Below are 131,220 nucleotides of genomic sequence, written 5' to 3'. Positions count from 1 at the left end.
CTCGGCCTAAGCAGTAAACTTCTCTGCTGTAACAGAAGCTCCTCGTAATATTTTGCCCTAAACGTTTTGGATCACTCTTTACCATCGTCTGTTGTCATCGAAACATCATTTATCATCGTTTGTTATCGTTGGAGCATCATTTATCATCGGTTATTATCATCAAAGTACTCTTTGTCGTCGTCTATTCGTAAAAATAGTTGAACTACCAAAAGAATCAACATTCTGTCTATTATTCATCATAATATCAGGGTGTAAACATCGAACTGAGTAGATAAAGAATAGTGATTTACAGAAGATATAATGACGACAGTGTCGAGCTGAGTAAACATAGAGCAACGATTTAAAAAAAAATCAGATCAGAAAGTACCGATTTACAGTAAAAATCAGATCAAAGAGTAGCGATTTATAGTAGAAATCATATCAGAAAGTAGCAATTTACAATATAAATCAGATCAGATAGTAGAGATTTACAGTGAAAATCATATCAGAAAATAGCGATTTATAGTATAAATTAGATCAAAGAGTAGCGATTTACAATAAAAATCAGATCAGAAAATAGCGATTTACAATAAAAATCAGATCAAAGAGTAACGATTTATAATATAAATCTATATTTATAATATAAATCATTATTTATAGTATAAATCGCTACTCTCTGATCTGATTTCTACTGTAAATGGCTACTCTTTGTTCTAATTTTCATTGTAAATCGCTACTCTTTGATCTGATTTTCACTGTAAATCGTTACTCTCTGATCTGATTTTTTATTGTAAATCGTTACTTTTTTATCTGATTTCTACTATAAATTACTACTTTCTAATCTGATTTTGATTGTAAATTGTTACTCTCTAATCTGATTTTTACTGTAAATCGCTACTCTTTGATATAATTTTCACTGTAAATTGTTAATCTTTAATCTGATTTTCATTATAACTTGTTACTCACTGATCTGATTTTTATTGTAAATCGCTACTCTCTGATCTGATTTATAATATAAATCGTTACTCTCTGAATTTTGTTAAGAATTTCTTAGATACAACTCAACACAATAATGTAGTGTGAGATGGTAAGATCAAGTGCACATGTCAAACGTGTGTAAACTTCTCATAACAACCAATGCAAAATGTATTCAATCATATAATGTGCAACAGATTTTTAGAAAGTTATGTGAACCGACGTTTTAAAGGTGAACCGATAAGACCATGAGCAAGTGATTCGTTAGTTGAAAGTTGCTTTATAGGAATGTTGGCATGAGATCCTGATCGCACACCTTTACATTTTATTACATGCCATGGATTACTAGATTTTTATAAGGAGTGTTCTTAGACTTTACTGTTGGTATGTATATTTCTTATATATAGAATAATTTTTTTAAAAATTAGCATTTATTCATTGAACTATAAGTAAAAATACATATATTGTTATTGTAAAAAAAGTTTGATGTTTCAAAAAATTTAAAAGATTGAGTTTTGAAGCAATATACAACAACTACGAGAAATGTCAAATATCAGTATAAGGAGATCTTTAAGCAATATAGTACACTCGAAGAGCACACGGCAACATATCCAACTAGATTGTATTTAGCTATAATCGATTATACTAAATATAAACCATATATATAAAGAGAAAGAGTAAAAGATAACGGTTTATGGGGCTTCTAAAAAGGCTTTTTCATATTTTTTCTCAAATTGAACCATACAAATGTGTTCTACATGCTTGATTTTATAAGAATGAACTCTTGGGTCGTCCAATTCTGACATGTGAGTAGGCTTTTATAAGGTTTGAAAATCAATTGTTTATTTTCATAAATATTCAAGCTGAAAAATCACTTTTTTATCCCAAAACATATCTAAGTGTCAATTTTTAGCAAATCAACCATGTTGAATGTATCTACAGTATCAGATTTGCGAAAGACACCACAAAATTTCATTTGCTTGCGATAGTTACCTCTCTCTCTCTCTCTCTCTCTCTCTCTCTCTCTCTCTCTATATATATATATATATATATATATATATATAGAGAGAGAGAGAGAGAGAGAGAGAGAGAGAGAGTAATGGGTCTATGATAAACTGCACGCTAAATGAGTTTTTTGGGCTCTTTTTATTTTATTTTTAAATTTAGATTGTAGAGATGTGATCTATGTACTTGATTTTAAAGTGATCAGCTCTAAAAAGTGTTTGATTCCAACACATTGGTGGGTTTTTTATAAAGTTTGAAAAATCAATTGTTTAAAATCTTTGTAAATTTTTTAGGCTCTAAACATCATTTTTTTCAGCAAAAACACATGATCCAGGTGTGGATTCTTAGTAAATCGACCATGCCCAAGACATTTATGAGACCGGAACCACATAAAAAGCACTGGAGAAGCCCGAAAACCCCATTTAGCATGCGGTTTAGCACCAAATTGGTTAAGCATGGGCCCATTTTCATATATATATATATATATATATATATATATATATATATATATATATATATAAAGTGGTAGTTGCATAACCCTTAGGTGCAACGTCAATTTTTGTGAAAAGACCTTTTGTCATGGGCCTATTTCCTTCAATGGGCCAGCGTGGTGCGACAGTCTCTCCTCACTGTCGCAAGCCTACTTGTCAGCTCGTTTGTCGATCGTGGAAGCTTGTAATCAGAGTGCAAGAGAGCAAGAGAGAATAGAGGAAGAGAAATTACAATCACAGGAAGCAATCACAACGAGGGTGAACAAAAGAAAACTCAACGCATTTACTTCATTCACAATTTTGCCTGCAGGCTATTACAGTTCAAGTATACGAGCTGCCCCTTTGGGGTATTGATTCACCTGAACTAGGCAGCTTACATTAGACTCAATAAAAGCAAAACAGACTTTAAGCACAACTGTATAATGTAAGTCGCAAAGGAACATGCTCCCCCCTTCAAATCATGCGCCGTCCTCGGCGTCATCTGTTTCGTGGTAAGCTTTGACTTCAGTCGGGTAGCAGTTGTTTATTCGGAATGCAGGCTCCCACGTTGGTTCTGCCGTTTCCTCCCACTGTACCAAGTATTTCTTTGCCTCCCTCAAGTAGTTGACCTTGTGGTGAAGGATCTGACTGAGGTGCTTTTTGGCCCGTTGTGCTGTTGGGGCCCTCTGCATGATGGGAGCGTGCTGTGGCACACTGCGTTCTAGGTCTCCATCATCCGAATGAAACTGCTTGAGGTTGCACACGTGAAACACCGGGTGCACCTTGAAGTCTGGGGGCAACTTCAGCTTGTATGTTAGCTTGCCCACCTTTTTTGTGATGGTGAAGGGTCCTTCATACTTTCTGAGCAGTTCGCGGTGCCGCCCGTGAAAGATGCATGTACGACCAGGATATAGCTTCACCAACACTTGGTCACCAACTTGGAACCCCGCGGGCCGATGATGCTTATTTATCCACTTCTTCATTATCTTTGTCGCCTTGTGTAAGAATGACTTTGCCAACTCATTATGCTCGTGCCAATCGCGGACAAACTAATAGACGCAGGATGGCCTTCTCTTTTCTTATGCGGCAAGAGTGTGCGGGGTCAGTGGCTGCTGCCCCGTGGCTATCTCAAACGGGCTGTGGTCTGAAGACTCGCTCTTCTGCAGATTGTAACAAAATGATGCCACAGCAAGGAGCTTCACTCAATTTTTTTTGATTGGCACTAACAAAGTGCCAAGGTATTGCTCAAGTATCTCATTGATGCGCTTTGTCTGCCCATCTGTCTACGGATGAAAGTTTGTTGAAAACAGCAAATCAGAGCCAGGTAGCCGAAATACTTCACGCTAGAACTTGCCCATGAAGCGAGCATCGTGATCACTCACAATGCTCTTTGGTATGCCCCAGTGCTTCACCACATACTTTACGAACAACTTTGCAATCTTCTTTGCAGGGCACTCCTTGAAAGCTGGGATAAATGTGGCATACTTTGAGAAGTGATCCACCACAACCAAAATAGAACTGAGGCCCTCTACCTTTGGCAGACTAACAATAAAGTCTCTCAAGGACGTTCTGGAATTGGTAGAGGCTCAAGGAGACCGGCAGCCTTCTGGTTTATCCCCTTATCTTGCTGGCAGATGAGGCATGTCCGCACATATCCCTCAACGTCAGCTCTCATCTGCGGCCAATAGTAGCCACGCTCAAGGAGTGCTAAGGTCCGCTCCTGACCAGGATGGCCGGCCCATAGTGTATCATGGCACTCCTTAAGTAGTTCTCGGCAAAGGCTTCCCCATCGCGGCATGAAGATGCATCCCCCTTTTATCACAAGGATGCCATCCTGTAGCCAAAATCGCTGAGTCTTCTCTGCCTACGCTAAAGAAACAAGGTGTTGTGCAATTGAATCCTGATGCGTACCTTCGCAGATGCGACTCAACAATTCGCCCTTTAAATGCACTTCAGAAGGTTCCGCGTGCGTAGCTGTCAGTTCAGCCCTACGGCTCAGAGCATCCGCCACAACATTGGTCTTTTCAACCTTGTACTCCAAAGCAAAGTCAAACTTAGCCAAAAACATCTCTCATCGAGCTTGTTTAGGCGTCAACTTCTTTTGTATCTGAAAATAGCTCGTGGCCACATTGTCTGTCTTGACGACGAACTCAACACCCAAGAGGTAGTGTCGTCAGGTCTTAAGGCAGTACACAATGACGATCATCTCACATTCATGCACTATATAACGCCTCTCTGCATCTTTCAGCTTGCGACTCTCATATGCGATCGGATGGCCATCTTGCATAATAACTCTGCGAATGGTAAAGTCTGATGCATCTGTGTGGACTTCAAAGGGTCTCGAATGATCAGGCAGTTGCAGCACTGGCTCCCTCACTAAGGCTTTCTTCAAGCCATCAAAGGCATCTTAGCATGCTCCTGTCCAGAGTCATGCTCAATTTTTTTTTAACAAATCGGTGAGGAGCGCAGCAATGAGGGAATACCCTCGATGAAACATCGATAGTAGTTTGCCAAACCAAGGAATGACCGCAATTCTGGTACTTTGCTTGGCAGAACTCATTCATGAACGACCCTTATCTTTTGCTCATTCATACGCAGTGCACCATGCCCCACAACGTGGCCAAGGAAGTTGATCTCCTCCTGCCCGAAGAGACACTTCTCTCATTTAACACAAAGGTCATTCTTCTTTAACACCTGAAACACGGTTCGCAAGTGCCCGACATATTCCTCCATGTTGTTGTTGTAGATCACGATATTATCCAGGTAGACTACCATGAACTTGTCTAAGTAAGGGTAGAAGATCTGGTTCATTAAAGTCGTGAACGTGGTTGAAGCATTTGTCAACCCGAATGGCATTACTAAGAATTCGTAAGCACCATAGCGAGTAACACAAGTTGTCTTCGGCTCATCACCTTCAGCAATCCTCACCTACCAGTAACCCGATCACAGATCTAACTTGGAAAAGATACGGTCACTGCTTAGCTGATCAAACAAGTCTGTTATCAATGGCAATGTGTACTTGTTTTTCACCGTGACTTTGTTCAAAACACGATAATCCACACGTAACCGCTTGGAGCAGTCATGTTTCATCTGAAAAAGGACTGGGGCACCAAATGGGGCTTTCGATGGATGACCAATACATGCATCCAACATCTCATCTAGCTACCTGTGTAGCTCCTTCAGCTCAGCTGGCCCCATACGGTATGTAACCATTATAGGAGGCTTCGCTCCCGGGGTCAACTCAATCTTGTGGTCGACCTCACGTCTTGGCGGAAGACGCTTTGGTAATTTTGGAGGCATCAACCCCAAAATTCCATAGTGGGGCTAGGGTCGGCGGCATTGTTGCTTCTACCTTCCCTTCTTCTGCGCACACTGCAACTAAGAATGTCTGCTCTTCATGTTTGACACCCTTCTTCAGTTGCATTGCCGATAGCATTGAAGACTTGCCTTTCTACGCAAGGCACTGCACTATGTGGGACAGGTCTGACCCCATGATCATTAACGTGTTAAACTTTGGCAGCATCATAACATTCTGGCTTCGCAGAAACTCCATACCCAAAATCACCTTGAAATCATCCAGGGGCACCATAGAGAAGTTGGCTTTGCCGACCCAACTCCCCACTTGAATAGCCACGTCTATTGTTTCACCAAGGATGGGTTTGGCCATAAAGATTACCGTTTTGATGGTCTTCTGCTTTGGCCCAGGCTTCAAGCCCAACCGCTCTGCCTCTTTCTGCGAGACAAAGTTGTGTGTGGGCCCTGAGTCTATCATTGCTGAAGTAGACTTTTCATTCATAATGACTTCTAAGTACATAAGTTCCTTACTGACCTGCATGTTCTTAGCCGCGTTAATCGATCGCATGACCCCCATCCTTGGTTGCATCATCTCAGTGTCACTATATTAAGTATCATTGTATTCTTTCTGTGCAGCGTTGGCTTACCCATCATCTTTCACAAGGCGCTTTGGGCACTGCCTGACGATGTTCCTATCACCACAGAACCATCATGTCACAACTGCACCCTTGTTGCTATTGTTATGCTTTGTGTAGTTCTGATTCTTTTTGGATTGATGGTGTGTCGATGCCTTACCTTTATTATCGCGTCGCTCATCCTTCTTGCCTCTATGGTCAAGCTTCTTCCCGACTTTGGTGGATGGAGTGAAAGGCTTGCGCTGAGTGTCAATTAAGCGCTCAGCCGCCACATATGCATCTTCTAAAACACGAGGGTTGCTCCTTTCTACTTCAGACTGTGCCCATGGCTGAAGTCCCACAATGAACCAGTTGAGCATGTCGTCTTATGGCATGTTAGGTATCTCCAACATAAGCTTCTGGAACGTTCTGACATAGTCTTGCAACGAACCAGAGTGTTTGAGCTCACGAACCATCCGGTACGCCTGCCTCTGCGCGTTTCTTGGCATAAAATAGTTGCGCAACACCATTTTGAAGTCGTCAAAGGTGTCTATCACATATTGACCCATCTCTATGTCGTTGTGCTTTCGCCTCCACCAAGCGATGGCATCTCCATCAAGTAAGGTTGTTGCGGTCTTAATCCTCAGATCCTCAATGATCACATTCTGGATATCCAAGTAGTCTTATACTTAGAATAAAAAGTTCTCAATGGCCTTGCTATCACGAGAACCATTGAATTTCGCAGGTCTTGGCACATCAATCATTGATGACCTCTTACCATTTCCGCCATTTAGGGTCACTGTCCGCTGCAACGTACGATTCTTCAACTGAAGCTCCCCTACTTCAGTTTGCAAGTCGGTCACTGTAGTCGTCAACGAAGTGATATGCCCCATTAGTAAGTTTACTTGTTCTTGCAGGCTCGCCACCACATCATTCAGTCCACTGAATGATTCACATGTGCATGAAATCGCTTCCTCGTGCGAAGTCACATCTTCCATCAGCTTGTTAATAGTTGCAGCCAACTCTTCTTGGCCCCGAGGTGAACCCATCTCCTCAGCTTCGGCAACTGTCTTGCCTTTGGTGCTACGCAAGTTTTGATAAGGCGTCAAGATGTCTTGCTCACAAATCGCAGCTTGTCGACGTATCTGTCGACACCGACTATGGAGTTCCTTCCCCAGCACGAGAACGGGCTCTGGTTCCACTTGTCATGGGCCTATTTTCTTCAATGGGCCAGCGCGACGCGACGGTCCCTCCTCTCTGCCGCAAGCCTACTTGTTAGCTCATTTGCCGATCGTGAAAGCTTGTAATCAGAGTGCAAGAGAGCAAGAGAGAATAGAGGGAGAGAAATTGCAATCACAACGAGGGTGAACAAAAGAAAGCTCAATGCATTTACTTCATTCACAATTTTGCCCGCAGGCTATTACAGTTCAAATATACGGGCTGCCCCTTCGGGGTATTGATTCACCTGAACTGGGCAGCTTACATCAGACTCAACAAAAGCAAAACAGACTCTAAGCGCAACCGTACAATGTAAGTCTCAAGGGAACACCTTTACTGGCACACTAAAGTGTGTGCCAGTAAATAAATGTCAGAAACCTTAGCGGTGCGCTCAAGACCTTTACTGATACACACTTTTAGTGAGGTAGTAAAGGTCTTTTTGCAAAAATTGACATTGTGCATCTATCTCTCTCTCTCTCTCTCTCTCTCTCTATATATATATATATATATATATATATATATATATATATATATATATATATATATATATATATATATATATATATATATATATATATATCTGCTAAATGGGCAAAATGCTAAATAAAACATCATTGAATTTTTAGGGGTTTTTCAAAATTCTGACCGTACAAATGTGCTAGGATGTATTATCCATTCAATAGGTGAATCATTTTCCTAAAAAGACCCCAAAATCGGAGAGGTTAGGAATTAGCAGCTTTTTACCATTAGAAGACATGTGTTAATAAATAACAAAAAATATTTACAAAATATTAAACAATTGTTTTACCCCTTTACAAAATATTTAAAATTTTGTTTTTGAAATGACAGCCGAATCGGCCCCTTTTGAGTCGGTTAAGGGCTGATTCCATCTGAATAGGCTGATTCAGACAACATTGGAAACACTCTCCTGTCATACCCAGCATGTCCATGTTCTCCAACAAACTTGAACATAAGATCATAAAACCCATGTTCAGCATGGCAGTATTTTCCTAGTAGGCTCAATATAGTGTCAAATCATGCAGTCTGAATTTTGAAACCCAAAATCATTCTTGCTGAACTTAAGGCTTAGTGAGAAAAGTTGTTTTTTTTTTTAATTTATAACCGGAAGAAACCGCACCTGGCACGATTCGCACTGGCTCAGCCTGCCATACCTACCGTCGTCATGCCGGCAGCATAAAACTCCGAGGCTAAGACACCTGCACCCGGGGTTAGTGAGAAAAGTTTAAATAGCATTTGATAATTTATATTTTATTATGGATAAATATACCAGATTATTGAGTAAAAATCACCATTTTCCCATATTCCTTAATTTTGCTAGAAGATCAAACCCTACAGGGGGAATCTACAAAGTCCATTTACTGAAAAATTAGGGTTATGCAATTGTGATTTGCAAACAAGGGCTTCAATAATTAAGGGCCCACAATATACCGGAATTTTACTATTCAAAAATTCACAATTTTATGTCAAAAACCGTATTATAAGATACAATCATTAGCAAACCAACCGTGCTGAACTTATTTCTGTCATCAGTTTGAACATATCCAAATTACACCACACCTTTATAATATGATATCTTCAAGAGTAGCCAATATTCTACCGCTTTAAATAAGCAAACTATCCATAAAAAATAAATTAGAAAATATGTAAAACATTTTCTTGAGTTTTTACTGATGAAAAAATAATGTTGCAACAAAAGCTGAATGTCCTAATTTAAAGCAAGAGATATTCATTTAACAAACAGTCAAGAATCTCGTTATCGGTAATACTGATGATATTTTTAAAAATCTGGTTCTCTTGAGAAAGTCTTAAAAAATATCAATAAACACAAATCTACAGTATTGATATAAATATATCACATATAAATACAGTAAACATGCATATAATACAACAGCAAAAAAAAAAAAATCATTGTTAGCACATTAATATTTTGTTAAAATCACATTAAAAAGGTGACATTTTCAAAATAAGTGATTCTCTAAAAAATCAATGTTATTTTTGGCAATAATAACATCCATTGAAATATCTTATTAAATTCAAAAAGTCGCTGAGTTTCTTGTGACTACGATCTGGACCGTTTTGCATTGTTCGTCAGGCCAAAGCTCAGTCAACTCAAACAGGACAGGGACTACCACAAAAAAGCCATGACCCATTGTCAAGTAGTTCAAAGTAAAGACTCCCAAGACCAAACAGAAATGATTGAGGCCACAAAGCCCCAAAAAGCGAGGGAAAAAGAAAGCAACATCCTGAAAACCTAGTCATCCCATAACATCAAAATCACAGAGAGCACTTCCACTTGATAAACCCCAATCTTCATTGTTTTTCATTGTCAACTATTGAGTGGGAAAACACAGTCATCATCGCCTTTATGCCAAGAAAAAAAGAACACAGGAAATATGGATTTGAATAACTATAGGGCCTCAAGGCAGCAAGAGAACATAACCCCAGAAGTTACTTCATGCCAGAATGGATGCCCTCTAAACTTGGCAGTGCACCTCGATCCTCCTGGTGTGTGTGAGGCACTGATACAAGCTGGAAAACCCAATCAACCAAAATAGCAACTTCGTCTCTAATCTTTGCCAAAATCAGTGTTATAATGTGCACTAGATTCTAGCTTCTTTGCTTCATTCAGCTTCCGAACAGCCTGAAATAGTCGCTTAGACAAAAATAAACATGTGAACAGCGAGCGCGCGCGCGCGAGCGAGAGAGAGAGAGAGAGAGAGAGTAGCAGCACACAAATCAGACGGAGAGATGATGGCCTGTTTAGGTTCCTTTTCAATGTCAAAACTGATATCCACATCACTTTGATTACACACACACACGTGATAGTCCACATCACTTCAACCACACACACACACATATCAGCCCTTGTAGTTCAAAATGGTTTTCATGATTTTGACTGAACATATCTTGCCAATATTTAGTTGGCCTATTGTATGATGGACTAGTATCATCAAAAGCAAAAACTTCTTGAACACCTAGACAAGGTAGCCATCAAAAGCAAGGTATGTCATAACTATGAGTTCATGAAACAAACTGGAAGATTCATCAACCAAATCACTGATAAACCGTGAGTGGCAATTTTGGAAAGGAACCAATCACAATTTTCCATCAAAATCGATGAATTGGTTACTCGCTGATTACCAGAGCCGATACATCAAAATTTACCACATAAGAGTCCCTTCTCTACTGACTTTCGGCACCGTGCCCTAACTCTATTTTAAAACTATAAAAGACAATATGATGATAGTTGAAATCATAGTCGCCTATATTGTTCAAGGTATTATCTTTGCGAGGGTATTTCTCAGAGATATTTTCAAAAGTTGAAAAATCTCGGAAAAGTCTCGAGAGCTGAAAATTTTGAAAAAATATAAATAATAACCAAAAACATAAGAAAATAATAATTTTTGCCTTATTTTTTCTTCTAAACATATAAAAAAACAAGTTCTAAAGGTTTTAAAAGTATAAAAGAAACAAAAAATAGGAAATGCAAACTTAAAATATAAAAACAAAGAGTTTTTTCTCAAAAACATCATGATATTACCACGATAATATAATGATATTTTGGGTTCTCGCTATATTTTGAACATATCACGAGATATTCCCTTTAATATCGGCTACCTTAAAATATCGGTATTTCTTGCGCTGATATTGGTGACAGTGGTTGAAAAAACACCATTTTTCTTATTCGCTTATTTTTATACAAAGTTGTTACACTTTTAATGTTATTTTATTTTTTGCCTTACTTTTTGATGTTTAGTTAGAATACAGATTTTTTTTCATGGATGCGTAAATAGGAATTAGATGTTCGAATTACAAGACTAAGAGTGTATTTGAATTTATTCACATTTTTTTGTTGAACTTTTTCAAAGCTAAGGTTTAAGGAAAACTAATTATACAGATAATTATTTACATTTTTGGTGGGAAATTGGCCAGTGCTCAAGGTGCAATTTTTCTGAAAATTTGTTCAATATAGGCTACCAATTTTAAGATTTTTAAAACATTTTGGGAATATAATTTGGTAAAGATAAATTCCATTCCTTCATGTTCTTCGACATACTTAGGTATGTACAAAGCTGAAATATATTGTTATTTTGAGTTTTCTTAACATTAACATTTACATGTTCTAATGTGTTTTCATATTTTAAATCATAGACTATTTTTTAATTTTTTTTCTATATGCAGATGTAACTGGTATATTAGCATATGTTGGTTTGGAGAAATTTATGCCAGATGGCAGAGCTTTTAAAGAAATAGCATTGATAGATTAATCGTACGTTAAACTCACCCAAATGTACAACAACAACAACAACTACGCCTTCATCCCAAAATAATTGGGGTCGGCGATATGAACCAAAAAAGAAAATCATTCTGGGTCTTCCACATGAATCCTTCTCCTCCAATCATTTTTATCCAATGCCATGTCCTCAGTGAGGTTCAAAGCATTCATATCCTTTCCTATCACCTCCATCCATGTCTTCCTAGGCCTACCCCGACCTCTTTTAACTAATATATTTTCCCATTTCTCCATCCTTCTAACTGGAGCATCATTAGGCCTTCGCCGAATATGTCCAAACCACCGTAAACGATTCTCTCTCATCTTATTTTCAATGGGTGTAATGCCTACCTTCTAACGTATCTCCTCGTTCCGAATCTTATCTTTTATTGTATTTCCACACATCCATCTCAGCATACGCAGCTACACTCATTTTTTGAATATGATGTCTCTTGGCAGCCCAACATTCCGTACAATATAGTAAAGCGGGCCTAATAGTCGTCCTATAAAACTTTTTCTTCAACCGCAATGGCATTCTACGATCGCACAACACTCCAGTTGCACTCTTCCATTTCATCCACCCAACCTTTATTCTATGATTTACATCTCCATCAATTTATCCATACTTTTGAATGATAGATCCCAAATATTTGAAACAATCATCCACCGGTATTTCTTGCTCACCAAGCTTCACTACACTCCCATCACTACTTCGTTGCTTACTAAATCGACATTCCATGTATTCTGTCTTACTCTTACTCAACTTAAAATCTCTTGCTTTCAATGTCTGTCTCCACAATTCTAACTTAGCATTAACCCCAGCTCTAGACTCATCAATCAAAACAATATCATCAGCAAACAACATACACCACGGCACATTTTCTTGAATTGGTCTCGTAAACTCATCCATCACTATAGCAAATAGGAAAGGGCTTAAAGCAGATCCTTGATGTAACCCAACCGTTATAGGAAAATTGGTTGTCACCCCTCCACAAGTGCGGACATTGGTTACTACTCCTTCATACATATCTTTAATTATATTAATGTACTTTAGAGAAACACCTTTCTTCATCATTGTCCACCAGAGAACGTCCCTAGGTACTCTATCGTATGGCTTCTCTAAATCAATAAAAATCATATACAAATCTTTGTTCCTCTCTCTATTTCTCAAAAAAAGTTGTCTAAGAAGATGTATAGCTTCCATAGTTGATCTTCCAGGCATAAAACCAAATTGATTCTCCGATATCATGACAACCTTCCTCAACCTAGACTCAATCACCCTCTCCCAAAGTTTCATAGTATGACTCATGAGTTTTATATCACGATAGTTTGTGCAATCTTGTATATCACCCTTATTCTTATATAGAGGCACCAAAGTACTCTTCCTCCACTCATTAGGCATCTTATTTGTCCACCAAATCTTGTTAAAAAGATTTGTCAACCATTCTAAACCTTTCTCTCCCAAACATTTCCAAGCCTCGATAAGAATACCATCTGGGCCAACTGCCCTTCTTGATTTCATTTTCTTCAAAGCCTCTGCAATTTCTTTCTTTTGAATCTTGCGCATGAAGTCACGATTCATCTCATGAAAAGGAATGAAGAAGTCTCCCAGATCATGAGCATGACTTTCATTAAATAGCTTATCAAAATAATCTTTCCATCTCTCCTTAATCTCCTCATCTTTGACTAAAATCCTTTGTGTTTCATCTTTGATACATCTAACCATACCCAGATCCCTCGATTTCCTATCTCTCATCTTTGCAAGCCTATAAATATCCTTCTCGCCCTCTTTGGTATCCAACTTGTCATAAACCTCCTTATATACCTTATCTCTCGCGTTCCGAACTACTTTTTTAGCTTCCTTCTTTGCTATCATATACTTCTCCAAATTCTCATTATCACGACTCTTACTTAGATTTCTATAACACTCACTTTTAACCTTAATAGTTAATTTGACATCCTCGTTCCACCACGATGTATCCTTACCTAGCGATGCACTGCCTTTAGACTCACCCAATACCTCCTTAGCCACTTTTCTCATATCACCCGCTATCTTATTCCACATTGATTCTGAATCCTCCTCGAGACACCAATCAGCTTCCTTAACTACCTGCTCTACAAACATTTCTTGTTTAGCTCCTTTCAGTGCCCACCACTTAATTCTAGGATCTATCATATGTCTATCCCTTTTGCGGCATTGTCTAATTCTAAGATCTAAAATTAAGACTCTATGTTGTGTAGCTACACTTTCTCCCGGTATAACCTTACAATCGATGCAACAACCCCTATCTCTCTTTCTAAGTAGGAAAAAATCTATCTGACTCGTATTAACCCCACTTTTAAATGTTACTAGGTGAGACTCCCTCTTACTAAACCAAGTGTTTGCTAAGATCATATCATAGGACAAACAAAAATCTAAAATCCTTTCTCGACTTTCCTTTCTTTCTCCTATACCATAGCCTCCATGGATACTCTCAAATCCATCTCTACTAATGCCTACATGTCCATTAAGGTCACCGCCGATGAAAAGCTTTTCTCCATAAGATATTCCTTGTACTACTCCATCTAAATCTTCCAAAAATTGATGCTTAATGGAATCATCTAAACCTACTTGAGGTGCATAAACACTAATAATATTAATAATATCCGTACCTAATACTAATTTAATAAGTAAAATCCTATCACCCTTCCTACGGACCTCAACTACATTATCTATAAACCCACGACTCATAGCAATCCCTACTCCATTCCTATTCCTATTTATTCCTGTATACCAAATCTTATATCCCCAAGGTTCTATCACTTTTGCTTTCTCACCTACCCATTTGGTCTCTTGTAGACATAAAATATCAATCTTTCTCCTACACATAACATCTACTAACTCTACCAACTTACCAGTTAAAGACCCTATGTTCCAAGTGACTAACCTAATTTTATGGTCTTGGACTAACTTCTTTACCCCCACCCATCCAACAAAGTGAGGAAACCCTTGCCTATTTGACACCACACCCGGGCGCCGGTGTGACGCGTCGCTTCCGGGCGACGACCTAGCAACCCTTGCCCATTTATCATTGCCTCCGGGCCTATAGAGTACAACGCGTCGTTCAGTAAGGAATGCCCCAACAAAATTCTCATATTGGTTCATATTCATAGGGTATGACTAAGTTTTTATGCTGGTTGTCACATGCCTACCGCAACCCTCCTCCTTTATCCGGGCTTGGGACCGGCAGTGCATAACTAAACAGTTATACACAGGTGGAGTTAAACTCACCCAAATGTAATTTATTTTAATTTAGTCTCATGTTTTCTTAAAAATATTATTTTTAATTCATTGATGTTATTTCTTTTAGTGAGACAACAATTAAAGCTACTCTAGAAAGAGATTTGATTCATGTCAATTGTTTGCCAAACATGCTAGTTGATAGACATCCAATCGTGGTCATTTTAACATGTCTCAAGATAAAAAAAAGCTAATGGTACATTCTTACCCATAATAATTCATTACTTTATTTTCATAAATACTTGGCTGAATGGTTGGTTAACATATTTAGGATTATGGCTGGAAACAACTGCACTAAGTACAATGGTGAAAGATCTTATGTGTATCGAAACTGCAACAATAAATAAATGGTAAGATTTTATCAAATTGTTTATTTACATTGTGTTCACACAGATATACACATATTTTCATGACACGTGAATATTTATTTTAATGTCATCAAGGTCATGCAAGTGAAGTCATCTTCAGGAAGGATTATGTCATGGAAAGAAATAAGTAGCATTGATCGGTTGCAAAGACTGCATGTGTGCAACCTTAAAAATCAATCTCGCAGTTGTATTTTAGGAAGTTTAACAAGTATAGTTGAATCAAAATCAGCCTCATTTTACTCTTGTACTAACTGCAAAAAGAGAGTTGGGGCATCCCCAAAAATACTTTAAGACACACTTATTGTGGATTCCAATATAATACAAAAAAAAAGATATGATCGTGTTGACTGACACATAGTACATTTTTAAATTTTTGAATATTAGTAATGTTAGTAATATTTTAAATTAGTACTTTCTCATGTACTTTGTTAATCAATTGATTTGAACTGTCTATTTGAACTCTTATTATCCCTCATGTTGAACTGTCGATTTGAAAAGTTTATTTGTTGTGGACTGTCACAGGGACTCGGCCAACTAAGTGCCACACCCACGTCAGGTGCGGGTGCACATCCTGATGCGTGGTGGGATCATATTTTTTGGATCCATTTTCGGAAGGCAAGGACCTTGCTCAAGGTCTCTATAATCTCTGGAAAGTTTGGAGTTGTTGAGCTATTCTTCTTAGCTCCTCTCTCTTTTTGGATCTTGTACTCGGCACCACTTGTGAGTGTGTGCTTGAGTGGTGATTTTCCACTAACACTCTAAAAATATTAGAAAGCGAATCGGGGGCTTCGTCTAGCTCAATGCTAGCTTACAAGGCTTAGTAAAAATATCTCAAAATTACACATAAGAGTTATATCTACTCTTAGCTCAAGTTTCAGGCCACACTCGGCCGGGCTACAATCAGCCAATACAAACACAGTCATGCAAGACAGTTTCACTGTTCTGCACCGGTGCAGGGAGGTTCTCCGCTCAACTCTGGTGCGTGCTGCGGATGCTGCAATAGTGCGCACTGCAGATGGCAGTGTGGCAGGAGTCACTGCGCGGCAAGCGGCGCATGTGGAAGTAACTTGGCGCGGCGGCGTGCTGTGCGCGGTAGGCAGTACGCGTGGACGAAGCCTGCGCGGCGGCGTGCTATGCGCGCGGAGGTGTGCACGGCTAGGTGGACGGGTGCGCGGTGAACGCGTGTTGAGGAGTGCGCGTGCTGAAGACGTGCATGCGCCGCAGGAGTGTGTGTGCTGAAGGTGTGTGCACGCTGCAGGAGTGCACGTGCTGAAGGCGTGAGCAAGGTGAGGGTGTGCGCTCGGGGAGGTTCGCGTTTCAGTAGCAGAGGCACGCAGAAAGATGTGCGCGATAGGAGCAAGTGCTCAGCAGTCGCACGCGGAATAAAGGAGATGCGGTGCGTACCGAGGCAGTGGCTGCGGCGCGTGTAGATGGAGGCACCAATCCTAGTCCTGTGGAGTCTTCACGACAGTGGCGCAATACTGAAGGCGATCAGCCTTCACTGCTTTCGGCGAGATGTTCTTCAACCGAAAAACCTCCATTCGCCTGAAGGACATTCAGAAAAGTCTCCTGCTGTGGCAGAAGAGCTCCCATTGCGTTTGGCAGTCGCTCGTAAACATCCAACAGAGTCGGCACAAGCAAAACAACAAGCTGATGTGCTCAAGCCGATCAAATTGGACTGAAAGAGTGAGAAGTCAAGTGCTCACCGTACAACCGGTTAATAGATTGGCCCTTGATGCCTTCAGTGCAGATTTAGAGAGCAGGTAGTCCGCCAGACCGCCGAACGTGCGGTAGATCGCGATCTAGGCTCGAAACACTCGATCACAATCAATCCAGTTGAAGAAGCCTTAAGCTTGCTCAGTCTGGCCCAAGGAAAGACGCAGGGCATCTAATTCTCAAATTTCCCTTCACTGGGAACCGAATGCCAATAGGCACCAAAGAGAAGAAATCTCTCCAAAGACCGAAGTCTATTTCAATATTCAAATTATCAAAAGTCTACAAAATGAGTTACAACAGCCTTATTTATAGGCTTCCACAAACCGGAAACCAAATACCACAACAGTTTCTAACTGCCTAAGTGGTCCCAACCGATCCCAGCTCCCCTTCACTGAATCTGGACAATTCTGCAATGGCGCACAAGGCACCCATGCGCTGAACCTGGCCATACTGACCTGGTGCATTCTCAACCGCCCATATGCCAAAATGCGCCTAAGGCTCCTGTTCAATGTATTCGGTCAAGCTGAGGTGGCTGACTTCCAAAGTGAGGGTTGAGTCACTCCTTCAAGTATAGCTCGACTGGCAGCTTGCTGGAACTGTACAAAAGACTGAAGTCCACGTTGGTAATTGCGGCCTTCCGCCGTGGCTGCGCTGGCGTGGCAGTGCTGACCAATGCACTCGACTGTGTTGTGCATGTATGCATTTACTGCGGGTCACATCATGCGGCACCCGGTGCGGTCAACCCGACCTTGGGTGTGGTCAATGCACCTAGGGTCATTTATGTATATATATATATATATATATATATATATATATATATATATTTTTTATATTTTTGCCGCACCCCCACACCCAAGTTTTTTGAAAGTGTCACACCCCTGAACCCGCACCCATGTGACATAGGTTGTGGACTATATTGATCAATTGTTCAAATAGATAAATTTATTTGTATTCAGCATGAAGGATAATAAGATGCAATATAATGTCGACATCAGACATGTTGTGGAGATTTGGAAGCCTATTTGGGAAATCAACACCAAATTAGCAATGAATCTAGTACATTCTAGCGTTCAAAATTAAAGGTACTATAAATCTTTAACATCTCTGAGTACATATAAATGTTTTTCAGAACACTCCTCTGAAAAGGAACACTACTAATGTTTAGTTGTCATTATATGATTAATATATTTCAACTAAGAGTGTTTAGTATGAAACATATTTCACACTTTAATGTTATAATTTATTCTTTATGTTAATATTGTTTTACTTGCATGTTGATTTTATTAATTCAATTTATTTTTAATGCAGGTATATTTGAAGCTGCAAATAGAACGCACATGATAGTATTTGACAGTTAGGGTATCATAATATGTGCATAATATTAAACCAGTGGTGTTTCTTCAAATTGTAAAATTGAAATAAATGCACAATTTGCATGTAAGAGAATGTCAAACGAAAGTAAGTTGTAAAGCTTTTGCAATTTGTTTAATCTTAAATGTTTGATGTTGTTGCTAGCCCCACTTCTTTGGTTTACTTTTTATTGTTTCTAATTTAATTAATTTTGTTGATTCTAGCATATGATGTTCCTTTGATGCATTTTGAGTGTGCCTAGACATAGATACACTTGTCACATAACACCAAAGTTGATGTTTAGCTTAGAGACTCATTTTTAATATGAATCTCTCTCTCTCTCTTATAAATATAGCAGAATCATTTGCTTTTTTCTGTGAATCACCCAAGCATATTACTAGTTATACAAATAATTATTTACATCTTGGTGGAAAATTAGCCAGTACTCTACTCGATGTGAATTTTTTCTGAACATTTGTTCAATATATGCTATCAATTTTATGATTTTTAAAAAAAATTGGGAATATAATGTTTGTTCTAGTCTTTTAATGTAATGAGTTAACAAGCAATTCGCATACAATGATTACCAAAGAAAATTCTGTACCTTCATGAAGTCTTCATGGATGACATAATCACGCTCAGCCCTGATTGCAGACATACCTGCTTCCGTGCAGACATTCCGAAGATCAGCTCCATTGAATCCCTATATATCATTATTCAGAAAGTAAATAAGTAGTCTTATTGATATTGAAAGTATAAGACTGAATGCACTCACCTCTGCGAGTTTTACAGCAGCCTCATAGTCAATCTCACCATGTTTTGCAATTCCAGAGGCATGGATTTTTAAGATTTCCATCCTTGCCTGCTCATTTGGCAAAGGGGTCTCTATCTTCCGGTCCAATCGCCCTGGACGGAGCAGTGCAGGATCCAAAACATCAGGACGGTTTGTTGCCATGATCATTTTAACCTTTAACCAGCAAAGCCAAAACACAGACTTAATGGCAAAGATACACTAGAAGATTTCATACGAGCACCAAAAGCAGCACAAATTGTTCATTTAGATGTACAGGCTAAAAAGTAATTAATCCAGAAGCAGTAATAAAAGGTCTAATCATGCAAATAGGATTACATCTATAACATCAGAACAACCTTTGTTTCAAGTCAGAAATTAAAATTTAATGATCAAGTAAACTGAATAGATGTATACCTTTCCAAGTTGATCAAACCCATCAAGTTGATTAAGAAGTTCCATAAGTGTTCGTTGGATTTCACGATCAGCACTTGTTCCCTCACTAAAACGTCGACCACCAATAGCATCGATTTCATCCATGAAAATAATGCAAGGCTTTAACAAAAAAACAAAGAAAAGAAAGAAGAAGCATATTACCAAGACATCACAAAATATCACATACATTTGGACAAATCAAAATGAAGCCATTTTACATAGAGAATTTCCAGAAACCTACACGAGGGGATCAGAACAGCTTCCAGTTGTATATATAACTTGGAAATTTGTGAAGACCTTGCAGAAATTCAGTTCTTCAAGTTATACATGCACTTTAATTTAACAGATATTTTTATCCATCAGAAGATAAATACAGGAATTGCAGATGTCAAACATCCACAACGAAAAGCTTATATTAATTTATGGACCGAGGAAAAAAATCTGACGTGCAGCCATGATACAAACTCCAACAAAATAAGCCATCAATCAGGACATTATTCTGAAACTGGATATTTTAACAACTGTAGTTTCATACTTGATGGTCACGCGCATATCCAAACATTTCACGGATTAACCGTGCACTTTCACCAATGTATTTGTCAATAATTGCACTTGAAACAACCTGCATTGAAGACAGGAACTTGCTCAATCTTGTGCAAGTTTAGACACTGATCAGACATAAATTTCTATTTCCAAACAAGTGAATCTCACACCTTTAGAAAATTAGCATCAATATTGCTAGCAATAGCTCTTGCTAACAAGGTTTTGCCTGTGCCCGGAGGACCATAGAGAAGAACACCCTGACATCAAGAAAATAGCAAGTCACTATCAGCCCAATACCAAATCTAGGAAAAAAAAGGGACACATGCACACTCTTGCACATACATACCACTGTAAGTCAATTGTATGGAACTCAATTTACTCAAATATAAATTAAAAGTGTCAAGCAATTGCCATTTGAATGTTAACAAAAAAATTTGAGTCTCACATGGTCAAGAAGAATGGGAAACAACAGGATACAGTACGCAATCACCTTGGGAGGTTTAATTCCAACTCTAATAAAGAGTTCAGGGTTCAGGAGTGGAAGCTCAATGGATTCTCTGAGTTCTCGGATCTGATCAGACAAACCTCCTACAGCAGAGTAACTTACATTACCAGGATCTTCATGAAGCATGTTATAAACAATTGGATCAACCTGGAAGCATAGAACATCAATTACACATAAGCAGAGGAGCAATATCTCCATAAAAATATAATGCTCCCATGAAAAATACTGAAAGATAAAATTTCATTAACCCCTCCTCTTTGCATTAATAGGAAGAGAAATTATGATATAAACAACAGTGTTATATGTGAAAAAATTGAACAAATTGCAAGGTAATGTTTACCTCACGAGGAAGTTCCCGCATAATTGTGAGAGTTGTCATGTCAAGAACAACTCGGGTTCCTGTTGTAAGCTTCTCTTTATCGACTTTGCTCCGGCATCCAACCACATATCTTGGACCGCTACTAGCTTTCACAAACACTAAAGCACCATCCAAGTAGTTAGATACACATAAAAATTCCCAAATGTTTTGAGCAAATGATAATAATGGAGGAGAAAACTTGGGATCTAGCAGATGATGGGCCTTATCCATCCAAATTTCTACTTTCAAAGGACTTACAACAAAATCTAAAATCTTCAGCTCAATATTATTATTGTGGAAAAGAAAAAGATAGAATACATAACCACTAAAACAGATGATTGTCAAAGACTTAAAATAGCTCAAGACCCTGTGAATAAAAAGCATAACAAACAAAAGAAGTAACTCAATATCCCTTTGGATAAGGAGACAGTTTTTTCTCTTAGAAAAATAAAAAGTATATCACAGCTACAGTCATCTGAACATAAATGAAAGAGCACTCCTAATAAGGTTATGTTTGGATGTCAATCATGACCCTCTTTGAACTAATGAAAAGAAAAAACACTGAAATGCGATTGTTTGGAGATAAAATGATTTCTAACTTAAAAAACCAAGTAAGCAGTGATATATCTACACCAACACCGCCACTAACTACCACTCTTACACAGGCCACACTCACCTTTGTTACAGTTCAACAACTAAGGGATACAAGTTTTTAGCATATAGGAGTACTTACTTATTTTGTATTTGTAGATGGTGATTTTATGTACAAGGTCTACCTTTAATAATAGGAGGATGCGTTTAGTATTGGTTAATGGGGGTAAAGGTGGAGATTTTACATTTTACACACTAAAAATTTTTCATTGTGTTGAAAAGCATGCATTGGGCAGATGAATGATCAAATAAAACCCAAGTTCAAGTATTTATTACCTAAAAACAATCTATCAATGAAATGAATTGTGTCAAGCACACAGACTGATTAAAAATGAAGTTTTAGTGCTACAAGACTGTCTATTAAGTAATCTCTAACAACAATTATAGCTCAATAATAGCAAGTTCGTAGCAAGAATAAGGAGAAAAGGCAAAAGTCTTTATCTGTCTATTTAACAAGAACGAGATACAGATGAGTAGTACTTACAGCGCTCATTGTCGAGAGGCCTAAGGACTTCGCCTATTATCTGCCCAACACTCTGGAGTGATTTCAAATCATCTTCTGTTTTAGCAAACTCCTTTTTTGCAACTCGTACATTCTCCCTAGCTGTATTTCAAATCCCAACAGGTTCCATGCGCATCACAAGTCAATGAGATGAATGACCAAATAAATGATGAAACAAGAGACAGAAGAACTGTACCAAGAAAATCCAAGACATGTCTTTTTTTTTTAATAGGCCAAGGGCAAAAACCCTCCACCGACCACATATTTACAGGTGGCCATCTGGCCGGGTGCCCGACGGGCTGTTGGGTACCCAATCTTCAGCAAGAATTTCAGAATTTCATGGTTTTAAACATATGATGTCAACCGGATACCGACTAAATAACAAATATTTTTCTCTTATTCTCCACAGATGAAAGAAAAGCAAGGTCAAACTTCTACCAGCAACAAGCAAGCACTGAAATAAGGTGTTGCTCACCAAAATCCAGTTAAGCAACATATATGCAGTGTTACCAGGCAACATTCTATCCAGACAAGTGGGATAAGCTCAAGTATCAAATAATGTTCCACAATGACGTAATCTAGCTCATCCCATCTATCTCGATGTCAGTGGGTACCACCAAAGTCGTGACTGAAAGAAAATTAGCCAAGGTCATATGGGCAATGTGATATGATCTTTGATGTCTAGCTGACGCAAAAATTGCAGCAGGATTTACCAAAGAACCTCTCAAACAAAACAAGATCAATGCAAGACCACTATGCAACTTCACAAATGTCTCTTAATAGAAATCATCCATCGTTTGGCTAATACGATCCTTCAACACAAAGACCCATCACTTCTGCAGCATATCTTCGAATAAAAATCACTCCTTTATCCCAATTTGTTGCAACGGATTCATGAGTAAACCCTAAAGGAAGCAAGGAAGCTTCTTGATTCTGCAGAAAAGGAGGCCTCAACAAGAGTTCCAATCAAAATTCACAAAATGCTCACAAACGTTCGATCACACGCATATCGGCTATCAAACGAAGTAACCCAAAATAATAAAAAAGGCGGCCTTGAGAGGCACCAAAACATAAACACCCATCCTTACCCACAAGTCTATAAAAACCCTAAAAATCCTCAAAAAAAACCCGGTGTTTTTATCAAACTATCCGCTCAGACCCTAAAAAGATACCAAGTGAAACGAAAAAGAAGGAGAGAATTGAATTGGTCGATCAACACAACCGAAGCGTAAGGCTTCAAATTTCCGAAAAGAGAAAAACAAAAAAACATAAAACGAGGGGAGAATCCGAGTAAATCCGGAAAATAATTGAAAGGTTTGGCGTACTTGATCGGACCCTGGAATCAAGCTCCTTTGTGCTGGAGCAGCTTCTTCCGGTACTCATTCATGACGGATCGGCGACGCGCGGCCTCCTCCGATTCGTTCATCTCTCTCTCTCACTTGCAAGCGAGGAAGTGAGGTCGAAAAAAAAAGAGAGGGTGGTGTCCCTGTTCGGGGGGCCTCAATGAGCGCCACTTATGTAAGTACGTCGGGGCTCCTATCACCATGTTTGTCAGCATCAGTTAGCGTTTGGTGCGATTGCAAAGACTTAAAGTACTCTTTCTTGCTCAAGAAAATAACAAAAATATTTTTTATTAAAAACAGAAAAACGATGATTCAAAAAAAGATAAAAATATCTTTCATTCAGAAAGTCGAAGATGATGTTAACTCTTTAAAGTCCAAACAATAAAACAAACCTAAAACGCTCTCTCTTTCTTTTTCATTTGAACTTTTCGTCGTTATCTTCTTCTTCTTCCTTCACCGTGAAACATTGTATTAAGGGAGGCAAAAAGTCGGTGATCCGATGGTGATCGTCGTCCTCTTTCTGCTAGCAATACACCTACAACGGTGATCTGAAATGCTGCCCTCGTTAAGCAGGCAACCGACTGCGGGGACCCCTCTACCGCCTTCGAGTGATACCTACAATGGAATCTTCCTCCAGTACACCTACAACGGAGTCTTTCAAAGTACAATCTGTCTACCCCTACGTCGACAATACTTCCGATCAGGGTTATGCCTTTCAGGGCACCCTAACGCTGCTCAACACGGGCGTTTGCACCCTCAAGTCTTGGTGGGCATTTATCGGGTTCTGACACCGCGAGGTCCTCATCTCGACCTTCAGCGCTGTGATCTTCGACAGGACCCACCTCTCTGCCAAATCAATGGCAAATCGCTATATCGAGTAGCGATTTACAAAAATCTCGTAGCAAAAGTAAATGGCAAATCGCTATGCGATTTTTGTAGTGATTTATGAAAATTTTGTAACGAAAATAAATGGCAAATTGCTATACGATTTTCGTAAATCGCTAAATCGAGTAGCGATTTACGAAAATCACATAGCGAAAAAAATAAAAAAACGCTAAATCGAGTAGCAATTTACGAAAATCGTGTAGCAAAAAAAAAACAGAAAATCGCGGAAAAGGGTGCTACGAAAACCTCAAGCAAAAAACAACCGAAGGAAACATATGAGTGTCATGATCAAACAAAATACTTTATTGCTTATTTTCGACAGTTACAAGAGGGAAAGAAAAGAAAGAATTTATACAAGGCCCAAAAAAAATTTGTTCTAGGGAGCGCTGCCCCCGAGAGACCCCCCCCCCTCCCTCACCCCCGCCAGGGGCAGCCCCCCTGGACCCCCGCCTGCTGACCGCACAGCGGGACCCGTGCCGAGGGGAGCTCCTGGACCCCCCTCCTATAAAGGCAAAAACTCGGAATCAGACTCCATAACTCATCAAGTTGAACCATGCTACAGTCAGTGTGCAGGTCAGTCGGTGCTTAATAGAGCAGTGTAGGATCGTCTGCTGGATGTGCATAGAGGCAGAAAGAGAAGGAGAGATAGTTGATGTTCATGGTCTTCTTCAAGGGGATTCCTTTCTCGGATAATCCTGCAGTGCAGTGACTGGGTCTTAAATAACCATCTTCAAGGTACTTAAGTCTTTGCAACCGCTCTTTTTCTAAAATCGTCGTTTTATGGCACCAATGAAGAAAAGGGTAGTTAAGTCTTTGCAAGTGCATCAGACTCTGACGCTAACTGATGTTGACAAACATAGGGATACGAGCCGCACGTGCTTACATACGTAGCGCTCATTGGGACCCCTGAACACGAGATGTAGCTAATGGTCGTCTTCGAGGGGGGGGGGGCATATAACCTACTTTGGAAAATAAGAGGCCCAAGAAAAAGGTCAAAATATCAGGTGCAATATATTGCATAAATATTTATGCATTAGGCAGTAATCACCTGATCACCCTCCATCTTAGGGACAGGGCCCGTTAGGTGTGGGACTCAAGACCTGATGGAGGGCGATCAGGTGCTTAATGTGCAAATTTTTGTGCAATCATATTACACCCGATCCCGACTCCAGAAAAAGCGACGTTGTGCAACATCTTGGTTGTGTGTCCCTGCTGACACAATCTGACATGTTCGAGCATTTTGACGCAGACATGACACCTACAACCATTATTTTAATATTTTTTAATAATTTTTTTATAATTTCAGTAAAATAGAATTCTTAGCTATTGTAATCCAAAAATGGTTTAATTGATTCAAATTTTTGAGTCAAAGCAGCATCATGTGTCACCGTATCCACAAAGTCGTTGTGACATAGGCGAGAGGGAGCTTGCTTTGATTTATGAGATTCCATCTTATCACCCAATATACAAAATACAAACAATTAGATTTACAGTTACTTACAAGAGTCATTATAATATGTTAACTGAAGGTATTTTTATTGATTTTTTTCATGAGTCCGACCTTGCATATGTGTTTGTTATGGTTTTTTTAGCTTTGAATCAATTGTCAGATCGTGTATCTTTTATGAATAATACAATTTTTTGATACTCAAATATTTACAAGAATTCTAATTTGTTGTTTTTCAAGCCTTAAAAGAGATTTAAGAAACATGAGATTTAAGTGATTAAATATATAAACCAATGTTATCAGTCCCCATAAAGCCGAGCATATAGGTCACGTTGGAATCAACCAATTTGAAGTCGGTCCCCATAAAACCGAGCATATAGGTCACGTTGGAACATGAGATTTAAGAAAAAACAAAAACAAAAAACACTGAAATCCTATTTCATACTTCAATAAACATATTTTCATTAAATATATTTTAGTGATTAAATATATAAACCAATGTTATCAGTATCAGTTTCAAAGTTGAATCGATTCAGAGAATCGATCAATTTGAACGAAAACCAACATATTTACTTTTTAATATAAAAAGCATTAAAAAAATTAAAAATTTATGAAAATATTAAACTAGTTTTAAAACATTTAAACAATTTCGTACGATACGAAATGGGTTGGTAAAGTTGTATAACTGGTAGAGGTCTACCTAACCCTTGCTTTCTTTTAAAAAAAACGGAGTACCCTTTGAGCTTGCTTAACTGGAGGGTGAGATGGACTTTGTCACTTTGGCATGAATCTTCCCTTCTCCAACCTAAATCCAATCCTTATCATCACCCTCTTCAAAACCAAAGAGGTCTTGATGAAACCAAATCAAATCAAACCAAACTGATCTTTACTAGAGAACAACAAAAATAACAAGGGTAAGAGTTAGAAAACCAGTGTGGACCTACATACGTTGAACAACACATTGTAAAATTGTCTTAGATTCAGACTCGGTTTATGTGATCTAATCCAGTAGGATCATGTGATATCTCATATGGTATGATACATTATGTAGAGAGACCTGCTCTATTTACAATTCTGTAATGAGCTGAATTTAAGATAAACTTATAATTGCATTAGGTTATGATCCCCAAACCTTATATAATGGTTCTCTCTTGAGACTCTCCATATAAAGAAAGAAAATTTAGTTCCTCTCTCATTAGGTTTAGAGAAAGGAAAATGGCTACGTATATAGGTTCTGCAAGATCATACTCGTCATCGATCTACAGAAGCGCTTATGGATTGAGGTATGCTTCCACATTAAGTTTTATTTTCGGTTTTGTTTCAATTATTTAACGAAAACATGTATTATGACTCTTTTTGGTTTTCGATGAATTTATAAATCCAGCAATTGGTATCAGAGCATCATGTTCCCGTCGAATTGTTGAAACACACGATTTCATTATGTATTTCATATTTTCTTTTGTTTTTGACATCGATCTACTTTGATCAACGATATGGCACGGGCGAGAGAGGGTCGATCGACCCTTTCTTGCGTCATTTGGTTGTTCCCAGATGCAACAAGGACCAATCGATCCTCTCTGTTCTGGAACAGAGCCGTTGAATAAGGGTTTTGCCCCTATTTGGTTGTGGTTAGACTAAAAGGGTCGACATGCCCTTTTCCCTTTTCTGTTAAATCGAATGGAAGGACACCTTGGCCCTTCTTCGAGTTGTTTCTGGGGTCGATCTCTGAATAATTTCAATCGATGTCTAGGGCATCAGGTTCACCCCAGGCATCGACTGTCCTTTTTGGGGACTGACTGCATCCGACGATGGAACATCGAAGCGTTTGGCTTGCTCCAGCGACCATCGTTGGGTGGCTCAGACTCGACGGAGTCTGTCTCCACCCGATTGCTGCTAAACCAAAAAGGATGGACCATTTTGGTTCTTCCCATTGGTTTCTTTTCATCGAATGCCCTTAGGTTTCATTGTGATTGCTCTTGCCGAACGTCAACCGATGACGGTGGTCTGGGCATCCAGTTAGCCCAGGCACCATCCACGATCAGGGAGGAGACACCCGGGAAAGTTTTCGAACCAGCAGTCCTTACCAGGTTTTGAACTCCACCGATGAACTGTGTTGGATCCGGCCTCTAGCAGGGTTGCACCGACGTCTATCTCTGTCAGGGTGTTTTTGGATCGTTTTCAATCGTTAGGAAGCATCAGGAGGTGTTCGGGCTTCACAGGAGGTGCCAAACTCAGCCTGACCTTCTAGGTGGCGCCAGGTCAAATCTGACCTTTTGGGCGATGCCAGACCAGATTTTTGACCTCCTGAGTGGCGCTAAGCCAAATCCAGTCTTTTGGGTGGCGCCAGACCGGATTTTCGGCCTTCTAAGTGGTGTGAGGCCTTCATTCGGATCCGAGAGCAATTGACCTGGTTCAGTCTCCATTTAGCTGCGGGGACTGAACCATGTCATATTATGATTCTATGTTGGTTAGGCATATTCAAACCCGTTTAAGGTGTATTAAGTCTGACCCAAATCGGATCAGGCTATCTTTTGGCCTGTGCATATGATTGGCAACAACAAAAAAATTAGGGTCTTATTGTTCATGGCTTTTGGCGTGCATTATGGGTAACTTTTGTGGGCCGATTTACGATTAATTTTCAGCTCATATACATTATTATGTTTGCCTTATTGTTCATATGCATGTATTGACATATCTGAACATTGGTATTATTTGAATTTTTTGGTCCAATATTCTAAATTGAATTAGTTGAATCAATACGTTGTCAAAGTAACCTCTGTTGTATAGATTAGTTCATTTTGAAATATTGTGATGCATATATGTTTGTGGTTCATGCAAATAGTGATTGACTCAAAGGAATATTACTATTTGGTTGAACCCAAATATATGCTTTCAGTAATAAATATGGGACAGTTATACAAATTTTCATGTGAATAACGAGTCGGTCCAAAGAAAGACTCATTATTTGAGAGGATTAATTGTTCATATTTGATTACTGTATAGAGAATACCACTTACAAGTTCACACTTTTGTTCAACAATTAAGTATCAATGTTGTGTTGGGTATCTTGTAATGGGGTTCACCACCATTTAAATATATTACTTTGTGTTAATGCATGAGAAAATATATGTTAATCGTGAGCTTGTTTATTTTTTATTCAGTTAATATCTCTACTTCTATGATATCTGCAAACATTAATTCTATCCATATTTTGAGCGCTTCCAATTTTTAAAACTGGACAGAGAATGTTATGATTGTTCTCGAATGCATGAATTTTGATCTTGCATTATGAGAAGATCAACTCCCTGCTCTTACGAATAGGAGTTTCACTGAAGATAAAAAGAACTCTAAGCTGCATGATGGATCTAATTGCATGAGTATCATAATTATGAAATGTGTAATTTCTGAATCCTTCTCGGGCACCATGTCCGAAGAGGTGAATGCCAAACGTTTTCTTGAAGAAATTGAAAAGCGTTTTGCAAAAAAATGAAAAGGCTGAGACAAATACTTTTCTTTCGAGTCTTGTCTCAATGAGGTATAAGGGCAAAGAAAACATTTGGGAGTACATCATGGAAATGTCACATCTTACTTCAAAACTCAAGGTACTAAAATTAGGATTGTCTGAGGACTTACTCGTGCACTTGGTTTTGATATCCCTTCCTGCACAATGTAGTTAGTTTAAGGTCAGTTACAACTGCCAGAAAAAAAATGGACTCTTAATGAGCTCATTTTACACTGTATGCAAGAAAATGATAGGATGAAGCAAGAGAAAACTGAGAGTTCTTATTTGGCAGTAACCACTAAGGACAGGTTAAAAAAAAAGAAAAAGACTAAAGAAGCTGCAGTTAACCCTCAATCGCAGAAGAAACAGAAAAGACATCAGGACCCAAAGTCTAGTTGTTTCTTTTGCAAATGGGAGGGTCACATGAAAAAGAATTGTACCAAGTATCCTGCCTGACGTGAGAAGAAAGATACACTCCTTACTTTAGTTTATTCAGAAGTTAATTTTACTTTTGTGCCTGAACACATTTGGTGGATGAATTATAGTGATACCACTCACATAAGTGTGCCTATGCAGGGTTGCCTAAGTTGTCGACCGCCAATTGATGCTGGAAAATTCATCTATGTGGACGATGGCAAAACCGTTGGAGTTAAAGCAATAAGGACATTTAGGTTGTTATTAAAGACTAAAAATTACTTCAATTTGAAAGAAATATTTATTGTAATGTCTTTTAGGCAGCATTTGGTTTCTGTTTTTATTTTAGATAAATACGGTTATTCTTGTTTATATGGAAATAATCAGTTTAAATTATTTCTTGATACAAATCTTATTGGGACCGATTCTTTATCTACGGTTGATAACCTTTATTTACTTGATATTATTGTTTCATTTAATGAAACTCTGCATTTAAATTCTCATGATACAAAACGAAAATTAACAAATGAGAATTTCATTTTATTATGGAATAAACGCTTAGGTCATATTTCTAAACAAAGAATTAAAAGGCTTGTATCAAGTAAGATTCTTGATTCCGTTGATTTCAGTGACCTTCAAGTTTGTGTTTAGTGTATAAAAAGAAAATGAACAAACATAAGAAAATTAGGTGTCGAAAGGGGAACAAACGTCTTAGAACTAATCTATACAGATATTTGTGAACCCTTTCCTATGGCTTCTTGGAATGGTCAACAATATTTTATTATATTCACAGATGACTATTCTCGTTATGGGTACTTATACTTAATTCAGAAAATGTCTCAATTCATGGATGTGTTCAGATAATTTAAGGCCGAAGTTGAAAACCAACTTGATAAAAGAATTAAGACCATCAGATCTAACTGTAGTGATGAGTATTATGGTAGATATAATGGATAAGGTGAACAACATATATGGCCCTTTGCTAAATTTCTAGAGGAATGTAGGATCATTCTTCAACATACCATGTCAGGCACTCCTAGGATGAATGGTGTTGCTAAGAGACGAAACATGACTCTTAAAGATATGGTAAGGAATATGATTTCTCATTCTACTTTACCTGAGTCCTTCTAGAGATAAGCATTAAAGACTACAACTTATGTTTTAAACAGGGTACGCTCTAAAGCAGTAACCAAGATCCCATATAAATTATGGATAGGTCGAAACCCTATTATGAAATATTTTCATATTTGAGAATGTCTAGCAGAGGCTGGGCCTTACATGCCATATGTAAAGAAACTAGATTCTAGAACGGTTAGCTGCTATTTTGTTGAGTATTCTGAAAGGTCTAGGGGCTATAAGTTTTATGACCCTGTGAATAAGTCCTTTTTCGAAACGGGAAACACTTGTTTTTTTGAGTGTGGGGAGTGATAAAGTAAAAGATATTGCTTTTGAAGAAGAATCTCTTTCTCTTTCTACAACTGTGAATCACAATGATCAGATTTTCATTCCTGACATTGTTTCCATAAATTCAGATCAAAGAAATGCTTTAGATCTCCCTATCCAAAATCAAACTTTTACTCCTGGAGTTCAAACTCAACAACCTCAAAAACCAGTGTCATTAAGAAAATTCACTAGAGAGAAGAAGGATAATTTTAGATGATTATATTATCGTTTTACAAGAACATGAGGGTGATACTGCCTCAAGGGAAGATGATTTAATCAACTTTCATCAAGCGATATAGAGTTCTAACTCTCAAAAGTAGATTGATGCAATGCATGAGGAAATTAAATCCATGAGAGACAATGACATATGAGATCTTGTCCCATTACTTGAAGGTGTAAAACCTATTTGTTGCAGATAGATATTTAAAACCAAAAAGAATTCAAAGGGTAATGTGGAAAGATATAAGACCCGTCTTGTTAAAAAAGAGTTTACTCAAAGGGAAGGCATTGACTATACAAATACTTTCTCTCTAGTTTTTATGAAAGTCTTTTTTAAGATTATGATGATACTTTTGCCTCATTATGATTTAGAGCTGCATCAGATGGACGTTAAGATTGCATTCCTTAATGGGGACATCGATGAGACAATATACATGATGCAACCAAAATATTTTGTCTCAAGCGATGCCAAGAAAATGGTTTACAAACTAAAGAAATCTATCTATAAACTTAAGCAAGCTTTCCGACGGTGGGATCATAAATTTCATCAAGTTATTCTTTCATTTAGTTTTAAGATGAATGTGGTTGATGAATGCATATACCATAAGTCCAGTGAGAGTAAATTTATTTTTCTGGTTTTGTATGTAGATGACATATTGCTTGCCAGTAATGATATAGGCATATTGTACGAAACCAATAGGTTTCTGACAAAGAAATTTGAAATGAAAGATCTTGAAAACACCTCTTTAATATTAGGGATCCAAATACATCGAGACCGTTCTCATAGTATTTTTGGATTATCACAAAAGAGCTATATCGAAAGAATTATGAAAAGGTATGGCATAAAGGATTGGAAACCAAGCGATACTCCTGTTGCTAAATGAGACAAGTTTAGTCTCGCTCATTGCCTCAAACACCAGTCTGAAATTAAAGTTATAGAATAGATTTCTTATACATCAACTGTGGGGACTTTTATGTATGCTCAGGTATGTACATGTTTGGATTTAGCGTACATTGTTGCTAAAGGATTTGCATGCTAAGTTGTTGCATATAAAAATGACCTCTAAGTCAAATGAGAAATTATTCTTCCTGAGTAACGATGAGGCGAGTACTCATGGAGTTTGAAGCTTATGCTAACCTCTGATAAAAGAAATAATAATAATAATAATAATAATAATAATAATAATAATAATAATATTAAAATGTACCATAACCCCAACTCTTTGTTAGTCCTAGCATTAACTTGTATGAAAAAAGTTTAAGCACAAGTACAACTAGGGCTGCACACTTTTCGATCCCAATCCAAGTTAGGATGACTAACTCAACTTTCACATAACTGCCAAGCTTGAGCTCATGTTTAATAGGGCAGCCTATTAATTGTTATGGCACATTTAGAAGGCGGAACTTGTAGGAAAGAGAAAACTTTCATTGAGAGTTATCACATGTAAATTTTTGTTTTTTATGAGATTTTTTTTCTTGGTTCTAAAACATGGCTTTAAGCATGCGTCCTTGTAACAAAAAGATTATTAACATGCTATAGATGTATCAAATTGAATGTTCTAAATGAGATTATCGAGCTTTTAGAGTATGTTTGATTTTCTGTCCCCTCTTCCTCATAGAAGCCCAATTAGTGGGACCCACACACACACCTAAATGCAAGACAACGCTAACAGGTGGATGCACTATCCCACAAATGCTTTTCTAGTGCACCCTGCTGCTCCGCCCCTCCCCACGAAACAACGTGGGATAGGACAGAGCAAAACAATTAAAAAAGAAATGAGTCAAGGGTTATGCCCAACTCTCCTCTCCTCTCACCTGTCTCCTACACCCAGAGGAGACTAGTCCAGCGATAGTCCTCACCTTAATGTTGAGTGAACCCTTACCCGATTTTAGGGTTATGGTTTGCTAAATACAAAATTTTCTTTTGGACATTATTCAAATTTTAAGGCTTTTGCATTTTAATCTCTATTTTTATAATTTATTGAGTTAATGATGATAAATGCTTCAAATTACTTTAGTGCTTGTTTTTGTAATTTATTGAGTGAATGATGCTAAATTAGAATTATTTTGAATATGTTTTAGATTTCAAGGGTTTTGTATTTTAATCCTCATTTTGAATTTATTGAATGAATGAAATCTGATTTTTTTATATGCCTTAGATTTTAAGGGTTTTGTATTTTAATCTACTTATTTATAATTTAATAAGTATATTTTAATCCATATTTTAGCAATTTATTAAGTGAATGCATGCTAAATCTAATTTTGATTTTTATACTTAGAATATAAATTTAGTTTTTTTATCAAAATACACAAATTTTAAGCATTGTGTCTAAGTTGTCCACAATGATGAATCAAATGTGACAGTTTTCTCACATGGTCAATACAAACGCTAGACAAAAACATCAAAACTGCAACACATGTTTCATCCAAAACATAGAACACTTGTACTTGTCTAGCATTTGTTTCAATTCAACAGGGATATGCATTCCTTGTGCGGACAACTTGGATACTATGGATAATGAGTCAGATAACTTTGTTTCAGATCATATTACCCGATCCACCCTACAATACATATGAGTGCTTGAACATGTTTATTATGGATTTTAGTTCCTAATACAAATATTGAATTGCATTCAAATACCAAAATAATATAAAATTTATGTAATTAAAAAAAATTGATATAAAATTTTAAAATATAAAAATCCCTAATCAAATCAAACTTTAGTTCAAAAAGCCCCAACCATTCCCTAATTCAAAACCCTTATTATTGAGAAGAAGAAAAAAAAAAAGAAAGAAAAAAAGAAAGAAACTAAGAAGAGGGAGGAAGAGAGGAAAAAAGAGAAAAAAAAGAGAAAAAAAAGAGAAAAAAAAGGAAAACGAGATAAATGAGAGAGAGATTAATAGTTTATGGTTTTTTCAGCGGCAAAACAGATATTGTCGATCCCCCTCTCCCACTGTCGATCGTTGGATTCCTGCGTCTGTGAGAGTCATCCAATACGAGACGAGGTTGAGGCCAGGAGAAGAGAGGGAGGGATTTGGATGAACAAGGAGAGGTCGGGGTTGAAACGGTAAATTACTGTTCTTGGAATGTGGCAGATGTGTGTTCCGCATGTCCACCACATCCACCGTTTGCCTACTAGCACGTCCTGCAAGATGCAATCAGAACAAAACTGGATAGAACATAGTGTCTTTGTCCCGTATTGTCTGCAAATCAAAACTCCCCCTTACATCTGGCACATTTAATTAAGTGGGTTCAAAAGTAAGCTCAAACATGGCTAGTCATTAGACGTACAAGATTGAACTTAGATTTCGATGAGGTGAGCTAGACTTATTGCTGCACAACCCATTTTAAAACTGGGGGTATCGGGGTATCGGAAATCTCATCAGCCATTTTTTTAACCATTGTCCAATCTCTACCATCTATCTTTCTAGACTCCATATGTACTATTATAATTGGTATTACAATTGGACATCTACCCATCTATTCTCACTCTTGCACTATTTAAATCTTATTCTATAAAAAAATCTCATGATATTTTTAAAATGCTGGTTACCTCACAAAATATCAGAAATGTTATCATATATATATATATAATACAAATATGAAAGTATAAATGGATATAAGCGATATAAAATAATGCAAAATTTCTTTTTTGTTTCAACAAGAATATTCACTATTAATTGTATTCTTATTTTCATTACTTCCAGTGATATTCTTATTGAAACAAAAATATGAAAAACATGTATCCCCACGGAAAGGTAACACTTGGGAAACACATGGGAAATGCGTTTCTCATATTTGAGAAACACGTTCCTTGTAATATGGGAAGCACATTTCCCATAGTGTGGAAACACATTTCTCATGATTTTTTTGGCATTTTTCAAACATTTAAAAAATGCACTGTTTTTTTTTTTCGAAAATGGTTTTAGAGAAATGTGTTTCCCACCCTCTTATAGTTGGTAACCTTGATCATTAATGAAAGAGCATAAGTAGATTTGTTTGATCAAGAACCCCAAAAAAAATTTTGCAATTATAAACTTCAGGAACACTCGAAATACATTTAGCCTGGATGTTAACGGGTTGGATGTAACCTGATATCCAACCCACTTAGTCAAATTTAATAGCCAAATCGGGATTCGATTAAACATCATATCCGGATTTGGTATTAATTTTTACATTAAAATCCAAATCGAACTAAGATCTGAATCTGATTGAGTGTAAATATCAAGTTTTAGACTACTTGAATCTGGATTTGGTTTTATCTTTTTTCATCCGGACTTTGAATCCAATTAAGTCAGATCCGATTAAGTCGGATTCGGTAATGCCTAGATCCGACCCGTTGACATCCCTAAGTAATAAATACATTCAAATAAAACGGGTGGTGAAATGTAATAAGAAAAAAGGTTTGGAGGCCTACATGGATAGCTGATAAGATAGGAGGGTTTTTTTGCAACGCTAAACACAGCATTCACTCATGGAGTGGTAGAGAGAGAGAGATGCAATCTGCCTTCGCTCCTCCGTCCATATCGTTCGCTTCCCGCCTTCACCGACCGTCTTCCCCATCGGAATTATGGGTCTCTCCGACCAGAATCCGGGCGACTATATCGCTGGAAAACGGCGACCAAGGAGAGGTAAAAGGCTCGGGAACGACAGCAAGAGGAAGGCGTCTTCTCAAAGTGAGGGAGGAGAAGAGGAAAAGGGAGTACGATCGAATCCACAACTACCCAACTTGGGCCAAGTAATCTCTCAACCAGAAAAACCCTTCCATTCAATAGGCTTCTTCTTCTTCTTCTTCTTCTTCTTCTTCTTCTTCTTCTCTCTCTCTCTCTCTACCTCCTTGGGGAGCTTGGATGCATCCACCTATCCTGAAAGTGGGTTAAATTGATGAAATGTCCCAACTTCTCCCACTTTTCTGGATAAATGGGCTCATACGAACCCCTTAAAAATTTCGTCTTTTTTCTCGAAATTGGATTTTTTTAGTAAAGGAGAGATTTATGAAATAGGATTCTTGAAGACGCCTGCAAGCATGATGTGGAACTTCGGGTGGTCCTTGGCGATAGCATTGGGAATCCTGATTTAATGAGGAAAAGGGTGAGTAATTTCCTTCTTATTTTCTTTTTGGTCGGTGTTTGGAAACGTGGTGTTGGGAAGCCAGAAATTGTTGCACTGCGGGGCATCTTTTTTTTATGGAGATGTTGCAATCTGTAAGTGCAGAGGATGTTGGTCTTTGGGCAGGAGTTGCAACTCCTAGGGATGGGAATCCTACCATACCCAAATGCTGGAATTCGGAGTTGCAACGCTAGCTGTTTCAGCTCAACGTATGTATTATGTGAAACAAAGGTGTTGTTGTGGATGTAACGGAGCAGGTTGAGGAAAGGGCTCGGAAGAAAGGAAGAGATTTTCGCAATGCGAAAACAGGCTCTGTTCTGGCTTTCAAAGTGAGCTTTAGAGAGTAAGATAAAAACTTCTGTCTTAAATTTTCTTTATCTTGTTACAAAATTGCGATTTATATGAAACTTTTCTTAAAGTTTTTGTGTGATCTTGACGCGATAGTCTAGATTTTATTGGTGGACCATTTGAAAGTAACCTTTACAGAAAAGTGAAACAAAATGTGTTCTTATGACTAGCAAATATGCGCCAAACAGAGTGATTACAATGGTGTTGATGAATTATATGCTTGCACGTTTTGTTATGACTTATGAGTTGAATCATGGAGAAGGTGGACGCTAGTAAAACATGCATAGGAGACACATGCACACACACCTCACCAGTTGTTAAAAGAAAATACAAAAAGTGATACAAAAGATATGAAAGAATGATTTTGCTAATATATTTTTTGCACGAGTGTTAAACCAAAGGTTAAAAAGTTTTTAAAACATAGAAAAATTAGGATTGATAATAGATGCTTAGCTAAATCACAAAACAAAGATAAACAAAAAAATATCATGAGATCTCTACAATAATATCATCATTTAATTTTCCCTTTTTACTTATTTTTCCACTATATCAGCGAGAGAGTGGTTTGGCTCACTTAACTTACATGTGGCTACTCGCAGCTTCAACCCTACTAATTCATATATATGGTTTGAACTATATGGTGCTCCTTCAGATCGAGATGTTGACCTCATTGGTAGTGTAAGTATTTACTTGTTATTCCAAATTTCTTTGAAGCTACTCAATATCAGATTTATCTTTAACGATGGACGGTTGCTTGCAGGTTATCCAATCATGGTATGTGATGGGACGTTTAGGAGCTTTCAATTCTTCAAATTTACAGGTTTAATCATTACTTTTGTTAAACGTTTACATATCACTTATGTTGTATGTGTTGACTTTGAGAGCAAACATATATTTCTATTGCGAACTTTATGATTGTCTATCATTTCAACAAAGAAAGTATAAAGAGAGGAATTTCCTTACTTTTATTTAGGTAATCACTTAGGGGTACCTGGAATAACTTTTTTATTCCATCTGGGATCATTCTGCATAATTAGTTTCTGTTATCGTTGGTCTATTTTGATAAAACTCCTGTGGTTTCTTTTATTGCTCCCCTGTGTGAAACATGTAGGTACTCAAAAGTCAAAAGTGCAGAATTCAAGAAACTGAGGGTAATAAGAACAAATTGCTGCATGCTTTAGTTCTTTGCATGGTTTGTTGAAGCTTATGGTTTTACTTTCAAGTCAATGGCTTCTCTTTGTACAAACTCTCTCTCCTTCTGAATGTTCTCTAGTGTGTGCATCCGCCTCAAGCACTGCTAGATTAACAGGTTGGCTTTGGATGGTGTAATGGATAAGAAAACCTATTGCAGTCTTACACAAGGAACTGCAACAGAGTAGTGGTATTGCAAACATATCTATGAAGATGCCAACAATATATGGCCTTTGGATGCCTCTAGGCAGATAACAGCCAAAGAATTATGAAGTTCAACATTAGCATTTTAATTCATTCAGTCAAATCAATCTAACACTTCAAACTTTCAGGACAAAGTTGTGTATTCTTGAAGATTCAAAATTTTCCATGTATCAGGGACACATCTTTGAACCACTGCTATTTTTCTACATTTCAACACTTTTTGTGTCGTCATAGATTTGTAGTGGTTGAAATTGGAATAAGCTCATAGGCATTTCATACTTGGATAATTTGGGAGTCATATCTTTGTTAAATTATGTATATATAAATATATATATACATATACATATACTTATATATATACATTCGTATATATATATATATATGTATATATACATAATATATCTCTTTTTCTTTTTCTGTACAAACCAAAAACCCGATAGGGGTGTTTTGGTAAATCCACATGTATTTTTTCTTTTTTGCTTTTTTTCTTTTTTCTTTCTTTTTCTTCTTTTTATTTTTCCAGTTTTACTTTTAAAGGACCATAAGGGGCCCCACCTATCTAGTCGTTGGGGCCCCAATAGTCATATTTATGACCGTTGGGGCTCCCAACGACTAGAAGGGAGCCCCCTTTATGGTCCTCCTTTGGCTCTCCTCCTCTATATATAGAGGAGGCTCCCCCTTGTAAATGTATTGGGTTTTCACCCTTCTTTTCCTTTCTTCAATAATATCCAACTTATGACTTTAAGTCATTTTCTACTTTTGAGAGTTTTGTGTGTGCACTTTTGGTGTTTGTGCTCTTGGCTCTAGTGGTCACTCTTAAAGAGTGCTTTTTGCTCTATTGGTGCTTCCGCCTCTTTTCATTACAATCTTTGGTCTACATTAAAGAGCAAACAGGGCTTTCTTTGATGAGATAGTGAATTTGTCACCCCCACCTCCTTTTTTCAGACCAAGCAATTTCTTTTTAAAGAATTTGATATATTTGCAGAAAGATCTTCCTAAGTTACTGAATTTGCAGTAACATCTCAAGCATATCCTCTCTGGAAGGATCTAGAAACAGAAAAAATTTGCCAAGGCTTGTTATGTTGGTGACTTATTGGTTGCCTTTTTGCCTGCTCAATCAGTCTGGCTTGGGACTTCGTTTTGTTCTTTTGTATCTTCAACAATGTTTTTTTTTTGCAAATTTGTGATCAAATTCATGCTTCTAATAGCTGTCTTCTCATCTCCAGTTAGCGAATTCATCGATGGACTATGATCCAATCTACTATGAGGATAAAGGAGCTACTGCAATGCCATCATCATTACATGATATCAGTGTTGTTGAATTTCAAGATAACTGGGGTCGAGTTTGGTAAAATTTTCCTTCTTTTTGTGTGTAGGATACTGATGCTACAGAGTACAGATTAGTTTGCATTCTATAATGCATACTTGCTTTTGCACATTAAGGGCTTCAGCTCATTCGTGCATTAGTGTTAACTTTTACTTACAGGGTTGATCTTGGAACATCCGACTACTTTGCAGTTGATGTTCTGCTCAATTGCTTAACTGTGTTGAGCTCAGAGTAGGAACTTCCTTGCCCATTATCAATTATGCTTTTTAAGCTATCAAAGTCCTTTTTTCTCTCTCATTTCATTTTTTTGTGACTGTTTTTACAGGTATCAAGGAATCCAACAAGTGGTTTTTGGTGGCCGACGAATAGGTGATTGGGAGGAAGGCATGACAGATTCTGAATACGGGTACAAGTATTTCAAGATTTGAGGACCTATTGTTGGTTGGTGTAAACGAGTAACTGTCACTAGGAGAAAGCCAATTTGATGGGTCACACTTCCTCTGTGTCAACTTCGATACATGCCACTGTGTAGGACTTTGTTTGGAACGTTTAGATCCTGACAACAGTTCGCAGTAGAGGAAGAGAAGGGCATTCAGGGGCCGGCCAGTGTTGTTTACATGGTGGTCGTTTCAGAGATTGTATGTGATGTTTTAGTTTACATATGTAAGTGTCTGGAAAATTTTAGCAGTGTATAAAATGCGTGCCTTTGATAAATGGATCGTCTATCAAACCAATATTCTTTTTCCAAGAAGAAAGCAAATTCTCTGTTAAACGTTTTTTTTCCTTTTTCCATGGGCCCATGCGTCAAACCAAAATTCTATTCTACATGCGTCACCGACTTTCCATCACTCCAAGAAAATTTAGGCTCTCTTAGGAGCAGTCAATGGGGCACAGGGAGACCATGGGAAGGTTGATTCTAGAGCTATGTTCAGTAGAAGGCACTTGGAGGAGGAAAGCAAATCATAATGTGTGACCAATTTGTTGGGTATACTCACTTCCCAGCGCACATCTCACTTGACGGGGTGTGCGTGGGCCATAATCAGTAATTTCATAGATCTCAAGTGAAATACATGGTTCTCGAGTGAGATATGCGGTGGGAATTATAACCAACGATCGATTATATACAATATGACCTGATCTGCTCTCTTCCGGGAGGGCTGTGAGATTGTGGAGACTGACTTGGGGGAATTTGGCCTTCCCATGCACATTTAAGAATACTGTTCACTTACCTCTCTAAAAAAGAAGATATGATGGGGTCCAACTCATGTATCAAGAAATTGGAGAGAGAGAGAGAGTAACCCTTGATCAAGAAAACAAGTACTCAACCTTAGAGAAAACATCAAGAAAAAGAGAACTTTCACTAATATTTCTTAATTGATAGCCTCTTAAGTGCACATTATTGCAGTTAATAATGAGGTAAAATATGTGAATATATGATTTACTGAGGTAAAATGCGGTAAAAATTTTGAACCATCGAAAATTTAGGAACCCGCTCGAATCCTTGTGATTCAAGGAGTTGTAAATACCTCTTACTAGGAGTTGAAATTTAAATTTTTTTGTATTTGACCAACCGACATTTAGGCTTCCCTCCACTTTCCTCTCTTAAACCCACTCTAAATCTGTTTAGACCCTGCCATTTAACCGTGTCTTAGGGCTGCCAACGCTAATACGAAGGGCCGCGTGTTTAAGACATTGTTATAGATGCTAGCCACGCTCTTGTCCTAAATGGAGAGTAGGGGCTTATTGATGTGCAAAATCAACGCACCAACTCACCACAAATTCTTAACCAAAGAGTGCTATTGTCATAGTCATCATGTTATGATTCTTCTCCCAAAACATTAAGCAAGAAACATATCCTTATCAATCTAATAAAAGCAAAAAACTAATCTCGAACATTGTGACAAATCTTGCGAGATTTATAAAAATATCGCAAGAACTTACTTGAAAGTCTAAAACATCCAAGTTTCACGATTTTTTCTTCAAAAATATAAATATCAACGTGATATTTATGTTTTAATATCCTATTCATAGTAGAAAATCATGTGTTTTTTACATATTTTTTATTGCCTAGATTTTGCCAAAAAATGTGAGATTTACAAAAGAAAAAAACATTTTTTCATGAATTTTTGGCTGCCAAGATTTTGCTTCTTTTTTTTTTACTTTAAGTAACAAATTAGGTTTACGACAAAACCTAGAAATTGATCACTGATCCAGTTTAAGTACCTCTATGGGATAGATCTCAACAAAAAACTTAAGAATAATGGTCGTACCTGATTGAGTTCAGTGGTTTCTCATACGAAATTATTGACTCTAGATATATGATAATATGAAGAAGACAAAATTGTTTGAAGCATGAATAGAACCGGAAGCACCCCTTATTTCAAAGAGAGGAGGATGGGTTATTCACATTTCATTTGATGGTCAGAAGTGAATTGAAAGCTAAGCAATGGTAATTCTAAAGATCTCGGAGGAAAAATAGAATGTCTCCTACGTTACCCATAATATGTGTACGTATCTCTAATTTTAAAAGTTGGGTTCACCATCATCACCACCGTGTGCATGGGTATGTACATATCTCTCAATCTGCAGATAACTTTTTTTTTGAATAATGAGGAACCTTAGCTAAAAATCGGTTCACTTAATAGGCCAACCTCCTGTTGGATCATTTTTTAGATCATGCAGTTTCACAATCAATAGCATGATATAAATCAAGAAATAAATCAACATAGAAATCATGATAAACAGTTGATCTAAACAAGAACAGGGAGCAAACATGTCGGTTTTCGCATCATACCAAAATCCAGACAAAAGCGAATCACGAAACAGTTGCATAGAACACAATAAAAACAACCAAAACATGTTAATATTATGTAAATGACTAAGGCGTACGGAAGTACTCTCCTTAGAGAAGATTCACCCCCACGTACAATGTAAACAGGGTCTGGCGTCCTTCCCCCAGGTTACAATAGCCTCGACGATCAGAACCGGTGCACTCTGACGGATCGTTCTTCAAAAACAACCTCTACGAACCGATGTTACAGAAAACTCCTTAAGGGAAAACTCAAGAGAGAGAGCGAGAGCAACAGGGAGAGAGAAAACACAGTCTTTCTTTCTCAGAATTCTATGTTATAGCATACTCGTAACCCTAGCCCTAACCACGTTTTATAACCCACGAACGATTACAAAACGTGGAAGGGACCCATTACAGAATCTGAGGCACCGATACCCGTTAACGGACTCTGAAGAGTCGAGATCCGTTAACGGAATCTGAAGAGACAAGACCCATTAACGGATTCAGAGGAGTTATGACCCGTTATCATTTCTCATAACCCATTAATGAATTCAAATAATCACAGAAACTTTGGGCAAAAAAATACTTTGGTCTTGATTGGATATGGCCCTAAAGGGCCAATTACCCATATCCGTACCGGCCCGGCTCAGCTCAACACAGTAGGCGGGCGTGTGTGTAGTAGTCATCCCATTCTCTTGTTATTAAGAACAAGTGTAAGAGTTTACATGTAGGTTATAAGGCCCACAACAAACTCAAACTCCTTCAATATGGGACTATTCCACATCATCAATTCCAACCTTTTTCCAAAAGGAAAACAACCCACGTTTTTCTTCATTTGAATTCCCTCACCTCTACTTCTTACACCTAACACCCCCTGCAAGGTAAACCCCGGATGAGCTTTCTGCAGATAAATGTAACATCATTTTTTTTTAAACAAACATAGCTAAGGAATTAGTCCCCCTCGGGGACTCCGATTGTCTAGTTGGAGCAGCTAGTGCACGTCACCTTGTGTTGGGATATTGCAAGTTCAAATCCCAATGGTATCGTTGTATAACTGGTAAGGGTCTGCCTAACCCAGCTTGCCTTAAAAAAAAAGAAAACTAGGCCCCATCCATGATATTAAAAATTGCAGACTAGTTACAAGATCCCATCCTTCCAAGATAAGCCTTCCTTGTGGGAGAGATTTTGTTTTTTTTGAAAGGCAAGCTGGGATTAGGTAGACCCCTACCGGTTATACAACTATACCATTGGGTTTTGAACCTGCAACGTCCCAACACAAGGTGACAGAAACTAGCTGCTCCTACCAGTCAAGCTAGCCTCCGTTGGCACATAGTCAGCGAGATTACAATCTGATGCAGACATGCTACCTATGATTGTCGGAGGAAATTGCAAAAGAGGACATTTGACTTTGGTTTAGGGATGCCAATGATCTGGATTTTATCCAATATCTAACAGAATTGGAGTTGCATTTGGTAAGCCAAAAAAATATGTGATTTAGCGCTAAAAAATAAGCCAAGCCCCCCTTAGCTTGGCTCATGTTCGGCTCCTAAAGAGCTCATTCAAACTTATAAAATAAGCTCAACAAGCTGAATATGAAGCTCGGCTCAACTTGTATAAGCTCGTTATGTATTAAAAAATATATTTAGATATATTTTACATGTATTTTTTTGTAATCTTATTTCTTCCATCTCTAAACCAATGTATTTTTTCTATAAGAAAGCCAGCTCTAACTTGGCTCGTTTAACTCAGGCTCATTATGAGCTTGAACTTGAGTTGGCTGGGTACAAGAATGAGACAAACTTAAATATTTCAAGCTCGTCTCATTCAACTCGTTTACCAGCCCTAATCTGATTATATTCAGCTTCCGATATTGTTTTGATTTTTTGTTATCAAATTCAAGAATTATCAGAATTTGACAAATATCCAAATACAACTGAATCTGTTTACATGTAAAAAAGTGAATCTGGTATGAGTTTGTCACCTTTCAAATTCGAATCCGTTTAGCTAATATCCCATTCATCAAATATGGTATTGGCCACAATCCATCTATGTACATCCCTACTTTGGTTGTTCAGAAATAAAGCATCATATTTTTCAATTGTAACCAAGTAGAATTTCCTATTTAGCATCTTGACTAGGGATGGAAGTGGACCGGGGGAAAATGAAACCCCGCCTCGCCCCGTTTGGATAGGGGATGGAGGACATAAAACGGGGATGGAGGTTAAAATCAAAACCCATGGGGGGATAGAGAAGGCGATGACGGGCAGGATTTTGAGATGGGGCGGGGCTGAAGACCTTGTCCCCTGCCCCCACCCCGCCCGGGTCCGGGTCCGAGTCCACTGCCATCCCTAATCTCAACATAAAATAGAGAGACCCTCACACTCCCAAAAAAGGAAGTTCAAGTGAGAAAAAAATACTTAAGAACGTTACTTTATTTGATAGTAATTTTGACACATTGAAAATCACATAACCCATAAGAATATATAGTGGTGGTCGCCCTTTCTGTGCACATCTCATGCACATATGATGACTTTTGGCCTTCCTTTTAACTTACTAATGACATGCACCACTATAACCTCTAAATGCATGCACAACTCCTATAACTTATAATTCATATAACCTCCACATGAACTATATTTTACATACCACCGTCACAAGATTCACAATGACTCCACACTTGACACATGTACCATTATTTGACCCTCGACATGTATTAAGACTACCTGCTACATGCACGGCTAACTTACATAACCACCACATATTAATTTTTTTCCCTCATGTCTATGACCCTCATATAACATTATGCAAATACCAATATTGCCCTTAAAATCTCTACACATGACACGATTACTAAAATACCCACAACACCTAATTACAAGACAAGTATAACATTTGATTTTGGAAGACCACAATCTTCACAATGCACCATTAAGTTGCAGTATCCTCTATACCAAATCCTTTCACTACCAAACCCTAGAACTTATAATCATAATTTATGGCCGATCACTTATTAAGAACTTAGTTATTAGAAGACACTGTCTTTTTTTTTTCCTTTTATTTCGTCATGGAAACATTGAAGTTAATGTGATACATAAATATACTCACAAAGGAGATAGAAGAACAATCGAGTTTCAAATTTAATTGACTAAAGTTTGGCAGTCAAGTTAGTTTTAATACAACCATATATAGTGGCCAAACTTATTATGGACAATTACTCGAGGCTCGTTTTCATTGGCAAATCGTGATTAATCACCCAAAAAAATTAGTTAACCTCTGAGTTTGGTTTTCTTGGCAAATCGTGATTAATTGGTAAAATAAAAATGCTACGATTAATCAACACAAAAATTGTTATACATGTCCTAACAATTAAAAAAGTTAGCACAAAAATTATAGATTCCAAAATCATTTTTAAAAATATTGAACTACATTAAATAAATTTCTGTAAAAATTGCACCTTGGCTGCTTAAAATTTCAGCAAAATTGTGATTAATTGGCAAATTGAGATAAATCATAACTAATTAATTCGATCACTTTTAACATTTTATATCGACTTTAATATAAACTTTGTTCTTAGTTTTCACTAACCCTTAGTTCTAAAAAACTTCAAATATTTCGTTAGAGTTTTAAATTGATGATCTAACTGCCATTTATGCATGCATAAAAAACCAACACTTAATATATGCAAAGAACCAAAGAAAAGATAAAAAAAGAAAAAATAGGATATACCTTTTTTCATTGAAAGAGGGAGGTAGCCGAGTGAGATAACTTGTCTGATTTCCATCATCATCAATATCCTTTTTTTTTTTCGAGGAATTCATCATCAATATCTTGTCTTTTCATTGTTTTTTAAAGGCAAGCTGGGATTAGTCAGACCCCTAACAGTTATACAATGATACCATTGGGATTCCAACTTGGTGACGTGCACTAGCTGCTCCTACCAGATAAGAGAAGCCCTCGTTGGTAATATCTTGTCTTTTCATACTAACCTGGTTATACAACCTTTTAGTATTTATCGGTTTATCTATATTAATTAATAACCTATACTTGTTAATCACCAGACAGATGGAAGGTTCAGAGACTGTTGCTCAATGCTTAAATAAGATTCGATGCACATGAATTCACCTAAGATTTGTAAGGATAGACCACCCAGCTGGTTTCCTTGACCCTACCTTGTCTATTACAAAAAGAAAAAATCTCTTCTATGGTTTTATAGTATCTTTGTGGGCGAGACTTTAAGGCAATGTTTGGGAGCCTTGGGATGGGATGAAAACACGGTTTCAGTGTGTTGCCATATATTGTTTTGCTGATGCGTGATGCTGAGAGATGGAGTTGTCAAAAAACATCTAGAGCCGTGAATGGTGTTGAAATGTGGTGTTGGCCGCCAACACTATTTTCAATGCATTGTTCGGCTGCTCCCAAACAACAAGAGAGTACGAGAGCATGGTGGAATGATGAATCGCCGAGTTTGACTACAATAAAATACAACTAATTACCGTCTGGCTAAAACTACACTCTAAGTAGGGGTGGCAAAATCTGACCTGACCCGCCAACCCGCTTCTTAGCCGGGTTATGGTTTGGCTTAAACGGGTTCGTATCGTAAACGGGTCGACCCGCCTAACCTGTTTATTAAACGGGTCGTGTTTGTGTTAGGGGTATGTCAACCCGCCAACCCGTTTAATAAACGGGTTAGGTGGGCGGGTCAACCCGTTTATACAAACCCGTCAACCCGCAACCCGTTTATATATATATATATATATATATATATATATATATATATATATATATATAAAAACTTATCTAACCCTAACTCCTAACTTTACACTTTAGTCACCCACCTAACTCCTTCCTACTCAGCTGCAGCCGAGAGCCCGAGACCTCTCCTCTCCATTGGTGGTGTGCGCCTGTGCGGTTATCATGTCTATGTTATCGGGTTGACCCGTTTAATAAACGGATCACCGTGTTGTGTAATTGTGTCGTGTCGACCCGACTCATTTATTAATTGGATAACCATGTCGTGACGGGTTACCCGTTTAATAAATGGGTTGTGTTCGTGTTTGCCACATCCGACCCGTTTAATAAACAAGTCATGATCGTGTTGAGGTATTCTAACCCACCAACCTGCCAACCCGATACATTGTTGTTTTTTTGACTTGAACAAGTACTAAACCCTAACTAATCAACATGGTGACCAAAGAGAGTCACCCCAATTTAGAATGCTTCAATCATCCAGCTGGAATTTTGATTAACCAAAACCTACAAAGTGACCATCTCTCTAGGTTATGTTTCTCTCATCCAACTGGAATTTTGATTAATAAATTTACATCTCTCTCTCTCTCAGCAAAATTGTCTGTGTTCCATTAACAATGTGGGGGCATATTTATGAAAAAGGGCATGAATGACAAGATGAGTGGGTCCCAACATCATAAAATAAAGCAAGCTGGTGAAAAGTGAAGAAAGATCAATGCTTTTAGCTCAACAACATCTTGGTTTGGTAGAGATTGGTTACTTTGTGTTTGACTAAGACTGCTTCTCACCAACACCAACTAACTGTACAATGTGCCCTACCAAACCTCTCGGGTCTTTGCATATATCACTTTTTTTTTTGCCTTCATTATCAGTTTAGAAAAGGCCCTTGTTTTGTCTACTTGGCTAAAGGACATGCTTTGGTAAATAAAAATCCATATCAACGAAGGTACCGGTCCAAATGAATTAGTCCATTAGTTGGAAGACATTAAACACGCTTGCTTTCATTCTATGCTAACACATGCATTCACTTTTAGAAAAATGCTTGCATGTGCTGTGAGTAGGGGTGTCAATGGGTCGGGTTTGACTCGGACCAGTACCAAACCTTACAGGCTCAGGGTTTGGTGATAAATAAGAAGGTCCGATTACAATCCGGGTAGGACCCAAATGGCCCGATTAATATATGGAGCCATGTATGGTTTGTGAAATTTCAGGTTAGACCCGGCCCAACCTGAGTTCAGACTAAGATCCACAAATTTTCAATGTAAAAATGATTAAAAATATTATTTTAATTACCGGGTATTTTTCGGGTCTGGTTCATGTAATCCTTATAGGATTTGGGTATGGTTTCACTTATGGTGGGTTCAATTGGACTCGGGTTTAGACCCAGTACCAATATCTCAAATCAGGTTTGGGTCTGGTTCCACCTGGGTCCGAACCAAATCCCACCTGTTGACATACCTAGCTGTGAGTGTTTGACTTGTTCAAGCTATTAGGTTAGTATATAAACTTCCTAGATGATATGGTGCTGAATTTGATAGCGTTTTGGTGTTAATGATGGGGTCATGATTTTTATACTTCAAGACATTAGCAGCTTTAAATCCTTTTTTTTTTTAAAGAAACAGCTTTAAATCCTTTACATTTATGTTTTGATTAATGTATTAATGTTATCAATATTAACTGAATGAAATGAATAATACACCTTTAAATGCAATGACATTTTGAAAATAGTCACTTTTAAGGTAAAATTGTCATTTACATGTTCTAAATTCAAATTACAAAGATTCATTTTATAACTTTTTGAAAAATTGACATTATTTTTTAAATAAAAAACTTAATCACTCTCGAAATTAGTATAAATTTTCAATAATGCTACTATTTTTGAAGAAGTTTTTTGGTCATTTCAATCAATTGAATACTCCTAACAATGATATAAAAGAGGTTCAAACTTCAATTAACCCAATAGTTTGTGTGTCTGTATGAGAGAGAGAGAGAGAGAGCAATGGTGATTATGAGTAGGATTGAAGGTGACCCTTGGGATAGATAGTTAGGGGTGGCAATTTCTGACACGACCCGCCAACCCGCCTCTTAGGCGGGTTCGGGTTGGGCTTAAGCCAACCCGTTTAATAAACGGGTCGACCCGCGTAACCCGTTTATTAAACAGTTCGGGTTGGGGGTATGCCAACCCGCCAACCCGGCTGACCCGTTTAATAAACGGGTTAGGCGGGTGGGTCAACCCGCCAACCCGACCCGTCAACCCGACCCGCCAACCTGCCTACCTGCCAACCCGATCCGTCAACCCGCCAACCTGACCCGTGAACCTGAAAACCCGTTTACCCGACCCAACCCATTTATTAAATGGGTTGGCGGGTCGTGTCGGGTTACCCGTTTATTAAACGGGTCGGGTTCGTGTTTGCCACAGCCGACCCGTTTAATAAACGGGTCGGGTTCGGGTTGAGGTATGCTGACACGCCAACCCGACCCGATTGCCACCCCTATAGATAGTTAAAAGAGGATTTTTCTTTTTCTTTTTTAATTTTAGGTTTGACTAACAAAAAGTAACTAAAGCATATATGAAGACTAGAAATACCAAATTAAATTATTTTGGTAAAAAGGGACTTTTATTAGTTTGAGGGGCCAAATTTATCTTACCCACTAAACTGGAATGTACACAAAAGTGTGCGAGATGCTAACAATGTTTGATGTCAATCATTAGCACACTAAGCCTTGGATATCAGTGCTTAGGGGATTATTCATCTATCGTTTCAAAAAGATGAATACAATTCGTTTTTTTTTTGTTTCTGGCATTATAAATCATAAAAAATGAGTCCGTGTTAAACCCATTTGTTGCTAAACCATGTGCTAAATGGTTTTTTATGCAGTTCCGGACCTATAAATGTGTTGGGCATGGTCGATTTACTAAGAATCCACACCTGGATCATGTGTTTTGGATGAAAAAAATGATGTTTGGAGCCTAAAAAATTTACAAAGATTTTGGACCATTGATTTTTTTCAAACTTTATAAAAGCCCATTTGATCACATTTGTATGGTCAGAATTTAAAAATAAAATAAAAAAGCCCAAAAACCAATTTAGCACGCGGTTTAGCACTGACCCATTACTCTATAAATCATGGCCAAATTGCCGATGAGGGTTGATAAGGGTTCTGCTCGTCCAAGAAGGGCAGCTTGTGAACATCATCAAGTTGAATGAAGGGATTATCTTTTTATTTTCTACAAAATTAATGCAATGAATTAGGTAAATAGTAATAATCAACAACTCTACCCAACTAATTATATTTTAATTTTCATAAATTGATATAACTAATTAGGTAATGATAACAGTTACCAGGCAGTATACAGGCAGCTAATTTCTTATTTTTTATATTACTATAAGAAATTAATTAGATAGCTTGGAACAACTCATGTATATAACGGGTTGGGTTTTGGCTTGGTAGCTAATGGATCAAGGCCTAAATCAAGCCATAGTGCGCCAGGTTGGCTCGACCCACTTCGCCACCCAGCCCACCAGCCCGTTGTCCACCCCACCCCTAGTTCCAATGGATATGCTTTGAGAAACAAAAAATTATATCACCTTAAATTTAGGTTGGTGATCCCAAGGAATTGTTATATTGTTTAAAAGACATTTAATACTCTTTCATCCTAAACTAATACATATTTCCGCCCTTAAAAGATGCCTTTGCATAAGAAAATGACATATATGCCCTTGAATTGACCACCCATAGATGCAAATGGTTCGGACTTGGGGTCAGGCAGCCGGCAATCCAAACCTCTTTGATCAGATAAAGTTGAAAAAAAAAATCCTCTTGGTACCTGGATCCAGATTCAGTTTAGAATTTTACATCTCAATCCGTCCAACTTTTGGATCTGATTGGATCTAAAATGCATCTTAACTTAGCTATTTAAGCTAATTGGACCTGGACCCTTTAGTATGTGTTTACACCTCAATCTATATCCAATTAGACCATTTAGAGGATTCAATAATGCCTGCATCCTAACCAAAATCCGACCCCTTTAAATCCCTAGGCGAGCACTTAGCTGATCAAGATGCCTTTGGATATGCTTACATAGGAAAAACCCTCCCATCAAAAGAAGCCCCCCTTTATCCTTGCCCGATGGAGATCATACCTAGCCTCGACACCTTGCGACAAAAGACACCTCCAGTGGGTTTCGAACTTGTAATGTCCCATCACCTTGGTGACTTCACAAGTTGCTCTTGTTACCAGATGAGATGAGCTCAATTCTTAGCATTTTATCTTTTGCAAAAAAGTCATAAATTTGGCTTCGCTTAACATGTTTTTAGCGACATGTATAAAAAATACCACTCATGAGCTCTAAAATTTCCATAAATCAAATTATATTTTTTAAATATGGATTCAGCTCGAATATAAGCATTACCAAATCTGCCCTAATCTCATATGAACTAATTGGATTTTAATTTATCTAAAAAAGAAAAAGCACTGACTCCAAATCTAACTAGCTTTTTTTTTATATTTACACGGAGAAACTGTCCTCGATGATTAGAGACCTAGTCGTGAGAGGGTGGTGTATGTTCCCCCTGGAACACGGGGCCGCGTGTTCAGGGGGTAACATACAACCTGCTCGGCCTAGTCATGCTGGCTCTGCCTGCCATACTTACGGTCACTGTATAAACTCAGTGGGCTTAGACTTTGCCAATAGCGAGTTGGCACGAAGATCCAATAAGATATTATTGGATTTGGATATCCAGCTTTACCAAATTGGAATCTGATTATTTATCGAATGTTGCTTATCTGACTAAACTGATTCACCTAATCTGAACCATCAGCATCCCTGGGCTCACAAACCCTAGTTTACTACTCTCCACTGCATGATTGGTAAATAAAATTCCTATAAAAAAGGAAGCCAAAATATTTGGTATCGTTTTGAAATAGTGCCCCCCCCCCCCCCCCCCACATGGACAAGATTTTCAACAATGAAATGATACAATATTAGAAGCATCTAAAAATAAAATAAAAACAAGGTTAAATGTGAAGGAATTTCAAAGAGAGCAGGTGAGTCCAGCTCCCATTCCCACTGGGTCTAACTCATTCATTTCTTGCATGGTACTGAATTGACCATGCAATCTTTTTTTGTCTTATAATATCCAAACTGACCTTTTAAATGGTACCCACGATCACCATTATTTTATTTCAAAATGGGCCAGACTACCCGACTTCCTTCTCCCTCGTTTTGTTGAAAATGAATAGTTTTTTTAGAGAAGTTCCAACTGAAACTTGGCCTTCTAGGCACCCAAGAGGTGTGCTTGACATTAGGGGGTGTTAGTAGGTTGAGTTTTGACCCAAACCCGACTCGTACCAAACCCTGTAGGGTCAGAGTTTGGTGATAAATAAGAACCCGAAGGGTTCGATTCATATATGGATCTATAATTTTGCACCAAACTCAGGCCCGACCTGAGTTCTGACTAAGATCCGTAATTTTCATTGTAAAAATGGTATAGTTGTATAACTGGTAGGGGGTCTGCCTAACCCCAGTTAGACTTAAAAAAACAAGGTGTTTGAAAAGTGGGGGAGTGGGGGTGGGTTCTGGTAAAATGCATGCTTCCTTTGCCTCCATCACAGAGGGTACGGCCAGGAGGAACAACACCATTTCTGAGAATGGATCTCATTATCATTCATATGATGAGATCCATCCTAGCCATCCAGATGAATCAGTTGGACGGCTAAAATCAAATGGATCCAAAGAAATTAAGGATTCTTTTGGACCATTTTTGCGCGCTACACAAATGGAATGCAAATAAAAACAACAAATGATAGGCTGCAAATAGGTTAGCCTTGGTGAGTGCCGTTCTAGATTCACTTTTTGCTTGTTTTGAATGTGTTACTACATTCCAATAAGAGTGGATCCTTGTGGTTGGATCTGGGCTGGGGTCCATATGTGATATCAGTGCAACCCAGATTTAGACCTATTCTTGATGTGAATTGAGTTGTCTTACAACGACTTGAGGACAACAGCTTTCATTTCATGCTTGCATGATCTATGCCATTTTGGATCCTAGAAACTAGGGGTGCAAACCAATTGGATGTGGCCTGGAACTCTATCTAATCACTGAACTGAACCCAAATCTGAGTTTTTTGAAGTCAGAGCCTAAATCCATATTAAATCTGTTGTAGCAAAACAAAATTTGGTTTCAAATGACCTACATACGCTTTACATTTAAAACTCACAAACAGATTGGATTTGAATTATCGGTCTAAACCCAAAAAGTCCAATCATATAAGACATAAACACATTAAATAAATTCCATATTGAGATCTGTATCTGAAGATGATGTGTCCAACCCAAATCAGAGATCCAAACGGATACAATTCATTAACAAACCTACAAGAGACTATCTATTTTGGATCTGGATCAGGTTTGATGAATAAATTCTTGTTTCGTAGATGGCATACAACACAAGAGCTGCCAGTTATCCGAGTGCACTTGTTAAGGATATTTTGGTCATTTTATAAAGGGACCGCATTTGCTATCTTCCTGGGTAAGGAACCCCCTAGTTGGAACTCACAAGGGAGGTTGTTCAATCCAAATCTGCCCTTATGGATGTGTTCAACATGGTCAAAATAGTAGGAATTAAAAATCAATGCTTGGATCATGGTTTTTTTTTATGTAAAATATATCTTTCCGAGGTTAAAATTTTGATACATTTTAGGCCGTTGATTTTTCAACCCTCCCCAGCTCTGATATATACCTGAGAAAAACATGATCAAACGTCAGTTTCTACTTAATTTAATATGTAAATCACATAGGGTTAGATGTGCAGAAAAACAGAAAAAAAATAAGAATATTGCATTTTTCACTATGTGGGTAGCAAACATTACCCCTTTTATCAAAATACAAAGTATGTTTTATTCTCTCTTTGGTGACATGAGTAGACACGCTCGGACACGTGAACATGTAAGGTGAATATTTTAATACTATTTTATTATTTTTGTTATGTTTTAAGTATTATTTTAATAAAAATACATTTTTAATATAAAAATGTTAAATTTTTATTGATTAAAGTTTTTAAAAAGTTCTGTATTCTCATGTCCTGTTTTTTTTTTTTTTTTTAAATCAAACTTGCAAGTCGCCTCTTGCCCAGGTATCTTTGTGAGAAGTCTGTACGGCAGAGAGCTTTTTCTTTATCCAAGCTGGTGCAGCCAATTATATTTTTTTGGATAATCTAAGGGAAATCCCCTCTCCCTCCCACCGTACATTTGCTGACTTCCAGTTGGTAAAACCCTTGATGTTCCCCACTACCCACCGGGGCAGTACACCCCAGCTTCGACTTTTTCGGCAAGAGACTTCACCAGTGGGTTTTGAACTTGTGACGTTCCATTGGTGTTAACTTGGTGACATCCACGAGTCCCCCAACCAAGATGAGGGGAGTCCCTGTGGGTGCAGCCAATTATAGTTTCTAAGTTCGGGGTTGGTGACTCAAATTCTCTAATATGTCTTATGTAGACCTGCCGAAAGCAAAGTCTCTCAGGTCATCTTAAAAAGTTCATTGCCTGGTTCGGGTTTTGCATGAGATGACCACGGTACGAAACACAATGGGGGTGAGACCTACCACAAGGTCAAAGCTGGACATACTTTTAGGTTGGCGAAGTTGGACTTACTTTCCTGTGAGAAAGAGAGACATCAAAGGGGTTTACCAAGCAGAAATATCTCCAAGCTAGCAAGACAAGTGGGTCCTTAGAGGCAAGCCCACCGAGTTTTATGTTGTCAGGATAGTGACCGCAAGTACGGCAGGCAGAGCCAGCACAGCTAGGTCTCTGATCTTGGGCACTATGTCTCTGTTCTTGGGAGTGGTTTCAAAACAAAAAGAGGGTCTAGTTGTTACTTTGGACTCAGCTTAATCATCCCTTTATGTCACATCCAACCTGCTTTAACTTCTTTACTCTTGGGACACGAAAGTCATGAAATATGCCATCCAAAAAATATATATGAAGAAAACTATGGAGACCTTTTAAGAGAAAACAGAAAATGTGGGATCAAATATGCATGTAAACTAATTACACCATTTTCTTTATACAATATAATAAAGTGTGGCAGCTACAACCACTATCCCTGTTTTTCATCCTAATTATTTCTCCATATTGACCTCCTTTTCGTTATATATACAGCATTGAGCTCATTTGGTTCTCAACAGGAGGTAAGGAGACAAGGGCCTCACACAAGCAAGGAAACATGGGGAGGTCATTGGTGTACTCTCTCAGCTTCTTCTTATTATTCTCATCCATAATCTCATGCTTGCCAACTGCGTCCAATGCGAACCCCTATGGCTATCTCTACCCTCAATTCTACGACAAGTCATGCCCCAAGGTTCAAGAAATAGTCAAGTCCGTGGTCGCTAAGGCCGTGGCTCGAGAGACTAGGATGGCTGCATCCTTGCTTCGACTTCATTTCCATGACTGCTTTGTCAAGGTCAGGCCGTTTCTTCAGCTTAACCTCTTTCTTTTCTTCACAAGTTCTAATTCAAGGTTCTGCAGTGGCTTAAGTGATTAAAGTACAAAATCTCTCAATTAATAGAGCACTTATAACACACACACACACCCAGCTTCAACCTTGCAACAAGGGATGACACTTGTGGGTCTCGAACTTGTGATGCCCCGTCAACTTGGTGACATTCACAAGACGTCCCTAGTTGAGTGCTTGTGGACACCTATTTTTGCCTTTGTGGGCTCTGCTTATCTGGTAGGAGCAACTAGTGCACATCACCTTGTGTTGGACGTTGCAAGTTCAAATCCCAACGGTATCATTGTATAACTGATAGGGGTCTGCCTAACCTCTGCCTGCCTTTCAAAAAAAAAAAACAATTAAGAAAGTTTGAGTGGCAACTTTACCTTGATCATAGTGAGACATGTCAAGGTAAGTTAGGCCCAAGTCGAGGGCTGCTGGGGAGGTGAACCAATTAAGTATGTCCGGGTTGTGATCTTGCCAAGTCAATAATATTCTGGATTCACCTCAGCATGGCCTTGCATCCATGCAGGAATTCATTGTTTTTCATGGGCCAGTGTCCTGTCACCAAGTCAAGTCAAGCTTATTCCACCAAACACAAAACTGCTTGTACTTTTGACTTTGCCTAAGTCTGTCACCCGGCCGATCATGAGAATTCATCTTCAAATGAAAATTTTGAAACCTGAATATTATTTCGTTATTTTATCATTGATCTTAGCGTAGGCCGTGTTGTTATGCATCACCTTCAAAAGTGGCACATTAGAAAAGGCCTTGCTCATTGCCAGTTACATCATATATATATATAAAAGAAGGGCGCTTCTATGGTGTTACTGTATCACACTTGATTTATATATATTCAAGCTCCCAAAGCAAAATCTAACGGTTGGATCATGTTTAGCATGCTTATTTATTATTAATCATGTGTTAAAGATAACTCGAACATGATGTTTTATACCATTTTACCAAAATACAACCATTGGATCGTGTTTAGCATGATCTAAAAATTCTCTATTCATGCCTAGTTTGCATTAAGTATGCTTGCACCTGCACTCTCAGAGGGATAATAGCGGCTTCAGCGCTCATGTGCTCGTAAAGGATGATATATTAGCCATCCATAAAGAATGTTCGGCCCCACATCCTACTCTCTCTCTCTCTCTCTCTCTCTCTCTCTCTCTCTCTCTCTCTCTCTCTAACATACATGTTATGCGGAATATGCAGGGCTGTGATGCATCGGTTTTGTTGGATAGCAGTGGGAACATAATCAGTGAGAAAACGTCAAACCCAAACAGGAACTCGGCCAGGGGATTTGAAGTGATTGATGAGATCAAAGCTGAAGTTGAGAAGGCATGCCCGGGCGTGGTGTCTTGTGCAGACATTCTGACGCTTACTGCAAGGGACTCCACGGTTTTGGTATGTGATATATATATATATATATATGCAATCCTCAACATCTTCACCCTACCTTTTTTCTACATTTTAGAAATAGCCATACTAGGAGTGTTTAGAACTTGGAAGCAGCCACTTATCCAGAAAAGTGGGATAAGTTGGAAAACTCACATTGCCATCTTAACTAACTCATCCACCAATTATCTGGATAAGTGTGCACGTTAAAATGCCCCTCGGTGGTATTTTAGGCTTCACTGCAAATATAACAAATTCATGAACAAAGTTCCAATAACCATATTCTGGACCATGGAAAGCATGAAGAAGCTAGCAAGTAGCAGGTAAAACGTGATCAAGTTCATGAACTCTTAACTCCTGCATGGAGTTTGTGAACTTGATAACATGACATTTAATGCCCGAACATAATCTTAACGTTGCCAAAATCAGTAGTGCTCAATCTTTTTGTGTTGCTTCTTCCCTGTGTTAGGCTGGTGGGCCCAGTTGGGAAGTGCCATTGGGAAGGAGGGACTCTTTGGGGGCAAGCTTGAGTGGATCAAACTACAACATCCCTGCTCCAAACAGTACTATTGAGACTCTCATAACAAAATTCAAGCTAAAGGGCCTCGATCTCGTCGATTTAGTCGCTCTTTCTGGTAATTCTATCTTGTTCTTCCTCATTTTTGTTAGCAGGTTAGACTTCTATAAAAGGAGCCAGATTCAGCCCAAGTTTCAAATGGATATGTGTCTGCTTTGAATGCCTCAAGTGCCCCTGCACCCATATGGGTATTTATGTTTCACCAATGCTCATTCATGACTCTGTTCATATATGCAGGAAGCCACACAATTGGGTTCTCTAGGTGCACAAGCTTTAGGCAAAGGCTCTACAACCAATCAGGCAATGGACATCCTGATGCCACACTTGATTCTGCCTACGCAACGCAGCTCCAATCAGGTTGCCCAAGATCAGGAGGTGACAACAACCTCTTCCCCCTGGATTTTGTCACAGTGGCCAAGTTTGATAATTACTACTTTAAGAACATCATCGCATCGAAAGGACTGCTTAATTCTGATCAAGTCCTTTTCACAAAGAATCCAAAAACCATGGAGCTTGTTGAGCTATATGCCAAGGACAATGTCAAGTTCCTAGAGCAGTTTGCCAAGTCCATGATCAATATGGGCAACATCATCCCTCTAACTGGGTCAAGTGGAGAGATAAGAAAGAACTGCAGGAGACTCAACTCTTATTAATTATAGAGTTTAGGGGATTTGGGCAGATCAGTGTGCTGTTAAAATGGAAATAATGAATGCTTTCCATTCATGTCTGGTTGTAAGGAAGAAGAATTGCTGCTTGGGTTTTTTGGTGCTTTTGTTGTTGTTTTTTTATGATGATGTTGTCTAGTGTTTGACATTTAATGCAAGTTAAATATGCTCTACCACTTGGAAGTTTCCTCAAACAGTATAGTTGTGAATGGTTTGATTAATTTGAATCAGTGTCACAATGAATATACATCAAGACACATAACATCATCACAATGGCTAGTGTATTTCAGTATTTGCAGATTGAATGACACAAATCCACACATGTCCAAGTTTAATGCCAATAAATCAAAGTCAGAAAAAGTAAAAATTCCAGATTCAATTGCACAAATCCACAAACCCCACAGAACATCAGCAAAACTACAGTGACCTTTGTAACATGGGTATTTCTACTAGCCGCAGTTACCTTTTTTGCGTTGTTTCTTATTTTGTTTATAATGCATGGTTTAGAGTAGAATTAGTGATTAAAAGAAGGTAATATTACTGAATATTACTGATGGTGATGATGGCCTGTGACCCCATTGGAATGTGAACTAACTAAAGTTATAGGCATTAAGAATCTTAGGCATAATATAGCAACTCAAAGTGATTCAAATTTCAAAAGGGTTGGAAACCATGTTAGGTTGTGAATAATAAAACCAATCTTTATAATCAATATTGTGAAGACATGCACTGAAAATTTGCTGATTTTGCAGCATAAATTATGGTTTCTTCCTAGAAACCTTCTCACATTCAACCAATATGTCAAGTAATTGTGTGTTAATCATAGATTTTTACTATGGGAAAGGAATGTAATTAGTCAAATAAAATCTATATTGGACATTTTTCGGGATTGACAGAATCTCTACCGATTCCATTGTTCTTGCAAAATCTGGTATTCCTTTTTTTTTTCTTGGAAAAACAGAATCCAGTTGGACAAAATCCCTACAAACCTTGTTATGTTATAAATTATAAAATCGACAACCAAATTAAAGGTAAATTATCGTAGAGACACATTATAATTAAGCAGAAATGGATGTTACTGCTTGATCATCTCCTTGGTCTAAAACTGGCTTGAGCGATTATCTCTCAGGATAATGCTGTTTGATGAATTGAACAATGTAAGCACTACTGCTCCATCTATTGAAGTGTATTGAGACTGTATTATGGAACCAGCTCTGGTCTACCCAAGTGGGCTCACGTGACTAGGTGGCAGCTCGATTCATCTGAGAGAAAGGAACATCTCGAGTTCAAACCCTTGATGGTACACCCATGGAGTTTTACAGGAAAGGACACCAAACAGGGCATGATCAATGCTGCACCTCTCAGTGACCCGAAGAAGCTGATAGAGCTGATAGTTTATCCATGAAGTTGAAAAGAAAGAAAGAAACAGAAACTATTTCTCTTCTGATGTTGCACACTTTAGAGTTTAGACAGGGACTTGATGAAACCTTTAGCAATTTCAAGTTTTACAAGGACAAACTCAAATGATCATCACAAACTTTTTGCAAGCTACTTATATCATTAATCCACATTACATGTGAAGAAGAAAAAATCTCTTTCTCCAAGCTGATCTAATTGGATTGTCCAATAGTTAGAAATAGAATATAACAAAAAAACCCACAAGAATATTGAGAAAAACTGAGTTGGGTTTTGAGCCAGCTGCTTTGCTCTCACTAGTCACTGATATTCCTTTTATACAAAAACCCCTGTTTATACTAGATAATGTCTCTGAATTAGAATATATTTCTACTGGGCAAGAGCTGACGACTAGTGGAAAGAGTCTTACAAGTAAATAACATCCCTTAACACTGTGGCCCATCGCCCTCTAGGGTTCAAATTCATGAAACCAAAATCAAAATATTATATAAATTTATAATATGTGGGGTTCAACAATGATTCCCTAATTACTTAATAAAAACAGTCCAAAACAAAATAATCCGTCCATTATTGAGAATGGACAACTGGCAATTAGATGCAATAAATGCCTTATTGTATACCCAATTACCATGGTTAATTCAATTTCTTAGAGCCATTATTTTATACCCTTATGGACGGGGAACTACAATGTGAAATTGATGTATATTGCGATAAAATAAAGAAAAAAGGTAATAAGGCAGGCAAAGAGCAAGGAATTTCATTATCTTTTAATATAATTATTACAAAAAAATCTCTAGCATTTCTTTGAGTATTTTGGTGGTGTGCCAAAAGGGTACAATGTGGATGTTTCCTTTCTCTTATAATCGAGGAAAAATCGAAGCAGGTTATATGTTACCCCCCGAACAGGGCATCTCATGCTCAGTGGTCCCAAAAAGCACCACGTATTTAAGCAATGTGTGTCTCGTATCCCCATGTTTGTCAGAATTAATTAGCGTTGGAGTTTGATGCGATTGCAAAGACTTAAGTACCCTCTCCTCCATTGGTGCCAAAAAAAATGACGATTCTAGAAAAGGAGTGGTTGTAAAGACTTAAGTGCCCCGAAAATGTTTATTTAAGACTCAGTCTCTGCACTGCAAGATTATCTGAGAAAGAAATCTCTCCTAGAGGAGGCCATGAACATCAACCCTCTCACTCTCTCTCCCTTCCCTTTCTGCTTCTGTGCACATACAGCAGAAGATCCTACATTGCTCCATCAAGCACCGACTGACCTGCACATTGACTGTTGTGGAGCCTGATTCGGAGTTTTTACTCTTACAGGAGGAGGGTTTGGAGGCTCATCCCAGCGTGGGTAGCATCATTCAACTAAATGAGTTGTGGATCCTGATTCAAAGTTTTTACCCTTACAGAAGAGGGGTCCGGGGGCTTCTCTCAGCGTGGGTAGCATCATTCAACTTGAAGAGTTGTGGAGCATGATTCAGAGTTTTTACCCTTACAGAAGAGGGGTCTGAGGGCTCCTCCCAGCGTGGGTAGCATTATTCAACTTGATGAGTTGTGGAGCTTGATTCAGAGTTTTTGCCCTTACAGAAGGAGGGTTTGGGGGTTCCTCCCAGCGTGGATAGCATCATTCAACTTGATGAGTTGTGGAGTCTGATTCAGAGTTTTTGCCCTTAAAGGAGGGGGGTTTGGGGGCTCCTCCTAGCGTTGGTAGCATCGTTCAACTTGATGAGTTATGTAGCCTGATTCATAGTTTTTGCCCTTACAGGAGGGGGTCTTCCAACAACGATTTGTAGTATTTTCCGCAAATCACTATAGCGATTTGTAGTGTTTTGGGTTGCACAACACAGAATAATAGGAATCTGGTTTTTAGTTAAAATGGGGAATAAAATGACCATAGAAATTGCTGAAAATTTACAGAAATAAACTAGACTCAATAATAAAAACACCACTTTTTACGGATTTGGAATATGACCTTTGGTTAGGGAGATATAGCTTTAACAAGTTGGTCCTAATTCGGGTAGCAATTTACAGCGATTTGCTTACTAAATAACACTACAAATCGCTATAGTGATTTGCGGAAGACACTACAAATCACTATAGTGAGATCCAACAACACTATAAATCGCTATGGGGCTCGATGGAGACCCAAAAACACTACAAATCGCTATAGTGATTTGCGGAAGACACTACAAATCGTTGTTGGAAAACCGGATAACACTATAAATTGTTGTGGGTCTTGTTGGAGACTCAAAAACACTATAAATCATTGTAGAAAGACCCGACAATACTACAAATTGCTGTTGGAAGGCTGGATAACACTATAAATCATTGTTGGGCTCGTTGAAGACTCGAAAACACTACAAATCGTTGTAGGAAGGCCCAACAATACTACAAAACGTTATAGGAAGACCCGACAATACTACAAATCGTTGTTGGAAGACTAGACAACACTATAAATCGTTGTGGGGGTCATTGGAGACCCGACAACACTAACAATCATTGTAGGGAAGTCATTGAAAAAATCATGGGAAAGAAACAGAAAAAGAAAAATAGAAAAATCGTGGGAAGGGGTGTTACGAAAACCTCAAGCAAGAAACAACCGAAGGAAACATGAGCCCCACGATTAAACAAAACGCTTTATTGCTGAGTGGAACCCGCGTCGGGGGGGAGCCCCCGGACCCCCTCCTATAAGGGCAAAAACTCTAAATCAGGCTTCACAACTCATCAAGTTGAATGATGCTACCCACACTGGGAGGAGCTCCCAAACCCCCTCCTGTAAGGGCAAAAACTATGAATCAGGCTCCACAACTCATCAAGTTGAATGATGCTACAGTCAGTGTGCAGGTCAGTCGGTGTTTGATGGAGCAATGTAGGATCGTCTACTGGATGTGCACAGAAGTAGAAAGAGAAAAGAGAGAGAGAGAGGGTTGATGTTCATGGCCTTCTCCAGGGGGAACTCTTTGCCTCCCTTGATTTCTTCTCTAGAGAGAGAGAGAGGGTTTTACAGTGTTTTACAGAGAAGGAAGAAGAAGAAGATGACAATGAAAAGTTCAAACAGACATTTTTGATGACTCAGGTTCATTTCGTCGGATGACCATCAGATCGCCGACTCACCATCGGATCGCCGGCTCACCATCGGATCGTCAGCTCACCATCGTTTCACCGGATCACCATCAGCGAAACGATTAAAGTTTGTTTCACTGTGTAGATTTTGAAGAGTCAACATCATCTTTGACTTTCTGGATGGAGGACATGTTTGTCCTTTTTTTGAATCGTTTGTTTTTTCTTTTTTGAATGAAGGGCATTTTTGTCATTTTCTCAAACCGTCGTTTTATGAGAAGAATAGCAAGAAAGGGTACTTAAGTCTTTGCAACCACACCAGACTCCAATGCTAAGTGATGTCAACATACACGGGAATACAAGCCCCATGTGCTTGTATACGTGGTGCTCATTCAGACCCTCGAACACAGACGTGGGATTCAGTGAATCATCAGGGGAGAACATACACCACCCTCTCAGAAAAAATCACCTCACCAAGTCCATTGACACAAACCGGGTTGCCTTGCAATCAAAGAATACATCGATCCCGAGACGTCTCCGGCCATGGAAGAATGATGAACTTTCATGCACTGCAGAGGAGTTGAAAGGCATCCTTGTTTGCACAGAGAGGAGAAGACATAAGTAAAACTCAGATGAAAGCCATTTAAGTAAACAAAAACAAGAACCACCCAAGTAAACTGAAGAAGATAAAAAACAAAAGTCTGATTAAGTTTTTCTTGATTACATCAATTACAAATTGAGTACATAAATACAACTTGTATTGGTCAATTGTTTTGGTCGATCCTTACTCCTCAAATGTAGGTAACAACCATATAGTCGTTATCTTATGCTGGCTACCTCTTCAAATGGGGATGACGATAAGCCCACAAATGTAGTTGATGAGATTTCATCTTAACTGGATGCCACAAATGTAGGTGATATATCTGAATAAACTTATATGCTCCCTCAAGTTGGAGCATGGTGATAGAGCATGCCCAACTTAGTCCCAAGGCCTTTGTGAAAATATCAGAGCACTGTGAATGGGTAAGAATAAACTGACTATCGATTAACCCACTATAATTTTTCTTTCGAATGAGATGACAATCAATTTTGATGTGTTTGGTGCGCTCATGGTAAACAGGGTTAGCAGCAATATGCTAATTGATTATCACAAAATAGATTCATAGGCTGAGGATGAAAGATCCCAAAGTCGGTCAATAAATATTTGACCTAAATGAGCTCACAAGTTACTAATGTCATAGAACGATACTCAGCCTCTGCAGACGATCGAGAGATAGTTGACTGTTTCTTTGATTTTCATGTTATCAGACTCAGACTGATCATAATGCAATATCTAGAAGTATATCTACAGGTTATTGAGCAAGAAGCCCAATATGAATCAAAATAGCCGAGAACAGTCAATGGACTAGATGAATTCATTAGAATCCCTTGGCTTGAGGTACCATTGAGATAGTGCAAAATCCAAATGGCTGCATCCATATGAGGAGTGCATGGTTGGCTTAAGAATTGGCTTAGAACATAGATTTCATAGGAGATGTCAGGGCATGTGATGGTGAGATATATCAGTTGATCAATCAACCATCGATAAAGACTCAAATCTTCCAAAATGGATCCATCTTCATTATTGAACTTTGAATTTTGCTCTATGGGAAAGAAACATGGTTTTGAACCCAGATATTCCATGTCTTCCAATATATTCAATGTATACTTGCATTGAGAGAGAAAAATCTCCTCCTTGAATCGAGTCATTTTAATGCCCAAGAAATATTTAATAGTGCCGAGATCTTAAGGCAAAATTTATGGTTGAAATTCTATTTGAGGTTGCTAATTTAATCAAGATTATCTCCTACGATGATGATGACATCTGCGCATACCAAGATGAATAGGTGGTGAGTGTTCCTTGTTTGGGAGAATAAAGAGCAGTCGGCCTTGGATTAAACAAAACCAATTTCCCTTAAATAAGAGGAGAGCTTCGCAAACTAGTTCTGCGAGGATTGTTTGAGACCGTAAAGAGACTTATGTAGGCGGCAAACTTGGTGTGCCCCTGACGAGAAAATCTAGGAAAAATCCGCATGTATATCTCTTCGTCAAGAACACCATGAAGGAATGCATTGTTGACATCAATTTGAAAAAAGATGCCAATTATGGATAGAAGCAATCGCAAGAAGGCATCGAACGATGACTATCTTGGTCACTAGAGCAATTGTCTCATTGTAATCAAGACCTTCGATTTGAGTGTACCCTTTGGCAACCAAGCAGACATCATAACGTTCAATGAAACCATCAGGCCAAAATTTAACTTTATAAACCCATTTGCAATCGACAAGATACTTACCTTCAGGTAAGATCATCACCGTCCAAGTATGGTTTGCCTTAAGTGCTCGGATTTTAGCAGCTATGGCATCACACCAATGTTGGTGTTTCATGGCTTAAAAAAAAGTCTTTGGCTCAAAATTTTGAATGATGGCAGCTAAGAAATTCTATGGAAAGGAGATAAGCATTGATATGCAAGGTAATGGTTAAGAGGATGGTGGGTACTTTGAGCCACGTCACATGATGCATCCGATTGGAGTACAAGAGCTGCAGAGTAACACTTGAAATCCTTAAGATAGGAAGGCGGTTGGAGAGAATGATCATATTTGCAAAGTTGAGGCATGGCTTAGATGCTTTGGATGGTGACAGGAATGGACGGGTCGTCTAAAGTAGACGATGATGCAGGAGCATTGGGGGCATGCGGGATGGTAGGCAAAGGATCAAGGGCTTGATGCTGTGGGGAAAAGTCTTGGGGTTCAAATATGGGCACGTGTATAACATTATTAACATCAATAGAAGCAAATTTATGATCTTGAAAAAGGAAAATGTTTTCATAAAATTTGACATCTCGACTGACAAAAATCTTTTGAGATTCAAGATCATAAACTTTATAATTGACCATATGGATGTCCTACAAAGATGCATTGTTCGGCATGTGTATCATATGTGTGGGTATGATTTATATTAAAACCATAACATAAGCATCCAAATATGCGTAAATGGTCTTATTTGGGTGCTTGGTTGTACAACATCTTATAGGGAGTTTTACTCATCACGATATTTGAGGGGAGTCGATTAATAAGGTATGTTACAATAAGAACACATTCCCCCCAAAATTTGTTTGGTAAATTTGATTGAAATCGGAGGGCCCGAGCCACATTCAATAAATCACTATGTCTGCAGTCAACAACTCCGTTTTGTTGCAGAGTTGCTATGCAACTATGCCTATGGTTGATTCCATTTTCTCTAAGATAAAGTTGCATATCATCTGAAAAGAATTTTATTCTATTGTCGGATCTAATGCTAAAAATGTTGGTGTAAAATTGATTTTGAATCAACACGATAAATTTTTTGATAATATTGAATGTCTCATACTTATACCTCATGAGATATATCCACGTGCATTTGTTGTAATCATCTACTATGTTAAAAAAATGATCTTCTGACATAGAAAGATGCACCCCATATGTCACAATATAGTAACTTGAAGGGTTTGGAAGAGTATATGGTCTCATGAGGAAATAACAACTTGGTTTGTTTGGCCTTATGAAAAATTGAATAATGTTCATAAAATTTTTTTCCATTAAGTTTATTGAAATTAATAAGAATTTGAAGTCGGGAATTTGATAAATGTCCAAGTCTAAGGTGCCAAATGGAAGGAGATCAAGCATTCAAGGCATGGTTACCGTCGTTCTCAAGGATGTAAAGATTCCCTTACAGCCAACCCATTTCAATCGTCATCTTCGAGTGTGAGTCCTGAAAAATATAATGATTTTCTTTAAACACAATGTCATATTTCAAATCATGAATTAATTTACTAGCTGAGATGAGGTTAAATTTGAAATGAAAAACATATAAGATATTGTGTAAAGTAATTATGAAAGTCAATATGATGATGTCAGTGTGAGTGACAAGGGCGGACACTCCATCAAGAAGGCCGATGGGTGGGAAGGAGATCAGCACCAGGGATGAAAGGTTGGATATGAAGTTTGTAATGTGATATGTAGCCCTTAAATCTATAATTCAATATTGAGATGCAAATAAACAAACTGATGGTTTGGATATATTGCCTGCAAGGTTGGTCATAGATAGATCGTTTGGTTACCTAGATTAACGATCACCATGATCTTATCATATTGTTCTTGGGTAAGTTTGGGAAGGGAAGAACTAAAAATTTGATTTTTTGGGTTCAGTTGTGGAGGAACATGCATTGACATTAGCCTGACTAGTGAAGCGAGCGTTGAAAGAACCCCTTGATCAGTTAGAAAAACCATGAAGGTAATAGCATTTAGGCTTGATGTGACCTAGATGCCCACAATGTTCTTATTTTGGTCTCAAATGCGTCTAGCCTATCTTCGATGTGTTGGCTTTGATAGGTAGATTGCCTCGATCGATTATCGCGGCAGTTAGTTCATGGGATGACGTAGGACAAAGGTCATGTTGTCGTTCTTCTTGAATGATCGATGAATAGGACTTAGATACATTTGGTAAGGGTGTCATGAGGAGTAATTCACTTTGGATGACACTAAAACCGTCATTAAGGCCCATCAAAAATTAAATGAGCCTTTCCTCGTTGTTGGAGTTCTTGAATGACCTTCATGGCCCCACACGAGCAAGGTGGAATTTCAATGTATGTGGACATTTTGTCTCATAACTCCTTCAGTATGGTGAAATACACTGTTACTGAACATTGTCCTTTCTTGAGATTGATTATCTCTTGTTGGATTTTATATATTCTGGGAGCGTTCGATTGGGAGAACCTCTCATGAAGCTCTGCCCAAACCTCAACTGCGGTTTAAGCATAAATGATGTTGGCTGCTAAATCCTTGTGAATGAAGTTGAGTAACCAGGATAACACCATATTGCTACACTGCTCCCATATAGCAACATTTGGTGATGATGATTCAGGTTTCGTGATCGATCTGTCGATGAAACTCAATTTATTCTTGGCACTTAATGCCATAACCATAGCTCTACTCCACATCGAGTAGTTATCTCCAATAAACTGTTACGACACTAAGGATATCTTTTGGTTATCCGAGTGATGGAGAAATAAATGATTGATTGTCAAATCCTAAGTGTTCTCAAATGAACTGACACCATTGTTGATGCTATCAGAAGCCATTGGAAAAAGCTCAAAGATGCATGATTGGAAGACGAGAATCACAAGCAGTGGCTTGAAAATGTGCGATGACCAAACTGCAGGTCTGGCAAGAGAAGAAAAATGAAGTGTGCAGGATCAAAGTCCCTGCTCTGATACCATGAAAAAAACTGAAGAATTGAAGAAGATAAAAAATGAAAGTCTAATTAAGTTTTTCTTAATTATATCGATTACAAAAGTTGAGTACATAAATACAACTTGTATTGGTCAACTATTTTGGTCGACCCTTACTCCTCAAATGTAGGTAACAACTAGATAGTCGTTATCCTATGTTGGCTGCCTCTTCAAATGGGGATGACGATAAGCCCACAAATGTAGTTGATGAGATCTCATCTTAACTAGATGCCACAAATGTAGGTGATAACTCATTATCTATTGATAATGAGTTATCTAAATCAACTAATATAAACATACCCATAATAGCATATTGCACTTGATCTTTTCACTCCATAATAGCATACACCTATCTGCATTGTGTATATTGGTTAATTTTACTTTAGATAGAGCTCAAGTTGTCAAGTTTTTACCTAATCTTATTCACAAGTAATATTAGAATCCTCATGGGAAGATACCGTAAGGTTGAACTCCTTGCACCTGTGGTATTCTCTCATAAATAGAATCCTTCAATTTCCAAATATATGTGGGTATCAAATAGGCATGTCAACAGGTCGAGTTTACCCAGACCCGACTCGTACCATACCCTATAGGGTCCGGGTATGGTGATAAATAAATAAGAAGACCTAATTAAGACCTGGGTCCGGACTCGAAGGTCCGATTAATACATGGAATCGGGTATAGTTTGTGAAATTTTATACCAGACTCGGGCTTGGCCCGAGTTTCGATTAAGACCCACAAATTTTTAGTGTAAAAATGATAAAAAATAATATTTTATCAGGTATGGCCCGGGTCTAGTTCATGTAGTTCTTATTGGGTCTGGGCATGGTTTTTCTTATAGTGGGTCAGAATAAACCTAGGTTCGGACCCAATACCATACCCAAAAATTTGTGTCAGATCTGGTTCCACCTGGGTTTGAACCAAACCCGACCCGATGTCACCCCTAGTATTGAACAACACAACTTATGTTGCTCTTGCATAAAACCTAGCCAACTTAGGTGCTCTCCGATAATGAGATAAAAAAAAATTACCAACTTGTCTGGTGGTTATGAGTACTGTGTCAATGGGTTGAGTTTGAACCAGACCCAACCCATACCAAACCTTATAAGGTCAAGGTTTGGAGATAAATAAGAAGGTTTCAATAGAGTTCGCATTAGACCTGAAGGATCCGATTAATATATGGAGTCGAGTATGATTTGTGAACTTTCATACGAGACTCCAGCCCGACCTAAGCTCCAACTAAGATCCACAAATTTTTAATGTAAAAGGGATAAAAAATATAACTTTTTGGGGCATGATCCAGATCTGATTCATGTAATCTTTATAGGATCCGGTTATGGTTTCTCTTATAATAGGTTTGATTGAATCCATATCCAAACCCAATACCAACATCTCAAATCAGATTTTGATCTTACTTTACCTAAATCTAAACCAAATCGGACGTGTTGATGCCCTTATTTATGAGACCAAGCTAAGATAATCACTAAGAGTATACGATGAAATTTTATGAATCTATAGATGACCATAGAACCTATCCTTCATGCCATCACATGATTTCATTATCTCAAGCTTAGCAACAATACAATTGAAAGTTTCTTTCACTTCATCATGCCTTATAGTAATCAAGAGCGAATCATGTGTTGACACATGAAGAAATAAATTACTAAAATACTATAACACAACAAAAAGAACTTGCGTGACAAACTAACTCAAAAAGAACACTAAAGGAAACACTAAGGGAATGCTTGGTTAGTTTCGAGAGAATCGCTTTCTGAGGGAAACTTGAGAAAATGATTAAGCCTTGAAATCTCATGTTTTTCTCAGGGAAAATAACCCATAGTATGTGTGAAAAATATCATACTTCAAAAAAAAAAGAAAATATCCATATGACTATGTAGCAAACAACCCATAGCATACGTAAAAAATTTCATGCTTGATAATCATGAAAAATCTACATGATTATGTTAAAAATAACCCATAACATGTGAGAAAAATATTATTGGTATAACCCAAGAAATTGTGCAAGTTTATTTGGTGCTTGTTTTATTATGAAGTGCTATATGTAATGTACATGATGCACAGATTATGATATAATGTAGGTGTTCGCCCCCAAATGGTAAAGTGAGAGATATTGGATCTTGGTACGGATCCAGTGCAGCCATAAGGTCTACAGAAACCCATAACACATTATTAGATTTAGGTATTGGATCTAAGTATGGATCCAAAATATGAATCCATAATTAGTCGTTGGATTCTCTCTAAAGAATCCAATGACCCTAAGTAGTGGGCCTTTAAAATGCTAACCAAAAAGATAGTGGTGGGTCACACTTCATATTGGATTCCCAGCATATTTGAGAATCGTATGAGACATACAAGGCTGGGATAACGACTACCCAAGGAAGGATTATATATTCTCAGCCCTTGCGCATTGTAGGCATGAACTGAGAAAGAACCCCTTTGAAACTGATCGTTAGTCACCTCTCCCATTCTCTTCCCCTCTCTTACCTAGAGCTTGCCTTCATTGTGCACATTATGATCCGAAATCCAACAAAGTTTACATAAGAAAACACGAGGGAGCTGACTGCACCCAATCTGCAAGTCGATGGTTACACAAGAGAGGTGGTTCACCACATATCAAACCATAACAAATTGAAGCCATATGCTCTTACTAGATTAGACTTGAAGTGGTAGAATAGAGACGACCTTCTGGGTGATGTGCCCAATATATTGCCAACAACAACACTACTAACCTATACAAGTGAAGCTCGCCTCAGATCTTACAAGAGTTGAAAACATGGGTGACTTAAATAACTCCAAAATCGCATCCCACAAACCCCTTCTTCAGCAACGATCATACAATAGAGAGAAGACAGAGCAAATGTCGAGTTAGTTATGGTCTTCTCCCTTGATGAGAGTGTTGTGGAAAAATCATGTGGTCCTACATATGATCAATCACTTGTTATAGGTTGCCTATGGTTCAGGCCCACTTTATATGATCTAATACAGTTGGGCCATGTGATATCTCATATGGTATGGTCTTATTATGTGAATAGACCTCTTGTGCCCTTATATATCAATCTCTAATTTTATGATGGGCTAAATTGAAAATAGACTCTCAGAAGTTTATAATTAGGTTATGGTCCCCAAACCATATATAGTAGCTATTCTTTGAGGCTCCCCATCAACATCAAGAAAAACCAGTCCCTCTTTCATAAGGTTTAGAGAAAGGCAAAGCCACGTATAGAGTTTCTGGAAGATCATACCCGTCAAAGATCTAATGGAGTACTAATGCATTCAGGTACGCTTTCGCATCAATATTTGGTTTTTGTTTTGCTTTCAATGATTTTGCGCGAACAAGATTAACGATCCATTTAATTTTTTTTTTCGATGGATTCTAAATCCAACAATTGGTATCAGCGCGCCTTGTTCCTGTTGAATTGTTGAAATATGATTTTTGCTATTGTATGTTTTTTGTTGGGTCACCGGAATTCCATCGGATTCGATCTTTTCCTTTTTTAACTGTCGGCATTAGGGGCTAATAAAAAATTTGTTGCGGCCGATGACATTGTTGGAGGACTGATGGGACCGACGTCCGGCGGGTTGTCGGAGACCGTCCGACCCTTGGCGCAGGCACCGTCAGGTGCCTGCACAGTATTTTTTTTAGGAAGAGGGAGAATTGAACGATCCTCAAGGCCCTTTTGCCGGTTCTGTGAGGCCCGGACCCCCCCCCCCAGTTTTTCGATTTTCTATCAGGGCGCTGGTGGAGGAGGGTCGATCGACCCTCCTCGCACTGTTTGGCTGCATCCGAATAGAGGGAGGGTTGATTCGGCCCTCCCACTTTAGATCTGGATGGTGGAGGGGCCGATCGACCCCTTTTCGTTTCATTTTTGGTCAGAGGAAGGGTCGATTAACCCTTCTATGTTTTAGGAGATCGGGGTGGGTGTTGGCTGGACTGCCGCCTGATCACCATCGTCGGATGCCGACTGACACCCGATGATGGTGGTCTGAGCATTCAGATCGCCCATCCACCCTCCAGTTTTGATTTCGGTTACAGGAAAGGTCGTTCAACCCTTCCATCTTTCAGGCGACCGGGGCGGGGGTGCCAGTAGTCCCCCCAACTATTCACCCACGCTAGACACCGGATGGCGTCCAACAACGGTGGCTAGGGCTTTTAGTTTTACCCCAGCCATCGGTGGGTGACCAGATCAGATAGGCATCCGACAACTGGGGCATCCAGTTCGCCCCATCCACTGCCTCAGCGGTTCAAGGTCGGGTCAGTATGACTCGACCCGAGGGCCCAACCCACACCTAGTGATGGTTACTTGGGTCCCTACCGGGTCGGGTAGGGTTTGATCCGTGCAAGGCTAGATCTGACCTGACCCGCCAGTTGGGTTTGGCCGGACCCTCGCATGTGCTTTAAAACTCATAAAAAAAGGGGGGAACATAAAAAAAAATATAAGGAAATTTTTTTTATGAGATTCAGGGCCATTAATTATACATTTTGGGTCCCTTTAGAGGGTTGTCTTTGGTTACTTTTCAACCCTATACAGATTATGGTTATATTTTTCTTTTATTCATATGCATGTATTGATGTATTTAAACCTTAGAATTCTTTTGATTTAGGGTCCAATATTCTAATTAAATTGATTGAAATAATATGTTGCCAAAGTAACCTCTATTGTGATCATTTAGAATATTAGGATGATTATATGTTTGGGGTTCATGCGAATAGTGATCAACCCAAAGAAAGACTACTATTTGGCCGAACCCAAATATATATATTTTGGTAATAAATATGGGACAATTATATGGTTTTCCATGTGAATAACGAGTCGGTCTAAAGAAAGACTCGTTGTTTGACATGATTAATTGCTCATGTTTGATTACTGTAATGAGAGTATCACTTACAAGTTAATATTTTTGTCCAAAGACTAAATGTCAATGTTGTGCCGAGTATCTTGTGATGGGGTTCATCACAGTTTAAATATGTTATTTTATGTTAATGCATATGAAATTGTATATTAATCGGGAGCTTATTTTGTTCTTGATTCAGTTAATACTTTTGCTTCTATGATATCTGCAAATATAAATTTGATCCCTGTTTTGAGTGGTTCTAATTTCAAAAACTGAAAAGAGAATGTTATGATTTTTTTTAGATGTATGGATTTGAATATTGTACTACGAGAGGATCGACCACTTGCTTTTACAGATAGGAGTTTTGCTGAGGATAAAAGGACTCTGAGCGATGGGATAAATCCAATTGCATGAGTCTCATGATCATGAAACTTGCAATTCCTGACTCCTTCAGGGGCACTATGTCCAAAGAGGTTAATGCCAGAGGGTTCCTTGAAGAAATTGAAAAGTATTTTGCTAAAACTGAAAAGTCTGAGACAAGTACTCTCCTTTCGAGTCTTGTTTCTATGAGGAAAAGTTAAAGGAAATATTAGGGAGTACATTATGGACTTGTTTCGAAACTAAATGCACTAAAGTTAGAGTTGTTTGAGAACTTATTTATACACTTAGTTTTGATATTCATTTTTGCACAATACAGTCAGTTTAAGGTCAGTTATAACTGCCAGAAGAATAAATGGACTATTAATGAGCTCATTTCACACTATGGGCAAGAAGAGGAAAGTATGAAAGAAGAACATACAGAAAGTGCTCATTTGACAATAGCCTCTAAGGACAAGTTTAAGAAAAAGAAAAGGAATAAGAAAGCTGCAGTGGACCCTCAATCGCAAAAGAAACATAAAAGACATCAGAATCCAAAGTCTAGTTGTTTCTTTTGTAAAGTGGAGGGTCACATAAAGAAGAACTGTACCAAGTATCATGTTTGGCGTAAAAAGAACAGTATGCTTCTTAATTTGGTTTGTTCTGAGGTTAATTTGACTTCTGTGCCCAAACACACTTAGTGGATGGATTTTGGTGATATCACTCATATAAGTGTGTCTATACAGGGTTACCTAAGTTATCGAATGCCAATTGATGCTAAAAGATTCATCTATGTGGGTAATGGCAAATCAGTTAAAGTTAAGATAATAGAGACATTTAGGTTATCTTTAAAGACTAAAAATTATTTAGATTTGAAAGAAGCATATATTGTGTCATCTTTTAGATAAAATTTGGTTTCTATTTCTACTTTAGACAAATATGATTATTCTTGTTTATTTGGAAATAATGAATTTAAATTATTTTTTTATTCAAATCTTATTGGGACCAGTTCTTTATCAGTGGTTGATAACCTATATTTGCTTAATATTGTTGCCTCATATAATGAAACCTTGCATTTAAGTTCTTGTGGTACAAAAAAAAATTGACAAATGAGAATTCTGCTTTATTATGGCAGAAGCGCTTAGGTCATATTTTTAAACAAAGAATTGAAAGGCTTGTGATGAGTGAAATTCTTGATTCTCTTGATTTGACTAATTTTTAGGTTTGTGTTGAGTGTATAAAATAAAAATGAACAAACATAAGAAAATTAAGTGCCAAAAGAAAAATAGACATCTTGGAACTAATTTATACATATATTTATGGGTCATTCCCTACGACTTCTTAGAATGATCAATAATATTTTATTTCATTCATAAACAACTATTTTCGTTATGGGTATCTATATTTAATTCATGAAAAGTCTCAATCCCTTTACATGTTAAAATCATTTTAGGCTGAAGTTGAAAACCAACTTGACAAAAGTATTAGGTCTGTCAGATCTGATCGTAGTAGTGAGTACTATAGTAGATATGATGGATCAAGTGAACAACGTCCAGGGCTCTTTGCTAAATTCTTAGAGAAATATGGGAACGTCCCTCAGTATATCATGTCAGGCACTTCTAGCATGAATGGTGTTGCTGAGAGATGAAACATGACTTTAAAGGATATGATAAGGAGTATGATTTCTCATTCTACCTTACCAGAGTCCCTCTGGGGAGAGGCATTAAAGACTGCAACTTATATATTGAACATGATACCATCTAAAGCAATAATCAAGACCCCATACGAAATGTGCACAGACAAAAAGCCTAGTATGAAGCATTTTTATATTTGGGGATGTCCAGCTGAGGCTAGGCACTACAGGCCACATGAAAAGAAACTAGATTCAAGAACGGTTAGCTACTATTTTATTGGATATTCCGAAAGGTCTAAGGGCTATAAGTTTTATGACCCTATGAATAAGTTCTTTTTTTAAACAGAAAATGTTTGTTTCTTTGAGGATGTCAAGTTTGAGGAGAGTGATAAAGTAAAAGATATTGCTTTTGAAGTAGAGTTTCTTTCTCTTTCTACATTTATGGTTGAAAATGATCAGATTTCTATTCTTGACATTATTCCCACAAATCCAGACCAAGGCAATATTTTAGATCTCCCTATCCAAAATCAGGTTTTTACTCCTTGAGTACAAACTCAACAACATCAAGAAATACCTCAAGAACAAGTGTCATTAAGGAAATCTACTAGAGAGAGAAATTTGACAATTTTAAATAATTATATTATCTTTTTACAAGAACATGAGGGTGATACTATCTCAAGAAAAGATGATTCAATCATCTTCCATCAAGTGGTACAAAGTTCTAACTCTTAAAAGTGGATTGATGCAATGCATGAGAAGATTAAATCCATAAAGGACAATGACGTGTGGAGTCTTGTCCTATTACCTGAAGGTGTGAAACTCATTGGTTGCAAATGGATATTTAAAACCTAGAGGGATTCAATGGGTAATGTGAAAATATATAAGGTTCATCTTGTTGCAAAAGGATTTACTCAAAGGGAAGGCATTGACTACACAAAGACTCTCTCTAGTTTCTATGAAAGACTCTTTTAGGATTACGATGGCACTTGTGGATCATTATGATTTAGAGTTGCATCAAATGGATGTAAAGACTGCATTCCTTAATGATGACATTGATGAGACAATATATATGGTGCAACCAGAATATTTTATCTCAGGCGATGCCAAGAAAATGGTTTACAAATTAAAGAAATCCATCTATGGACTTAAGCAGGCTTCCCATTAGTGGTATCATAGATTTCATCAAGTTGTCCTCTCATTTGGTTTTGAGATGAATGTATATACCCTAAGTTCAGTGTGAGTAAATATATTTTTTTGGTTTTATATCTTGATGACATATTGTTTGTCAGTAATGATATATGTATACTGCACAAAACCAAGAGATTTCTGACAAAAAAAAATTAAATAAAAGATCTTGGTGACGTCTCTTTTGTATTAGGGATCCAAAATATATCGAGACCGTTCTTGGGGTATTCTTAAATTATCTAAAAAGAGTTATATCGAAAAGATTCTGGATAGATTTGGCATGAAGGATTACAAACCAGGTGATAATCCTGTTGCTAAGGTAAACACGTTTAGTCTCGCTCAGTGCCCCAAACACCAGTCTGAAATTAAAGATATAAAAAAGACTTTTTATGCGTCTGCTGTGGGGAGTCTTATGTATGTTCATGTGTGTATACGTCCGGATATAACATACATTGTTGGGATGTTAGACATATATCTTAGTAACCCAGGTATGAATCATTAAAAAGCAGCCAAACGGGTTATGCGGTATTTGCAAAGAATAAAAGGCTACATGCTCACATATAGGAAGTCAGATCAGTTGGAGATCATTGGGTATTCTGATTTTGACTTTGTTGGATGCCAAGACAGTCTCAGATTCACGTCAGGTTATATTTTTCTATTGGTCGGAGGAGCTATTTTTTAGAGGAGTGCCAAGCAGACACTCATTGCTTCTTCCACTATGACAACAGAGTTCGTAGCTTATTTTGAGACTTCCAATCATGAAATATGGTTACATAATTTTGTCACAGGGCTGCAAATTTTTGATAATATTGAAAGATCGCTAAAGTTATTTTGTGACAATAATTTGGCAGTGCTATATTTCAATAACAATAGGAGCTCATCGAACTCAAAGTACATTGACATTAAGTTGTTTGTTGTTAAAGAAAGAGTGTAAAATGACCAGATATCGATAGAACATATTGACACAAAGTCCATGATTGTGGATTCGATTACCAAAGGTTTGTCACCCAAGGTCTTTCATGAGCATATTGCTCGAATGAGTGTTTTATCATTTTATGATATGCAAGTTTAGTGAGAGTTTGTATTTGGACGTTTTATGATATAATAAAGTTTTTTTTAGCATTTCAGTATAAAGTTCAGGTTTCGGTTTCATTCTGTATTCATTTGTTGTGATCTCACTAAAGTTTAAGGGATGACCAGTTGGAAATAGACATGTTTGGATTACATTACATATAATTTTCATGATTCACATCCATACTTGATCCATGTCATTTGATTATGTCAATATAAGTGATCATTGATGGGTCCAATTATGATATTTGTAATGAAGACCGCTTTGGTTCTATGTTGACATGATCAATGAACCAGATTGTTAGAGATATCATTTGATAAAACAATGTTTTTGAGCTCATAAGGTTATAATGCATGATTATAAGGTGACATATATGGCCCAAGTGAGAGATTGTTGGGAAAAAATCGCGTGGTCTTACATATGATCAATCACACGTTATAGGTTGTCTAAGGTTTAGGCCCACTTTATATGATCTAATACGGTTGGGCCATGTGATATTTCATATGGTATGATCTTATTATGTGAAGAGACCTCATATGTTCTTATGTGTCAATTTTCAATGTTATGATGAGCTAAATTAGAAATAGACTCTCAGGTGGTTACTTATGATCCTCAAACCATATATAGTGGCTATTCTTTGAGGCTCTTCATCAACATCAACAGAAATCAGTCCCTCTCTCATAAGGTTTAGAGAATGGCAAGGTCACGTATAGGGGTTCTGGAAGATCATACCTGTCAAAGATCTACCAGAGCACCAATGGATTCAAGTATGCTTCAACATCAAGATTTGGTTTTTGTTTTGCTTTCAACGATTTCGCGTGAACAACATTAATGATCTATTTAGTTTTTTTTTTGGTGGATTCTAAATCCAACAGAGAGATCCAAATGAACAAATACACCAAGCTTGGATGGCGGCTTTTCAACTCGTCATTAGGAAAATTTGGGAGTACAGGAACAACATGGTGTTCGATAATGAAAGTTCAACCATCCACATTCTCAATATGGTGTAAGATCATATGTTGGTTTTGTTCGAGAACACTCATCACCCTATCAAAAATATGTAAATAGATGGCGGCGCCAAGGGGGGTTGGTGTAGTGGGGTGGGGACTTGGCTGCAAGACGGGTAGTCAAGGTTGGCACCCCCTCTGCTCAAGTCAACACGTAGCATAGGCTCCAGGGCAGGAGTCATAGCCGTGACAAGAGTTAAAAATGACAAAATCTCAGCACACAAAAAACTTGGGAGATTTTGAAAAGTTTTTTAGATCTTGCATTTTTTTGGCAAAATCTTGGGAATAATTTTTTTTTTTAAATATAAAAAAATAAATTTTATAAGAAAATATAAATAAAACACATTGAAAAATAAAAATCTTGAGGGTTTTCATGATAAATATTTTTTAAAAATATAAATAGTGTGATATTTGTCACGATTTGAAAATCTCGCAAGAAATTATTGTTTTAAACTTTCTGGCAATTTCTCACGATATATCGACGAGATTTTTATAAATGTCACAAAGGTCTTAGCTTCAGAGTTTTAGGCTGTTGGCACGATGATCATCGTAGGTATGGCAGGCTGAGTTAGCACGATCGCGTGATTTCTTCGGATTATAAATTCAAAAAAGATTGGGGCCACCACAATTAGGTTGGATCAAACAATCATGCTATGTTCGGCTGCCTCAACTTGCTTGGGATTTCAAATCAATCTGGTTTCAAAGCCCAAGGCAACCCGTGAGATTTGTGTTTTTGAATCATTCTGATTAAAATATGGGCTTTTAGAATCACTTTCTTATGTTGGAACGAACCAAACATGCCCTAAGTGTAGAGTCAAAATCATCATAATTGGTGGGTGGACTAGAGTCAGGAATAATGAGGGATGTTTCTTAAATACGGGATTTTATTTTTTTGCTAAGAATCAGATAGAGATTCAATGAGAATGAAGCTAGTGGAGAGAGATCATTGAAAGCTCTCGGCAAGATGTGGTACAAGTTATAAATCAGATTCATGAAACTATTAGGTTTCTCAGGAGGTAATTACATTACAATTCAACCGGAAAAACTTTGTTTTCTGGGTTATGACCGGTGTTGGAACCTGACTGGTTTCATTCTATGGTCTTAAAGTAAATTACATCTCTTCCCTAACTGGTAGGGGTCTGCCTAACCCCATCGTTAGGGGTCGGATGATGGGTATAATGATAAATAAGAAGACCCTCAGGTTCAGACCTGAAGATCCAATTAATACATGAATGTGGGCATGGTTTGTGAAATTTTATACCAAACCCGGGCCAAACCCGGGCCTGACCCTAGTTTTGATTAAGATCTGAAATTTTTTAATATAAAAATAACTATGGTTTCGCCCGGTATGACCTGGGTCTGGTTCATGTAGTTCTTATCAAGTCTGGGTATGATCTCTTATGATGGATCCAATTAGACCTGAGTCTGGACCCGAATGAAACCAAAAATGGGGGCCAGGTCTGGTTTCACCTGGGTCCGAACCAAACCCGACCCGCTGACACCCCTACCCGTCATGACAATCGAAAAGAAAAAACCTCCAGTACAATTCAGGTTTTTACTTAACACAATCGACCAAAAGTTGGGTCTTAAAATGCCTTATTACAAAACATAATACCATTTATGAATAGCAGAGAAAAAGTTGGGACTTTGAACGAAATTTTTTCATGTAGGCTAAATTTTTTATCACCTTTGGAAACGTTCGAGAAGGTTCCCTTTTCTTTGTCAAGCTTAACCACACTTAAACCAGGGTTTAGGTTAGGTTGGTTTAGTGTAGCCACACCACACCCCCACACGGGTTTTGGGGATCAAATCTTTCTATATATAAGAGATCTCTGCCGCTCTTTTTCCACCGAGAGCGAGAGCGAGAGCGAGAGCGAGAGCGAGCTGATTCATCGTTAAGATACGGACTTCGTCTTCTCTTTACCTTTTTTTTGGTCCAATCTTGCTCCTTTGCTTGTGCTCAGTCATTGTGAATGGTCTCTTGTTCTCTTCCTTTTTTTTTTCGAGTTTCCAATGTGATAGCTATTTGTTTGGCGTTAATTTGCTTTTGGGTGTTAGATTTTGAATTTTTCTTTCGATTGTTTCTGGTTTTTCACTATGGATTTTCCGTGATATTTGTTTTTTTCTCTTTTTCTCGAGATGGTGCTTTTTATGATGTTGTTTTCTAGGTTTAGGATTTTGGGTTTTTCGAGTATAGGGGGTATGCCTTGGAATATAGTTGGTTGGAAAGGTACGAATGGTTGAGTTTGTTCCATACAAAAGAGGAAAAAAAAAGAAGGGTCTTTCTAGGGTGTTGGAGTGCACCCACTTATCCAGAAAACTAGGATAAGTTGGGAGTTTGTATTTTGCTCTATAATGCGATATCCAGGCTATCCCTTTCTTTTGTTTGGATGAGTGGGTGCTTACAAACACACACCCTGAATTTTCCTTTTGATGTCCGCTGTCTTTGTTTCGTGATTTCGGTGCGCACTTTCTTGGTGATGTCTGTCTCCTTCAACACTCTTTTATGTGTTCATATGCAGGGTTTTCTGTGGTCGTCTATCTGTATTTGTATCTCTGTTTTGTAGCCAGTATTTTCTGTTTATGATGGTCCTTTCTGTTCTCTTTTTCCACTTTTTGTTGGTAACATATTGAGCTGTCATAGATGCCCGCGAAAAATGGTGTAGGTGTTGGTGCATTTTCCATTGTTTTTTTCTTGATGGTGTTGGAAATGGGGATGGTTTTAGTGATGTTAAATTTCTACGTTTTTGGTATTCACGTCCATGTTATCCGATGTATCAAATAAAACTGGTTCCAGGTTGTGTGTTAGTTGCTGGTCTTAAAGTAGTATAGTTTGATCACTGTGGCTAAGATGATTGATCCATATGTTCTTTACATCCATGATACAATTTGGCAAGTCTCTTGCTTGATGGTTGTGGGTTGATTGTTCGAGGATGTGCCCAATGTCGTGCAGATAATGCTTGATAAGTCCATGTTTTTTGGCTGATCGTCCGTTCCTTGTGCATATGTTGCCTGGTTCTGGTGCTGGACGGGGTATTTTTGCAAGACTGGAGCAGTGGAAGCCACATTTCTCATTTAACCTGGAATCTTATTTTAGACAGCATAGCAGGAAGGGGGGAAGGGGGGCCTGAGAACTGCATTGGCTTGAGTAAGGCTATGGTCCGCATCAACTTTGCAGCTAAATTGTTAGTACACCTATTTAATCAGCTTCAGTTTTAACGGATCCCCCTGAATATGCTGCTACCTGAAAATCAGGAGGTTTCTACTGCTCTATTTTGATGTATACAAACTCTGATTGAGATGTTATTGAAAGGTAACCTTTTCTTCGGTTGAATGCTTACTTTGAACTTCTTGTTTGCAGTCTGTGATCAATCACGTGGGTTGGAACCCAAGCAACTCGGTAGCAGCTATGCCTATCAAGAAGAGGAGGGTGCCTTTGATGATGACATCTACATCATCAACTTGTCCTCCTGCAGAACCAAATAAGGATCACTATCTGCACAAGGAGAGGCGAGATTCAGGCCTTCAGTTGTCACTGGACATCGTTAAGCACAACCATGTTTCTGAGAATGGTAGTAGCAAACTGGGTTTCTCTGTGGTGGAGGAAACTGGTTCTTTTGGGAAGAAGGAATCATCAAATAATGCTAATGGCACTGAAGCAAAGGGTATTTTGTTTGGTACTGAATTGCACGTAGCCTGTAAAGAGGATGCTTTTAGAGAAGGAAACTTAGCAGAAAAGAGTAGACCAGATCACAAACCTGTGGATCATGGATCAGGAATTGAACATGACCATGATTTTGAGAAAGTGAATGACGATAGCAGGTCCACTTCTGCTGTTGGAGCTAGTGGGTCTATAGACCTTAATGGTAGCATGGATATTGGAGATAAATGCACCAAGGCAGGAGAAGATTCTCCCGTTGTGCCAGATCAAATAGAGAAGTACATCCTATCCGAGAATGCAACAGAGGAGGGCAATGATGTCATACCGTGCACACCAGTGAGGGAAAGTAGGTTTCACTGGGATTTAAATACGTCTATGGAAACATGGGATGACCCCTCTAGTGGTACAAGCACTGATCCGGGACCTGACAAAAACAACCTGGTGGGTGACAGTGGCATGATTGAGGTTGAGCGATCAGTTGAAATTAATTATGAAATGAAGGCAAACTGTAAGAAACTGGAAGAAATCCATGCCATATCTTCAAATCATATGCTTGATGAATCAGATGTTAGTTGCAAACATGGGGATGATGTCAAGAGCTCTGAGTTTTCTTCCATTTCTGAAAAATGTTCTTATTCTGAGGCTCACCTTCTTCAAAAGCTTGTTGTTGGATCTGAGTCATGCTTTAGCAAGTGCTTAACTTATCTACCAGAGGAAGAGAAAGCCGTTACAGAAAAATTTGGTCGTAGCTTGTATTCAGGGGATTTCTCACCAACTGGTAGTTTTTGTGGGGTGATCCATGGTAAGAGGCTTGTGGTTGACAATGGGCAAAACATGTCCGCTGCTGATGTTTTGCATGTTGATGGTTCTAGTGGACCTGCCACTGTGGGTGATTTTCTGCCTGTAGGTTCTCTGGTTGATCAGGTTACTGACTCACTGCTTGATGGAAACAGTTCAGACAAGTTGGGAAAGGTCAGAACAAGTCAATCTGAAATAGTTGAATGTAAAAAATGCACCATGAAAGTGGAAGAGTCATCCATTCGTGCAGAATCTCATTCTTCTAATTCCTGTAATGAATCACTGCAGAATATGGGGTCATGTAGTGATGAAGTTGTGATATTTCAACTGGAGGTGCTGGTGGCTAAAAAATCTGTAATTGATAACAATGCTTTAGATGCATCACAGAAGACGTGCGCAAATGATGTTCCTCAATTCATTTCCTCAGATGAGGCTGCTGAGACTCGCTCTTGTCCTTTGGCACAACCAGACTTGTCCATAGATAGTGCATCAGAGGCATATGAGGATGAAATGATTAATATATCTGCTGATATTCTTGGTGAAGATCCTTATGATAGCGATTATGAGTCAGATGCATATCAAGCTACTGCTGGTGGCACTCAAAATCTGATTGATCATCCAGATGATGAAGACTCCACTTATGAGGATGGTGAGTTCAGAGAGTCAAAGATTCACTCACTGGCTGAAGGTGTTGGTGAGAAAGGGGAGACTGAGGATGTAGGGTACGAATACAAAGTCAGCAAAGACGCTTGTTCTTCTATATTGGAAGATGAGAATGTTTCCATGTCCCCAGGAGAAGAGAGTGGCATCTGTAGGCTTGGTATTTCTGATGGAACAAACGGTGGTCGGCATAGAGGAGATGGGAGCAATGCTCCATGCAACCAAGGGAATGATTTTGATATCATTCCAGAGGCACATATCCAAGCATCTTTGATGACCGAGGCATCCATTTTAGACTCTGCAGTGGTTAGTTCCATCAAAGATGACCTAGTAATTTCAGATGGTGGTACATTGAAACATAGCAATACCATTGAGCAGGTCATAGAATCAAAATCTGATCAAGCTCATAGTGCAAGTGTAGAGACTGTAACAGAGGATGGTCAAGCTGAGACCGTTACTCAGTTGAAGGCTGTGGAGGATTCTAACTCTGCAGAAGCAAATCATTTGGACTGCTTGGAAGTGAACATTCCTGGATGCAATGGGGTCCTTAACGAACCTGGAAAGGGTGAAGAAATCAGTACAAATCTCTCTGGGAAGGCTTGTAGAGGCCGAATCATTAGTCTGGTTCGACCTGCAGATGGATCACTAACAGAAAGGAAGAGATCCATATCCAGTGGCACGAATTCTAGAGTCCAAAGGATAAAATGTATTGATAGATTACTCCAGAAAGATAAACCACATGTTCAGGGTAACAGGTGTTGTTTCTTGTTTCGTGTCTTCTTTGTGTACGCCCTATCATTAGGAATTCAGGTTATGTGCGATTAATGTTATTTAGTTGTTCATTTTGCATTTACAGAGATGAGATGTACATGGACGCAATCTCAAAATTTAAAAGGGATAGGAATAAAGACATGACGTTTGCAGGTGCGGGATCTGATTACCCGCGCTTAAGAGGGAGGATTAGCCATCCTGATTCTTCAAATGGAAATTGGGATTCAGAACGGCACTACACAGTGGAACCCCAAAGTCGTGTGACAGGTTTTCGAAGAGTCAGATCAACAAATGCTGCTCTGGTAGCTGCAGCTAAGCTTGAAAGTGTTGGCTTCACTGTGGCACCTGATGGAACCATCATAAATGCAGATCGAACAGGATCCGCAATTAGGGATGAAGTTAAGGCCATTAATGTCTCATCAAAAGGCTTCCGTGTGCATCTGCAAAGAAGATTGCCAGCAATGAGAGGAAGTGAGATGCCTTTTGACATGCAAATGGCCCATCATGCTGACAGGGATAGCCTCCCTGATGCACAATTTCATGAATTTGGCACTGGGATGGTTGTCCCAAGACAGAGAGCAAGGTTCCGTGAAGGTTTGCCTGATGATAGACATGACCAGACGTTTTCCCTTCTTCATTACGCTTCAGCTAATGACCAACCTTTTCCGAGGAGAGAGAGTTGTTTGTCACCTGTTAGAAGGGGTTTATTCAATGCCTCTCGCTCCAAGAGATCTCCATGCAGATCGAGAACACATTCTCCTCAATCACGGTTATCACCCAAAAGACGATCTCCTGATAGGTTAGGTGGACGTCGTTCACCAATTCGGCAACGTTCTCCACCAGTGCTTAAATATGGACCTGGTTTTGAAAGACGAAGATCACCTTGTCAAGCTGGATCTGTTCCACAAGATATGATGGAAGTGGTCACATCAGCTAGAAGCTATGGTTCCACTGTACCAAGCTGGCATGAAGAAATGAGAGAGATGGTTCCCATGGATCATGGCAGAGCTTTCATTCCCGGTCGGCTCCCACCTGGAAGGTTGTTACCCAGAAATCTCCCCAGGTTTGCTCGAGTTCGTTCTCCTGAAAGAATGGAAATGGAGGATGGCTCCAGGCCTTTGCTTCCTGACCGTTTTCATGAATTTTCCAGTGATGCCAGAGCATTGGGTTATAGAAAATTATCAGATGAGAGGAGAAATTTTGGAGAAAAATTTGGGTCTAAGCAATCCCTCAGGCATTTCCGTATTGATGATGATGATGCACGGGACAGATGTTATGATCGGTATAGCAGGCATCATGGTGGTGTTCATTGTGAGGCTGATGATGAGCTTCAAAGGAGCAGTTCTAGAGACCTTGATAGAGGCATCAAGAGCAGGCTGGGTACTGCACCTAGGAAAGAGAAATACAGGGAGGATAGAGAAGACAATCCTAAGTTTGGCAGGCTTGGCTGGTGCTGTGGGGTGCCAAGTATTATTCATCGTGATGATGACAATGTTATCGTCTTGAAAAGAAGAAAACTGTGATAGTGCTATGCATGCAGAGAAGAACGGTGTCTAGGCAGTCTTTAACTTTCTCCAGGTACTTGGTCTGTAGTTGGTAGATGGATTCCCGTGCAATAGTTTCTTTAATCTTGGATTTTGTCGCAGGTTAATCCGCTATATTGGGATAGATGGCTCTCCTGGATAGTTGCATATGCGTCTGTGCTCTTTCTCAGCTGAAAAAGGGCAGTAGTTTTCTTGAATTCCATCCTCATCAGATGTTTTGGTTCACTCTGTGGTTGGTTTTCTTGTCGACCATCACCTGACATGTTCTTCCAGCACGGGTCTTTGATTCTATTTGCAGGATCGTGCAACACGTCGGTATCACCTGTTGCACGCCACTTATTTCTTTGCATGGCAACTATGAGTGTGCTTTGAGTAGAGAATCAAACCGTGGTTTGCATGCTAATGTGCACGCAAGGTCAGTGGCTTTTTATGGGGATTAAGAGAAATAGAGCACTCTGCAAAAAGTACTGCTACCCAACATACAAGGGGCGTGTATTTGAAGTATACAAGGAGCTCATACAAAGTTTTAAGGAGTAAAAAATGAGCTTCACATTCTGCATTGCTTAGCACATAGGGTTGCGATATTTATGGAATATAACATAAGCGCTCGTGCAAGTTTTTGGGCAAGTAATAAACGAGTTTCACATTTTGCCATTGCTTAGCGCCTGGAGTTGGGTTGTGGATGGGATATAATGAATTAGGGCCCCATTGAGGTTCATCATGAAATGAGGCATGAAATAGGGTTACTAAGAAGAAGTTCCGGGAGTTGTGACAACTTATTCTTGGAGCTCATATTGGTCATGGATTCTTTTTATGCCATTTTAGTCCCAATAATTCTATTATTGGAGTGGCCAACACAATGACCATTTTAGTTGATCGATGCGATCATGCAATCATGAGCAGTCAAGTGAGTTTTCTTCCCTTCATTTTCAATCAGAATAACCGAAAAATGGGCGGTTCTGTCTGTTTGAGGCCTTGCTTTCCTGGGGATGGCTTGAACAACCATGTTCACTTTTCTCTCGTTTCCTCTTTGTGATGGCCCTGGTTGGGCTCCTTGGATAAAAAGACAGTGCAGCAAGAAAAGGTCAACTAAGCTTTGATTTTTTGGGTGAATTTTAATGGTTATGTTTTGTTGAGGGCATTGATCAAGAGAATGAGTGAAATAAGTTTGGGGTCCACCCATTAATTTCGGAGTCAGGTCCATAAGCAGCCTTTCTAGAGATGGGTGGTATAATGCCACTGGTATTGAATATTGATGGTCCAAATTCTGATTCAGTTCCCTTTTTTGTATAGATCCTGATGTCTCCCTTCCATTGAATGTTCTACCATAAGGATAGGTGATCTGATTCACTCGCTCATCAATGGGATGAATTAACGACAGTGCATTATGGAGCCATTTGATTATCTAGTTATCTTCATAAGTTGGACGTTAGGGAGCAAAAATTTTTTGTCTTGTCTATCCGTCCATCATTTGGCCCATGATCAGAAGAAAAATGCCCTGTTTGAGATACGGTTTCATACATGAGGTGGCTGTCTATGAATTTAGGCATTCCCTAATTTGCTGTTTGGGAGCACCAATTCCACTTGAATGATGTTTGGTAAAGAATGTTAAGAGGAGAGAGCAATAGGGCAGTTCTTGGTCAAGATTTCATTTATACTCGTTAGAACATGAAAAAAAAACAGCATATAGGGTGACCCCACTTTTACAAACTTTTATTGCATTAAACTGCCCCTACTACATACATAAAATATAACACATTAAGTAGGTAAATCTGGACAGAACTGGGCTCTATGACCTTGACCTACTGTAAATACAAATAGCATTATATTACATGGCAATTTTAACACTTCAATAACTCCCCCCTGAACCCGCGAAGATGTAAACACAATCTAGAGTTTGGTGAGAGATGCGTAAAAAAAAAGTCGAAAAGATCTTGTTCTAATCTTAAAGCCCTCCAAAAAATGACAAAAGACCTCTAAAGTTACTCGTCGAGGAAAAAATGACCATTATGGTTTGAACATCCTGGATATGGGGTGAGAAGTGCCATGTTGATCATGTCCCTGTTTCAGTGTCCACAGTGTAAAACTCAGGCCCTCCCCTCCGTGGCACCAGGAAAATCTTCCCACCATTTCAGCCTTATGGCAAGAAACACACACCCAGTGGTCAAGTTTGCAATGTTTTCAGCTTGAACGGCTTAAGCCAACCCACATAGCCGACTGTGCTGGTGAGTGTGTATTACATCAACATTAAAAGAAAACATTACTAACATGACACTAATGTTTCTTCACATTGTCATGAAAGCATTGTTGTGAATAGCTTTGAAGTTTTAGACCCGCTCATGAAGTGAGGTGCAACACATAAGGTGTAAGCTTCACAAAAACTATTAAAAAATGAACAAATAAAAAACAAAAATAAAGATGCAGCATTTATGTACTATTAATAAATAATTGGATATTTTAATAAATAATCTTCAATAAAAACACAATAACTATCAAGAACCACTTTACATATTTGTATAAAGGACAACATAATGTTATTAACAACACATAGGTATACATAATAAACACAATTACATAAAACAAATAGCACGCCGCCCGTATAAAGCACAAATAAGCAAAAAATCAATGAATAAATAATTAATTAACAAAAGCAAAGTAATTTTCTGAATAACAGACTCTATTATTCAAGAAGAACATAGACAAGGGCGTAGCTAGGGGGGGGCAGGACTGGGCTGGGCTGTAGCCCAGTCCTGCCTCCGGAAACTGTTAATTTTTTTTGTTTTTTTTTTTTTAAAAGCCCAGTCCTAGCCCAGCCCTGACTGCAGCAAATAGTTTGATTTGTCCATATGAAATAGATTTTTATTAATAATTGTAGCCATTTTTTATTTTATCTCAAACCCGACTATCGCACAAATATTTTTTTTTTCCTACACCCCTGTTTGCCCCCCCCTCACATGAATCCTAGCTACGCCCCTGAACATAGAGACACAAGAATGCATTCTTCTTCTTCTTCCTCCTCCTCCTTTCAACACAGAGAGAGAGAGAGAGCCGAGAGATGTGAGAGAGAGGGAGAGACAGAGAGAGATGAAAGAGAGTGAGACTGCGAGAGGGAAAGACAAGGAGAAAGAGAGAGTGAGACAGTGAAAGGAAGAGCGAGAGAGAGAGAGAGGGGAGTGCCCTAATCGGGGCCTCCCCTAATTTAGGTCAAATGGGGGGTTTGAGGCGCCTTGCCATGAGGCGTGTACCTCATAGCCTATGAGGCACATGCCTCATGGCATTCGTGCTTTTCCAGTGCACCTCGAGGCACCAAAGGCAGCACCTCACATCGAGGCGCACTTTTAACAACACTGCATGAAAGCAACAGTAACATGTTAAAGGGAGAAAGAAATACAACAGGAAGCAAAGCAAGCAGTGCTCTATTGTATTGTTCTCTAACTCTTCAAGCAACCTGATTTTCATTAGTTCATGAGAAAAGCCTTTCCAGCTATATCACAATTGACTCACACTTAGCATGTGCCACACACACATGACTGACATGGACATCACACAACAAAATACCTCACACTCAAACTTATGTTCTTAAGTTTCACTTACTTTTTTTTCAATTGAACTTGATTATATATTTAGTTTGCATGTTGTCTTCCATTTTTACACTTGTTAACACGAATGGATTTGCATTTGTTAACAAGTTGGGCCTCTACCCCATAGCATATAAGAACAACAGATTATAAGTTTGTAATCTGTTGAGTTTGGTGGAGGGCACTTCTCACCCCATATTTCATTTTGCTTAATTTTCTTTATTTTGAAGCTTGAAAGGCCTATTTTGGATAATTTCCTTCAATTTTCCAATATTGAAGAAAAATCCGACTAAGCCTACATTTATTACTAATATGTTTGCTCAATTTTGCAGGTATTTTATTTTCTTTGTTATTTTTCTTTTCGGTTGTTGTATTCAATTCGAGGATTCTAATTAAATACTCAATGAGAATTTTTAGTTTATGCTTAGTTTAGGAATGAATGAGCATTTAGTTTAAGCTTAATTTCATGATTACCTTATTCCATTTATTTTTATTTTATTTTAAATACAAAATGGAAAAACATGAATGGCACGTGCACCATTCTAATAAGAGGTAAATAACCCTAAGTAAACTATTCACATTTATGGTCATAGTCAAAATATGAATAATACTTAGGATTTTTATCTTTCATGGGATAAAATTTGACCTCGACTTCAGGTCCCGTTTTTAAAATCATCATATGTCCCTAAAATAATTTTTCTTTTCTTCCTCTATCAAAATTTAAGATATAAATTAATTTGAGATATATTTGTGGTCATACTCATGAATATATTAAAAAATAATTTTGTTTTAAATCCTATAAAGGCCCAATTTTTTTTTTATTCTTTGATAGAATTCAAATGAAGATTAGACTAGAATATATTTGTGACCATAGTCATAAATATATTGAAATTTAATCTTTATTTTTAATTCTATTAAATAATAAAATTTACTTTTAATTCTAATTTCAAATAAATTCTTTTAATGCATTCATTAATTGAGATACAATTGCATCATTATTTTTCATCTTTTTCAAATTATTTAAAGTTATTTTTAAATTTCTAAGTGATTTTTAAAATAAGTTTTCAAAAATAATTTTCATTTCTAAATTCAAAGTTAATTTTTATTTCCAATTATAAATTCAATTTATCTTTTTATTTCATTTTTCAATTTGATTTTCAATTTCATTCAATTTTAAATCCTATTTTAAATATCTATTTTTCAATTTCCAAATTTTTGACTTTATTTCTAAATTTCTAATTTTTCAAATTTCTTATTCCAATTTTGAATTTCATTTCCAATATTAAATTCAATTCTTTATTTCTTTCAAAATTCCAAATTTCAAATTCTATTTTCATTTCAAATCCAAATTTCAAATTTCAAATTTAAATTCTAAATTTAATTCTAAAATTCCATTTCGAATTTCACTTTGAATTTCAAATTCCAAATTCAATATCATTTTCGAATCTCAATTTCGATTTTTGATTCCCAATTTAATTTTCAAAGTTCATGTCCATTTTCAATTCTAAATTTTCATTTCAAATTTCTGAATTAATTCCAAATTCTATTTCAAATTCAAGTTTCAATTTCAAAAAATCATTTCAATTTCCAAATTTCGGATTTCAATTCTAAATTCCATTTAATTCTTTATCTTAGATTCTAAACTTCAATTTTCAAAACAATTTCAAATTTCAAAATAAAAATCGAATTCAATTCAGTATTAAATTCCAATTTCAATTCTAAATTTCAAATTCGATTTTCAAACTTCAATTCTTATTTCAAGTTTCAAATTCAATTCTAATTTTTAAAATTCAAGATTTTCATCCTAAATTCAAAATTTAAACTTCGAATTCTAAGTTTGAAGTTTAAGTTCAATTTCACATTTCAAACCCAATTCTGATTTTCAACTTCAAAATCCTAAAAATTCTAAATACAATTTCAAAATTTCAAGTCGTATTTCTCAATTCAATTCTCAACCAAACTCCAATTTTGATTTTTCCTCTTTCAAATCTATTCAGATATCAAAATTCCAAAACTTAACTTTGAATTCAATTTCAAACTTTCAACTCAAATTCATTTCAAGTTTTGATTTGTCAAATCAAAATCGATTTCTGAAGTGATTTCTTAAAAAGATATTTTGAAATCCATTTCAGAATCACTTAGAAAACTCTAAATTTCTGAAGCATTTCCAAAAGCATACATGTTTTCAAGTTCAAAATCTTAGCACAAACCTGATTCAATGTGTATTTTGGATTTAGAATAATCACTTTGATAAATTTAGGGAAAGTAAAGGCATGAATTCGATCATTGGTTCAATTACCCCTGGTAAAGGCGCCAAGAATGGTTGAGCCTCGTACCGAGGAGCGAATCCCGTCTCTCCATTTTTTCCACAAAATTTCAAAACGGAGTGAGTAATTTCAAAACATCTTTTTCAAAAGGACAAGTGAGACCTTGCAAAGAATTTCTCTTCTCTCTTCTGCTTTTTTCCCTAAAAAGGAAAAAGAAAGAAAGAGAAAAGAGAAATTTTTTACAACGATCACAACCCCATCCATGTTAGGGCGGTAAATTCATACCAGGAGAACCCTAATAGGCCAGTTCAGATGCATCATCTACTTGCAGTAGTTGGGTTCAATCCTTAGATCTTAAGGATAGCCACGACCTGAAACCCCTTGAGTGTCTGAGGTCCCATTGAACTCTGTCAGGTTCATAATGAAATACATGTCACTCGGGTTGTACCATCATTGTCTACCATGGTGAGTGTTAGTTCTGAAGGGGTTCATCGGTCTAACCGTTACTTGTCGGATATGTTCTTGTCAATCGGAGAAGTCAGTGCATCCCACACTGAGGATATATGTACCCAACCCCATTCAGTAATCTCCTCTGACATGGTCATCAGTCACGGGGTTCATGAGACATTTAAGTCTGATTCATATGCATGCTTAACTGAGCTTTCGGCACTACGGCCATCACGGGCACCTCACCTTCTTTGGGTGGACAATGTACTCTAGTATTGCGGCCTTTACGAGCCTAGTTGTATAACAATATCCATGCGCATGCATATGACTCAATCTCAACGGATCGGATGCTCAACGTGAATCACCGCAATGAGCAGTTGGCCTATTCATGGCACAACAACTACTCTGGCTCTGCGACCCTTACAAGCAGTGGCCTAGTCAAGGCGCAACAACTATTTTGGCTTTGCAGCCTTTATGAGTAGAGTGCCCTTACAGGCGAAACATGGACACGGGTCATTCTGCCAGTGTTCCAACAACATGGCATCCTCGTGTTAGTCAACTGGTTCCGATAGCTCTTATGCCAATCATTTTGACAACACTTTCCCTGCTTCGACGACAAGAGTGAGTCGAACCTTTCTACGTTGTAGAAAGTACTTGACAGAATATGGGCAACACCTCCTCTATATGATAGAGTAACATGCTACACTTTTTCTGAGCTTGGTTGAGTTTCTTCCGAATTTTTTGCAGCACGCTCTCTCTTTATCTAAGGAAGCGTGTGTTTCCTTTAAGCTCGGTGAGCATAGCTCTTTCCCTCTTTGATGGAAAGATCACTATGCTTTAACTCGGGAATGAATGTGTATCATTATGCGTACTTTGCATCCATTAAGGTTCGATAGAACCTTGGGCCATATTCAGACCATGCACAAGTGACTTAGTTCTTATGAAAAATCAGTTTTATGCAAAGGCGAAGCCTTTTCAATAGGAGCTTAAAATTGAATGAAATTGAAAATGAAATTGAAAATAAAATTGAAAAATGAAATAAAAAGATAAATTTAAATTTATAATTAGAAATAAAAAATGACTTTGAATTTAGAAATGAAAATTGTTTTTGAAAACTTATTTCAAAAATTACTTAGAAATTTAAAAATAACTTGAAATAATTTGAAAAATATGAAAAATAATGATGCAATTCTATCTTAATTGATGAATGCATTAAATGAATTTATTTAAAATTAGAATTAAAAGCAAATTTTATTCTTTAATAGAATTAAAAAATATATTAAATTTTAATATATTCATGACTATGGTCACAAATATATTCTAGTCTAATCTTCATTTGAATTCTAACAAAGAATAAAAATTTTTTTTGGGCCTTTATAGGTTTTAAAATAAAATTAATTTTTAATATATTCATGACTATGACCACAAATATATCTCAAATTAATTTATATCTTAAATTCTGATAGAAGAAGAAAAGAAAATTTATTTTATAGAAGTATGATGATTTTTAAAAAGGGACTTGAAGTGGAGGTTAAATTTTATCCCATGAAAGGTAAAAATCCTAAGTATTGTTCACATTTTGACTATAGCCATAAATGTGAATCGTTTATTTAGGGTTATTTACCTCTTATTAGAATGGTGCACGTGCCATTCATGTTTTTCCATTGTGTATTTGAAATAAAATAAAAAAAAATGAAATAAGGTAATTATGAAATTAAGCTTAAACTAAATGTTCATTCATTCCGGAACTAAGCATAAAGTAAAAATTCTCATTGAGTATTTAATTACAACCCTCAAATTAAATACAACAACTAAAAAAGAAAAAAACAAAAAAAAACAAAATACCTGCAAAATTGAGCAAATATATTAGTAATAAATGTAGGCTTAGTCAGATTTTCCTTCAATATTGGAAAATTGAAAGAAACCATCCAAAATAGGCCTTTCAAGCTCCAAAATAAGGAAAATTAAGCAAAGTAAAATAAATAATGTATAAAAATACTCACAATAGTTATGAAGACTCTGGACTTATCTTAAAACCATTTAAGATTAAAGATTTTTGAGAAATTATGGAAGAAAAATTAAAAAATGAAGGCCTTTTGTCAAAAACAGGAATTTGAGAAAAAGTGAATAAACTTCTGTAATTTAGATGTTTCAAAGGACATATGAATTTAAATTGTACCAAATTTATGGGAGAAGTTTTCTAACATGATTAGGAAACTTTCTCAAGTTACAGAATGGGAAAATCAGTTCTGGTTTAGAAATGGTGACTTCGGGAAGTCACCATTCTGTTTTAGGAAATGAACCTATTACAGAACTTAAAGTTCTGTAACTAGGTCTTATTTTTAACAGAATTAAAATAACAAATAGATATAAAAGTTTATAAAAATTGACAAAAATAAACTAGACACATAAAGGAAGACAACCCTTTTTACAGATTTGAAAAATGATATCTCGTTGGGGAGATATAACTTGGACTAAAATTTGTGCAATATAAATAATGCAGAATGTTAGGGGTCTGGTTTTTAAACAAAATAGGGCATGCTATAGAAATCACTGTAATTTGGCAAAAATAAACTAGATTCAATCACAAAGGCACCACTTTTTATGGATCAGAAATATGATCTTCGGTTAAAGAGATACGCCTCCGACAAGTTGGCCCTGATTTGAATAGCAATTTGCTGAATAACACCATAAATCACAATAGTGAATTGCTGAAGACACTGTAAATCGCAATAGCGATTTACTGAAGATGCTGTAAATTGTAATAGTAATTTACCGAAGACACTGTAAATCACAATAGCGATTTACTAAAGATAATTATAAAATGCACAATGATTTACTAAGAGACACTGTAAATCACAATTGCGATTTACTAAATAAAATTATAAATCACAATTGTGATTTATTGAAGAATGTCGCAAATCGAATGACGATTTGTTAAAGAGGACTACAAATCACAATGGTGATTTGTAGAAAGATACCACAAATCGAAATAGCGATTTGCTAAAGAAAGTAGCAAGTTGAATGACGATTTACTGAAGGATACTACAAATCGAACAACGATTTGCTGAAGGATGTTGCAAATCGAATGACGACCTGATTTATACTGTAAATCGCTACTCTCTGATTTGATTTCTACTGTAAATCGTTATTCTCTGATCTAATTTATACTATAAATCGCTATTTTCTAATTTAATTTCTATTGTAAATCGCTACTCTCTAATCTGATTTTTATTGTAAATCGTTACTCTCTGTTTTGATTTCTACCGTGAATCGCTACTCATTGATCTGATTTCTACTGTAAATCGCGACTCGCTTATTTGATTTTTATTGTAAATCGCTACTCTACTCAGTTTGACGTTGTCATCATTATCTCTGTTGTAAATCGTTATTATTTTTCTACTCAGTTCGATACTTGTACCCTGATATTATGATGAACAATACATAAAATGTTGATTTTTTTGGTAGTTCAACTATTTCTCACGAACAGACGATGATAAAGGGTGCTCCAACGATAATAGATGACGACGATGACAAAATGTGCTTCGATGGTAGTAAACGACAACAAAGGGTGCTTCGATGATAGTAGATAACGAAAAAATGTACTCTGATGATAGCAGACGATGATAAATGGTGCATCATCAATCAAAACTCCTATTACGACAGATGATGCATCGTCAAAGGGTGATTTGAAATATTTAGGGCGATATATTGCCAAAAGCTCCTTTTAAAGGAGAAGAGTTTATGATGATTTTAACCCTTTTTGGTAGAAAGATATTTTTGTTATTTTCTTGAAACATCATTTTACGACTTTAATGATAGGAAAGGGTACTTAAGTCGTGCTTGGCCCTTCCCCAGAGGGAGAGAGAGATGACGGCTACGGCGATGGAGGAGGATCGGAGCGGGGCGTCGCTACCGAGTGCGGCGTGCCCGGACGGCGGACGGCGGCGGGTGTCGTACTTCTACGAGCCGGGGATTGGGGACTACTACTACGGGCAGGGCCACCCGATGAAGCCTCACCGCATCCGGATGGCCCACAACCTGGTGGTTCACTACGGCCTCCACCGCCGGATGGAGGTGAACCGCCCGTTCATGGCCACCCCCGACGACATCCGACGCTTTCACGACCCCGACTACGTCGCCTTCCTCTCCTCCGCCACCCCGGAGACGCAGCACGATCACTCCCGCCACCTCAAGCGCTTCAACGTCGGCGAGGACTGCCCCGTCTTCGACGGCCTCTTCGCCTTCTGCCAGGCCTCCGCCGGCGGTTCCATCGGCGCCGCCGTCAAGCTCAACCGCTGCCTCGCTGACATCGCCATCAACTGGGCCGGCGGCCTCCACCACGCCAAGAAGAGCGAGGCCTCTGGATTCTGCTACGTCAACGACATCGTCCTCGGCATCCTCGAGCTGCTCAAGGTCCACAGGGTGAGTTTGCTGCAATTCCAACCCCCCCTTCCTTTCCCCCTTCACTTTTTTTGAGCTTTCTTGAGGATTTAATTTCTTTTGGGGTTTCCTCTTGTTATTATAACCTTTTTATGTTCTTTCTCTTTTATTCTTAGCACAATTCTCTTTACTTAGAATGCTAAGAAAGCAAGACATCAAACCAATATCCACCATGATTGATTTTTTTCCTTTTCTTCTGTTGTTGATTAAGATTAGAATACTAAGAAAGTAAGTCATAAACCAGTTTCCGTTGTTATATATATATATATATATATATATACCCTTTTAAATCCCATGAAAGGATTGTACTCCTTTTCTTAGTTTTGCTTTATATTTCATTGTTCTATTTGTCATTTATCGATTTATCTAAAACTCTGAGAAATCAGTGTATGAACATGATATAGTTGCAGTGCACAAACACTATATAGCAGTGTTGTGAAAAGCGTTGAGGCGTACCGAGGCGCTCCACCAAAATCTGAGGCGAGGCGTAAAGCCTAAGCCTCAATTTTTTTTTTTAAAACTTAAAAAATATATAAAAATTATCTAAAATCATAAATAAATAAATAAATCTTTATTGATGAAGCAACAACCAACAGGAAATAAAAAATCTCAAAAAATGGTGAGTTCTTTCAGAAATAATAGTGAGTGAGTTCATCAAAAATAAAACTTTAAGCCTTAGGATTTTTCTTCATAAGCTTGAAAATACAACACACATATCTCCAATATTTAAGCCCAAACAAGAATAGTGAGTTCATCAAAAATAAAACTTTAAGCCTTAGGATTTTTCTTCATAAGCTTGAAAATACAACACACATATCTCCAATATTTTCAAACTATCACAATGTTTTAGCAATATTTTCATGAAACATTATTAAAGTATTTTGTCATCATTTTTTCAAAATAATGAAAATTTGAAGCATGCAATGATATTATCATGAAACATTGTGATATTTCCCCTTCCTAGATTTCTGATTTAACATCTTTTTCTCAATTTCATATTATTTCTATCTATTATCTTTTTTCTATTTTCCATAGTTTGGCATGAAAGACAGCCTATTTCTATTCTATTTCCTGACTTTTCCATTTTTTATCTCTATCCACAATTGCTAAGCTTTTCTCATGGAAAATAGGTGTGCTTGAGTTATCTCATCTAATCGCCTCACTGAACATTGATAGTGATAGCATGACTAGCTCAAAAATTATATCTTAGTCAGTAGGTTATGTATCCAACAACAACAACAACAACAACTACGCCTTCATCCCAAAACAATTGGGGTCAGCGATATGAACCAAAAAAGAAATTCATTTTGGGTCTTCCACATGAATCCTTTTCCTCCAATCATTTCTATCCAATGCCATGTCCTGGGTGAGGTTCAAAGCATTCATATCCTTTCCTATCATCTCCATCCAAGTCTTCCTAGGCCTACCCCGACCTCTTTTAACTAATATATTTTCCCATTTCTCCAACCTTCTAATTGGAGCATTATTAGGCCTTCGCCGAATATGTCCAAACCACCGTAAACGATTCTCTCGCATCTTATTTTCAATGGGTGCAACACCTACCTTCTTACATATCTCCTCGTTCCGAATCTTATCTTTTATTGTATTTCCACACATCCATCTAAGCATCCGCATCTCAGCTACACTCATTTTTTGAATATGATGTCTCTTGGCAGCCCAACATTCCGTACCATATAGTAAAGCGGGTCTAATAGTCGTCCTATAAAACTTTCCCTTCAACCGCAATGGCATTCTACGATCGCACAACACTCCAGTTGCACTTTTCCATTTCATCCACCCAACCTTTATCCTATGATTTACATCTCCATCAATTTCTCCATACTTTTGAATGATGGATCCCAAATATTTGAAATAATCATTCACCGGTATTTCTTGCTCACCAAGCTTCACTACACTCCCATCACTACTTCGTTGCTTACTAAACCGACATTCCATATATTCAGTCTTACTCTTACTCAACTTAAAACCTCTAGCTTCCAATGTCTGTCTCCATAATTCTAACTTAGCATTAACCCCAGCTCTGGACTCATCAATCAAAACAATATCATCAGCAAACAACATACACCACGGTACATTTTCTTGAATTGATCTCGTAAGCTCATCCATCACTATCGCAAATAGGAAAGGGCTTAAAGCAGATCCTTGATGTAACCCAACCGTTATCGGAAAATTGGTTGTCACCCCTCCACAAGTGCGGACATTGGTTACTACTCCTTCATACATATCTTTAATTATACTAATGTACTTGAGAGAAACACCTTTCTTCATCATTGTCCACCAGAGAACGTCCCTAGGTACTCTATCGTATGCCTTCTCTAAATCAATAAAAACCATATGCAAATCTTTGTTCCTCTCTCTATATCTTTCAATAAGTTGTCTAAGAAGATGTATAGCTTCCATAGTTGATCTTCCAGGCATAAAACCAAATTGATTCTCCGATATCATGACAACCTTCCTCAACCTAGACTCAATCACCCTCTCCCAAAGTTTCATAGTATGACTCATGAGTTTTATACCACGATAGTTTGTGCAATCTTGTATATCACCCTTATTCTTATATAAAGGCACCAAAGTACTCTTCCTCCACTCATTAGGCATCTTATTTGTTCGCCAAATCAAGTTAAAAAGATTTGTCAACCATTCTAAACCTTTCTCTCCCAAGCATTTCCAAGCCTCGATAGGTATACCATCTGGGCCAACTGCCCTTCTTGATTTCATTTTCTTCAAAGCCTCTGCAATTTCTTTCTTTTGAATCTTGCGCATGAAGTCACGATTAATCTCATGAAAAGGAATGAAGAAGTCTCCAAGATCTTGAGCATGACTATAATTAAATAGCTTATCAAAATAATCTTTCCATCTCTCCTTAATCTCCTCATTTTTGACTACAACCCTTTGCGTTTCATCTTTGATACATGTAACCATACCCAAATCCTTCGATTTCCTATCTCTCATCTTTGCAAGCCTATAAATATCCTTCTCGCCTTCTTTGGTATCCAACTTGTCATAAACCTCCTTATATACCTTAGCCCTCGCGTTTCGAACAACTTTTTTAGCTTCCTTCTTTGCTATCATATACTTCTCCAAATTCTCATTATCACGCCTCTTACTTAGATTTCTATAACACTCTCTTTTAACCTTAATAGCTAATTTGACATCCTCGTTCCACCATGATGTATCCTTACCTAGTGGTGCACCGCCTTTAGACTCACCCAATACCTCCTTAGCCACTTTTCTCATATCACCCGCTATCTTATTCCACATTGATTCTGAATCCTCCTCGAGACACCAATCAACTTCCTTAACTACCTGCTCTACAAACATTTCTTGTTTAGCTCCTTTTAGTGCCCACCACTTAATTCTAGGATCTATCCTATGTCTATCCCTTTTGCGGCATTGTCTAATTCTAAGATCTAAAATTAAGACTCTATGTTGTGTAGCTACACTTTCTCCCGGTATAACCTTACAATCGATGCAACAACCCCTATCTCTCTTTCTAAGTAGGAAAAAATCTATCTGACTCGTATTAACCCCACTTTTAAATGTTACTAGGTGAGACTCCCTCTTCCTAGACCAAGTGTTTGCTAAGATCATATCATAGGACAAACAAAAATCTAAAATCCTTTCTCCACTTTCATTTCTTTCTCCTATACCATAGCCTCCATGGATACTCTCAAATCCATCTCTACTAATGCCTACATGTCCATTAAGGTCACCGCCGATGAAAAGCTTTTCTCCATAAGATATCCTTTGTACTACTCCATCTAAATCTTCCCAAAATTGATGCTTAATGGAATCATCTAAACCTACTTGAGGTGCATAAACACTAATAATATTAATAATATCCGTTCCTAATACTAATTTAATAAGTAAAATTCTATCACCTTTCCTACGGACCTCAACTACATTATCTATAAACTGACGACTCATAACAATCCCTGCGCCATTCCTATTCCTATTTATTCCTGTATACCAAATCTTATATCCCATAGGTTCTATCACTTTAACTTTCTCACCTTACCCATTTGGTCTCTTGAAGACATAAAATATCAATCTTTCTCCAACACATAACATCTACTAACTCTACCAACTTACCAGTTAAAGACCCTATGTTCCAAGTGGCTAACCTAATTTTATGGTTATGTATCCCCTTAACTTAAATGTTAAAGTTTAGCATAAACATGCTACAAGATCAACAATAGCACCTCAATCAAGGTGACTGCAGTCAATCATGTCAAAAGGCTCATCAGAAGCAGAAGAGCTGTGGCACTCCACAATCATCATCATGACTGATTGGTGACTATGCCCTTAAGTAGCAGAGGCTCTAAAATGAACAAAGTCCTTCACACTGTTAAAAGCTGATAATCCAAAAGCCATTGAAGGAAGGCACAATGTCAGCCAGCCCTTTCTTTTTAATTTTCCTTTTTTTTATGATATGCAGGCTGGGGTTAGCCTCTCAGGTCTTGAACATGAGACTCTTTGTTGTGATAGTGCTACTTTACAATCCAGCTATCTCATTCTTTTAGGCCTGTCAACATGTCACCTAGCCCATGTCGACAGACCTAAACAGAAATTCCACAGGTTCCCATGTTGATCATCTATGTCACATAGGTGTGGGTGCGTGGTTGCGGCACTTTAAAAAAATTGGGGTGCGTGGTTGCGGGAGGGTATAAATTTGCGCGATGCAGCACCTTTACTAAGGGGCTTATGGTTTTCCACATTAACTGAAAACAAAAAGAATAAATTAGAATAGTTGAATTGATTTTTTGTGCATGAACTACAGCAAAAAGAGGCGTGTACGCCTCAGTCCCAGGCGCGCCTCGCCTCAAGGCATGCGCCTCAAGGCCTATGAGGCGCACGCCTCATGGGTATTGCGCTTTATACCAGCACCTCAAGGCACAAAGGCCCTCGCCTTGAGGTGAGGCGCGCTTTTTGCGCCTTGAGGCGCGTTTTTAATAACACTGGTTGCGACTATTTCCTACTAGATTGCATGTAAAAAAGGGCTGTAGCAATATATATATATTATATATATATATATATATATTATATATATATATATATATATAGAGAGAGAGAGAGAGAGAGAGAGTAGTATGTGGACAGACTTGTGTAAACTGCATGCAGACTGAGCACTTCTGGTGAGTTTTTTTGCAAATAGAACCTGTAGATGTGTTCGGCACGATCCATTTGCTACGAATTGACATTGGATCATGTTTTTTCGACAGAAAAGTACGATTTTGAGCCTTGAATACGTATGAAAATTTTGGACTGTTGACTTTCAAACCTTATAAAAGCCTACTCACATGTCAGAACCAGACAATTCAAGAGTCGAATTCTATTAAATCAATTATGTGGATAACACCTGTACAATCAAATTCATAAAAGAAAACAAAAAAAATCTCTGTTCACACTGCATCCAAACTGCTCTTCATTGTTGTTCTTGTTCAGAATTATTTATTAGTATTTTTGTTTATTACTTATAAAACAATATTTAAAATACAGTCGAGCAGGGCCTGAGGGAAAGAAACTGTAAAGATGCAGTCCATGAAGAATATTTAGGGCATCATTTGACATTAGTGTTACTCCTAGCAAATTTTTTTGTCAACTTTTATCCTTATGTTGGTGATGTGGCTACATGGTTATACTTCTAAACACGCCTCTAGGTAGGGGTGGCAAAATCTGACACGACCCGCCAACCTGCCTCTTAGGCGGGTTCGGGTTTGGCTTAAACTAACCCGTTTAATAAACGGGTCGACCCGCCTAACTCGTTTATTAAACGGGTCGGGTTCGTGTTAGGGGTATGCCAACCTGCCAACCCGGCTGACCCGTTTAATAAACAGGTTAGGCGGGCGGGTCAACCCGTTTACCTGACCCGTCAACCCGTTTACCTGACCCGATGCACCCGCCAACCCGACCCGCCAACCCGTTTACCCGACCCAACCCGTTTATTAAACGGGTTGGCGGGTCGTGTCGGGTTACCTGTTTAATAAACGGGTCGGGTTCGTGTTTGCCACAGATGACCCGTTTATTAAACGGGTTGGGTTCGGGTTGAGGTATGCTGACCCGCCAACCTGCCGGGTCTACCCGCCAACCCGACCCGATTGCCACCCCTACCTCTAGGTGGAGTTTTTGCTTTCTTTCCTTTTTTTGTTTTTTTTGCCTTTCTATATTTGAATGTCTTGATAGGCTCTTTGTTGTTGGCCCCCATTTCAATAATGTATTTAGTTGGGTCAATGACTTTGTGCAGCGTGTGCTCTATGTGGATATAGACATTCATCATGGAGATGGTGTTGAGGAGGCATTTTACACGACTGACAGAGTGATGACTGTGTCTTTCCACAAATTTGGAGACTATTTTCCTGGGACAGGGCATATAAAGGACATAGGATATGGGAAGGGAAAATTTTATGCAATGAATGTCCCTTTAAATGATGGGATGGATGATGAGAGCTTCAAAGGTCTGTTTAGGCCTATTATTCAAAAAGTTATGGGGGTTTATCAACCAGATGCAGTTGTCCTCCAATGTGGAGCTGACTCACTATCTGGAGACAGGCTAGGATGCTTTAACTTGTCAGTGAAAGGACATGGTGATTGTCTTCGCTTTCTTAGATCTTTCAATGTTCCATTGATGGTTTTGGGAGGTGGTGGGTATACCATCCGCAACGTTGCCCGTTGTTGGTGCTATGAGGTTTGTTGAATCAAACATACTTTTTATTTTGCTATAGCACAATTGGTATTTATGTTTGTCTTTTTAAAGCTTCTTGAAAAAACTTTGTGCAGACTGCAATTGCTGTTGGGGTAGAACCTGAAAATAGATTGCCCTACAACGAGTACTATGAATACTTTGGTCCAGACTATACCCTTCATATTGAGCCCAGCAACATGGAGAACCAAAATTCGCTAAGAGATCTAGAGAGGATGAGGTAACTTCAGTTACATAATTTCACTTTCTATTGGTGCACTGTAACCAATTTGCTGGAAGGGGGTTGTATTCTGCAGTTTTGTTTGTTTTAATTGCAATAAATTTTTCTAGTTTGTGATGCCGTAGAGATATTCATCCCTTTCTACTCTTCAACACGTGAAACTATTCAAGAGTTTTAGAAATTGGAGTCCCTATGAAGGACTTACTGTTGGACCCCCTGTTTTTTTTTGCTGTTTCTCGATATTGACTATTGAGGTTATTTTTTGTCTTATTTTTATGATATATATGCCAAGAGAAGTAGATAAAAGAGATATCCACCAAGATTTAACAGTTGGTCGATTTTCATCCTGGGTAATGTCCATCTTGTTGAGATGGAAATGTCATGCATCTTTATCCTTTCCTACAATATGTTGAGGAAAAATGAAGCATACTTAGATTCAATCATGACCATTGAGGAGCTGTATGAACCTGAGGTCTCATGTATGGTTCTGAAATAGAGATGGGAACAGTGATGTAACCAGTGTTATTAAAAACGCGCCTCAAGGCGCAAAAAGCGCGCCTCGCCTCAAGGCGAGGGCCTTTGTGCCTTGAGGTGCTGGTATAAAGCGCAATACCCATGAGGCGTGCGCCTCATAGGCCTTGAGGCGCATGCCTTGAGGCGAGGCGCGCCTGGGATTGAGGCGTACACGCCTCTTTTTGCTGTAGTTCATGCACAAAAAATCAATTCAACTATTCTAATTTATTCTTTTTGTTTTCAGTTAATGTGGAAAACCATAAGCCCCTTAGTAAAGGTGCTGCATCGCGCAAATTTATACCCTCCCGCAACCACGCACCCCAATTTTTTTAAAGTGCCGCAACCACGCACCCACACCTATGTGACATAGATGATCAACATGGGAACCTGTGGAATTTCTGTTTAGGTCTGTCGACATGGGCTAGGTGACATGTTGACAGGCCTAAAAGAATGAGATAGCTGGATTGTAAAGTAGCACTATCACAACAAAGATTCTCATGTTCAAGACCTGAGAGGCTAAGCCCAGCCTGCATATCATAAAAAAAAGGAAAATTAAAAAGAAAGGGCTGGCTGACATTTTGCCTTCCTTCAATGGCTTTTGGATTATCAGCTTTTAACAGTGTGAAGGACTTTGTTCATTTTAGAGCCTCTGCTACTTAAGGGCATAGTCACCAATCAGTCATGATGATGATTGTGGAGTGCCACAGCTCTTCTGCTTCTGATGAGCCTTTTGACATGATTGACTGCAGTCACCTTGGTTGAGGTGCTATTGTTGATCTTGTAGCATGTTTATGCTAAACTTTAACATTTAAGTTAAGGGGATACATAACCTACTGACTAAGATATAATTTTTGAGCTAGTCATGATATCACTATCAATGTTCAGTGAGTCGATTAGATGAGATAACTCAAGCACACCTATTTTCCATGAGAAAAGCTTAGCAATTGTGGATAGAGATAAAAAATGGAAAAGTCAGGAAATAGAATAGAAATAGGCTGTCTTTCATGCCAAACTATGGAAAATAGAAAAAAGATAATAGATAGAAATAATATGAAATTGAGAAAAAGATGTTAAATCAGAAATCTAGGAAGGGGAAATATCACAATGTTTCATGATAATATCATTGCATGCTTCAAATTTTCATTATTTTGAAAAAATGATGACAAAATACTTTAATAATGTTTCATGAAAATACTGCTAAAACATTGTGATAGTTTGAAAATATTGGAGATATGTGTGTTGTATTTTCAAGCTTATGAAGAAAAATCCTAAGGTTTAAAGTTTTATTTTTGATGAACTCACTATTCTTGTTTGGGCTTAAATATTGGAGATATGTGTGTTGTATTTTCAAGCTTATGAAGAAAAATCCTAAGGCTTAAAGTTTTATTTTTGATGAACTCACTCACTATTATTTCTGATGAACTCACTATTTTTTGAGATTTTTTATTTCCTGTTGGTTGTTGCTTCATCAATAAAGATTTATTTATTTATGATTTTAGATAATTTTTATATATTTTTTAAGTTTAAAAAAAAAAACTTTGAGGCTTACGCTTTACGCCTCGAGGCTTACGCCTCGCCTCAGATTTTGGTGGAGTGCCTCGCTACGCCTCAACGCTTTTCACAACACTGGATGTAACCATTGACTATGATTATCTAAGAGTTCAAGCAGGGTTACCGGAAGCGCCTAGCTAAAAGGGGAAGCGCGGAACGTCGCGCTTCCGAAGCGTGGGGGGAAGCGTCCCCCTTTTTTGGGAAGCACATCCCCCTTTTTTGGGAAGCGGGCTTCCCTTTAATGGGGGACGCGTTTCCCTTTAATGGGGGACGCACTTCCCTTTAATGGGAAGCGCGCTTCCCCCTCGCTTCCCCCACCCTTCCCCTGTTTTTTTTCAATTTTTTTGTATTTTTTATTTTTTATTTTTATTTTTTTCGCTTCCCCCTCGCTTCCGAGACGCTTCCTATGTCGCTTCCGAGACGCTTCCTAGGTCGCTTCCGAGACACTTCCCGAATCGCTCCTAAGTGGTCCCACGCTTCCCCGCTTCCTAAAATTTTGAAAGTGCCTCGCTTCCCGCTCCCGCTTCCCGTATCGCTTCCCGCTCCCGCTTCCTCAACTGGCAACCATGAGTTCAAGTATGATTGATATAGCTGAAGCACAATCAAAATATGGGTTTTAAGGTTGGAATCATTGTATCAATTTAGTTTATACAATTTGTTTTACTACCAGAATGTGAGAGATTGTCATTTGACTCATAAGTGAACTAGACTAGTGAGATTCTGTTGATGATAAGGTAATAACAACTAAAAAAGGGTACTTCTGAATCCATGTATATATATATATATATATATATATATATAATTGTTGTGGAGCATTGAAGATTATGAGAGAAAGACCAGGTTTTCATTTGCCAATCCATTTATTGTTTGAGATGAAGACAACATAAAGATAAGTTGAAAAGGTGGAACTAATATGAGCATTAGTTGCTTTTAGCAGGGTATATCGGTTATTTTGACTTATAAAAATTGGGGGATATTTCAAAAAGGCCAATAACTTTGTTTTATATATTAATTAGGACTGAAGAATTGGTGGTCATATGAAAATTACCATTAACTTTTTACATATTTATTGTGTGCATTTTTTATGGTGTATCAAAAGAACAAGCTTGATCTTTTTTCTTGAAAATAATCTTGTTTCCCTTTCCAAAGCTTTATTTTTTCCAGTGTTGCTGAGATTTTTTTTTGTCAGGAAATGGCACACACACGTGCATACACACACATGAGAAGTTTGAAAATTGAAAATCTAGATATTGTTAAACATTTGCTTCCCTTTGTGATTCTCTTTGTATGCTGGCTTTTTGGTCAAATAAACTTGTTCTCTCTTTCAAACCACTCATATATGTAGTTTTATTGCATTGGTGTGCTTACTTCGTCAGGAATGTGTTGCTGGAATATCTTTCGAGGATTGAACATGCTCCCAGTGTGCCATTTCAGCCTACGCCTCCTGAGACAGATCCTCCAGAGGAGGTAGGCCTTGGTACTATTGCATGGCATGATGCTGTTGCATCCATTTTGTATTACAAGTTGATCTCTTTGATGGAATTTCTGAAATTTGTAGGAGGAGGAGGAGGAGGAGGAGGAGGAGGAGATGGAACAAAGACCTAAATGCCGTATATGGGATGGAGAATATTATGCATCAGAATCTGAAGAAGAGCCGCGCCCTCGAGACCACAGTTCTGTTGCAGTTGATAAATCCACGGAAAATTCTGATGCAAGGTAGCAAATTTAGCATTACTAAATCTGATTAGTATCTCTTTCACAAGCTTGGAACTACCAATATGTACTTTATTTTAGTTTATGTATTTGAGTGAGATGGTTTTGTGATTGGCCAGCTTGTCCTAATTGCTAACTGCAACAACGACAATTAGTTTTGGTGGCATCAACATATAAAGATTAGTTATGCTTCGAAAGATTGTCAGAGAAAAGGTTGGGCACTTTATTTTTGTTATAACTAGTGATCAGATGCATGTATTGGTGTAAAAGAGTGCTTTTGACAGTTTCTGACAGAGAACACCTGAACAGTAGCAGTACAGAAGGAACAGAGGTGTGGTGTGCATCAATAAGAGTGTTGTGTAAGATTACAACCAATATTTGAAAACTATAACTCAACTTGGGTCTTAGAGCTGTAATGAGACAATCCAAAGTTCCAGCCTGTCATTAAATGTACTAGTCAACTAATTTTCAAAAAAGTTAGTTGGCAAAGACATCTCCCTTCTGTTAATACAAGTTGTCCCAAATAAATTAAGATTCAGTGATTCACTAAATCATCCAAGTATTGGTTGTCTTTTACTTCTGCATTCTCTCAGTGGTACATCCTTGCTTTCAAGGCTCAGTCTGACAGTTAGCTTGGAACATCTAAGGTGAGATTCTGTTTTGTTGGTAATATATTCATTCATTTAACCAACTTGTATAGCTTAATGGGTGTTCTGTGGCTTTGATTGTAAGTTTAGAATAAAAGAAATCACCTGATTCCTTGCTTCTTGCTCATTACAATCCTGGTTTGCATTTCAAAAATAAAGGACACAATCTTGGTTTATCCTGGATTTAAATTTCCAGCACTATTAAACTGAATACTTTTAACCTATGTCACATGGGTGCGGGCGCGGGTGCGGGTGCGGGTGCGGGTGCGGGGATTCGGCACTTCCAAAAAACCCGGGTGCGGGGGTGCGGCAGGGGCAAAAATGTAATAAGTAATAAGTAATATATATATATATATATATATATATATATATATATATATATATATATATATATATATATATATATATATATATATATATATATATATATATATATATATATATATATATATATATATATATATATATATATATATATAAAGGGGTTGGGGAATAGGCGGGATTTTTTTTAAACTTTGCAGCTGTCAGCAGCTGTGCTGACAGACAGCTGCTGTCAGCAGCTGTGCTGACAGACAGCTGCTGTCAGCTGTGCGTGAAAAACTTACTTTATGCTAACTAGCATAAAGTTTTTTTAAAAAAATTTAGAAGCCCATTTGGGCAATTTTTTTTTTTAAATGGACATTAATGATCCTGGGTGCGGTCAACGCACCCAGGATCGAGTTGACCGCACCCGGTGCGGCACCCGCACCCGCGTCGAGTCGCGTCGACGCGGGTGCGGCACCCTCCTAGCCGAATCCCTGTGACATAGCTTTTAACTCTATGATGGACTCAGCCTTTGCCTGGTTTTTGTAGACTCCAGACCAGTGATGTACGTATCGTACAATACGATACATATCATTATTTTTTGACATTACGATACGATACACACTCTTATTGTGATACGAGTGTGTATCATACCCGAATCAGGTATATCGTATGCTACGCCCTTGTATCGTGCCGTAACGTACGATAGAGGACGTATCGTACAATACGGGTGTAAAGACCCAAAATTTACTTTTTAAGTTTTGAGTTTTAAAGGCCTCTTGAGGGCCGATTTCTCCATTTGATTAGAGGCTGTTAGAAGGGAACTCACACACCTTAGGAGTCGTGAGATCGATTTTGGAGCCGATTCTTGTGCCGGGGATAGAGCTTTTGCGATTTTCTTAAGAGTGCATTTTCACCATTTTTCTACTCAAGGAAGTGGGTTAAGGTAAAAAAATCCCTATTCTTTTCTTCTTATTGAGTTTTTGAGGGAAAGATGGCATTAGAGGATTCGACATGACATTGGTGCACTTAAGTAATTAGCGGAAACCAATTAAAAATCAAGTGCAACTATTGCTAAAATTCTTTTTCGGGTGATATCTCTCTGTTGAAGCATCATGTAGCTGGGACACATGATAATGTACATGCATGCATGCATGCACATTAAGGAAGTTGTTGGCTATCGTGAAATGCCAATGCCAATAATTACTTGATGATTTAAGAGGAAAAACAAAAGAAAGAGAGATGAATGAAGCAGAAATAGGGTATGCAAAGCTCTGTGAGGTTGTATGTTACAAAGATAAGCTCCTTACTTCTGATCCTACAACCCCTAGCATAGAATCAGAAGTAGGAAGTTCTGTAGTGAAGGAGAAAGGTGTGACTCGTGCTAGTAGTAATGCCGGCACGAGCACAAAAAGAAAAGGAGTTCTTCGAGAAGAGGTAGAGCTAGAGGCTTTATTATGAGCTTTTTCCCTCCTAGGACTGCCCCTTGGGCGCAACCCGATATTCGTACTGCTATAGTTCTTCAATATTTAGTCGAGTAGGCTAATGTCATAGCTGGGAGATAGTTCTATGATGTCTACATTCCTTTCAAGTTTTAATACGGCAAATTCCTTTCATTTTTAAGCTATGGCAGATGCCATAACCAGTATCAGGCTTGAATACAAGATGCCTTTATTATTATGCTTTAAGAGGAAAAGTTTTAGATACTAATATGAAAGAAATGAAGGCATATTGTGATGAGATGAAGCAATTATGGAGAGAAACTAATTGTAGCTTCATGGCAGATGGGTGAACAGGCAGAAAGTCAAGGACATAAATTTTCATATCTATTGCCTCAAAGGAACTATGTTTTTGAAGTCAATTGATCTATCTGATACACCCAAGATAGCAGATGTATTGTTTAGATTTTTTGATCAAGTTGTGAAAGAGGTTTAACTCCAAATTATTATGCAATTTATTACTCATAATGAAACAAATTATACAACACTAAGTAAAGATTGACAAAAAAATTTGGGTTATTCTTTTGGACCCTGTGTGATTTCTACAGCATAAAGCTCATGCTTGAGAACATCAACAACATTGATGAGATCAAGCAGACAAATGAATGCTGCCAAGAAATTACTAAATTTATTTACAATCATGCATGGGTTTTGAGTCTAATGAGAAAGTACACTAGTAGTGCTGTGTTGATTTATAGTGTAGTTACTAGATTTGCTATGAATTTTTTGATTGTACAAAGTATAGTAAATAATAGAGTTGCACTAAAAAAATGTTTTCATAAGATGAGTGAAATGCATATCTCCATGCACAAAAAAGAAAGCCCAGAGAAATTGTAAATATTGTATTCAGAAGTAAATTTTGGGATTCATGCATGAAGTTGTTGAGAATAACTATACTTTTGGTGAAGGTGCTTCGATTGGTTGACAGTGATGACAAACCAGTTATGAGTTATCTTTATGAGGTCATGAATAAGGCAAAAGAGACCATTAGAGATAATTTAAAGGATTTTTTTTTTCATACCTATATGAAACATCATTGATCATAGGTGAATTGGGAACTTCATCAACCTCTTCATGTTGTGACATATTATTTAAATCTTGCATTTAAATACTCCCCTACGTTTAAAATGGACAGGGAAGTCAACAAGGGACTTTATGATTGCGTCGAAAGGTTGAACTCTAAGTATAACATTCAAGATCAAATTCATAAGGAAGTGAAAACTTATGATAATGCATTGTATGATATGGGGAGACCTGCATCAATACGAAACCGTGCTGCGATGCGTCGAGATACTCTATTTTGTCTATTTTAATTTGAATTTCATATTATTATTTAGTTCTGATTATTTGTATGATTGAACATCTGTTATTGTCTTACTGATTTCTTATTTTCTTGTTTTTTTTAAGACATGTGGTGGGCCAGATTTGGAAGTGATGTTTCAAATTTGAGAGCTTTTGTCATTCACATTCTTAGCCAAATAGGTAGTGCAAGTAGATAAGAGAGAAATTAAAATGCCTTTGAGCAAATCCATACCAAAAGTATATCTTCGAGTGTCTGTATGGTGCGCTCAGTCCGCCCGTCTGTTTCTGGGTGAAATGCGGTGCTAAACTTCAACGTGGTACCAAGGGCCTTCTGCAACTAGCTCTAGAATTGAGACGTAAAACGAGGGTCTGGATCTGACACGATTGAACGTGGCATTCTGTGAAGTCTGACTATCTAATTCACATAGAGATCTGTTAAACTCTCCAAACTCTGACTGATCCTGATCGGTAGAAAATGAGTACTCTTCGTCAATCTATCCATTATCACCCAGATGACATCGTGCTGATGATGGGTCCTTAGCAAACCTACGATGAAGTCCAGCGAGATGTCCCACTTCCACTCTAGAATGTTTAGTGTCTGAAGAAGTCTATCGGGTCTCTAATGCTCAATCTTCACTTGTTGGCAGGTGAGACACCGAAACACGAACTTTGCGATATCTCGCTTCATCCCGTTCCGCCAATAAGTCCTCTAGAGATCTTTGAACATCTTTGTGGAACTCGGGTGAACAAAATACCTCGACCTGTGGGCCTCACTCATCAGCTCCTCCCGCAGTGCCTTCAGAACCCACCATCTGTCTCTGAACATGATGGTCCCGTCCTCCTTACGGCGAAACTGCACATCAGGCTTCTAGGCACTCACGCACAACTTCTCGAAATCCAGATTGACTGACTAAAACTCCTCAATACGATCTATAATCTCAGGCCACGCCTGCATCCCCGCACAAAGGATACGTTTGGAATCATCTGCAAACAATTGTCATCTGATAAACTCCTCGATCAGATCCCAACTGCGTCTGATCAAGCTGGCTGTCGTGACATAAGTCTTCCTGCTGAGCGTGTTAGCCACCACGTTCGCCTTACCAAGGTGGTAGGCGATGGAGAACTCGTAGTCCTTCAGAAACTCTAACCACCTATGCTGCCTCAAATTCAAATTATGCTATGTGAATATGTACTTAAGGCTCTTGTGATAAGAGAGGACCTCGAACTGTTCTCCATATAGATAGTGACGCCAGATCTTCTACGCGAAGACAACCACCGCAACTCTAAGTCATGCATGGGGTAATTCTTCTCGTACACCTTTACCTGTCGAGAAGCGTACGCAATGACCTTTTCATGCTGCATAAGTGCACAGTCCAATCCGGTCCCTAAAGCATCGCTGTACATCACGAATCCACCCGTTCCAGTGTTAGAAACCTCCAAGAATCAACAACCAAGAACCATTAGAGAAGAATGAGAGACGAGGCTGCAACTAATCACGTTTTTCTTTAAAAGAAAAAACGTGATCTCTTCCTTTTAATATATAGCACAAAACCTAATACACTGTTTACCAGTAACCTTAATATATTACAAGTATTTAAAAGTATATCTAATATAACACGTTGGACATGTTACACATATGTAGATTGGATCCAGATCGGATCCGGATCCAAAATCAAATATAAATACAAATACTATACTGTCTAATAGTCCCCCTCAAGTTGTGCATGATTTTGGATCTGGACAACTTGCTTTTCAAGAACCAAAAGCGACACTTTGTGAGCCCCTTAGTGAACAAATTAGTCACTGTCTTCTGTTCGAACATAATGAGGCTCAATCTCTCTGTCCTCAATCTTCTGCCTGATAAAATGCTGGTCAATCTCAATGTGCTTGGTCTTGCTATGATGAATAAGATTAAGGGATATCTGAATAGCACTTTGATTGTCACAAAAGAAAAGGCAACTAGCAGTTGGCTCCTCTAGCTCTGTTAACAGATGTCTAGTGCATGCGACTTCTGCCGTAGCAACAACCATCGCACTGTATTAAGCTTCCGTACTAGACCTAGCCACTACCTTCTGCTTTCTACTACTCCAGAAAATAAGATTGGCACTAATGAAAACACCATAACCTGAAACTGACTTTCAATCATCAGGATCTCCAGTCTGCATTTGAGTAGACAACGATGTCATGAACAATATTTATGGATTTGCTTTTGGTGTACAAAAGTCCATCTCCAATAGTACTCTTCAAGTATCTCAATATCCTTTTTACTGCATCCATGTGTCCCGTCCTTGGCTCATGCATGAATTGAGAGACTTGGTTGACTGAATATGTGATATCAGGCCTGGTAAATGTAAGGTACTGAAGCATCCCCACTAGACTCCAATATTTGGTGGGATCATGATACAACTCTTCATCTTGTGTACTTAATTTCTGATTGAGCACACTAGGAGTAGCAAGAGGTTTACAATATTTCATTCCAGCCTTTTCTAACAAATCCAGGGTGTATTTGTGTTGAGTCAAAGTAAATCTATTTCCTCGATTATCCACCTCTACTCCAAGGAAGTATCGAAGATCTCCAAGATCCTTCATCTTGAATCTCTAACTCAGGAGATCTTTAATCTCTTGAATATGTTTCTCACTACTTCCTGTAATAATTATATCAACATATATCAACAAGAAGGTAGTAAACCCCTTACCTCGAAGAATAAAAAGAGAATGATCCAATTGCGACCGATGAAAACCATGTTTTTGAATTTCTAGGGAAAATTTTTCAAACCAAGATCGAGACGCTTGCTTTAGGCCATAGTGTGCTCGATTTAACTTGCAGACATACTCCTTTGAATCCCCTTCTGTATATCCTGGCGGCTGCTCCATGTATACTTCTTCCTTCAAATCCCCATGAAGAAAAGCATTCTTCACATCTAACTGACTTATTCTTCAACCATAGTCTACAACTAATGAAAGAAAAATGCGAATTGTGCCCATTTTCACGACTGGACTAAAAGTTTCATCATAATCCTGTCCAAATTCTTGCGTGAATCCCTTTGCTACGAGACGAGCTTTGTATCGCTCAACACTCCCATCCGGTTTGTATTTGATCTTGTAAACCCATCGTGACCCAACAACGTTCTTATTTGAAGGTCGAGAAACAACTGTTCATGTTAGACATTGTTTCAAAGCCTCCATCTCTTCATTCATGACTTGAATCTATTTTTTGGAGTTAATAGCTTGATGAAAATGCCTAGGTTCAGACTCTTTCTCAATCTGTGACAAAAATAACTGGAAATCCATGGTAAAATTCTCATAACTAACCCACCCTTCAATAGGATGCCAAACTCTTTTGGATCGCCTGATCGAAAGTGCTAGTGTAGTAGGAACTGGAGAAGTGGTGTCATTGGGCAAATAAGAAGTAGGTGCTTCTTGTTCAGTATCGTTCGGAGTCAAAAAGTCCCTCTCTTCTTGTATAAACCTGCCCAGCAAATCTATTAAAACCTAGAGGATTTTCTATTTCAAGTTTATGCGAATCCTCTGTTTCCATCTTGACAGGATCTCCCTTGAGCACAAGAGGAAGAACACTCACTATTTGTATCAGAAAATAGCTCTTCACTAAGCCATGGATCATAAAAGAACGCATTCATATTTTGGGCAGAGACACATTCTCCATCTCCAGTGACTATGTTACTTTTTCCAAAATAGGGAGCTAAGGTAGAGAATTTACCTGCATTACCTGTGACATGAGTAGCTGCCCCCGAATCAATGTACCACACTCCTTTATCATCGTGCTTCAAATCAAGTTTAGACAACGTAGCCAAGAGGAGCTCCTTCACATCTTCGCCAAACTTTGACAAGTTCTCCTTTCGTCTTGACAGACTCTCTCTCTTTTGGAACCTTCCTTTATTCTGTGGATTGTGCCAACAATTGGCTTTGATGTGACCTCGCTTGTTACACAGGTAACATGTAAGTACATTTTTCGCATTGAAAATAGGTGTAACATTCGGGGTAGGCAACAATCTACGCCCCCCTTGAGTACCTCGCCCTCATCCTTTGCCACCACCAAAGTTGCTATCTCCACGTCCCTGACCAAAAGAAACTCTAGTAGCAAGAACTTGTCCACCAGTCTCATGTGACATCCCCTTCAGAGTCATTTCATATTGTAGTAGTTTTGCCTGCAAGTCCTCAAATGACGGTAGGTCTAGTAGACATAACAGTGAAGTTGAAAGAACATGAAATTTCGGCCCCAATCCATTCAAGGTCTGTCTGACTTTATCTTTATCTGCCACTTCATACCCTACAACTGCTAATTGGTCATTGATGCTCTTGACCTTGTTCAAGTACTCCATTATAGACATGAAACCCTTAGTAAGAAGTTGAAATTCACGCTGAAGAAATGAAATTCTAGCCTCTGATATCTGAGAATATGTCTTCACCGGTCTGTCCCACAGTTCTTTTGCTGAACACTCATCGAGAATTCCCATCAATACCTCTTGAGAAAGAGTAGAAATGATAAAGGCAACTGTAGCTTGATCACGCTTCATCCAATTCTCATATTTGGGATTTGGTATCTGTTGTATAAGATCAGTTTCATTCTCATCCTTGGTTTCTTGTTTGATAAATTCTAGAGGGGCTGGGATTGATCCATTTAGGTGTTAAAAAAGACCTTGATTCTTCATGAATGGAAGAATTTGTCTTTTCTAGAGCAAGAAGTTTGAATTGTTATGTTTTTCAGAAATAAGTTGACCAAGAAAATTGGATGAGATAAAAGATTGAGAAGAAGAATCCATGAGTTAGGCAATAAAAGGAATATTTGCGTGTGCAATCAGTATATAAAATTTCAGAGATCATAATGTAGCAAAACGTGGCTCGTCTCTTTTTTTTTTTTAAACTAGGAGACAGCTCAAGCCAAAACTAATATGATTTCATCAAGAGGATATAAACTACAAATCTGATCTGAAATTGCACACAATAAATTGAACAGAGAATGACAGATCGGCAAGGCTATATACACATATGAAACCGAGTGTTCCAGATTTCAGATCTGATTATATTGGATGTCTGATAGACAAGACTGGTGATATATATCAAATCTGTTCATACGAAATAACCAGATCTGTTCATATGAAAACAGAATGAAGATTACCAGATACCAGATCTGACACAGAAATCTGAGATAAGACTACTAGACGTCAAATCTGATACACAGATCTGATGAATGAATCCAATATGTACAGATCAGCAGTTAAAGAAAAAAAAAGAAATAGAATGTCGCAGAAACTGATTTGACGCAAAACCTAAATCAGTTTGAGGAATATTTGATGCAAATATGGAAATGGCATAGATATGAAGAAATATCAGATCGGAATAATAAAAAAGAAATCAGAAGAATGAAACCCAAATCTATTTCATAAATATTTGATGCAAAATATGGAAATGAGCAGAGATACGAAGAAACATCAGATCTGAATAAAAGAAGAAATCAGAAGAATAAGGATTTAGAGAAGTAATAAGAAGAATCAGAGGAATGAAGGCCAAAAGAAAGAGTTTAGAAAGGAAATAAGAAGATTCAGAAGAGTAAGAAACTTAGAAAGGGGATAAGAAAAAGAAGGGATTCTTACCGTACACACCTTCTGAAAAAACTTTCTACCCTAGGATCGGATCTGCTCTGATACCATGTTAGAAACCTCTAAGAATCAACAACCAAGAACCATTAGAGAAGAATGAGAGATGAGGCTGCAACTAATCACGTTTTTCCTTAAAAGAAAAAACGTGATATCTTCCTTTTAATATATAACACAAAACCTAATACACTGTTTACCAGTAACCCTAATATATTACAAGTATTTACAAGTATGTCCAATATAACATGTTGGACATGTTACACATATGTAGATTGGATCCGGATCCAAAATCAAATATAAATATAAATACCATACTTTCTAATACTCAGATGGCAAAGTCAAAACTCGGAGTCCGTCCTTCAATCCATGAAGGGTAGTAGGGCGACTCATCATCACGCGAACTCGGAGTCCGTCCTTCAATCCGCAAACATATTTAGTTGGTCTCGCCTTGTTGTCAGCAAAAAGGTTCGAGCAATAGCGCTCCTAACTCCTGAATTTGGTGGTGTAGTCCACCAAACTCATGTTCCCTTGAGCCAACTCAAGGAACTGCTGTTGCATACTATCTCGTGTATAGGCAAGGAAGTATGCATCTAAGAAATTTTCCCTGAAAATCTCCCAATCAATAACATCTACTCCATCATATTTCACCCGTCGCAGGGTGTCCCACCATTTCTTGGCATCGCCCTTCAGCCGGTGCATGCCAAAGTCAGTTTGCCTGTCCTCAGGTACAGGCAAGATGTGGTGGAAAGCCCTCTTGGTCTCCTCGACCCAGCTCTCAGCAGCCTTTGGGTCGACCTTCTCGGAAAAAGTTGGCGGATCTTGATAAAATGTGTCTTTGACGTCACCGGGTCTAGATCAGATCTAGGCTCGTGCGTCTAATCATGTTATGTTTTTTTTTATGTAATGGCATTCTTGTTATTTGTTTATATTTTAAACCTTTTGTAAACTGTGTTACATAATATAGCATTAGGGCATGCCTCCTTTATGTTGGCTGTCGTTTTTCTCTATAAGCATCTCCCTCTCTTTCTCCTTCTCTACATTCACTGCAGAAACGCAACTTTGGTGCTTCCATCAATCTAACATTTAAATTTCTTACATGGTATTAGAGTAGGGCTGTGGTTTGCTTCCAAAAGGTATGCCCAGTGAGATCTAAAATTTGCTCTTCTAGTTGGAATCTCTCTTCCCCTTTTATCTCTTTCTAAATCTTCTCTTCTTTCTTCTTTTCCTTCTTTCTTTCTTTTCTATTCTCTTTTCTAAAAATAGGGTATCTTTTTCTTTTGACGTTAAGCTCTTTTTAAGCCCTAATTTCTCCTTGACGTCAAATCATAAATTTTCTTTATTTTAAATACCCTAATCTGAAAATCTTTATTGTTCTGGTATTAAATCTGTTTTTCTTTATTTTGGATCTAAAATCCGACTTGAAGCAAGTCACATTTTTTGGCATTCTCTTTTGTCGACGTTCTCTTGTTGTTGAATCCACTATTTTCTCCATTTTCGTATATTTTCAGTCAAATCTTTTATATTGGTAGCATATTATTGTGACAGCAAGCCTAGAAACAAAAATCGAATTGAGTTCGGAATAGTGCCTTAATTAAAAAAAAGGCACGCTTATTTTATTTTTCCAATTTCTCCAGCTTGTTCTCAAAATCTGTTTGTTGTTACTGCAAATTAGTTTTGACTGGGTCGGTTTGTATCTTTTTTTTCTCTATCTTTTCTTTCTTCTTTCCTTTTATCAATGGATTCTTCTACCTATGTTGGTCTTTCTTCAAATTTTTGAGTCAGCTTGTTTCCGAAAAACTCAATTACTCTAATTTTCTAACTTGGAAGAAGCAAATTGTTGGGGCGTTCCCTACTGAGCGACGCGCTGTACTCTCTAGGCCCGGAGGCAGTGATAAATGGGCAAGGGTTGCTAGGTCGTCGCCCAGAAGCGACGCGTCACACCGGCGCCCGGGTGTGGTGTCAAATAGGCAAGGGTTCCCTCACTTTGTTGGACGGGTGGGGGTAAAGAAGTTAGTCCAAGACCATAAAATTAGGTTAGCCACTTGGAACATAGGGTCTTTAACTGGTAAGTTGGTAGAGTTAGTAGATGTTATGTGTAGGAGAAAGATTAATATTTTATGTCTTCAAGAGACCAAATGGGTAGGTGAGAAAGCTAAAGTGATAGAACCTTGGGGATATAAGATTTGGTATATAGGAATAAATAGGAATAGGAATGGAGTAGGGATTGTTATGAGTCGTCAGTTTATAGATAATGTAGTTGAGGTTCGTAGGAAGGGTGATAGAATTTTACTTATTAAATTAGTATTAGGTACGGATATTATTAATATTATTAGTGTTTATGCACCTCAAGTAGGTTTAGATGATTTCATTAAGCATCAATTTTGGGAAGATTTAGATGGAGTAGTACAAGGGATATCTTATGGAGAAAAGCTTTTCATCGGCGGTGACCTTAATGGACATGTAGGCATTAGTAGGGATGGATTTGAGAGTATACATGGAGGCTATGGTATAGGAGAAAGAAATGAAAGTGGAGAAAGGATTTTAGATTTTTGTTTGTCCTATGATATGATCTTAGCAAACACTTGGTTTAGGAAGAGGGAGTCTCACCTAGTAACATTTAAAAGTGGGGTTAATACGAGTCAGATAGATTTTTTCCTACTTAGAAAGAGAGATAGGGGTTGTTGCATCGATTGTAAGGTTATACCGGGAGAAAGTGTAGCTACACAACATAGAGTCTTAATTTTAGATCTTAGAATTAGACAATGCCTCAAAAGGGATAGACATAAGATAGATCCTAGAATTAAGTGGTGGGCACTGAAAGGAGCTAAACAAGGAATGTTTGTAGAACAGGTAGTTAAGGAAGTTGATTGGTGTCTCGAGGAGGATTCAGAATCAATGTGGAATAAGATAGCGGGTGGCATGAGAAAAGTGGCTAAGGAGGTATTGGGTGAGTCTAAAGGCGGTGCACCACTAGGTAAGGATACATCATGGTGGAACGAGGATGTCAAAGTAGCTATTAAGGTTAAAAGAGAGTGTTATAGAAATCTAAGTAAGAGTCGTGATAATGAGAATTTGGAGAAGTATATGATAGCAAAGAAGGAAGCTAAAAAAGTTGTTCGAAACGCGAGGGCTAAGGTATATAAGGAGGTTTATGACAAGTTGGATACCAAAGAAGGCGAGAAGGATATTTATAGGCTTGCAAAGATGAGAGATAGGAAATCGAAGGATTTGGGTATGGTTACATGTATCAAAGATGAAACACAAAGGGTTTTAGTCAAAGATGAGGAGATTAAGGAGAGATGGAAAGATTATTTTGATAAGCTATTTAATGATAGTCATGCTCAAGATCTTGGAGACATCTCCATTCCTTTTCATGAGATTAATCGTGACTTCATGCGCAAGATTCAAAAGAAAGAAATTGCAGAGGCTTTGAAGAAAATGAAATCAAGAAGGGCAGTTGGCCCAGATGGTATACCTATCGAGGCTTGGAAATGCTTGGGAGAGAAAGGTTTAGAATGGTTGACAAATCTTTTTAACTTGATTTGGCGAACAAATAAGATGCCTAATGAGTGGAGGAAGAGTACTTTGGTGCCTTTATATAAGAATAAGGGTGATATACAAGATTGCACAAACTATCGTGGTATAAAACTCATGAGTCATACTATGAAACTTTGGGAGAGGGTGATTGAGTCTAGGTTGAGGAAGGTTGTCATGATATCGAAGAATCAGTTTGGTTTTATGCCTGGAAGATCAACTATGGAAGCTATACATCTTCTTAGACAACTTATTGAAAGATATAGAGAGAGGAACAAAGATTTGCATATGGTTTTTATTGATTTAGAAAAGGCATACGATAGAGTACCTAGGGACGTTCTTTGGTGGACAATGATGAAGAAAGGTGTTTCTCTCAAGTACATTAGTATAATTAAAGATATGTATGAAGGAGTAGTAACCAATGTCCGCACTTGTGGAGGGGTGACAACCAATTTTCCGATAACGGTTGGGTTACATCAAGGATCTGCTTTAAGCCCTTTCCTATTTGCGATAGTGATGGATGAGCTTACGAGATCAATTCAAGAAAATGTACCGTGGTGTATGTTGTTTGCTGATGATATTGTTTTGATTGATGAGTCTAGAGCTGGGGTTAATGCTAAGTTAGAATTATGGAGACAGACATTGGAAGCTAGAGGTTTTAAGTTGAGTAAGAGTAAGACGGAATATATGGAATGTCGGTTTAGTAAGCAACGAAGTAGTGATGGGAGTGTAGTGAAGCTCGGTGAGCAAGAAATACCGGTGAATGATTATTTCAAATATTTGGGATCCATCATTCAAAAGTATGAAGAAATTGATGGGGATGTAAATCATAGGATAAAGGTTGGGTGGATGAAATGGAAAAGTGCAATTGGAGTGCTGTGCGATCGTAGAATGCCATTGCGGTTGAAGGGAAAGTTTTATAGGACGACTATTAGACCCGCTTTACTATATGGTTCGGAATGTTGGGCTGCCAAGAGACATCATATTCAAAAAATGAGTGTAGCTGAGATGCGGATGCTTAGATGGATGTGTGGAAATACAATAAAAGATAAGATTCGGAACGAGGTGATACGTAAGAAGGTAGGTGTTGCACCCATTGAAAATAAGATGCGAGAGAATCGTTTACGGTGATTTGGACATATTCGGCGAAGGCCTAATGATGCTCCAGTTAGAAGGTTGGAGAAATGGGAAAATATATTAGTTAAAAGAGGTCGGGGTAGGCCTAGGAAGACTTGGATGGAGATGATAGGAAAAGATATGAATGCTTTGAACCTCACCGAGGACATGGCATTGGATAGAAATGATTGGAGGAAAAGGATTCATGTGGAAGACCCCAAATGAATTTCTTTTTTGGTTCATATCGCTGACCCCAATGGTTTTGGGATGAAGGCGTAGTTGTTGTTGTTTGGAAGAAGCAAATTGTTCCTTTCATAAGGAGTCAAGATCTTTTTGGGCATATGGATGGATCAATTCCAGTCACACCGCAATTTGTTTCTCAGGAAATTAAGGATGATAAAGGAGATGATTCAATTCAATATGTTCTAAATCCTGATTTTACAGTATGGATGAAGCGAGTTTAGGCTTGGTTGCCTACATTACTTCCACGCTATCGCAGGAAGTATTGATATCCATACCGGATGATTGTACAACTGGACAACTATGGAATAAGCTTCCACAAACATATTCTCAAATTTTAGAGGCTAGAATCTTATTTTTAAAAAGGGAGTTTCAAACTCTTTTTACTCAATGTCAGTCATGGAGTTTTTAAACACGGTGAAGTCTGTTACAGATCAACTTGCTATTGTTGGGAGTGCAGTTACTAATAAAGAAAAAGTACAACAAACTCTTAATGGACTGGGCCCATAATATCATGTTCTCTCTACATCATTATTGGTTCTGCCAGTGCTACCTAGTTTTGAAGATCTTCAAGCTAAACTTCTTCAGTATGAGATGAGCATAAAGAACATGACAGAAGGTGGTGTACATTCAGACGCACATAGTGTCTTGGCTTCAGAGATGTCTCAAGGTTCTGGACGTGGAGGTAGCAGTTTTCAAGGTGGTAGAGAATGTGGCCGTTTTGGACAGGGGGAGGTCGTGGTATTCTTCCTACTCCAAGTTCACCAGGATTCTTTAATGCATCAAATAAAAAATGGGTGCCTATGTGTTTTCTGTGTAATAAGAAAGGACATGTGAAAGATGATTGTTGGTTCAATCCTCAAAACAAAGGAAAGAATAATAAAGTAGGAAACAAAAAGGATTTGAGGGTCAGAAATCCATGAGATATGCAACAACATTTGCTGGCAGCTTTATCTCAAATGAGTTTTAAGCAAAATGAGCAAGGAGAATGGTATGTGGATTCTGGAGTGGCTATTCATGTTACAAGTAATGTTGGTAAGTTCTCGAATTTGCTCCCTTATTTCAAAAAAGGAAGCATAGTCATTGGAGATGACACATCATCACATTTCTCATATTGAAAGAGCACAAATCCCTTTGTCTTCTACTTCTCTTAGTGTGTCCAATGTCCTTTTTGCTCCTAACATTAAAAATAATATTGTTTCTGTATCCAAACTTGATGATACAAATTCTTCTGTTGAATTTACTCTTTCTTCTATGTATGTTACGGATCTTCAAACGAAGGAGACGTTCATTGAAGGGGAACAATGAGGAAACATGTACATCTTCAAGGAGGATCCCACATCTCATTCATCTTCTACCTTGAAGTCAACTTTTTTGGAATTGACATCTCGGAGCCTTAAGTCTTGTCATACCGATGTCTATAGTCTTTCTCAATGTAATAAGCCAGATTTGTGACATAGTCACTTGGGTCATTGTAGTTATGGTTTTATTAAGAAACTTATGTCAGAAAATTTGATTCCAGAGTCTTGTCTGCACCCTGTTTTGGATGCTAAAAAGTGTTCAAGTTGTTAGTTATGTAAGAGTCATGTTTTTCCCTTCAATCTTGTTAATGAAAGAGCTTCAAAGGCCTTTGAAATCGTGTATTCTGATGTATGGGGACCATCTCCTCTTTGTTCTTCATCTGGAAGTCAATATTATGTTTTATTCATATACAGTTATTCTCGTTTCACCTGGATTTTCTTCATGAAACACAAGACCGAAGTTTCTAGATTATTCTAGGACTTACTGTGCACTAGTTAAAAACCATTTTTTCTCTAATATTGTATATTTCCAATGTGATGGTGGAGGTGAATATTCTTTAAATGACTTCATTAATTTTCTTCAAAATAATGGGATAAGTAGGCAAGTGTCTTGTTCGCATTCCCCGAAACAAAATGGAGTGGCAGAACGGAAATATCGTCATATTGTTGAGAATGCTATGAGCATGCTTCATGATAGTAATGTTCCTATAAATCTTTGGACAAAAGTTTTTCACACTGCGGTTCATGTGATTAACTTTTTGCCCATGGGAATTCTTGATAATAAGTCTTCATATTTTTCCCTTTTTGAAAAACATCTTGATTATAATGGCTTGTGCAATTTTGGTTGTGTTTGCTATGTTCATATTAACAAGTCTCTGAGAAATAAATTTCAGGATAAAGCTGTGAAGTGCAGGTTTGTTGGATATGCGGATGATTATAAAAGATATAGATGTTATGATCTTGTAACTAAGTGTATCAAGATTTTCAGAAGTGTTGTTTTTGGTGAATAGAATTTTGAGAACACATCATTGTCTCAAGAGCTGGACTAACCTCAAAATGTTGAAGTTTATGATCCCTGGATGAGTGCTAAATTGTTTGCTTGAGAAAAGGGTTCTTGTCAGCCTTCTTGTGGAGAATTGAGATCAAATGATCAGAATCTCGATCTCCAAATACTTCTGAAAATGAAAGACCTAGAGAAATTCAAAGATTCTCTGGCCAAGTTTATGTTCGAAGAGAAAGAGATCATGTCACCGACTCTGTCACACAGAGTATAATTCAACCTCCATTAAGAAGATCGGAAAGAATATGACATCCTATTCAAAGATGGGTTAATTATGATAAATTTTCTATGGATTTTCAGTTCATATCATAAGTAGAGAAGCATGATGAACCTGACAACTTCTATCAAGCCATTAAATCACATAAATGGATAGAGGTTATGAATGAGGAGATGAAAGCTTTACATGAATGCCAAACCTGGGAAATTGTTCCTAGACCCGAGAAGAAAAATGTTGTCGGTGTAAATGGGTTTATAAGATTAAGTATAAACCTGATGGATGTATTGAAAAATATAAAACAAGACTTGTGGCACAAGGTTTTACTCAAGAATATGGGGAAGATTATGATGAAACTTTTAGTTCTGTTGTTAAGATGAGAACAATACAGATTGTTATATCTTTAGATGTTGATTACGGATGGCGGTTGAGCTAATTAGATGTAAAAAATGCCTTCTTACATGGAGATCTGAAGGAAGAAGTTTTCATGGAACAACCTCTTGGATATGCTAAAGGAGATCTCAAGGATTATGTCTGTAGATTGAAAAGAGCTCTTTATGGGTTGAAGTAAGCTTCTCGCTCTTGGTTTGAGAGTTTTTCTCTCAAAATTCAAAACTATGGTTTTCACAGATGTTTTCTTGATCATTCCCTTTTTGTTTTCAAAGATAAGGATGCTACTACGTTGCTACTTATATATGTTAATGACATAATTCTTACAGGCAATTCAAATAGTCATATACCGACAGTAAAAAAATTATTGATGCAAAATTTCAAAATGAAAGATCTTGGTGACTTAAGGTATTTTCTCGGAGTTGAAGTGGGTAGAAGATGTGATGTTTTAACTCTTACTCAACATAAATATACTCTTGATCTTTTGAGCAGGGCATGAATGCCAGATTGTAAACCCCTAAACACTCCTTGTATTCTGCATCAAAAACTGAGTTCTAATGATGGAGACTTATATAATGATCCGACCAAATATCAGAGCATTGTTGGAATGCTCCAGTATCTTACTTTTACCAGGCTAGACATTGTATATTCTGTTAATCAAGTATCTCAATTCATGCACGAACCAAGAACTGGTTATGCTGGTGCCGTGAAAAGAATTTTAAGATTTTTGAAAGGAACCATTGGAGATAGTCTTCTTTATCAAAGAAATTGGCTTGGCAATAAGGGACATGAGATCATCACTTATACAAATGCGGATTGGGGGATCCAGATGAAAAACGATCTATTTATGGTTATTGTATATTCATTGGAAACAATTTGGTATCATGGAGTAGTAGAAAACAAAGAGCCATTGCTAGATCCAGTTGGGACAGCTGAAGCTACATGGGTCAGACATTTTCTTGCAGATCTTGGGGAAGGAGTCTCCCCATCATTTTTGTTGTGTGATAATCAGAGTGCTATTAACGTTGCTTATAATCCTATACGACATGGTCACACAAAGCATATTGAGATAAATCAACACTTCATTAGACAAAAGGTTGAAGACAAGGAGATTAAGCTTCGTCACATTCGTATAGAAAGTCGAGTTGTCGACTTGTATGATTTTTTAAATGCTTGGCAGTTGCAATATGATGCATTTGTTAGATAATTACAATTTATATTATTTATTGTCTTAGATACATGTTTTGTTTTGTTAATGATGACATAAATCTTATTTTTTGATAAAATAAAAATATATAATATTATAATTACATTTTCGCTTCCCTTTTGATTCTTATTCGCTTCCCTTTCGCTTCTCACTCGAATCCTATGTCGCTTCTTTCTTCGCTTCCTAGGTCGCTTTCGAGACGCTTCTGAGACACTTCCTAGGTCGCTTTCGAGACGCTTCCTGGTTTGCTCCTAAGTCGTCCCGCGCTTCCTGCTTCCCGTATCGCTTCTCTCTCTTGCTTCCTCGACTGGCAACTATGTGACAAACTATATAATATGGGCGATCGCTATAGAAAACAACCTCAAAGGTAAGAAACTTTGGGGATATCTATGTGGCTGTAATGAAGTAAGCAAAAATATAACTCAAGAATGCAAAAACATTAACAAAGTCTAATAATGGACAAACACGATGGCACAAGAGGAATATAAGTAAGAAGTTGACAATGAGACAAAACAAAAGCCATAAAAAGGCAACATAAACAAGTAAAAAACAAGATCTTTATTGAAGAGAACTTGAGAACTCATTAAGAATACAAGGAGGAAGAACCCCTATTTATACACAATGTAAGGAGAGAGTGAGAGACCATTGGGGGCTCCCACATGGAGTCGTTGGGAGCCCCCAACGACTCTATGGTGGGCCCCTCAATGTATTTCAAAAAAAGAAAAATAAAGAAACAAAAAATATATTTTATTAAAAAAGGAAAATCTAACCTAGTAAAATAATTGTTTCTAGAAACAACTATGTGAAATGACAAAAATACTCCTATATATATATTTTAAGAGTGGCACTGTTCCGGAACTACAGTTAAAGCTCACCAAGAAGGAAGGAAATAAAAAAATGCTTTGGGTGATGAAGAAAAGGCCAAAGCTATTGAACAATACCAATCCAAAGTTGAAGATTGTGAAAGTGAGCATGCCAAAATATTGGCATGATTCATGAGTAACGTGGAGCTCAAGATTTGTGTTAATCTAGCCAAATTTAAGAAGGCAAATGAAGCATGATTCTTGATGAAAGGTATTTACACTCAAAAGGACCTTGCTAGACATTTCTTTTTACAAGAAAAGGTAAGAAAAACTAAGCAAGGAGACATGAGTATTAGAGACTATTTTAATATTCTATCTCCTCTATGGGATGAACTTGCTCTCCTAAAACCTCAATGAGAAGAAAGTGCTAGTGTCATGAGGCAAGAGCGAATGAAGAGAGATTTTTTCAATTTATCCATGGGCTTCATCCCAAATTTGAACAATCAAGAGGATCACTTCTTTAAAATTAGAAAGCTCACGATAGAAGTGGATCATCATTAGACAAGTTTTATAATTTGAGGAAAAGGAATCATATGACAAATTTTTGAGGAGGTCTACTACTCCTAGAAGAACGCCTAGGTATGGATTATTCTACTTGATCTTCTAAGAAAATGTTTTGTGAATACATGTCAAAAGCATTTTGATGTTCATTTCCCTCTCTCCGAGTATACACATGGATATCATTAGGATTCTCATTAGGAGAATTATCATTTTGATAAAGCAAATCATCATTTTGATGAGAATTGTCATCACAAACATGATCACAAATAGTATCATTAGAATTTTTAGACTTATTTCTAAGTAATAAGTCAAAGAAAAACAAATAATCAACATCTTCATTGAGTTTTTGAGATTCAAATCCATTTTGTTCCTCAACAAAAGTCACATTTCTTGAAATATAAAGGTTGTTATTTTTTAACATCATAACACCTATATCCCTTTTGATTTTCATTATAGCCAATAAAAGTACATTCAAGAGCTTTTGGTAAAAGTTTATCTTGTCCTTGAAAAAAACAAAGCATTTACAACAAAAAATTCATAATCTTTTGAAACCTGAAGATATGTTGAACAATTTTTCAAAGGGAAAAACATTTTTTAAGGATGAGGATGGCATCCTATTTATAAGATAAATTGTGGAAAGAGCGGCTTCGGCTCAAAAGTTATTTGAAATATTTTTAGAAATAAGAAGAGTTCTTGTTTTAATAAGATGCCTATCTTTCCTTTCGGCAATGCCATTTTGTTGAGGAATTTTAGGACAAGGTCTTTGATGAATAATACCATTTTGTTTAAGATAATTTTGAAATTCATTTGACATGTATTCTCCTCTAGAACCGGGCATAAAAATTGTTATATTGTTTTGAAATTGATTTTGAATAAGGGTATGAAATTCTTTAAAGATAAAAAAAAAGATCGGATTTGTTTTTAATAAAGTAAACCTAAGTGTATCTAGTAAAATCATCAATAAAGACAACATAACATGAATATCCTCCATTAGACATAACGGGTGTCAGTCTCCATACATCCGAATGCACTAATTCAAATGGTCTTATAGAAATAAAGTTGCTATGTGGATAAGGAAGAGAATGTGTTTTTTTAAGAATACAATTATTGCATGTAAATTCTTTTTCATTACAATTTTTTTTCAACATAAGAAAAAAGATACAACTTAAAGACATTAGGATGACTAAGGCTTTTGTGCCAAGTGGCAACATCCTTATATTGAACATGATTACAAAATGATTTGGATGGCAAGGACAAAAAATCCATATAATATAAGTCTTCTCTTCTATGGCCTTGCCCAATCCGCTTCTCGGACCAGAGATCCAACACATAGCAATTGGTAGGTGAAAAAGAAACACTACATCCAAAATCGGCAATTTAAGAAACGAAAAAAAAAACTAAATTAAGTTTTTGAATAATTCTAATTTTTGAAACATAAAATTTTGTCTTTACTTAAAAACTTTTCAAAATTTCTCATTCCTTTTACATCTAAAGTTGTTCCATCGACCGTGAAAACGAATGATTTAAAAGAGTTAAGACTTGGCTTGGATAAAAGAGATGCATTTGAAGTCATATGAAAGAAGGCACCCAAATCAAGGATCCAAGAGGACAAATCGGGAGTTGATGAGACCGCGGCACCAGAGGTGGAAGATATGGAAAAGTTGTTTCTCATGAATTGTTGGAGAGTTTTCGTAAGTTGAGCAATGGAGTCCTTTATGTCTCTATCTCTTCTTGATTCTTCACTTGAATTGCTTAGACTATCTCCAACAAAAGCCAACTTCTTCTTAACTTTAAGAGAATCAGGTATAAGATGTCCCAATTCATTACAATGTTGACAAACAATTTTTCTTCCTCCGCCATTGTTATTTTTCAAAAGTGAGGTTCATATGTCCTCATGTTATTTCCTGGTTTAGATACAACATGGACTTCATCAAAGCCTTTTTTTTAAGAGCCAAGTGAGTCTTTTATTGGCATAAATTGGAAAGAACTTCACTAAGAGGAGTAGACCCCTTCTCTTCTTGCCTCCCTCAACGATCGACTGAGACTGCGAGCCCTCCTCTTGCCCACCTCCGGCGATATTCCAATGACGTTCCAGCGAGGGGTAATGTAGGATTCCAACATTTTCCCCTTTTTCTTGTTTTAGGTGTTTTCATGAAAAAAGGACAAACCCCATGATTTTTCGTTTCGGAGGTTAGTTCCCAAAAATCATGGGATTTATCTATAAGGACTTGATTTCAGTGGGTTCCTCCCCCTCCAACCCATGGTGGCTAATAAAAGAGATTATATTCAGTTTAAAATTTAAGTGTATACTTTATATTCAGTTTGTATTCATTTTACATTTTAAATATAAATGTGTACTTTATATGTTTAAGTTGAAAAATTAACAAACAAACAAACAACAACTACGCCTTCATCCCAAAACAATTGGGGTCGGCGATATGAACCAAAAAAGAAAATCATTTTGGGTCTTCCACATGAATCCTTCTCCTCCAATCATTTCTATCCAATGCCATGTCCTCGGTGAGGTTCAAAGCATTCATATCCTTTCCTATCACCTCCATCCATGTCTTCCTAGGCCTACCCCTACCTCTTTTAACTAATATATTTTCCCATTTCTCCATCCTTCTAACTGGAGCATCATTAGGCCTTCGCCGAATATGTCCAAACCACCGTAAACGATTCTCTCTCATCTTATTTTCAATGGGTGCAACGCCTATCTAAGTTGAAAAATTAGATATAATTTTTTTACTTTATATTCATGTAGTCAAATATGTATGTGAAATTGTTAACTTATTTCTTAAATTGTTAATTTGTTAGTTGTTGCTTGTTGCTTCTCAATTCTTGTTATTGAATTTTGAATAAACTAATCTTGTTAGTTGTTACTAGTTTAGTTGATTTGTTGTTGTTGGAATTTGATTCTTTGAATTTTGTATTTGTGTTGTATATATATAGCCGTGTCCTGTGCCCACATTTTTTAGAATTGCCGTGTCGTTCGTACACTGTACGATATGCTATGAATCAATACTTACAACATTGTATGTGCATTTTGATCCTAAATGTGTCTAGAGTTAGCAGTGTACAGTGGATCCCATGCAAACATATGAAAATGAAAATTCATTTGGCATGCACTATACAAATTTGGATCTGAAAAAAAAAGAGAATGATGGTTCCTGCACGAAATAGCATAAGAGTTGGAAGTTTCAGCTGCTCATCTAGCACAAAAATAAGTTTTCTTAGTTGTGGAATCCAATGGAGCTCCTTAAATATCTATAAATTGTGGCCTTATTCTGGTGCCCATACCTGCTATTAAAAAAGTAATATCGATTTTTGTTATGGTTAGATCAAGCAGTGTGACTGCCATTATTATTTCTGTGTAGGACACTTTCGCCCGACAATGCAAACTAGCAAAACCAGTTAGGAATGAAGGACCGAACAAGAGTACTTCATCAAAAGATTGAGCCTTCCATCCAGTCAAAATATCATTCTTCTTTTTGTTGTATACATTGAAAATGCACTACTTTGTGGAAAGCACAGCTACATTTCAAAGCATCCTATTTCATCAATCCTGTCAAGGCATTGGAAGCCTGTTTTTCTTTCCCGTCATGCTGAGGGACTGTAGAAAGGTATACAATTGGGTGATTCCAGGTGCTAAGACCAGACCCAAGAAGTCACGATAAGACATATTGAAGATGCAAATGACTGGGGATTCCTATACCTGACTGAATTTATTGAGCCTAGCATTGATGAATTTTCGGCATCATTTATTGATACTGTGTGGTTCATTACAGATTTTGTTGTACTTCTGACATTTGTGGAGTTTTTCATGATTTCATCAATGGAAATATAAGTTTTCATTCTAATATGATTGTGATTTTGTTTTCCATCTGTTTTTAGCCGTTCTAAAAAAAATGAATATTTAAGGGCCCAGGAATTAATGAAATTCTTTATCCACCATGATCAGATTTGTGAAATGTATGACTGCTCCAAATGGTTTTGTCCTTGTTCTACCAAGTCAGATGGTAGTGGCCTTTGGATGCTGGGAACTTTGTTTTTCCTTTCCCTGGTTTTCATTTTGAAATTTGTTTTTTCTTCTCTTGGTTTAACAATGTGTGCAGTATCTCGGTTGATTCTTCTTATTCCTTTAGATAATAAACAGCAAAAATGGAGTTCGGCATTGGAAAGCCCTTTGTTTGCCCGA

General features: G+C 37.8%; 4 protein-coding genes and 1 pseudogene across 10 annotated transcripts; 4 read left to right on the top strand and 1 right to left on the bottom strand.

The window, feature by feature from the left end:
* Positions 1–10,142: 10,142 nt before the first annotated feature.
* On the bottom strand, positions 10,143–23,773 carry LOC149833952 (26S proteasome regulatory subunit S10B homolog B-like; annotated as a pseudogene).
* Positions 23,774–36,097: 12,324 nt separating this feature from the next.
* Positions 36,098–40,477, top strand: LOC149833951 (uncharacterized). The gene is made up of 8 exons (XM_090009243.1): positions 36,098–36,339; positions 36,605–36,692; positions 36,968–37,053; positions 37,658–37,736; positions 37,819–37,878; positions 39,680–39,801; positions 39,940–40,011; positions 40,106–40,477. The coding sequence occupies exons 1-8, from the start codon at positions 36,098–36,100 to the stop codon at positions 40,206–40,208; spliced, it is 852 nt and encodes a 283-aa protein (XP_089865369.1). The 3' UTR covers positions 40,209–40,477.
* A 15,064-nt stretch (positions 40,478–55,541) lies between these two features.
* LOC149833950 (peroxidase 49-like) lies at positions 55,542–58,535 on the top strand. Its single transcript, XM_090009242.1, has 4 exons — positions 55,542–55,778; positions 57,030–57,221; positions 57,682–57,847; positions 58,027–58,535. Exons 1-4 carry the CDS (start codon positions 55,542–55,544, stop codon positions 58,440–58,442), a joined length of 1,011 nt encoding a protein of 336 aa, XP_089865368.1. The 3' UTR covers positions 58,443–58,535.
* A 21,674-nt stretch (positions 58,536–80,209) lies between these two features.
* LOC149833949 (uncharacterized) lies at positions 80,210–86,890 on the top strand. Of its 3 annotated transcripts, XR_016432733.1 has the most exons (4): positions 80,210–81,601; positions 81,705–84,217; positions 84,319–85,811; positions 85,880–86,890. XR_016432733.1 is itself a non-coding variant. In XM_090011129.1 (3 exons), the coding sequence occupies exons 2-3, from the start codon at positions 81,753–81,755 to the stop codon at positions 85,754–85,756; spliced, it is 3,903 nt and encodes a 1,300-aa protein (XP_089867255.1). In that variant the 5' UTR covers positions 80,210–81,528; positions 81,705–81,752; the 3' UTR covers positions 85,757–86,890. The 3 variants fall into 3 exon arrangements, 2 of the variants coding, with proteins under 2 accessions (XP_089867255.1, XP_089867254.1); XM_090011129.1 differs by having other exon boundaries at positions 80,210–81,528; positions 84,319–86,890; XM_090011128.1 differs by having other exon boundaries at positions 84,319–86,890.
* A 9,041-nt stretch (positions 86,891–95,931) lies between these two features.
* On the top strand, positions 95,932–130,882 carry LOC149833948 (histone deacetylase 6-like). Of its 5 annotated transcripts, none has more exons than XM_090009906.1 (6): positions 95,932–96,494; positions 102,778–103,218; positions 103,311–103,453; positions 106,894–106,984; positions 107,076–107,233; positions 130,400–130,882. In XM_090009906.1, exons 1-6 carry the CDS (start codon positions 95,940–95,942, stop codon positions 130,425–130,427), a joined length of 1,416 nt encoding a protein of 471 aa, XP_089866032.1. In that variant the 5' UTR covers positions 95,932–95,939; the 3' UTR covers positions 130,428–130,882. The 5 variants fall into 5 exon arrangements, with proteins under 5 accessions (XP_089866032.1, XP_089866035.1, XP_089866034.1 ...); XM_090009909.1 differs by having other exon boundaries at positions 95,933–96,494; positions 107,088–107,233; XM_090009908.1 differs by having other exon boundaries at positions 95,933–96,494; positions 107,085–107,233.
* The last annotated feature ends 338 nt before the right edge of the window (positions 130,883–131,220 follow it).

The sequence above is a fragment of the Nuphar pumila genome, chromosome 6 (genome assembly GCF_984573655.1).
Source record: "Nuphar pumila chromosome 6, dmNupPumi1.hap1.1, whole genome shotgun sequence".
Lineage (NCBI taxonomy): Eukaryota > Viridiplantae > Streptophyta > Magnoliopsida > Nymphaeales > Nymphaeaceae > Nuphar > Nuphar pumila.
The sequence above is the reverse complement of the archived record's forward strand: the minus strand, read 5'-3'. Positions and strand labels throughout refer to the sequence as shown.

Excerpts from the sequence above, each read along its gene's own strand:
- LOC149833948 (XM_090009906.1), top strand. The coding sequence starts at position 95,940 with ATGACGGCTACGGCGATGGAGGAGGATCGGAGCGGGGCGTCGCTACCG. Across the intron at positions 96,495-102,777 it reads AGCTGCTCAAGGTCCACAGG|CGTGTGCTCTATGTGGATAT; the intron begins GTGAGTTTGCTG and ends GACTTTGTGCAG. Across the intron at positions 103,454-106,893 it reads AGAGATCTAGAGAGGATGAG|GAATGTGTTGCTGGAATATC; the intron begins GTAACTTCAGTT and ends TTACTTCGTCAG.
- LOC149833950 (XM_090009242.1), top strand. The coding sequence starts at position 55,542 with ATGGGGAGGTCATTGGTGTACTCTCTCAGCTTCTTCTTATTATTCTCA. Across the intron at positions 55,779-57,029 it reads TCCATGACTGCTTTGTCAAG|GGCTGTGATGCATCGGTTTT; the intron begins GTCAGGCCGTTT and ends CGGAATATGCAG. Across the intron at positions 57,848-58,026 it reads CGATTTAGTCGCTCTTTCTG|GAAGCCACACAATTGGGTTC; the intron begins GTAATTCTATCT and ends TCATATATGCAG.
- LOC149833951 (XM_090009243.1), top strand. The coding sequence starts at position 36,098 with ATGCAATCTGCCTTCGCTCCTCCGTCCATATCGTTCGCTTCCCGCCTT. Across the intron at positions 37,054-37,657 it reads TTCAAAGTGAGCTTTAGAGA|CTTCAACCCTACTAATTCAT; the intron begins GTAAGATAAAAA and ends GGCTACTCGCAG. Across the intron at positions 40,012-40,105 it reads TTAACTGTGTTGAGCTCAGA|GTATCAAGGAATCCAACAAG; the intron begins GTAGGAACTTCC and ends CTGTTTTTACAG.
- LOC149833949 (XM_090011128.1), top strand. The coding sequence starts at position 81,578 with ATGCTGCTACCTGAAAATCAGGAG. Across the intron at positions 81,602-81,704 it reads TGCTACCTGAAAATCAGGAG|TCTGTGATCAATCACGTGGG; the intron begins GTTTCTACTGCT and ends TCTTGTTTGCAG. Across the intron at positions 84,218-84,318 it reads CCACATGTTCAGGGTAACAG|AGATGAGATGTACATGGACG; the intron begins GTGTTGTTTCTT and ends TTGCATTTACAG.